This window comes from Perognathus longimembris, chromosome 2 (genome assembly GCF_023159225.1).
Source record: "Perognathus longimembris pacificus isolate PPM17 chromosome 2, ASM2315922v1, whole genome shotgun sequence".
NCBI classification, from domain to species: domain Eukaryota; kingdom Metazoa; phylum Chordata; class Mammalia; order Rodentia; family Heteromyidae; genus Perognathus; species Perognathus longimembris.
Genome location: NC_063162.1, coordinates 22,504,847 through 22,647,371, shown reverse-complemented (window position 1 = coordinate 22,647,371; position 142,525 = coordinate 22,504,847). Strand labels below are relative to the sequence as shown.

The 142,525-nt window shown below is 48.3% G+C and overlaps 1 protein-coding gene and 2 long non-coding RNA genes across 12 annotated transcripts; 2 read left to right on the top strand and 1 right to left on the bottom strand.

Moving 5' to 3' along the window:
• Positions 1-38,006: 38,006 nt before the first annotated feature.
• Pax2 (paired box 2) lies at positions 38,007-130,319 on the top strand. 10 transcript variants are annotated; one of them, XM_048338448.1, is made up of 11 exons: positions 38,007-39,270; positions 49,629-49,739; positions 53,198-53,363; positions 54,063-54,260; positions 81,470-81,555; positions 83,508-83,627; positions 108,930-109,105; positions 111,641-111,767; positions 126,778-126,879; positions 129,088-129,174; positions 129,662-130,319. In XM_048338448.1, the coding sequence occupies exons 1-11, from the start codon at positions 39,252-39,254 to the stop codon at positions 129,781-129,783; spliced, it is 1,314 nt and encodes a 437-aa protein (XP_048194405.1). In that variant the 5' UTR covers positions 38,007-39,251; the 3' UTR covers positions 129,784-130,319. The 10 variants fall into 10 exon arrangements, with proteins under 10 accessions (XP_048194405.1, XP_048194403.1, XP_048194402.1 ...); XM_048338446.1 differs by having other exon boundaries at positions 53,195-53,363; XM_048338445.1 differs by having other exon boundaries at positions 38,007-39,498.
• LOC125346153 lies at positions 85,274-100,342 on the top strand. Its single transcript, XR_007209874.1, has 4 exons — positions 85,274-85,284; positions 97,458-97,468; positions 99,423-99,426; positions 99,651-100,342. It is a non-coding gene; the product is annotated as an uncharacterized LOC125346153 (long non-coding RNA).
• Positions 116,599-141,792, bottom strand: LOC125346152. Its single transcript, XR_007209873.1, has 4 exons — positions 141,781-141,792; positions 132,991-132,994; positions 130,818-131,713; positions 116,599-116,614 (listed from the first exon to the last, which is right to left on the bottom strand). It is a non-coding gene; the product is annotated as an uncharacterized LOC125346152 (long non-coding RNA).
• Between the last annotated feature and the right edge of the window lie 733 nt (positions 141,793-142,525).

The window sequence follows — 142,525 nt, the reverse complement described above, 5'->3', positions numbered from 1 at the left end:
CCCTCTGTCAAATAGGAATGATGACGCTACCTACTTGTAACTCATTTCTTTTCTTTTTTTTTTTTTTTTTTTTTTTGCCAGTCCTGGGCCTTGGACTCAGGGCCTGAGCACTGTCCCTGGCTTCTTTTTTTTTTTTTTTTTTGCTCAAGGCTAGTACTCTGCCACTTGAGTCACAGCACCACTACTGGCCATTTTCTGTATATGTGGTGCTGGGGAATCGAACCCAGGGCTTCAAGTATCCAAGGCAAGCACTCTTGCCACTAGGCCATATCCCCAGCCCCACCTACTTGTAACTCAATGAGATAAAAGAAGGAAAAAGCATAGTGCGCAGTACATAGCATGTCAGAAATGCAGCCATGGTACTCAATAGACACTATGTGGAAAATAAACTCTGCAAGGTGTGGGCAGGGTCAGGAGGGGGGAAGGGAGAAAGCGAAAGAAGGGTTGACATTGTCCAACAAGAAATGTACTCATTACATTAATTCCTCTGTATAACACCATAATAATAACAATAAAATATTGGCTATTACTATTTTTCTGAGTATTATTTTCCTTCCTTCCTTTCCTTCCTTCCTTCCTTCCCTCCCTCCCTCCCTCCCTCCCTCCTCCTCTCTTCTCCTCCCTCTCTCTCTTCCTCCCTCTCTCCCTCCCTCCCTCTTTCTTTCTCTCTTTCTTGTGCCTGTATTGAGGGTGTGGGAGCTGTCCCTTAGCATTTTCACTCAAGGCAAGCACTCTACCACTTGGACCACAACTCCACTTTTGCCTTTTTTGCTGGTTAATTAGAGATAAAAGTATCTCAGGCCAGATGCCAGTGGCTCATGCCTGTAATCCTAGCTATTCAGGAGGTTGAGATCTGAGGATTGCGATTCGAAGTCTGAAGGCAGCAGGGGCAGAAAAGTTCCCAGGCGACTCTTATCTCCAATTAACCACTGAAAACGGGAAAGTGGTGTCTCTGGCTCATCTGGCTCAAGTGGTAGAGCACTAGCCTTGAACACAAAGAAGCTCAGGGACAGTGCCCAAGCCCTGAGTTCAAGCCCCAGAATGGACCAAAAAAATAAAAGTAAAAAGTATCTTTAAACACACACACACACACACACACACACACACACACACACACACACACACACACACACACACAAGAAAACAGGGCTGGGAATATGGCCTAGTGGCAAGAGTGCTTGCTTCATGTACAAGAAGCCCTAGGTTCAATTCCCCAGCACCACATATACAGAAAATGGCCAGAAGTGGCACTGTGGCTCAAGTGGCAGAGTGCTAGCCTTGAGCAAAAAGAAGCCAGGAATAGTGCTCAGGCCCTGAGTTCAGCCCCAGAACTGGCCAAAGAAAAAAAAGAAAAAAAAAAAAGAATCTCAGATTTGTCTGCCCAAGATAACTTCAAACCATGATCCAAAGATCTCTGCATGCCAGCAGCAGCTGGCTATTCTTGATTTCAGATCTTCAAAAGCCCAATAGATAATGAACTTCAGATGACATTAAATAATATTTCATTATTTACAAAAAGACTCTTAGCCTCCTCAGTCAGATGCTCAGAGCCCAAGTGATCCATCTATCCCTCCCCATGTGGAAAGATGTGGTCTAAGAGAGACTGACAAAATCTTAAAGTTCGTTGGAACCACCTAAAAGGTCCATGGAGTTCTGGTTTAAGTTTTTGTATAAAGATGTATGCCTTAGAACCTTAATAAAAGGTATGTGCTCATAGAAATGTTATGAATTTAAGTGGAACACATTAGAGGTTACCATCATGGTAAATGTGTGTGTTGATTGACCTTTCTTGCTTTAATAAGCAAAAACCAGGGTCTGGGGGCTGGGGATATAGCCTAGTGGCAAGAGTGCCTGCCTCGGATACACGAGGCCCTAGGTTCGATTCCCCAGCACCACATATACAGAAAACGGCCAGAAGCGGCGCTGTGGCTCAAGTGGCAGAGTGCTAGCCTTGAGCGGGAAGAAGCCAGGGACAGTGCTCAGGCCCGGAGTCCAAGGCCCAGGACTGGCCAAAAAAAACAAACAAAAAAAAAAACCAGGGTCTGGGAACATGGCCTAGTGGTAAAGTGCTGGCCTCATATACATGAAGCCCTGGGTTCAATTCCTCAGCACCACATATATAGAAAAAAGCCGGAAGTGGCGCTGTGGCTCAAGTGGTAGAGTGCTAGCCTTGAGCAAAAAGAAGACAGGGACAGTGCTCAGGCCCTGAGTTCAAGCCCCAGGACTGGCAAAAAAAAAAAAGTAAAAGCCAAAATTGGAACCTTCATAACATGAGCTAATAAAAATTGTCTTTCTCTGTTTTTTTGTTTGTTTGTTTGTTTTGCCAGTCCTGGGCTTGGACTCAAGGCCTGAGCACTGTCCCTGGCTTCTTTTTGCTCAAGGCTAGCACTCTGCCACTTGAGCCACAGCACCATTTCTGGCCATTTTCTGTATATGTGGTGCTGGGGAATTGAACCCAGGGCCTCATGTATATGAGGCAAGCACTCTTGCCACTAGGCCACATCCCCAGCCCCTCTTTCTCTGTTTTATACATTGAGTTTGTTTGAAAAAGATAGGGAGTTCTTTGCTATAAACAAAAAGAAAGAAGAGAAAAGAGGGAAACTTTAAATTATTAGTAAATTGGAAATAGTCAGAGAATAGACTTGAGTCCCAGACCCTGGTATGCTACATCTATTCTCAAGTTTCTTAAGACATTGGATCTCCATTTATCATACATAAGTGTGTACATGTTATCAAGCACATAGGGTGAACAATAGACTGAGAAATTCTTGGCATTGTTTGTTGTGGCTCAAGCCTATAATAACAGCACTTGGGAGTTAGAGTCTGGAGAATCATGAGTTCAAGGCCAGCCTTAGCTACACAGTGAGACTCTGTCTCCAAAAAGAAAGGAAAGAGAAAAGAAATTGGAAAAAAAAAAGGGGGGGGGAAGAAAAGAAAGGTCTGGCACTGTGCCAGACAAACATGAGTAATACTAAAAAAGAAAAAAAAAGGCATATTGAGTACTAACTGTATCCTAGGACCTGAACTTTAAGCTTGCATACATTATAATATCTCATCCTTGCAATAATGCAGTACATTTTGGCCCTAATCCCATTTCAGATTCCATTTCTGAGGCTTGAGGTGGTTAGATGATTTGCAAATGACCACAAAACCATAAACCATGGAATCGAGTTTTAAATCTAGGCAGTCAAACACAAAAGTTTGCCCACTGAGAAAATATTGACCACTTACTGCATACCAGATGTTCTAAATCCGTGTGTGTGTGTGTGTGTGTGTGTGTGTGTGTGTGTGTGTTTATAAGATAGGGTCTTAATATATAGACTGCCTGTACCTTCTCAACGTTAGGATTACAGGTGCATATCCCACATCCAGCCCTTTACACGTTTTAGTCAATGGAATCCTCACAAGTGTTGTAGTATTTTCTGCTTCCCACAAGACTTACCCAATGTGACTTTGTACAGGGGGTGGAGGCCATTCCTCCTTCCTTTGACTTTAGGCTTATTGTGTGACTAGTCCAGCCAATAGGAGGCAATCAAGTGGCATTAAAATCACTAGAATTCTAGGCTTGAAGAGGTCTTTCAGCTTTACCTCCTCAGGAAGCAGTTGTCATGTAAAAGAATGGACTGTTAAGGTGGGAATGTGGCTTGGTGGTAGAGTGTTTGCCTAGCATGCAGTACCACATAAATAGGAAAAGCCAGAAGTGGTGCTGTGATTCAAGTGGCAGAGTGCTAGTCTTAAGCAAAAGAAGCCCAGGGACAGTGCCCAGGCCCTGAGTTCAAGCCCTAAGACTTGCAAAAACAAAGGATTGTCTTGCTGGAGAAGCCAGTGGAAGGAGAGGTCCTGGAAAGGTGAAAGGCCCCATTAGAAAACCAAAGATTTCCCATCAACAATCAGCCTCAACGACCAGCTATGTCAGTGAAGTTTTTGGCTATTCCATTCTTAGCTGAGTTGCAACCAAATGAGCAATCTCAGAGGCACCATAGAAAGCAGTAGAAATGTCCAGCTAAGCTCAACCCACCCAGACTCATTTAAAAAATAATCATAATTCTTGTTTCAGCCACCAAACTCTGGGGCAGTATGTCACAACAGATAACTGAAACAAACAAGGCACACCGTACTATTTCCTTACTCTACAAATGAGAAAACTAAGGGTAGTGAGGGATTAAATGACTCACCCATTAGACTACAAAACTGAGAAAATACAGGCTTGATGTTAGGTTTATGGGCTCCCAAGGCCACATTAATGTGTACCACCACATGAATTATGTACCACCAGAGTACATAAGCCCCAAAATGTCCCTGAAAAGATGTCTTTTTTATTTTATTTTTTTGCCAGTCCTGGGCCTTGGACTCAGGGCCTGAGCACCATCCCTGGCTTCTTCCCGCTCAAGGCTAGCACTCTGCCACCTGAGCCACAGCGCCCCTTCTGGCCGTTTTCTATATATGTGGTGCTGGGGAATCGAACCGAGAGCTTTATGTGTAGGAGGCAAGCGCTCTTACCACTAGGCCGTATTCCCAGCCCCTGAAAAGATGTCTTAATCCCCTGGGCCTGTGACTTAAATCACTTTGCATGATAAAAGGGATTTTGCAGATGTGATTATGTTAATGATTTTGAGATCAGGAGATCATCCTGGATTATTTGAATACACTCAATGTAATTTCAAGAGCCCTTATAAAGGAGGAGCCACAGGTCAAAGTCAGAGACACTGGTGATGTGAGCCAAGGAATGTGGGCAGCCTTTAGAAGCTGAGCATGGCACAGGAACAAATTCTCCCCTACAGCTTGTGGAAGGAATGGGCCCTATGCTTACTTTGGCTTTGGCACAGTGAAATGATTTTAGACTTTAAACCTCCGGAACCATAAAAAAAAATGTTTGTTGTTTTAAGCCCCCAAGTTGGTGGAAATCTTGTCACAGCAGCCGCTTCTATAGAAAGGGAGCAAGATCCCTTCCACAGACACTAGACAACCGAGTCTCCTTGTCTTTGGTACTACTATGCTTCTCTGGTTCTTGGAAATCTCTTCTCCCTCCATAGAGTTAAAAAATTTTTTTCTAACCACCTCTTCCAGGAAGTCGCTGAACATTCTAGCTCATTCTGCTCCGCCTAGCCTCTACAGCACTTGGTGTTTTGTTCGTTTTTGTGTGGGTCTTGGAGCTTCAACTCAAGACTTGGGCGCTGCCCCTTAGCTTTTGTGCTTCAGGCTAGTGTTCTACTACTGGAGCCGCATTTCCACTTCCAGTTTTTTTTTGTTTTGGTAGCTAATTGGTGATAAAAAAAAAAAAAAGTCTTTTCCTGCCCTGGCTGGCTTTGAACTGAGATCCTCAGATCCCAACCTCCTGAGTAGCTAGGATTACAGGTATGAGCCATGGGGGCCCAGGTGAACTTGGTGTTTTGTACCTTCTTACTCATCACTTGCTAATATTGATGCTAATATGCTAGTAGGCAGCCCAGTGCCATTCTTAAGTGTAAGTCATAGACTTTAAGGACATCAGACTAGAAAGGCTCCTTCAGAGTCTATCTGATCATTTTATGAATGACAAAACTGAGTCCTAGGGAAGAAAAGAAAGCCATGTACCTAAGGTCACATGGCCAGGGCTCAAAGACAGACCTTCTGACATCACATACATAACCTCACTCACTCAGCAATATTTACCATGCCCTTACTGAGCTAGGTGCTGAGAAACCACTGATAATCATAAACCAATAAGGTCTCTGCCCTCCTATGAGCCTCCAATAAGTGCAATAAGCACATAGATGTTTGATAGCCATGGTAAACATTAGAGAAGAAAGTTCCGTGCAGCAAGCTGTGAAAGTAGATTTTTTTTTTTTTTTTTTTTTTTGGGCCAGTCCTGGGCCTTGGACTCAGGGCCTGAGCACTGTCCCTGGCTTCTTCCCGCTCAAGGCTAGCACTCTGCCACTTGAGCCACAGCGCCGCTTCTGGCCGTTTTCTGTATATGTGGTGCTGGGGAATCGAACCTAGGGCCTCGTGTATCCGAGGCAGGCACTCTTGCCACTAGGCTATATCCCCAGCCCCAGATTTTTTTTTTTTAAGGAAGCTATTTTAACCTGGTTAATCAGGTAATCCTCTTTAGGGGAGGATCTCTCTCCCTAGGGGAAAGGATTGCTGTGCTGAGATATAAGTAATGGCAAGTAGTAAATTAGGACTTTCTAGGGATGAGGAGGAAAACAAGACTTGTAAGCAGAAGAAATGATGTGTGCAAAGACCATGGGAAAGGAGGAAGCAGAACAAGAGAAGATTTAAAAGCTCAGGATGCCTAGAATCAGAATGACAAGGAGAGACTTAAGAGCTGAAGGCTGAAAGTGTGGCTCAAACAGTAGAGGGCATGTGTAGCAGGCTTAAAAGCCCTGAGTGCAAACTTCAGTTCTGCCAAGAAGAAGTTGAAGGCTTTTAGAAGTTGACAGAGGTTTAGACTACAAGGACCCAGGAGGCCCTGGTGAGGTTTTGATCTCAATCTCAATGGCAATGGGAAATAGTAGGAGGGTTTCAAACAGACCAGTGACATAATCATATTTGAGTTTTACAATGCTTTCCCCACCAAGGGCCATTTCTTATCTCTATAGGCATGTTAAAGATCATTATTACCGGGAATTTTATGTCACTTTGTATTCCATTCCGTACCTAGCCTTGTACGAAGCAGGTGCTCCATAAATATGCGTTGATTAACCTCTCAGCAGCATGTAATGCTGTAGATCGCTCCCTCCCTCCCTCTCCAAGTGCTCTGGTGTTAGCTTCTGCACTGCCTCCCTGGCTAGCCTTCTCTCCTGCTCTGACTGCTACCCTCCCCATTTCCCACTGCCTCATCTTCACCCGCTTCCCTTATTGCCATATGCCCCGAATCATTGTTTAGCATCTAACAGTAGTGATGTCTTCCTTTCAGAAGAGTACGTGCTCTACCCCAGCCCATGATTTGATGAGAGCACATACTGTACAACGCTGTTCAGATGAAGTCCAAGCTCAAGCAAAACTAATCTATGGTGACTGATGTCTAAATAGTAGCAACCTGTGGGAAATAATGATGGGAAAGGAAGCAGGCGGTTGGAGGAGGAAGAGGCTGGAAATATCCATCTATGCGGCCCTAATGGCTACATATGGAAAAGTCATGGGTTAGTGTTGGTTACCTTGTGTGTAGTATATCTCAGTAAAAAGGTACAAAGAGATACAGTATCACCATACTGCTGAGAGGGACTACCCCATTTCTAACTGTTTTATGTGCCTACCTCATTCATTGCCTTTACCCAACGGCCCTCCTGAGTCCTGTACCCAGGTTGTCATCACTATGTTCCCAATTCATTAGTTCTCAAACCTCTCGGCTCTCTTGTCTCCACTCCATCCATTTTTATATCTTCATCCAGCTTTCCAAGACATAGGAAATTGAGAGGTCCTATGGTTGCAGAATTTTAAGATGCATGACCTTTGTAAATCTGTCATGTGTCAAAATGGAGATGAGCTGTGTGTGCCTCTAATAAGAAGTCTAATGAGAACTTTTTTTTTTTGGTAAGCAGTGAGTTTTTCTCTGGCTGCAGGTGGAAGAGAAAGTTGGAGACATTCAAAGTATAATATGTCACACTGTTTCTGGCTTTGAAAATAGAAGGACCACAAGCAAAGACCAGGTGGCTTTGAGAAGCTGACTCCCCTGTGTTAACAGCTAGCAAAAACAAAACAAAACAAAACAGGGACTCCAGTACAACAATCACCAGGAACTGAATTCTCTCAACAGGGCCCTGGAGAAGAACCCAAGCTAAAGCCTTAATCAGGTAGGCCTACCCAGATTCATAACTTCCTTCCTTCCTTCCTTCCTTCCTTCCTTCCTTCCTTCCTTCCTTCCTTCCTTCCTTTCTTCCTTTCTTCCTTCCTTCCTCCCTCCTTCCCTCCCTCCCTCCCTCCTTTTCTTCTTCTTTTTGCCTGGGGCTTGAACTCTGGCCCTGTACTGTCCCTGAACCTTTTGTGCTCAAGGCTAGCACTTGACCACTTAGTGACAGCTCCATTTCCAGCTTTTTTAGTAGTTAATTGGAAATGAGAGTCTAACAGACTTTCCTGCCTCAGCTGGCTTCAAAATCACAATCCTTAGCCTCCTGGGTAGCTAGGATTACAAGCATGAGCCATTTGCACCCAGCTTCCTACCCAGATTTCTGACCTGTGAAACCAGGAGGGGTTTTGTTTGTTTGTTTTGTTTGGGACAGTCCTAGGGCTTGGATTCAGGGTCTGAGCACTGTCCCTGGCTTCCTTTTGCTCAAGGCTAGCACTCTGCCTCTTGAGCCACAGTGCCATTTCTGGACATATATATATTCTATATATATGGTGCTGGGGAATCAAACCCAGGGCTTCATGTATATGAGGCAAGCTCTCTTGCCACTAGGCCATATTCCCAGCTCCTGTTTTGTTTTGTTTTGTTTTGTTTTTTAATAGTTTTAAGCTACTAACTTCATGGCAGATTGTGACAGCAGCTATAGAAAACCAATCCACACCTTAACTCCCACTTCTACACAGCGCCCTTCATGTCTACCCCTTCCTTCCCATTCTTTGCTTCCATCATAGCTCAGACCTCTTGATTTCATTCGCGCCCATGTGAATAATTTGCCTCCAAGCTTCTCCCCAAACCCATCCATCCAGCTCACTGTCACCAGATTAATTTTCCAGAATCACAACCCTAATTACTCCTTTATCCCAAAACTCCCATAGCAGTATAGTTTGATGGTTTTCCTCTGGAACCAGAATCTTCTCTCAGATGCACCTCTGAAGGGCAACATCCCTTGACTCAAGCAGCCTTACCCATCCATTCTTTGGAAGTAGTAGTAACACCCAGACAGAGTAGTTGCAAGGATTAAATGAGACCAGGATACAAAAAAACAATTACATATAGCTCCGCACAGGTAAATACTCCACTCTGAATGGCGGTTGTTGACAGATCACTATCAGTGGCCTAGGTGGTTGATTAGTGTCTTCCTATAGCTTCCATCCCATTCACACATCTGCCTAGCCTTTCCTTCTACTCTTGTTAATGCCATCCTTTTCCTTCCCTCTGAATCTCCCCTCACTCAGATCACCTTCTATTCCTTAGTGGTATCCTTACTGATTCACATATTTCCAGTCTTCACAACCAGTAGGGCTGCTAAAGGCACAAGCCTGGTGACATCTTGAGTGGGTATAAATCTTTCTACAGTTCCTACTGCTTCCAAGATAAAATTTAAACTTCTCACTACAGCCCCCATGGAGCCAGACAGCTGGGTGCACTAACAACTTTCACTTCTTTCCCTGGCTCAAACTCATTAGGCTTCCTTCTGCCCATGAGCCATCCACTTTGCTGTTCCCTCTTCCTGGAACATGCTTCCCTTCCTTTCTTGTCTGATGAGCACCTATTTGTTCTCCCTCTTGGCCTGACTCAGTGGAGACTTCTTCATTTTCCTCACCTCCAAGGTGCTCCTGAGTAGATATTTCCATAGAAGCAATTTCTATATCTTCATTGCAGCAGAGTATGGTGCCCTGGCCAAATCTGTGTTCCCTAAATGTCCAGAAAAGGAACAAACAAAATGAGCACAAGGACTCTGCTTCAGCTCATCAGACTGCCTTCTGCACAGAGGTTTCTTGCTCTATGCTTGTCTCTCTCCACTTGATGTGCTCTCTTGCCAACTCTTTTTTTTTTTTTTTTGGCCAGTCCTGGGGCTTGGACTCAGGGCCTGAGCACTGTCCCTGGCTTCTTTTTGCTCAAGGCTAGCACTCTGCCACTTGAGCCACACCGCCACTTCTGGCCGTTTTCTGTATATGTGGTGCTGGGGAATTGAACCCAGGGCCTCATGTATACGAGGCAAGCACTCTTGCCACTAGGCCATATCTCCAGCCCTCTTGCCAACTCTTTTCTCTTGCAAATGTAACCTATACCTGGTGGGCCTTGGCTGCCATGGCTTCTTCTCTGTGTCTCTCCTGACCCTCTAAAATCAACTATAGTCTATATTTTATCTTTTCTTCTTTTTATTCCTTTGAGGTACTGGGGATTGAACCTGGGGCCTTGCACATGTTAGGCAACTGCTCTGTCCTTGAGCCGCATCCCCAGCCCTTTTTGCTTTTTTTTTTTTGCCAGTCCTGGGTTTGGACTCAGGGCCTGAGCACTGTCTCTGGCTTCTTTTTGTTCAAGGCTAGCACTCTACCACTTGAGCCAAAGTGCCACTTCTGGCCATTTTCTATATATGTGGTGCTGGGGAATCGAACCCAGGGCTTTATGTATACCAGGCAAGCACTCTTGCCACTAGGCCATATTCCCAGCCCCCGCATTTTATTTTTTAAATAGGGTCTATTCAACTTCCCCTGGGCTGGCCTTGAACTCTCAATTTTCCTGCCTCTGACTCCCAAGTAGTTAGGATAATAGGCAGAAACCATTATGCCTGGCTTAAAGTCTTTCTTTTTTTAGATTGTGAAAATAACACATGCACATTGTAGAAATTTTAGATAATACAGGTAATACAGAAAATAGAAAAGAAAAAATAAAACATTTCAGATGCAACTACCCAGAGATAATTGTTGCTTTTATTGTAACATGTGTCTACCTATTTTCCCATATACAATCATGAAAAAAAATATTTTAAACCTTATAACAAATCAATGAGGTTCATATTGTTCTCCCCATTTTATGGAGGAAAAAAGGGTTCAGACAAATTCAATGACTTGTGTAATATCACACAACTAGTTGAGAACAGAGCTAAGACAGTGTCTCAAACCTGCTTCCTTCCTGGCTCAGCCTCCTGCTCTCTGTAAAGGACTCACAGGGACTCTGTACCTTTCTTCTTCTATCTTCTCTATATTCCCTTTCTTCCAAAAGCTCAAACTCTTTTACATATTCCCTTTAACACAGCAATTCTACTTCAGTAAAACTACTTTGGTATTCTTTGCTGGAATGAAAGAGTAGTAACAACCTAAGTGCACAGCAGTACCTCACAACAGAATGCTGCACTGTTGTTGTGTGAAAAGAACTAAAGAGATCATGGTTACTCTTCAACAATCTCCAAAGACAGTTTTATACGTTTTATAAAAAGATGGATAATAGGGCTGGGGATATAGCCTAGTGGCAAGAGTGCCTGCCTCGGATACACGAGGCCCTAGGTTCGATTCCCCAGCACCACATATACAGAAAACGGCCAGAAGCGGCGCTGTGGCTCAAGTGGCAGAGTCCTAGCCTTGAGCAAAAAGAAGCCTGGGACAGTGCTCAGGCCCTGAGTCCAAGGCTCAGGACTGGCCAAAAAAAAAAAAAAAAAAAAAAAAAAAGATGGATAATAATGTGTACAGTTTGCTGTCATCTGGAAATATGAAGAATATTACCAAGACACACACACACACACACACACACACACACACACACACACACACACACACACACACACATGCTACCAGCAATTGCTTTCTGGAAAGGAACATTTAGGACTGAAAATGAAAGGGAAGGGAAGAGACTTAATTTTCACTTGTGCTTAATGTTTAAATTTTTACTATATCCATTTATTTAATAAGTACCACAAAAACCCAACAACAACCCAACAACAATAACAACCCACATGGAGCTGGAAGTACGGCTCAGCAGCAGAGTACTTTCTTAGCAAGTTCGAGACCTAAGTCCAAACTCCACTACTGAGAAAAGAAAAATATAGCAACAACCACAAGAGTGTCCAGGCTTTCCCTGGTCATCTCCCTGAGTCTATCTTCACCTCACTCCAATTTATGTCAGTGTGTAGTTTGTTCACACGCATGTGCACACATGCTTTCTTCACCCTTCAAGTGTACCTGCTGAACAGCTGTATGTCCTCGAATGAGGCTCACATGCCTACCCTTTTAAGAGACTGAAGACTTTGCCTTCTCCATCAGATGAATAGTTTCTACAAGGTCAAAAAATTCCTCTTCAGCATCTGCACTCCACTGTGTTAGTCAATGTCTCTAAGATACATTCTGTCTCCTCTTTCAGGAAGGTGAGTTGCCTTCTAACTCTAGATCTTCAAACATTGTCCTTTCTGTCTTGTAGCTCCAATGTTATCAAGACCAGCTTTTAAGACTAGCTTTTCTGTCACTTATGCCCCTGCCCCCCAAAGAGTTCCCTCATCTCTTAGGCTGGCCCCTGGCCCCTTCCTGGGTCATCTTGGCGAGAATGCTTCCATCAGTGTTTGTCTTCCTTTAGATTTTATTTCATATAGCACAGTGCTGAGCACATAGTACAGGTCAATAATTGTTTCCTCTGAGAATAAATAGACTGCATCTCCCTTGTCCAGACCATCTCCCCCAGATGAAAGTCTAGACTGGCACTGGCAGCCTCCCTTGGTCACTCAGGAAAGATCTGTGTCACTAGGAAATGGGTCCTCACACCAAGCCCCTCAAGCCCACCTGGGCCATCACTGACACATCTCACCATCGTATCCACAGCTCTCTGTTCTAGGCCAGTCTGTCCCTAGGTCAGGGCCCCACCCAGGCCAAGGCTAGGCCCCAGACTGACTCCCCTACCCCCAGCCCTGCCTAAGAACACAGTAACCCAGCCCAGCCTGGCGGGCCTAGCCCATCAATCGTGCTCCCAGGGGTACAAACCAATTTCTCTTGCTTTCCAGAGCCAGTCTCCCTGGCGGAGCCTGGAGGAGCCTTCAATCGCATTAATCCCGGCCTGGCGGCGGTGACGAAGACGAATTTCTCCACCAAACGATCCATTTGTATCTCTCGAGCACTCACTCAGTTTTTTCTGTACGGATGTTCAAAATATCATGAAAAAGGCGTTAGCCTGGTAGCTGTGGCGCAGCGAAATAATAGAGTGATCCGGCAATGCGCTCCTGACCTTGCAGGACAGCTAATCCATCCGCACATCTATCTTAATTATTCCCGGTTACAAAAGAGAAACTCCACCATCCATTCATTCTGGCTGGCAATTCCATTTTCCACCCCCCACTCACATCCTAGCCTTTCTCCACCAGTCCTCTAACCAGATAGATCCATTCACCACAGCTATACCCCAGCCAAGATCTGAGCCCGCCTTGGGAAGCCCAGCCCAGCCCACTCACTGCTTCTTGAGATCTGAAGTGGTGTGTGTATATGTGTGTGTATGTAGGGGAAGGTGTTTTCACTGAATCTTAATTCACTATGTAGCTGATCTTCCTTCAATGGACATAGGTCAGAGTTGTGTTGATGAGTGCATACACACACACACACACACACCCCAAGTGATAACTTCACATGAGCAATCACAGACTCATAATCTCATCCAAATGTTGACATTCAGGCTCCTGTCACATGGAGTTGGAGGCATGGCTCAGTTGGTAGCGTGCCAGCCAATGAGCGACAGTATCTGGTACCAAGTTCTAGTTGGGGTCTCAAAAGAAAAAAGAAAAGGCTCCTGTTACAGACAGGACCACGTCCATCTACATCCCAACCTCACTGTTTAGACATTCTTGATGCCCTTACTGACACTGGGATAGACACTAGGTTGGGCTTTTTCCTCTAAGAGAAGACCCTTAGGGAGATGTCTGTGAGGAAGAAGGAAAGAGAAAGAAGCAGAAGAATGAAGGGTAATTTTTTTTCTTTTTGCTTGGTGCTGATAATGGAGTTTGAACTCAGGGCATGGGCGCTATCTCTGAGCTTGGGCGCTATCTCTGAGCTTTTTTGCTCAAGGCTAGAGCTCTGCCACTTTGAGCCATAGCTCCCTGTTTGCAACTTCTTGGTGGTTAATTGGACATAAGAATCTCATAGACTTTCCTGCCTGGATGACTTGGAACTGCAATTCTCAGATCTCAGCCTTTCGAGCAGCTAGGCTTGAAGGCATGAGCCACTGGTACCTGGCTCATGTGAGCAGGAGAAAAAGGAAGGAAGAAGGGTGGATGAGGTGATATGAGGTCACAGATAGTGTGTGCCTGCTTGTGGAACACAATTGGAATTAATTGTACTAGATTCACTTTGGGGATGCCTGTGAGAGTCTCTAAAGCCCTTTCTAATTCTGCCCCTTAATGTATGATTTTCTGATCCCTCATTCTAATGATTTTAAGGCAATCAGCAAAACTAAGCATGTAATTGTCTTGGCTCTGTGTTTGGCCACAATGGCTCCTGGGAACCCTGGCTTCTAGTTCTCATGCCCTCCCCACCAGGCCAGCCCCCCTTCCTCTTCTTACTTTAGTTTCAGTCAGCTAGTATACATATAAACTTCAGCTCTTAGGTCTGGAAGGGAAACACAAGGAGGTCCAGTCTTTGGCTTCTTGAAGCCCAGACCACTAAGGAAATGAATCTGAGTGTTTTAGTGAGGTGGTTCTCTTGGCCGAGCCTGTCTAAAGGAGGAGGAGGGTTTGCTGGAAGGGCTCAATGCCCTCCCCTTTTCCAGAAGCAGCAGGCAGCCTGGGCTGAGCCTGCGGGGTGGGGTGTGCAGGGGAAAGGCCATTTGTCCTGAGACAATGGCAGAAAAGGGGTCTCCAAGCGGCTGTTGAGAGCCAATTTGTAGTGACGGCCGGCCGAGGTTGCTCCAAAGGCTGGGAACAGCTGGAGCTCCGGGTGACTGATGGGTGGGCCCAGGAGAGGGGCCATTGGTCTGGCAGACACAATGGCCCGGATGGTGCTCGGGTGGGGCCCGTCAAAATCATTAAGTGCTGAAGATGGAGCCGGCAGACTTCAGATGGGACCAGCGGGTTAGGGGGAAGAGGTCAGGAGCTTGCCCCTCCCTCCCGGCCGCCCCTCCTCCACTCTCCATCCTAGCTCCGGAAATTGACCACCCACACACGCATTATCATCTAGTTTGCATAGACACACCCCACAACACCCACCCACCCATCCACACACACACACACACACACGCACACGCACACATACACACTTCAGCCTTATTCCTTGATGAGTCCGAACTCCTTACACGATTTGAGCGTCTTTGGCTCTAGGGTAACCTGGGCCTGATGGCGCCTCCCCAGGGCGCCTCTTCGGGGTCGTGCCCACCCTCAGGCAAGCCCTTCGACGGCCGTGACTTGATCCACCTTTTCAGGCCTCCTGGTCTCCAGTGCTAAAGGAAGAAGCTAAGGCCTGCGGTGCTGGTTGCTTCTGGGGGGTGGGACGCGTGTCTTCCACTCGACCTTCCCCAGGGGGGTGGAGGCAGGGACTGGGGGGGGGGCGGGGCGGGGAGAAGCCCCAGCCTTAACGATCCCCTGGCGTCTCCCATCCCTCCCTCCTCCCCCAGGCGCCCCCTCCTCCCCCCGCCCCTCCAAGCTCCGGGCAGGAGAGCGAAGCAGTGACCCGGCCAGGTGGCGATGATGCGGCCGGCCGCTCTGGTCACTCTTGGCCGCTCCCCGCGCGCAGCCCGACCCCCCTCGCATGGGTCACGGCGCCGGCAAAACTCTGTGACACAGAAACGCCGCGGGGCCTGCGCGTGTCGGGAACAATCCTCCGCCTGATGGGAAGCGACAGCTCCGCCCCGCCTCCCTCCGCGCCTTCCTTCCCGCGGCTCCTTCCCGGGGGCCGTGCCCCGCGCCCCTGCTGCCCACCCAGCCGGCCGGGGGCGCCCCAGCAACGTGCGCGGGCCACCAGATTCTCCCCCCCACCCCATATCCCCTCTGTTGGGGCCTGGGGTGGGAGAGGAGGAGTGGGTCGGGGCGAGGGGGAGTGGGGGGAGAGGGGCACCGTGCGCAAGTCACAGGACTGGGACAAAGCACAGGGTAGGGACGACGCGAGGCGAGCCACGGTTGGCATCGCCCCACCTCTAGTCTGTTCGCACTTCCCGAAGAAAAGCAGCGACTTGGGATGGGACAAGGGTCTGGGGGGGGGGGGGCGGTCCTACCTAGGGAGGGGTTTCTCCCTGGAAGGGAGTTGACTGGTGCGATTTCTCTTCTTCTTTGTGCTCCTCCGAAACTCCTGGGGTTTTCTTTGTCTTTCATATTGGTTTGCAATAAACATATCTTGTAGGATTGCCTGTCCCCCCCCCCCACACACACACCTCAAGTAAAAGGCAGGGCCCCAAGGCTCCAACCAAGAGGTTTTCTTAGGGTATCTGGGATTGAGCTTGCTCTCTGGCCTAGGGCTAGACTGAGAACCCCAGAAGGGCAAGCCAGCCTCCACCTTCTAGGCATGGCTTGGCACTACATTTGCAGAAGTCAAAGGGCTGTGGAGAGGGGGCACTGGCTGTAGGAACACTGCCCCCAAAGTAACCCCCCTGCATGTCTTCTTGTAGGGGCACACAGTAATACCCATTGATACTCCAGATACACGATGGCATGTTGGCACACATCCACATGCACAACCATTCACAGTATACCCCAGTGGAGGCCTTCTACCCATTCGCCTCCTGCCCCGTCTCTAGCAGGCCAGACAAGTCTGAGGTCATTGCCTCATTCTCAACCTTGCTCCAGGCCAGATCCTTCAGGTCAAGAGCACCACATACATCCCCTGGTCCTCCTTCCACAGCATTTTTTTTTTCCTACTCTGCTGGACCAAGCATCTTCACTTCTGGGCTTTATAAGAGGGGGTCTGGTATGCAAAGTGCAGGACATAACGGGTACACCAAATGAGATGCCTGTCTCTTCCGGATCCACAGGGATCGGCCCTTTGAGAGAGAAGTACCCCTCATTCAAACTGCCCACCTCCTCCACCTTTACCTCCACCCTGTTCTCCTTCCACCTTCCCGTTGTGCCCTGGCTTGGGATCCAGGTCCAGATACTCCAGGAGCCTTTCCTCTCCTCTTGGTGCTGCCAGACCACACCTATCCCCCCCCCCCAAGTCCTTTTGTGCCATCACCAGACTCTTTATGACTGAGTGGATTCTATGAGTTCCTACAAAAGAGACAGATCTTCTCTTCAGTTTAAGTTCTTTCTCCCACCCCACACTTTAGCTGACTCTGTAATGAATGAATGAATGAATGGGCTGAGGGATGCTTGTGAAGTTGGCCTTTCCCCCACCCCCGGCTGTTAAGGCTACTACTTACAAAAGCTGATGGGAGCAGCTCAGAAAGATTATGTTATTTCCCCAAGTTCACAATGCTTGCTGGACTTTCTGGCTCTAAGGCTGATGATACTCTATGCTCTGTCTCCAGATTGGGGTGGGGGAGTTAATTCTTCCAGTACACTGAAGTGATAGGTCTGATTCCCACTCCAGGAAGGGCTCTAGATCTGCTTCTTCCCAAGTCCTTTCATTAGTCCTATTTCCCCCTTTCTGTTCTGCTGTTTCATCTCTGCCCAAGATCAATCTCCTCAGAATTCCTTTGGCCTTGAACACCTGTCCAAGAAAGCTGGACCACAGTCCTAGTTCCACCACTGACTAGTTGGTGCCTGAGCCCAATCACTAGTCACAAATCTTCTCTGGTCCCCCTTATCTCATTCCCCACTGATTTCCCCAAGTTTATGTGATGGGTTGGGGCTTGAGTAGATGTCTGAGGATTCCTCCCCCCACCCCCATCAGCATTCTGGTTTCTCATCCCTGGAGAGAGGGCAGAAGCAAGCCAGCACTTCACCCAACACAGTCTGTCCTCAGACCCCCTAGAGGGGTTCAAGCCCCCCAGAGGGCTGAGAAATGTTGTGAATTAATTACCATCAGACCTCCGGGCTGCTGTTCATCTCTGTAAACAAACATTTTAATATGCAGTAATTAATTACATCTGCCACACCAACCCTCCTCTTGTTCATCCTTCAGCTTTTCTTCTGCTCACCCTGGATCAGCCTCCTCCTCGCCATTTGGGGCCTAAAAACCAAGCAAGAGCCCTGTGCCTTCCTGGCCTTCTCCCCCCCACCATCAGAAGCAGGTGCTTACATCCCTTACGCCACTCTGAAGCTTTTTGTTCCTTTTCTGTTTCTCTAATGCTTGTCCTTTTTTCTGACCATCCTTTGTGTCTTGTTCTCTGTGCTTGGGTTTCCCCCAGAAAGTTCGATGTCCGGGACACATGCTGAGGGGTGGAAGAGCGGGGAAGTAGCTAGTGGATCTGTCTACCCCAGTGTGCCGAAGCACATTCTTCATCTACCTAATCACATTCAATTAATTTATAGGAATTATCCAAAAGCCAGAAGGAACACCACCACCACCCACACCCCAAGATAGGTGTTCCTTTGACACCCCGCCCCCACCGCTTTTCTTGCCCCTCTCTCCCTGCCTCCACTGCAGCTTTTCATGAAAGACACAGAGGACAAGCAAATAGTCCAGGTGAAGCCACCTGAGTATGCCACAGTTACTTTTTTCGGATCCCCAAAGTACCATGGTGCACCAGGCTTCTCCGCCTCGGTCCTCCCAGGCTTCAGTTTGGCCCCATGAGCGTGGAGTGTTGAGACCTCGAGTAAGCGGAAAGAAAAGTACCGCCCGCCCCCTTTTCAGGGAAGGTTCACCATATCCTGGGGAGCATGCGAGGGGAACGGGGAAGTGGCCACACCGATCAACGGTGGAAATCTTCGATGAGGACCACATAAACGAGAGGCAGAAGCTTGAGGTTCAGAGCCACTGAGGGTGGGAAGACTCCCGACGGCCGGAGGGGTTCACCCGGCCAGCCTGGACGCGCAGGGGGAGCCGGGAGCTGGGTGGGCGGGGTAGGGCGGGCGCCACCAGGCGTGGCGCAGGGAACAGAGCAGAATGAAATGCAGATGCAAAACGTGCTCGTAAGAGTTTCCTCTCTCTCCCCATCTGCCAAAGCCGAGATTTTAATCTTTAATCCATGAGCAATCAGCGAGCAGCGGCGAATGGCACATTACAGATGTTTTACTGTCGCGGGCGCTCGCAGCCTCTGCGCTCCGCACAGGCGCGCCGGGCGCGCCCGCCCCTCCCCCTGCTCTTTTTTTTCCCTCTCCCCCTTCCCAGACTGTTTAACCACATCGCCCTTACCTGCAGGCCCACGCAGGAGGTGGGAGTGGGATCTGCAGAGCCTTTAACCCTTTTCTACAGGAAGGGGGACTCCACAGGCCCAGGGTATACAGGACAGCACAGGTGAACCTGGGTGTTGTGATGGCCATGGCATTCAGTATTGCCCCAAGGTAGATCCCCTGCAGGCCCGATCTAGGTTGATGGGCACTAGAATGGGTGCATCGGGTGTCTTGGTAACTGAGCTCTCCCCTCCTCCCCTCTTGCGGGATCCTGCGCTCCTGCGATTAGCTTTCCAGATGTTCAGCTGAGCTGGGGCTTTGTTTTCCAGATGTTGGGCACCTCTGTTCTTACTTGTGGGACAGCCAACCCCTCTGGATGCTGAAGGAGAGTGCTGTAGGTGTCAGATCTGGGAGTTGCTAGGAAATTCTGGTGGAGTGGAGTCAAAGATGATAATAATGGAGGATGGGGCATCTGCGCTCTGTTAAATGGACAGATTATATTAAGTACTAAAAGGTTTTAAAAACAAAAGCCTAGGAATATGACCCTGGAGCCCTTATTAGACCTTAAGTCCAAGTTGCTCCCCTAGCTACAAGACCTCCTCCCCCTAAAGCCCTAGGGATATATTTTCCAGCACTGAAATTCTTAAGCAGCGATTCTAGTTTGCAAAGATAAAAGCTGTAGGGCTATTTTTTATTAATATCTGTTTCACTAGTGTATAAATTGCAAGAACTATGTTTCTACTCATTGGTGTTCCCTAGGTTTAGCACAGGGCCCAGCACCGAGTAGATATTCAGTCAGCACCTGCTGGTGGTGAACTATTGTTTTGTGTTGTAGTCTCAAATCAGGTTTTCTTTGGCCACTATCAAAGAAGCCAGGCCATTCACTCCAGCACAAAAGCAACCATCTCTGATCTTCTTCCTTCAAAGCCCTAGCAGAACTGCAGCCCTCCCCCTCTGTAACACCCCTCCCTTTTCTCCCCAACTAATTGATGAGTCTTTCCCATTAGATAGAAGGGATCTTAGGACAAGTCTGACAGAAAAGCAGGGTTCCTTTGGCCAGCTGTTTCTCTTCCAGAGTCCAGAAGCCAGGCCCCTCTGACTTTGTCTTCATTCCTAATCCTTGGGCCCACACACTATATACTTCTTCCCCTTCCTGTGTCCACAAATACTGTAACCTCATGGTTCCTTAACCCAATACTTTCCAGTGCCAGTCCAGCTCCAACTGGGCCCACTTCATTAACCAGGCTCTACTACTCCCAATGAGCCGGGGCCCATTTCCAGCCAAAAAAGAGGATGGGGGAGGGGGTGGCCGGCCGGAAATGAAGACAGAAGATAAAAAGGTGGAGAAGAAAAAAAAAAGGGGGGGGGGTGCTGAAAGGAAAGCTAGGCAGAGGAAAAAAAGAGAGCCACAATAGAGGCTGGGAAGACACGGGTAGGGACTGCTGAATGAAGGGTGCCAGAGAGAAAGTGGCGGACAGAAAGACAGAGAGGGATTGGCCACGGCGGCAGAGGGGAGGCCCAGAGGCAGGTGGACACTGGCAGAAAGAGGACCGAGGAGAAGGGGAGCTGGGGCGGAGAGAGTTCCCGAAGAGGGGGCCATCGGGGAGGAAGGTGGCCAGGGCCGCCCAGGGCCGCCCAGGGCCGCAGGCCGCAGGCCGCAGCCGCCGCCGCGGCGCACAGTTGTCCGGGAGTCCGGGCCTGCGTGAGCCCAGGCCGGCCGCCATCAGTCGGAAGCCGCCCAGGGCCTAGGCCCCAGGGCCCACAGGAAGCCCTCAGAGGCTGCGGCTGCAGCGGCAGTGAGGAAAGCCGGAGCGAGCGGCAGCTAAGCCGCGTGTGTGTTTTTATTATTATTATTTCTGATTAAAGAGGAATTCATCTCGTATCTGCCTCCTGCCAGGGGCCGAGGCGCCGCCATTGGGGTTAACGGTGCGGAAGAATACAAAAAAATTTCATTGAGGAGGATTATAAAAGTTACTAGCTGGAACATTAACAGAAGAGTAACTTGTAAAAAATGCAATATTACAATATTCACAAGGACGGCAGAGCGTGGTAAAGCTATAAAATTCAACATTAAAATCTTCCACAGCCTAGATAACCTAGTTAACAAACATGATATTGGAACTACTTTTCTGTGGAGGGCTGAGGGATACGAGCCGGGGGCTGATCACACCTCCGCGGCGGGAGGGGGCGGGGAGAGGGCAGGGCAGGGGCGGGGCGGCCGGGGCTACTCACCCCTCTCCTGCCTCAGCCTCCTCCCCAGGAAAATGGGCATAACTTGTGCCTTGTGTAGGAGAATGCCTGAGGACTGACTGCACAATACCAGGGTTATTTTTCATGTGAAGTACTAATTAAAGCAGAGGATTCAGCATAGATTTAGGCCAGCTGCATAAGATTTACATTCCTGTAGCTGTAAGGTCGGTGCATAAAGGGTATTATGAAAGGATTTGTTTCCAGGATTCCAGGATTGTGTATTCAGGATCCCTGTGTAAGTGCACAGAACTGGAGGACATAAGCATGGTAGGTAAATGTACATTAAGTAGGGTGTGCTGGGCATAGTTTTGAGATGAAAGGTATGTGTCTGTGATGATGGGTGGTGTGTATTTGTGTTTGTGTATGACAAGTGAGTCTATGCAGGATGTATGTGCGTATGCCCAGAATATATGTGTGGGTAAATACCTACCATCATACCTACATCATAAGGAGTATTATAAAGTCAATGATGAGACTCTTACCTCCAACTAATCACACACACACACACACACACACACACACACACACACACAAAACTATAAGTGGAGCTATGGCTCAAGTAGTAGAACATTAGCTTTGAGTGAAAAGCTCAGGAACAGCACTCAGGCCTTGAGTTCAAGCCCCAGGACCAGTACAAAAAACAAAAAAGTCAATTGAGAACTTAAGGTCTGGCACAGGCACAATACACAACATACACACACACATACACACACAAAGGGGAAATATGTTTTCACAGGTATATTTGTGCATGCGGAGTGTATGTTTCAAAGGACATATCATCAACACAGGATGTTTATGTGTATGAATACTATCAAAAGTATACAATGTTTGTTGTAGATACACTACTGATGTGTAGACTGCATACGAGATGAATGTGTAAATTTGTGTGTGTGTGCGGGGCATGAGTGCGTCTGTGAAGTGTGAGTGTATTTGAGCAGAGGATATTATTGTGAATACACAAGTCCAGGTAGCTGGTGTAGATTCCTATATTTGAAGTGAATATGTAGCTGAGAAGAATATATAGATGTGAAAAGCATGTGTATTTGTATGACAAACAGGCATGTTATAGAGATAGCAAGGTAAGCACCTGCAGACACAGAGCATCTGTTTCGATCAGGCTTCCAAACGTGTGACTAAGAGCACAGACTCTGGAGACATATTTTGGGGGATTGAACAGTAGTTTGTCATGTATTAAGTGTATGACCTTGGGCAAACGATTTAATCTCTGGCTGTCTTCGTATCTATATTGTCAAAATGATGATAATAAAACTACCTGTTTCATAGGGTTGTTATTAGGGTTATATGATTAATATTTGTTGCAATAGGTAGAAGAATAGTTGCCTTTTTGTATGTGTATATGCTAGACTTAGGGCTTGAACTTAGGGCCTGGGCCCTGTCCCTGAATGTCTTTTGCTCAAGGCCTAGCACTCTACCACTTGAGTCACAGCTCCATATCTGGCTTTTTGATAGTTAGTTGGAGATAAGAGTCTCATGGACTTTCCTGCCCAGGCTAGCTTCAAACTGTGAGTCTCAGATCTCAACCTTCTGAATAGCTAGGACTACAGGCATGAGCTGTTGCCTATTTTTATCCTATTTTATTTTACTATTGTGTGTATATGTGTGTGTGTGTGTTTATGTGTGTGCTGGTAGTTGGCCTTTAACCCAAGGCCTTATGCATTGAGCCATGAGCCTCAGATCTCAGCCTCCTGAGTAGCTAAGATTGCAGGCATTAGCCATCCACACCAAGCTTATGTATTTATTTATTTTTAACTCAAGACTGTCACTCTACTAAGTTGCCTATTTTCAAATGTCCAAAACCTTAGTCACCTAAATCTGTGAGTATGTTACCTTCACCACAACAAACAGGATTTTGCAGAGGAGAGTAAGTTAAAGATCTTGAGGTTAAATGATTAGCCTGGATGAGCTTCCAGTCATCACAAGCATTCCTAGAGAGGAAAACAGGAGTATCAGAGTCTCTGAAGATGTGAAAACTACAGTATGGATTGGAGTGACAAAGCCACAACCCAAGGAATGTGGATAGCCTCTAGAAGGGGAAAAAGTCAAGGAAACAAATCCTCCTCCAAAGCCTCTTAAAGAACTGAAGTGCTGCTAACTCATTTTTAAATCCTGAGCCCAAAATATCAAGTAACAAATGTTTTTGAACCACCAAGATCTGGGTAATTTGTTATAGCAGCAATAGAAATCTAATACAATTGTAAAGTGCTTAGAACAGTGTCAGATACATTTCAAGTACCTTATAAGTGTTGGTAAAATAAATTTCTTGGAGGGAATACTTGAAGCCTTAGGGGAGGCCTAGATGGCCAAACAGTTGTCAGACATGTCATCCCCCTCTGATTTCCTTAGGCCCTCCAAAATTCTGGATCCTTCTGGAGCCTGTATTTTGCCAACATGAACAGGAAAAGATGGTGGAGCAGGGATAGAGTCCTTTCAACATCTGCCTGTTATTCCTTAGCTGCAAACTGAGGTTGGGGCCAGTGCCAGGAACCTAGGCCTGTGGCTAAGGGGATTTAAAGCCAGGCGGAGCATCTGTGGGCTATCTACCTTATTTGCAATTTGGGAGGTTTAGCAGAAAGACAAGGTTGTTGTGGGGGAAAGGAAACTTGTATGCAAACCTGGTGCCCTGGGCTGGGGATATGGCCTAGTGGCAAGAGAGCTTGCCTCGTATACATGAGGCCCTGGGTTCGATTCCCCAGCACCACATATACAGAAAACGGCCAGAAGTGGTGCTGTGGCTCAAGTGGCAGAGTGCTAGCCTTGAGCAAAAGGAAACCAGGGACAGTGCTCAGGCCATGAGTCCAAGGCCCAGGACTGGCAAAAACAAAACAAAAAACTGGTGCCCTGAAAGCCAGTGGAGTATATAACTTGTGGGATTTTTGGTAGTTAATTCGAGGTAAAAGTCTCGTGGACTCTCTTGCCCGGGTTGGCTTTGAACCACAATCCTCAGATCTCAGCCTCCTGAGTAGCTATGGTTACATGCATGAGCCACTGACACCCAGCTTAGATATGGGTTTTTACTCATCCCAGAAGATGACCCAGGAAGTCTGCCCCACAAAGACATCTTTCTGCTCTTGGGATGCACAGGTGTGTTGATACAAATACACATGGACATAAATCCATATTAGAACATAGTCTTGTCAGCCCCAGAGAGGGGTGATAAGACATTTGGGTAGGTAAGTTCCAAGTGGAGTAAAAAACAGATTATAGAGCTGAGAATCTTACAGCACATGCCTAGCATGGGCAAGGCCCAGGGTATGGTGACCAGCAAAACACACACACACACACACACACACACACACACACACACACACACAGAGAGAGAGAGAGAGAGAGAGAGAGAGAGAGAGAGAGAGAGAGAGTTTTCTCTGTGTACTGAAATACTTACGACCATACTTTGGAGTGAAAATACTCAGTTATGGCTTTCAACTCTACCACTTTCTGAATGTCACCCTGAAAAGCTTAAGTAGCTTCAGTGGCCTCATGTCCTCCATCTGCAAAATGGGATGATAATGGGGTCTAATTTGTGAGGTTGTTGTGAGGACTGAGTAGGACCCAAAGTATTTATCACATTGCATGGCATGTAACATGTTGTCAATAAATGTTAGTGTTGGTGACTATGATGTCATCGCATCATTACTCCTTGCCTTTTCTAGGAGGAGGCGTGTGGTGCTCTCTGAGCCAGGGAACATGAGTAAGAATAAAAGCTCCAACACTAGCTAATTGTATGAGGCTGAGCAATGATACAAATTTAACCCAAATTAGCTTCAGCTTCCTCATTTGTATGATAGGGCTGAAAGTATTTACTCCCAAGTGTGCCTCATGAGAATCTGAGTTTTATAAATATGCAATCCAAAACTCATAGCTGCATTTTACCTAGCTTTTCCCAGCCTGTACTGTAAATAGATAAAACCATGCATTTAGTTCAAAAGTTAAAAACATACCACTGGGAATGGTGGTTCATGCCTGCAATCGCAGCACTTGGGATGCATAGCCAAGGCTATATAGTGAAACCCTATATTCAAAAAAAAAAAAAAAAGTTGGATGGGCATTGATAGCTCATGCCTGTAATCCTAGCTACTCAGGAGGTTGAGACCTGAAGATTGTGGTTCAAAGCCAGCCTGGGCAGGAAAGTCCACGAGACACTTATCACCAATGAAATACTGAAAGCTGGAAATGGTGGCTCAGTATGGTAGAACACTAGCCTTGAGCACAAAAGCCCAGAGATAGTGCCCAGGCCCTGAGTTCAAAGTCCAGAATTGGCATGAAAAAAAAAAGTTAAAGGGCATATGAGGTAAAATAGTCATCATTCCATCTCTACCCACCTCCTTGAGAGAGTCATTGTTTTCCATTTCTAGTATATCATTCGAGATTAAGGTGGGTTGTGTGCATGTTTGTATGTTCTGTTTTACTTTCCAAGCCTTTTTTCCCCTCACTTAATTCGCCTTGGGGATATTTCCATATCTATACATGAAGAGTCATTTCCCTCTAGATTAAGGCTGCCTAGTATGCCACTGAATAGATATGGTATACATCATTTACCCAGACACCTAGATCATTTCTAACCTGAAAACAACATTGCACACCATTGCATCATCTGTACAGTAAGGTGGATAGCTTTAAAATGTTTTAAATAGTTTCAAATTATTTCATATAAAAATCAATATTTCTAGCTACCCTTAAAAGTTAAGCAACTTGCACCTGCCTAGCAAGTGTGAGGCTAAGTTCAAACTCTAGTACCACCAGAGAGAGAGAGAGAGAGAGAGAGAGAGAGAGAGAGAGAGAGAGAGAGAGAGAGAAGTTGGCATCACTGGCTCATACTTCTGCATGGCAATTGTCTCCTCTATTCTGTGTGTGTGTGTGTGTGTGTGTGTGTGTGTGTGTGTGTGTGTGTGTGTGTGCTGAAAAGCCCAGGGCCTTGTAAATGTTAGGCAAGTAATCCTCCACGGAGCTACAAGTCTAGTCCAGCAATATTCTCCAGAAGACAGAAGCACTCAATGTGCCAGGTCCTAGATCCATCTCTAGTACCACAAAAAAAAATTAAGGAAGTGAGCTACTTCTCCAGTTTTTCAGAACCTCCTTCCATGTTTTCTTCCCAACTCTTCCTGCTCCTGCAGGCATCTGCCCAGGTTGAGGCCCTGGTAAGAAGACTCTAACAGAGCATTCCAAGTAGTGTCTGGGACCAAATGTGTACTCAATGCTATTATTACTCTCTCATGGGAATCACTCATCTGAATTTTTAGAAAAGTCTATTGCAGGTAGTCACGTTCTTGTGTGGGTAAGTTTCATATGTGGGTGGGTGAGCTACATTTTTACAGGACTTGGAAATACTTGTTCCTAACAGAGAGAAGCCCCCGTGATATGAGAAAAGGTTTCCATCACATAAATCCCGCACTTACTGGGGCTGGGGATCTGGCTCAGCGGAAGAGCGCCTGCCTGGCAAGGACCAGGGTTCGGTCCCCGGCTCCAGAAAAAAACAAACAAACAAACAAAAAACACAAAACTACAAAAGACAAAAAAAAAAAAAACAACAAGAAGGCAACAGCCTGCACTTATTAATAGGGATGAAGACCACCTAGCCTGCCAAACCTTTACGGGACAACACAGCTGTTAGCCACAATTATATACGTTTAAATCATTTGAATTAAATGAAAATTTAAAAGTCAGCTCCCCAGCCACATTCCAAGAGCTCAATGCCACATCTGGCTAGGATGCCATATCGAGCAGTGCAGATAGAAAATATTTGCATGATCACAGGAAGTTTTTTGGATGTACTGCTCTAAACATAATCTCTACAGAGGCAGGGCACTGGCTAATTCCTAGCTTTTGATGTAATTCTTATTCCAAGGCCTGAACTGGCAGAGAGAAGGCAGCCACTATGTCTTGAATGAACAAATGAGGAGTCACTGAGTGAACAACTAAGCCCATCAGTGACTCAGGAGACAAAATTCTCTGCAGGCACCTACTGAGGGGAAACTGAGAGTGGGCTACATTAAAGGAGAGAAGGGGCTCCAATAGACTGCTGGAGACTGGCTGCTCCCAGGGGAGCTGCAGCGTCACCCTCAGAACTGAGGCCTAAGAAAGCAGCAAGCTGTCCAATATGGCTGAGTCAGTAACCTATGTTTTGAACATTTCTGTTGCTTTTTGTAAGACCCTCCTTCCCCAGAGTGTGCATAAAGTTTCCATATAAATGTGCTGATGTCTATAGGTCTAACCCTTAGGGGTCAGGCCAGAAACTAATGCTCTTCTAGAAGATGGCTGGAAAGCTGAGGTCTTGCTTGCTCTAGGCAAGTTCTTATATCAAAGGCAGAAGTTGTTCTAGGGTTTGTGGGGCTTATCTGTTCTCATCAGGAGGGGGACAGGGAAGGAAGAGAAGGAAGAGGAGAAGGAGGGGGTGGGTGGGTGGGAGATAAATGGAGCAAGGGAGGAAGGAGACAGATATAAGGGCAAGAGGAATGAAAATCCAGACAGAAGGGGCAGGAGATGACAGTGTGCAGATCTGTGCACTTGTGTTTGCCTCCATGTACCTGTATGTAGTGGAGACTATGTGTGTGACAGAGCTGTGTATGTACTGAGGGATTGTGAGGAGTGTATGGGAAGTTAAGTATATTTGAAGAGGGCTGCACATATATGTGTGTGTTTAGGCATGTGTGTATGGCTTATACATGGTGAATAGGTTGAGTATATCAGTAGGTAAGGAGTTATGTATACTGACTGAGAGGGTAGTGTTTGGAGAGGTCTGTGTAGTGGAGGGTGTGGGGGGGTGTGCACGTGTGTAGTGGAGGTTGTGAGTGTTTGTGTGTGATGTATATTGACCACAAACGTGTGGCTTATATAGTCCTGCTTTCTTTCTTCATATTCCTGGATGGGGGACAGGAGCCCCAGTTTGGAAGGCCTCAGTAGTCCTTGGGGGAGATTCAAGCTTTCTGTCCCAAATGGCCCTTCTAATTCTTGTACATTGTTTTTGTTTGTTTGTTTGTTTTGGCAGGAAGGGGAATGGAGATGAAATGGTGGAGGTAGGCAAAGATGGAGAGAGCCAGACAGAGATGAGATACAAAGACAGGGAAGAAAGAAGGCCCAAAGTAGAGAGACAGAGTCTGAGAATCACTGGGAGGGAACTGGGGGGCGCGGGGGGCGGGGGGGGGGGTGGATACAGAGATCAAAGGCCAGGGCGAGAGATCTGGGAAAGAGATCCAGAGGAAGCCAGGGCTGCGGGAGTGGTGGGGAGCTCAGCGGGATCAAAGGCCAGCCAGGGGGCCTGCTGTGGGGGTAGGGCCGGGGCTGGGGAGGGGCTCGGTGGGGGAATTGCGGGGCGGCGCTCGCTCGGTGGCGCTTGGAGCTGCGCGGCTCCCCGGGGAGAAGGCAGACACTTTGCGGAGATGTTACTCCGGAGTTGGAGACGATGATAAATATGATAATTTGTATAAAATCTGAATGGGTCTTGTTTTCAGGGAGAATGCCTCGGATGATGAATGGGCCCGGCTCTCAGATAGATGGCTGATAAAAAGTGTATTGGATTGTTGAGAACGATTTTAATTCTCATTCCGTCCCCGCAGATGCCGCGGCCGCTGCGCCCGGCCTCCTCCTCCCTCCTGTCCACGGTACCGGGCGGCCGGCGGCCCGGCCGGCCTCTGCGGCTCAGGAGGCTTCTGAAATGACTCTAATTACAGAGTTATTAATTTTAAGAGGAGGGTGAGCGGGGGTTTATGATTATTAATCGAGAGCCTGCGCTGGGCGGGCGGACGAGGCGGGCCTGGTAGCCTACGAGCGGCCGGCGGATGGAGCACAGAGGATGCTCTGGGCCCAGGAGCAGATCCAAGCCCGGCCGGCTCCATGGCGGCGGTGGCCAGACCCAACTTCCCACGGGGACGGGGACGGCAGGCCTTCGGGTCCGCCCTGCCGCACCCCCCCCTCCCCCCGACCTGGCTCTCCAGCCTGCAGTGGTGTCCCGCGCTCCTGGGCAGCTGAGCCCTGAGCTTTGCTGGCTAGAAGCCTCGGGCCAGAGAGGTGCTTGGTTGGGAGGAAAGCCCCTCTCCTTGTTCCCAGTTCTCACCGGTGTCTACAGCCTTTGGCTGTTGCAGTATCACTCCTTGAAAGGCGAATGAATGATCCCGACAGCGACATTTAGGGGGGGTGTTGATGGGTATTGCCTGTCAGGCACTGAGCTGGTGCTGTGTGTGTGTGTGTGTGTGTGTGTGTGTGTGTGTGTGTGTGTGTGTGTGTACTGGTCCTGGGGCTTGAACTCAGGGCCTGGGCACCTTCCCTGAGCTTTTTCTCTCAAGGCTAGCACTCTACTACCTGAGCCACACCTCTACTTTCTACTTTTTAGTAGTTAATTGGAGATAAAGGTCTCAGGGACTCCTCTTGCCCAGGCTGACTTTGAACATGGATCCTCAGATCTCAGCTTCCTCAGTAGCTAGGATTACAGACATAAGCCAGTAGAACCTGACAGTGCTGGTGTTTTAAGGCTGTAATCTTTCAGCAGGAATGAGATTTCCCATTTCTCAGATGAATAAAAACTAAGACTTAGAAGTAACTTGCCTCTGGAGGGAAGAGATTTACTTTTGAGATGCTGCAACCTACAATTCCTCCTCTATACATATACCTTTTCTTGTCCAAAAGAGTTGAGGAGCTAGGCGTGGGTTGTCAAAGACGCATCTCCTATCTCTAATTTACATCCATCCAGTCACCTTTGTCCCCAATGTCAGTGCTGAATGAAGTGGCTTGTCGTCAATACCCTGTCCATCTTCAAGCTCTGAAGGCTGACCCCTGAAAAGAGTCTGCAAATTGTTTTGCACTTTGCGAATATCTTCTCAGCTACAGTGACTTCTTTTTTGTTTTGTGGTTTGAGGGGGGGGTTGTTTATTTTGGGTGGTGCTGGAGTTTCAACTCACCACCTCACTTGAGCCACAACCCCAGTCCTCCATTGACTATTAAAGACTTCAAAGACTGTTGGAAGAAGCTATGAAGTGTATTTAGCCAGGAAATGGTTAAATTTCAGGAAAAAAATTAGACTCTCCCCCCTTCCAAAACATAGGTCCAAGACCCTCCTCCTCCCACATATCCAGTTTACTGAATGAGTTAAAGGAAGTCGGGGATGGTCTTCACAGACTGGAGTCATTTTAGAGTTTCTTTTGTCTGTCTCTTGGCAAAGGCAACTCTTGCCCAAGGAGGGGAGGAAAGACTTCTTCTAGCCAAGAGAAAGGAGAGCTTTGAGGTAGGGGTGGGCTCCTGGCCTGAGTGAGATGAGTTCTGTGAACAGCCCTATTGCCTGTTGTGTGAGCACAAGGAAACCCACAGAGGCCATGGTTTCCTTTTGCAGTTCCCAGAGAACTCCAACCAGTTTTGTGGAAGATCTGCATGAGGCCACCCAGGTCAGGTCATTGTGAGGGGCACAAGGATCACCTCAGAGGTTCTTATATGTAGCTAGAGGTGAGGATCAGAACTCTCAAGGCCTGATGAGAGCTGGGCCTGGCTGCAACAGGGCACAGGCCTAGAAGCCAAGAAGTCTGAGGGCACCTTGGAGATGGATAGAACCTGGCTGGGGAAATCAGTCTCCCAACACAAAAATCAGTGTGAAGGCTCTGAGTTCCTAAAGGGCTGAATGAGAACTAGATGGACCTCTAACCTCATAGTGTTAGTTGGCCTGGTCATAGGAGCCAACTTTGAGCTCCCAGATTTAGAGGCCCTGTGCAGAGGAAACAGAACAGTGTGAGATCTGGGAGAAAGAAGGGAGAAGAGCTAGTGGGTTTTGCCAAATAAAACGTCCTAAAGAGTTCTTCCAACTACACCCAGAATGTTTTTATTTTCCCTTTGAAATTCTTTTGGGGCTCAAAAAGCTCCAAAATAGTAGTATATGCGTATGATCCTAAGTTACGGAGGTAGTATCTGGGTAGAGAGCCTACCTTTACTGCCTACTCACTGTGTGATAGAGGAAAAGTTACTAAAACTCTTTGTGTTTCAGTTTCCTCCTCAGTATAATGGGACTAATACTAGTAAGTAAAGATTAGGGGACTTACTGTATAGAGAGCATGCAGAATAGTGCGTGATAGGCAGTGAGCCCTCAGGCATGCTGTTATTATCACCAACCTTGCCACAGAAGGCATAAGGCCTACTGTGTTTTTGACACCCTGTGCCTATGCAGTAAACAATGTTCAACAAATGTATAAAGAAGTCTTATGTCAGGCACAGATGGCTCATGCCTGTAATCTTAGCTACTCAGGAGACTGAGATCTGAGCATCTTGCTTCAAAGCCAGCCTGGGCAGAAAAGTACCCATGAGACTTTTTATCTCCAATTAACCACTCAAAGACAATGATGACGACTTGTCCAGACATGACAGCATATACCTATATTCGCAGTTACTCAGAAGCTAGAGCAGAGAATCTGGAATTCAAAACCTGCTCCAGTAACATAGTGAGACTCTCCATCTCATACACACAAAAGTTTGGGCTAGGTTGGGACTAGGAATGAGCTCACATATAACCCAGGCTGGCCTAGAAATCTCAATCATCCTGCTTCTCCCTCCCTAATTAAGGCAGAAGTTCTTCTCATAGGAAGTTCTTCTTCCTATGTGATTTGTTTCACATAGCTGATCCATTTCCCATCTGAGAAAAGTGGAGTCTATTTCAGGATTCTTGGCTCCGTTTCCCACTCTTGTTACTGCTTTCTGGTATTTTAGGGTTAGTGACATTTTGTCCTTTTTCAATGGTTTTCATTGTTCTAGAAGACTGCCTGGTAAAGCATATATGAAGTAGAGAAAAAGTGTTACCCCCCAGGACTGGAGGTGTGGCTCAGGTAGGAGTGCACCAGCTGTGAACAAGCAAGCGGAGACCAAGAGGCCTTAAGTTCAAGCTCCAGTATTGGCAAAGTAAAACGTTACCCCCAGAAATGACACACAGGTTTCCACTTGAGCAACCACTATGAGGGAGGATTTATGTCCCACCACCCTATTCTCCCCAACCTAAAGAACTCAGATTTAGGTATCCGTGAAACTCTGTCTCCCTGTAGAAGTTAAAACTAAGCTACCTTCCTATTTTTCCCCCTCCATTCTACTCCAGCATGGCTGGCCTGTCAGAGGGAGGGACAGGAAGAGAAGGAGGAGTAAAGTGAAATGAGCTGAACCACATAGACCAACCCAGAAGCCAAATGCTGGCAAACTTCCAGGCATGTCATCCCTGGGGCTGTGTGGTCCATAGGGATGTCTGCCTCTCTCTAGCCTCCAGTCCGTTCCCACCTGTACAGAGGCCTCCAGCGACCTTGCTGGGGTCTCCATCTGCAGCCCCACTTCCTGGGACTTGAAATGGTAAGATCAAAAGCCATCCCCATCCATGAAGAGACCTGTGCCACTTGAGGAGTGACAGCTCCCTCACATCTTCAGGCCTTCCTTTTCCTGCGGTCCACGTCCCCACCTTTCCTTCCCTTGGTCTTGGGCACTGCCTCTGCCACTCCTTCGCTTCTTCCCCCCTTTCTTTCCCTGCCTTTTCCCCACCCTTTGGCTGCCCGCGCTGGAGCAGGCCCCGGAGCAGGTGGAATCTGCCTGGCGTCCCCAGGAGGACTCAGGAAATGCGCCCTCCGCTGGCGCTGCGTCGCTGTTCCTGCGCGGTGGCCGGGAGCGACTGCCGGGGTTCTGGAAGTCCGCGAGAGGGGCGAGTGCTCCGAGGGTCTGCTTGGAGGGCCAGGGACCGGAGCGCTGGGGACCACTGAGCCTCGGTTAAGCGGCCTAAGCCCAGCCAGTCCGCTCCCCGCCCCGCGTCACGCCCGGCCCCCAAGTCCCAGAAACCCAGTAAAGAGCCCGCGCCTTTTACCTACCGGGTGTCAGATCCGGGATAACACCCCAGTATACAAACACCCCAGATGCTCCCGGGCGCCCCGCATCCTGGAGCTTGGAGCCCGGTTCTGCGTGGCACCCCGCCCACAGCCCCGGACCCGCGCCAACCCGGGCCTGCCGCGGGGCGTATTTTCAAGGCCGCACTTTGGGGGGGGGGGGAGTTTTTGTAGATAAACAAAAAGCGTTTGTTCTTTGGGTTCCCCTCTTTATTTTCTCTTGTTCCCTTCTTTTCAATCTCCCTGTCGGTCTGTGATCTTTTTTCTTTAGCCCCCCCCCCGCCCCCCTCTTCTTTTCCTAATCTGTTTTGGCTTTTTCTCGGCCTCTGGGTTCCTCTCTCTGGGGCTCTCTCCGCGGGGTGGGGGGGTTGTGGGGGGTGGCTGGCCCTGGGCTAAGGTTACCCCGAGTCTCAGCTTCCTCTTCCAGGCTCCTCCGCCTCTTTCTCACTTTTTCCTTGTGCCAGCGGCCCCGGTCTGTCTGTCTGGCCTGGGTCCGGCTCCCCCGCCGCCGGCCGCAGTGGTGATTTATTCCCCTCACAAGGAGGAATCAGGTGCTGAACCAAGCCCCGGAACGGGGGAACAGATTTCTCCCAGGAAGGGAGGGTGTGTGTGTGTGTGTGTGTGTGTGTGTGTGTGTGTGTGTGTGTGTGTGTGTGTGTGTAAAGATGCTAATTACGGGGTGGGGGACGCGCCGCCTAGGAAGGAAGGAAGGAGCGCCGGGCGGAGAGTGGCTGGCTGGCTCGGGGGAGAGGTCGGGGCTCCCCGCCTCCCCGGGCGGGCGCCTCGGGGGGAGCGTCCTCTGCGCCTCTCACCCAGACTTTCGCCCTTCCCTGGGAACTTTCCTGTCCCAGTTAACTATTAACCGTTGGAGAGAGGCAATTTTCTTCGGAATTTCAGCGATTTCCTTTTCGTGGTGGAGGCAGATTAACATGCACACACGGTGAGCTGTCGGCTGGAGTCTGCGCGCCCAGAGGATGCCTCGGTCCCCCCCACCCCAAACAATGTCCCGTGGGACAGCGGAAAACTACAGCCCTGCCCCCCACAGCCCTGCTTGTGCACAAAGCCGTGACCCAGTCAGTGCCTGGCGGGTGCCCCGAGAGAAGGTGGAAAAAGCCCAACGCTCGGCCTCAGGGCAGGGTTGAGGGGGAGGAGGGTAGTTTAACCCTGGCTAGCCAGGAATCCCCGACTTTTTGCCCTCATGGCCACACAAGAAGCCCTTGACCCCCACAGTCTGGTTCACACAGTCTGCTCCCAGCTATACAGGGGGCTCAGGATGGCATATGCTAGCAGACCCCCCTCCCCCCCCACTATTCCGCACTTCCTCCCACTTTGCCATGGTCAGCACTTCAAAGCTCATATGGGCTCACACCTAGTTCTGCATTGGGACAGCGGCAAACTTTGTCCAACTTGAAGCTGTGGGCACAAACTCCTTGCCTTTTCTCCTCTTTTCCTCTCTTGCAGCAGACAGGGAGAAAAGTTCTCTGCCTCAAGCTCTGGGAGAGGAAAGTTCCTGAAAGTCAGGCAGGGCTTGTCCTGTCCCCAGCAGGGACATTGGCCCTGGTTATCTTCCAGGCCACACTGGACACGTTCCCGCTTCAAAGGTGATAGTGATTGCCGCAGCCAGGCTTGGCAGAGCCCTGGTCACTTCTCTGGAGCCGCCCCAGCTCAGCCTGCCCAGGGCACTGGCTGACACTTGACTGTTAGGTCAGGTCTATGCTGTGTTGAGGCTCAGGGCTTTGAGCCTCTAGCCTGACCATCTTCTCCCCACTCAGTCTTCCTAACTTATTCCCCCCCAGCTCTTGCCTTGAGTTCAGTTTCTTTCTGCCACTGTCTTATCTCTGGCAGGGCTGACTCTGCCTCTTGTCTCTCTGTCTCTGTCTCTCTTGTTTGTTTCAATGCACGGACACTGATTGCGCCTTATGAAGTTCTAACTGGTTTTGTGTCAGGAAGATCTTTCTCGCTGCTACCCAGCCTGGCGTGACGGATTAAACATCAACTAGTTAAATAAAAATTAATATCAACTGCCTCCTAACTTCTAATGTCATGTTGTTTATAACTAATGAACTGATTAGGGGATAAACACATCATGGAGACATTCGGCTTTCCTGCCTAGCTCTGCTGCTGCTGCCTGGTGCCCATTCCTGGGGCTAGCCAGACCTCTGCCAGGCTGGGGTAAGGGGGAGGACTTCGGGCTGCTGAGACTGAGGAGCTTCCTAGGACTTGCTTCTCCACTTAACTAGATCTTTTTCTCTGCCTTTCCTTACCTATCCTTGCTCTTTCCCTTCTCATGTATACTTCCTTTTCTCAATTTCTTCTTTTCCCCACTTTCTGTTTTATTTCTATTGTGTTTCCTCTTCTCCTTCCTATTCCTCCTCCTCCTCCTCCTCCTCCTCCTCCTTCTTTTTCCTCCTCCTCCTCCTTCTTTTTTCTTCTCCTCCTCCTCCTCCTTCTTTTTCCTCCTCCTCCTCCTTCTTTTCCTCCTTCTCCTCCTCCTCCTTTTTCCTCCCCCTCCTCCCTACTTCCCTCTTTCCTTCCTTCCTTCCTCCCTCCCTCCCCTCTCCTTTCCCTTCCTTCCTTCTCTCTTTCTTTCCTTCCTTCCCTATTCTCTCCTGCTCTTTGCTTCTCTGCCTCTGTCCATTAGACTATTCATGGCTCATCTCCTCCCTTCCTCTCTGGGTCTTTCTTTTCCTTCATTCTAAGAGAGCCTGCCCCTCTCTTTTCTCTTCTTCCTCCTTATTTACAGTCATTCTTCCCCAAACAGCATAGAGTGTCCTTGTAACTGCGCTTCTTCCCTGCTACCAAGCAGAATGTGCCTCTCAGCATCCTGTAACACACACACACACACACACACACACACACACACACACACACACACTCCAGCTACTTAAGGGAGAAGAAAAGAGCTAGAATAAGGAATAAGTAGGGCTGTATTTTCTATTTCTTCCCTATTCAATCTGTGTGGAGAATAAGGAAATAAAAGTGTTTAAAACTTTTGCTTCCCACTTGTCCCAGAAGCAATGAATACAAGTTCGAGTGCTAAATGTAATCCCAGGACAAGAAGAAAAAATAAAACAGCTCTGGTATTTTTCCTTTAAAAGCTTCAAAACTCTCACCAGCCAGCCCCAGTATGACCTGAGCAGCCTCCTCCTACAGGGCCCTTTTCCTAAAGATACTTAAACCAAATCACAATTGCCATCATGACAACAATAAGGCAGGAAGGCCAGTAATCACAGACCCAGCCCTGGTGATTTTTTTTCCCTCTAAGAAGCCACAACATTTAAACTTGGTTTGCCCTGGACCGCAGGGTCTGACAAGACAATAACAACTGAAAAGGGCTTTTAAAACCAATTTAGCACACGTGAAAATGTAATTCTAATGAAGAATCAATAGGCTGGCGGATCATTTTTCCTGGGACTCCTTGGAGAACCTGAAAGAGACTTTCAATCAATGGGGCTGGCAATGAGCAAAAGGGCCCAAGAGACAGTGTGGGACAGGAGACAAAGAGAGGCAGAGCCTGAGGGAGGAGGCTGAAGAGAGGCTGAAGCTCAGGGTTGGATTCTGACCGGCATTGCTTTGCAGGCATCCGGAGAAAGAATATTAGAACCAGAAACTAAGAAGTTTCCTTCCTCTTGCTGGTCCCTCTAATATAGGATGGGCTACTTAGAGCCATGGTACTGATGCCTCCTTCAGGGCCTGGGCCCTGGCCTGGCCACTGTCTCAAACCTGAGCCCTGTGCTCAGTAACTGGGACAAACTGGCTTAGGAACAAGAAGGGAACCTGGAGCTGAGTGAGTGAGTGAGCGAGTGTATCCTCAGTTCAAAATAACCCCATTCCCTACTTTGTGTCCCTTTACATGTGTGACTGGGACATTGTGTCTCTCCTGCCTTTGGTAATACAGGAACAAGCACACCTGATGGAATTATGGCCACACCTCACATTTTATAAGTCATTTGCACGCCCATTATCACTTGAGAAACCTGGGAGAAAGGAATGGTTATTATCTCAATTTTACCAAATAGGAAACAGGCACAAAAAGCTATACTATAAAAGGTGACTCATGAGGCCACCACCTCCATGTAGGTCTGGATGTGATTCTGAAGTGACATCAAGAGGCTAATTATATGTCACAATCTCACATGTATGTAATGGAATGACCTCATGCTAGTTGTATATGGCTAGATTTAAATGTATTTGTTGTTTGGTGTATGATAAAAGGAAAAATACTTTTGTTTTTAATTTTGATGCACTTGAGTTGGAAAATCACTGTTAGATGACAAAGAAAAAAACACATCAATAAGGTCTGTTGTGTTTAATAAAAAATAAAAATGTGTGGCTAGGTACTCTAGGTACTCCTGACTCATGCCTGTAATCCTAGCTCCTAAAGAGGCTGAGATCTGAGGATCATGTTCAAAGCCAGCCCAGGGAAGGAAAGTCCTTGAGGCTCTTTTCTCCAAACTAACTACAAAAAAAAAAAAAAAAATTCCCTGAAAGTGGACCTGTGGCTCAAGTGGTAGAACACTAGCTTTGAGCATAAAAGCTTAGGGACAGTGCCCCGGCCCTAAATTCAATTCCAGGATCAGCACAATAAAATAAAATAAAATAGATGTTATGGAATTGTGGTCTCTTTGCACAACTACCTAACAATAAAAACTTTAAATGAAAAATGCTAGTGTGCCGGAGGCATGGTTCAAGTGTTAGAACACCCATCTACAAGCAGTTAGCCCTGGGTTTCAAACTCTAGTACTGCCAAAACAAATTGGTTATCGGATGGGAGGGGGGGTGGGCTTTGTGAGCAATGTGGAAGACCTTCACTTCAGTTCTTAGTGTTGTATTTAAAAAAAAAAAAAAAAGTTAGTCCGGTACTAATTTGGCTAGGATTTCCCTGAAAGCACAGAAAGTCATATTCCTGTAGGAAGATTTTAAGAACTTTGATTCAGGTTTGCTGGGGGGTCTGTGTGCCCCTCCAGCTTCCTATCCCTAGTCTCAGAATCTTTCTAGATTTCAAGTCAGTAGATGGGGGAGGGGGTCTTAAGAGCTGACTTTCAGTTCACCAAAGGAGTCTTCTGGAGCTGGGCTACACACACCCTTGCCTTAGAGCCTTTCTTTCTAGGTACTTTGTTCCTGGGCTGGGGGAGGGGGGGGGAATGAAGTCAGTCACAGGCTTCCAGTGGCACAGAGCTTACCCAGCACTTTCTTGTGTGTACTCCTCAGGGTTAGTGTGTGAGCAAGGCTCTAAAAGAGGGAGTCTCTTCCTAAGTGAGTAGCCGAATAAGTAGTGTAACTGAGAAAAGAGACCAGGAGTAGGTTAGGCATGGGAACCTTGGTGCTCATAGAAGTGGGGGTGGGGGTGGGGGGGGTGTCAAGCACAAGTAAAACAAGTGCCTATGAGAAAAGTGGGTTGTGAGTCTAAAGGAGAATTTGTGACCAAGGTGTAAGAGATGTAAATTCCAGATTGGGTAGGCACAATATGGAACAAAGCTAAAATGTGTCTTTCATCAGGGATGAAAGCAAGGACCCCAGAGACTTGGGGCGAGGGGACCAGAATGTAGTAGAAGCTCCATGTTCAAGCCCATCAAGTGAATGTGGGAGGGATGGGGCCCTGGTCCTTTTGCCCTTGGCCTTCACCAGGTCTCTAATGACCATGGAAGCTGGCATCTTTTTCTTTTATTCTGAGTTTGTTTGTTTGTTGGCTTTAGAATCCTGAGCAGAATAGCTTGTGAGGTATCCCCCCCACGCCCCCCCCCCCCGCCCCAGCTGCACAATGAACTGAGGACCCATTCTCTAAGAACAACTTTGTGATGTGCAAAAGTTGGGGTAGGTGTGTAGAGATCTTGGAGATTGAGCCTGAGACCTGAAAGCTTATGGCAGGCTGCGGAGCCTCCTGATGGACGGAGTGGGATAGAGCGAGTACGGACAGCCGTGGACAAGGGAATCCGCAAAAAGTTGTGGACTATGTGAGTGAGAACGCCCCTGAATGCAAAGCGTGTGACAGTGAAGGAGAGGGGGTGGGGTTGGGAGGGTGTGCCAGCGTCTGGACCCAGGATTCGGTGTTTGGGTGCCTCCAGCAGCGGCAGCGAGGGTGTTGGCTTGCCTGCGGCTGGCTGGGGACCTCGGTGCGAGCGCGCGCGTGTGCGCAGGGCGGAGGCCCGGGGGGCTCCTCCGCGGGTGGTTGGGAGCGCAGGGTCTGTGAGCGCTGGCTCGCTGGCACGAGCGGCGCGCACAGCCCAGGCGGCGGGCAGCCTGGGTTATCTGAGCAGCTCCGTCTTGGGTGGCTGCGCCCAGATCTCTGAGCGGCAGCAGCGAAGGCGAAACGCGCTGACAGACAGACTTGGGAAGAAGAGGGAAGCCAGACCCGGGCCCTGGTGGCTGCGGCGGGGAGCGGAGCATGGAACAGAGTCAGGCAGGTAAGAGCCCGGGGAACGCGTCCCTGGCACTGGGAAGAGCGAGGGTGGGGAGGAATGGGGGTGGCTGAGACTAGCAAGGTTTCCGCTCCTTTCCCGGCTTGACCGAGCCGGCGACAGTAAGGGCCGGGGACAGAGGTTCTCTGGACTTTTCCCCACCCCATGGCCCTCTTGAGCCTTCCTTCCTGATGCCCTCCAAATCTTCTAATGAAAACTTTCCACCTAGAAAATATGAGTGTTGTAACTTCTCTTGTCTTCTTGGTAAAACTTGGTGTTTCTTTCTTTTGGGTGTCCAGGAATAGAGCTTTCTGCTTCCTCTGCAGGCACTAAGAATTTTGCAAAACTTCCCCCCAAGTTGGAAGAGTGTTGGGCAGGCCTTAGTTTCTAGTGGAGAGTGAGTGTGGGCGTGGACACCTATGCTAGCGAGTGGAAAACGCTGCACAAGTCTATGTGCACACGTGCGTAAGAGTCTTATGTATTTGGTTATGAGCACTAGTGTAAATGAAGTGGGAAGGCCTTGCCCCAAAACTCAAGACTCACGAGGCAGGTTCGGAGGGGGAAAAAAGTGGCAAGGGCCCCCGCAGGCCCAGAAGGGGAGGAGACACTGAAATCATCTACCAAAAAGGTGATGACTGTTCTCTTTTATTTGCCTTTCCCCACCTCCTTTAGACTTGCCAGCTCACCTCTGACTGCCCCCATTAGGTGTCCCGGTGTGTGTGTGGGGGGGGTGGGTGGAGGGAGATCAAATACCAAGTTTAGTTCAGAACTGGGAGAGAGGGAGATAATTGGATCAGGTTGCTAGAGTTTTCCAAATAATTCAATAGAGGTCAAGGTCTACCTCTGGCCTTTCTACCTCACTCCTCACCTTCCCCAAATCTCATTTCTCCTCTTCCAACTCTCCCAGCTCAAGTTCCAGTTCTTTCAGCTGAAAACTCAGCCTACCTCTGCCTTCCAGCATGGCTTTTGCCCTACTATCTTGGCTCAGTTCCTGAGCTGTCTCCATTCTCCTCCAGGGTTTTGTCCCCACTGGGGAACCTAGGCCCCTAAGAGTGTCAATTGCGGCCTCCTTGGGCTTTTAGGGCTCTGGGCAGACCCTCCACACCAGAGGTTTAAGTAGGGAGATCAATAGCAAACAGTTGTAATGATCTAATTAATTATGGCAAAATTAAAAGCGAGTACAAAATCAATCTCTGATGGTGTTGAAGATGGAATTCAATTGAGAGCCCATCTGTGCACCCCCTCGACCGTATAAATATGCAGCCCAAGGACAGACCTAATGGCTGGGCCTTCCTGGGAACCTCTCTCCCCCTTTTTTTCTATACAGGGCTTCTCTCTCAAAGACTCTCCGAATCTATTTTGCCCTATGATGCCTTCTTCCCCACCCCACCCCCTCTGACTCCTTTGCCCCAGCTCCTGATACTACGCATTTCCCTTTTCTTTCCATGCAGGCACTTCTTCCTGCCTTGCAGGTCTGAGGTGCAATGCACTGGGTTGCTAGTCTGCCACGGCCCGTCCAGGCCTCCTCCTTAGCACCTCAAGAAGACTGAGGCAGAGCAATGGGGGCATCCCGGTGTGCTTCTCAGGGCTCCCCATCCCCGAGATACTCCAGATGGGACCCTGGCACTTCCCACTTGGCCAGAGGCTCCTGCGCTTACCGGAAGGGCAGGCTAGCTGATCATCGGGTGCATGGGCGCAGAAGGCCGGTAGGACAGGCTGGTAGGACAGGCTGGTATTAAGCTCCTATTCCTTTCTCTCCTTTCCTGGAGCAGGGCTTGCATTCTTGGCTGGCGCCACTCGGGCAAGGGTGAGGAAGAGTTGTGGAGCTGAGTAGGAGGCTGGTGGAAAGAGCTTTTCCTTTCTAGATGCCCCCACCAAGCCACACCCCAAAGCCTTTTGCCTCCCCAGCCACCTTCTCTATTTCATTCTCTTTTTACCTTCTCTCTCTCTCTCTCTCTCTCTCTCCCTCTCTCTTTCTCTCTCTCTCTCCTACCTTCATCTTTTCCATAACTGCACTGGGGTAGGGGGACAGTTCCCTGAGGGTCCTGTGTCCCCCTGAAGACCCGGTTGGTCTTCCTTCTTGGCCCACTTGGGTTAGTTCAAAATAATATTGACAGATAAATGTGATCGAGTGAGTGTGTCTACTAGATGCGCCGGCGCAACTAACCGCTGCAGCCGGGTTTGCAGAAAATGCGGGTTTTATTTAGTCTCCCCGAGCCTGTTTCTGAGCAGCAAAAACTCATCCAGAAAGGGCAAGGGAAGGTGGAAGGGGAAAGAATGAGCAAGTAGGTCAAATGTGATCTTCAGTTATTGCAGTCCCATACCTCCAGAACCATAAAAATAAGACGTTTATTTCTGTCCTTCCTTTTCCTCCACGGGCGGCTTTGAGCTCCTTGCCAGTGACGCCTTGCCTCTCCCTCTTGGAACCCTGGGCCCCCATTCTTCAGCCTACACTGGGTTCCCACGTTTCTTTCTCTCTTTAGAGGTCCCTCCTAGTGCCTGACCCAGCCACCGTGTCCTGGGGGCCTGGGGGTGGGTGGGGGAATACAGCCTGATGCCTCCCGCCCCCTTTTGCCAGGCCTCCTCACCCCGTTATTAATTGCCGTGTTGACCTGCAGGATTGATTGGTGGCCCCGCTGGAAGAGGCTGCGGAGGCCTTGGCCTCTGAGCAGCCCAGCTGAGAGCAGAGGGAGGAGGGGGGAAGCGCTGGATCTGGGTCCTCAGCCCCGCCTGGAACACAACTGTCAGCCTAAACACTCTTCACCACCCCTTCACCACGCGCTCTACACATGCCCTTAGGACACTGGAACAAACACTCCCACTATCTCCTCACCAACACACGCTCTACGTCCAAGGAGACACATCCAAATGTCTCCTTAATTAATTGAGAAATTGCAAGGGTCTTCCCTCCCTTCCTTAGTCAGTGTCTTCCAAGTATTCGTTAGCTAGGGGCTGAACCCCCATCACCTGAACTCCTGGGTCCTTCTCTCTTTTACTTTACACCTTTTCTTTTCTAGGAACAGGAGCAGAAAGTTGGGATAATCTTGGATGCAGGTGATCCTAAAAGTCTCAAACCAAACCACCCACCCACCCTCAAAGCGGCCTCGCCCTGGTTTCTGGGCTATTCAGTTCGCGCCTTTTGTTTCAAACTCTGGGAATGGACGGCTCTGGCTCGAGGAGGGTGGAGGGCAGAGATGTGCAGGCGGTCGGGAGAGGGGTCAAACTCTCCCCTCTCCCCGTCCCACGGGCCTAAGCTGTGCTCTGCGCACCCCGGCAGGTGCACAGGGCGCCTCTTCAACACCCCCAGCCGCGACCCGAGGCTACTGAAAAGTGGGTTTAGAGCCCCCCCCCCCCAGTCGTCCCAGAGCCGGACTGGGCATTAGCGGAGAAGGCAGACGTCTACAAACCTTGGCAGGTCCCCGAGAGGTCCCCGTTTCCTTTCCCGAGGCCGCTCCCCCGGTCGTGTCAGTCCCTTTCGCCCCACGTCCCCTATCCCCTCCTCTCCGGTCCTTTGTTTCCTGCCACCTCGCAGCCGGTGCCCCGCCTCGGTGGCCCTACCCTTCAGCCTCCGGGCCTGGCCGGCCGGTCCCGCGCTGCCTTACCCGGTCCCGGCTCTGGCGCGCTCTCCTCCTGCTCCTCACAAGCTCACAGCTGCTGGGAGAGGAGGAAGGAAGGGAGGGCGGGCGCGCCGCGGATGGATCCGAGACAGTGGATTTGGTGTGTGCTCACAACTCCGGGGAAACTCAGCCCGGCTGCTCCCGCCCCCTCCAACTTTCGCTGCGGTGCCACTCGTCCTCGCCCGCGTCGGCCCCTTCCTCTCTCCGCGCATTCGCTCTCCCCGCTTTCCAGCACGGGGAGTTGCGAAGCCCTTTCCCCAGCACTCACACCCTTTTCCACGGTGGTGGCTACCCCTTGACCCCCCCCCCTGCCTTCGCAGGCTCCGGGGGCGGGGGTCGCCGTGGCGGTGGCGGGTAGCCCTGGAGGTGTCCTGAGTCCTCCAGTAGCATCTCCCTCGATCACAGACCACAGCCCGAGGATCCCGAGTCCTCGGGGCCGGCTGGAAAGAGGGTTAATCATTACTTCCATCGACAGTCCGCCTTACTTGGACTCTCTCACCTTGCTTGGAAGGAGGGGAGAGAGAGGGCAGTTGGCCCGGTGGAGACTTTGGCTTGAACCAAACCAGGCTCTTCCGGCCTTCCAGGGACAGGTTTCTTTGCAGTGCCCTCGCACCTCTTGCACGACCTTTCTGATCTTTCTTCCCTTCTCTCCCTCCCTCCCCTCTGTCTCCTTGCCCAACCGCCCTGACTGGGCTGCAGCTTTGGCAAGTTGACTGCGGGTCCTGAGAGGGCCAATTCTCTTTGTTTGGAACAGGACTGGACGGAATTTCCCTCTCGGAGTCTCTGCCAGGGGGCGGGCTCCTCCCAATGTTTTTGGTGGACTGGCAGAAGGGGACCAGACTGGAGGCCACAATTAACCTGGCTGGCTGGGGTGTGGTGGTGGTGGTGGTGGTGATGTGTGTGTGTGTGTGTGTGTGTGTGTGTGAATTTAATGGATTTTCTAGCAGCTATACTGATTTTGGATGTGTGTGTGTGTGTGTGTGTGTGTGTGAAATGGGAATAGAGGAGAGTGAAAAGTGATGGAGTAAAGTGAGAAACCTGGGTGGGATGTGGTGTGGTCAAAAGCAAAGGGCTAACAAGCCTAATATGGAAGAAAGCAGGGAGGGGAGAAGTGAGGAACCACACAATTCCTCTGTAGAACAGAAGCTGGAGGAAAAGCATTACTTTCCTGCTCTAACTGCGCAGATCCTCCCCTCCCCTCCTGTGGAAGGGTAAGGGTTCAGAAACCTGGGCAGCTATGGCTTACTCTACTAGGGAAATGTTTATTTTTTCAAAATGTTTCTTGGCTGGTTCCACAGAATGGACAAGTGTAATCATCCCCATTTTACAGGTGAAAAGTCGAGGCTTTAACAAGCAAAGAGACTGTGTAGGGAGTGGGGACTGTAGGAGAGTGGTCCTTTTAGCTGAGTCAGGAGTACCAGGGGCTCTCTGCCCCTCCCCTCACCTGGCTTGTTCTCTTTGGTCAGGGGTCTCCACTACTCATATCCTGTGAATTTGCTGGCCTGATTTCTTCTGGCTTGGCTCCCTGCCCCCACCCCAGTGGTCCCCACACGGCAGCGACCTGGCTTCCCCGTGCCACTAAGGAGGCCACTCTGGTGGCCAAGTGGCTCACACTGTCATTGGCCCTCAAAGGGGCTGCGAAAGGCTGGACAGGTCGAAAGGACCTCTTGTGAGAGGAAGTAGGGTTAAAGGGGGGAGGGGCCAGCAAGGATAAAGGCCCAGCACGTGTGCCAGGTCTCCACAGGACCAACAGACCCAACAGGCGGGGCTAGCTGAGAGTCACCCCCCCCCAGGGGTGCCCAAATATTGGGAACAAAAGCAAGATGAGTGAGACCAGGAGGGAGGGAGTAAGGGAGAGAGCGAGGAAGCAGAAATTAGGGGGTCTTAGATGAAAAAAAAAAAAAGAAAGTAGCTTTAGGGGGAATGTGCTGTGGAGTGTGAAATTGCAGCCCATGGTGCTCCATATTGTACCAGAAGCTCTTCCAAAAAGAAAAAAAAAAAAAAAAACACCATCCTCCAACGTGACCAGAGGGCTAGGCAGGGGGAGGGGCAGGGAGAGAATGGGGAAGAGGAGGGGGAAGGCCGGGCGGGAGCCGGTCAGGCGGTTCTAGAGAGGGGCCCCGTAAGTACAGCGGCTGCCCCTGATCCGGCAGTCAAGGGTAAGCGGTCCGGGGCGCGCCGGGACCCCCAGGGCAAATGGCCCTCAGGGGTCCGCCCGGAGTTTGATCTTCAGAAGTTTTCTTTCTTTTTGGTGGTGATGGTGACTTCTAAAACTGGGAATGATCCAGACAAGGAGCTGGGCTGCGGAGCAGCTGCTCACTTCTCTTCTCTCTTCTATCTCTTCTTCTTTCTTCCCTTTGGACTAGTTTTTTTTTTTCTCCCTTGATTCTAAACGGATTCTCTCCCTTCCCCCCCCAACTTTAATGCGTTTAATTTGGTCCGCGCTGTAGGGAGCATTTCCTGGGGAGATACACTTAATTTCGGAATTTCTAATCCCCTCGCTCACAGTCCTGTCCCTAGCTCCCCGAGCTGCTCTCTGGGAGATGGAAGGAGGTAGGGCAGGCCCAGGCCGCGGGGGAGGGGCACAGCTGGGATGCTCCTCTGCAACCCCAACCCCTTATGAGACACCCCCCCCCCCCGTTCCCGCATCCCATTCGCCTTCTGCAATGCTCTGGGCTGAGCACCTGGGCCCCGGGTCAGCGCCCTGCAGACCGAAGGGAAGTTCGCCTTTGCCTTTTCTTGCCTGAGCAGAAAGCTCTAGGCCAGGACCTGGAAAGCGGAAACCAAGCGGCAAGGGTCTAAAGAAGCAATTGGGGGGGGGGGGGGAGGAGGCAGCGAACAGGATCCTTAAAGGTAGACACACAGATCCTGCAAAAACAACAACAACAACAAAAACACTCATGGCTTAGGGCACCTATGCATAGGTATACTGGATCAGGCATACATATTGTAGACCATTGGCTCCCAGACACCTTCACCCAGGCAGAGCAGGCTGTGACCCAGCCCGAGACTCAAGCCAACTCTAGCTGGGCCCGAAAGGGAGGCCGTAGTAGTGGGGGACGCCAGGCGCCAGGCGAGCCTGGCAGGGAAGGGAGCGAAAAAGGCGAAGGAGCCGAGATCCACAAGGAAGATTTATTGGGCAGATCAGATGCACAGAGGCGGCTAATGAAGCAAATCCCGAGATGGGTATCAGAGCAACTCCCCAAAAGTTTATTTGCCTTTAAATTTCCGCAGGGAGGCGGGTGCCTTGTTTGAAGTGTAAATGCCCCTAGGTTGGGGGGTGGGGGGGCAGGGCTGCTTTGAAAACACCATAGAGAAAAGGTTCATTTAGAGGCAGACGGAAAAGCAACCAAGCCTGACAGGTCGGAGCCCTGGTTGTGTTTGGGGTTGGGTTGTTTTCTTTCTTTCCTTTTCTTTTCCCCTTTCCTCCTCTTTCTTCTTTTTTTTTTTTCTTGTCTTGCTCTTTTCCCCCTCTAACAGGCTCTATAGAAGAATAAAAAGAAGAGCAGGAAAGGAGATAGAAGGAGAGGTCAGTAATGAGAGAAATGTGCAAGTCAGCCCTTCATCCCAAAGCCTATATAGCCTTGGCTAACAGGTCTTCCAAATTATCAGGGAGTGTTGCTCTTTGACATATTTTCTTTCCTCATTGACTTTCTAGGCCTGGGGACTTAAGGAAGAAGCTGCTAGGGGCTGGCCGTGTGGTGTGTGTGTAGTGTGAGTGCTGGCAAGGGTGTACCAAGAGCAGGGAGCATGCCAGAACTCCCTTGACTACCATGGGTTGTATGTGAAGGAGAGGTGTGGAAGTGCAACTTCCAGTACACTCTGTGCTTCTTTACAAAATGTGGAAACACCCTCCCAATACATGAAAATGTCTGCTGTCTCTGCTCACGCTTAGTATGTGCAACACAGGAATATATGGAGTTCTAGAAGCATCTAAATCTATTTAGATTCAGGAGGAGAGATTCTACCCACAGTCTGGTTCCTCCTATAGTTCAGACTTCCTAAGACTTAATTTATTGGATGACCAACATATGAAAACCTGGGGGCAAAGACTCCTCTCTGCGCTTCTCTCCATAGGACCCTTCTGCAATGCTCCCTACCTCGGATTCTGGGTTAATTACTTTCCCCCAAGGAAGCCCAAGTCTGTACTAGCTACCACTCCAGAGTCTCTTACTCCCAGGCCTGGGGGCTGTTCCCTTTAGGCAGCAGGAACTCATGCCCCCACCCCACCCCCGCCTTTTTTCTCTCCACTCGAACTTAGTGCGAGTTCGTGGGGTTGTGAGGCCAAAGCAAACCCCTGAGCGCCATCTGCAGGCCTTGAGAGGAAGCGACTGGCCTTCGGGGTTGGACCCAGCACCTTCATTCAGGGAATCTGCTTCGCTGCCCAAAGGAAGTGCGGGCAGAGGCTGAGATGGGATAAGGGGGGAGTTGTGGGGAATTATTTTCCTCTCTAGAAGTCACTCTGCTGATGGAAAAGGCAGACCTGGCTCAGGACAATCAGAAGGGAGGGCAAATGCCAGGATCCCGGCGGACACAGTCCTCTGAGTGGGAAGCTCGGAGCCCTATGAGGCTGAGCCTGATGTAAAACCCACCCAAGGAGTAAAGGAACCAAGAAAAACCAGGGTCCGAGATGCCCAGTAGGAGTCAGGCTGAGTCCGGCTGAGTCAAGCGGGTGCGATCCTGGAGCCTATCCGCTGTCCAGGCTTTGGCCAAAGGGACTAGGGCATGAGTCCTGGGCCCTTCCTCCAGGTGCCTGGGGCTGCAGACTGGAGCAGAAGGCACCCCCAAATCCAGCAGCCAGAGCGCAGCGCAGCTCGAGCTTCCCCGAGCCGCCCTTTCGCAGACCCAAGGAAACGGGAGGAGGGAGCAAAGGAGGGAGAGAGAGTTAAAACATCAGCTGAAGTGCCAAGATGATTTATGAGACGAGGGAAAATATTTCATAAAGATCTCCCGGATATTCTGTACTTAACCAGTTAGGAGACAAAGGGCTTCTCCTGCCTAGTGTGTGAGCGCGGACCCCAGCGAGCGAGTGCCGGCGAGAGCTGCGGAGGCCGGGCCCGCGGCTCCGGTAGGAGTGGAGCCAGGCCGGCGTGCTGCGCTGGCGGCGCTCGCTCGGGATCCGCAGAGCCACAAGCGGGCGGCGCTCAACCGGGTTCGCAGTCTCCGGTTCTTCCCAGCCGGGGAGAGGGAGCCTTGGGTATGCCTTGGTCTCCCGCATCCTTTGCAACCAGCCGCTCCGTGCTCGGTCTGGATCCCCAGTCCTTCTCCCCAGTCACCCGAGGGTCCCGGAGTCAAGTCTCCCCAGGCTCTCCTCCGGCCATCGGCTGGGTCCCACCAAGGCAGGTGGGTTCCTCGCCAGAGGCCTCTGGCTGGGTTCTGCTTTGACCTAGGGGGAGCCAGGGAATGAGGGGTGCTAACCACGTGTGGAATAGGAGAGGACAAACTGCTAGGTACTTTGTCCTAGAACGAGAGTGTGTGTGGGGGGGGGCGATGCGAGGATTGGAGGGTATCACGGGAGGGAAAGGCGAAAGGGGAAGGATCGGAGGCTGAGAGGGAGGGAGGAAGAACCTGGAAGGGACGAAAGGGAACTCAGAGCTAAAGGTAATCGGGTTAGGACTAGAGGTGGCGACCGGGCCCGGGCTGAGCGGCTCCTGCGGGCGGGCACCGGCCGGTGGATGGCGAGGATGGGCGAGTTGGGACTGAGAGCCGAGCTTCGGAGCGCGGCGCGCTCCGCGGCCTTCGCTCGCAGCCTGAATATTCATTGGACTGGCCCCTCTTTATCCTTATCTAACGTTTATCTTATCGGCGAGTTTCGTTTCTCACAGTAGTTTTAATCTCGGGCTCCCATTCCTCCTCCTCCTGGCCCGCTCCTCTCCCTCCCTCTTCCTTCGCCCATAGCTCCCTCCCTCCCTCCCGTTTCCCCCACCCCTGCCCTCCCTTCGCCAGCACCGGAGTGACAGGCGCGGGGCCCTCCTCGCCGAAGCTCGGGGCTCCGGCGCTGGCGAATCACAGAGTGGTGGAATCTATTGCCTTTGTCTGACAAGTCATCCATCTCCCGGCGCGGGGAGGGGGAGGGGGTCTGGAGGGGGCTTTGCAGCTTTTAGAGAGACACACACCGGGAGCCGCGGCTCCAGTCTCCGGCCGAGTCTCCTCGCCGCCGCAACCCACCTGGGGCCAAGCCTAGCACCGCCAGCGCCGCTTGGCTCCCTCCCTCCCGGCCCCACGGCCGCCGCGGCGCGCGTCTGCCTCTTCTGGGGGCGGGGGCCGGCTCGCGCGCTCCCCTCCCGCAGGCGCCCGCTCGGACATCCCGGGGATTGCTACTTCTCTGCCAACTTCGCCAACTCGTCGTCACTAGGAGCGGCCCAGCTCCCCTCCCGGCGCCCTGGGGCCACCCTCGCCCAGCGCCTTCTTCCAATCCACGCCTCTCAGATGACCAGGTTCCAGGGGAGCTGAGCTAGCGGCCTTCCCTGCCTGGCCTCAGCCCTGGTCCCAGCTGCTGCGCGAGCCATGAGCCCCCAGTTCCCCTCAGCCCTGCCCGTCATCCCGGGGCCGCTCTACTGACCGCCCAGCCCCGCGTCCCGACGCTGGGAAGTTGCGGCCACTGCGGTTGCCAGCCCCGGCGGGCCGGGGGAGGGGGGCCGACCCGGCGGGGAGCGCAGCACCGCGTCCCCGGTCCCCGCGCGCCCCGCAGCAGCCGGGCGCCCGCTTACCCTTCCTCCCCCACCGTCCTTCCCTTTTCTCCTCAAGTCCTGAAGTTGAGTTTGCGTGGCGACACGGCGGCGGCGGCCGCGCTGCTCCCGCTCCTCTGCCTCCCCATGGATATGCACTGCAAAGCCGACCCCTTCTCCGCGATGCACCGTGAGTACCGGCGCCCGGCTCCTGTCCCCTGCTCGCGCGGTTCCAACCCAGCCCAGCCCCGCGCGGCCCGGCCCCCTGCGCTCAGGTCCCAGCTCAGAGGGCACCCTGGTTTCTCCAGGTCCCCCTTTTCGTTCTGCCCTGTTCTTTCACGGTGTTTCTGGTGCTTTCCACCAGTCTCTTCGGCTTCTGCATCTGTGCATGTCCCTCTGCTTGCCTTCCTACCTTCCTCGGTTCTCACCGCATGCTTTGCCTTTTTTTCCACCTGCTTTCTTCTTAGGTCGTGGGATCCACAGCCCTGGGCCTTAGCTCCAGTCAGCCCCTAATCTTGGGTTGGAAAACTAATTGGCAGGCAGTTTTCAGGGTGTTGTGTGAGTGTATTTTCTCCCCATCTCTGCCTCCTCCCGTCCCCGTATGTCCTCCTCTCCTCCCTTACCTCATCTCTACGTTTTTAAAACTTAAGAGTTGTGAGTGTTCCTAAGTGCGAGCAACCCCAGTGTTTGGACAATTGGGCTAGGAGAGCATGGGGGTGGGGTGCCCCCTTCTGACCCTCAGCTCTCAGTATCTCTTGGCCTTTCCAGCCTAGCCAAGGCTTCTCGGGAGTTCATCTGAAATACTTCCTTGTTCGCTATTTTCCATCACCCTTTCCTCTCCTGCTTCCCTTCTCTTTGCGGTGTGAATCTGAGGTGAAGGAGATGGTTGGTCACCTTTCCCTCTCTGTCCTGGGAGATGCTCTAAAAACAAAGAGGGATTCCAAGAAGAAATCGAAGTGTGAGAGAGAACAACTATCCAAGCCTTCCAAGCTGGCCCCTGGGCAGAGTTGGGCTCTGGTCTCAGTTCTGGAGAGTCTTTGCTCTCCTTCCCCTCCTTGTTGAGGACCAAGCAGCCTGCTCCCTGGCCAGGGGGGTCAGCCAAGAGAGAGAGAGGAAAAAAAAAAAAAAACAAGGGGGAAAGAACAAAAGAAAGGCAAATGCCAATGCTGTGGGGAAAGAGAAATCAAAACAAGAGGAAGGAAATCACAGAAAATTGAAAAGATTTTATAGAAAAGAAGAGAGAAGAAGAGAAAAAATAGAGGAAAGGGAAAGATATTTCACAGAATTGGAATTTGTCTAATTCATGTCATGTCTTTAGCTTGGAAAACTATTTGCGAGGTTTTTTTTTTTTTTAAGCAGGCTATTTTCTTTAAAGAGGATTCTAAATAGAAAACTCCTCCCCATCTGTAGATTAATAATTAAGGATAATTTGTAACTTTTCACAAGGAAACTTTTTTTAGATCTGGTTCCTATCTGTGCTTGAGACAAGACAGCCAAGCAGGGAGAGCTGTTTTCCTGTAAGGCATGAATTTAGCTCTGCAGGGGATTATTTAAAGAGAAAAAAAGAATCCTGGGATAAATACATTTCCCTAATTATTTCCGAGCAAACCAGCACAGGAAAGCCAGGCCTGGGCTTCAAGCCTCCGCGGGTCTCAACAACCCACCCGGTTGGAAAGCCAGGCTCCTTGGCGGAGAGAGCAGAGCTGGGTCTGCACTCGGTGCTGGTCCTACCGCAGCGTCGAGGCCCGGTTGCCACTGCTCTGGCTCTCCTGTCTCGCGGATTGCTCCGGTGGTCCTTCAAGTGGCAGCCCACCGGGGGTCACTTGGAAACCTAAAGGGGAGCAAGGACAGTAGAAGGTGGCCGGAGGAAGTGGGGAGAGCGGCAGAGCGCGGGCTCACGGGCCCGAAGGTCTGGCCTGCGAGCAGCCGCGGCCCAGATCGGCGCGGTGGCTGGGGCGCATTCCAAACCCGATTCAACGCGGGTCCTCGTGGCGGATCGCGGGCCCCTGGACTCTTGCCGTGCCTCTTCCCAATCCCCACCCCTTAGATTGGGGCCGGGGAGCCGTGCCGAGAGCCTGGGGAGGCTGAATTATTCATCTTTAATCTGCCCGCAGCTGCCGCCTTTTCATACTGGTAACGCGAGTTCTCCCGGGGCCTAAATTATTGATGGTCGAGGTTTGGAGGGAAAGGAGGGGTGAAGTGTGGGACTGGAAATGGGGAGACCATAAGTGTGGGGGCAAAGTAAGAGGTTTCAGCCTCTGGGAGCCGCCTGACCCAGAGACCCTTGCCCAGGGGTTTGGCCCAGGCTTGCTTTTGGTCGCCCCAGAAGAGGCGGGAGAGAAGTGAAGGGGGTATGGGGTGTTCCCGCTTTCCCCGAAATTCACTAGAGGCCAGCGGGACGGAGGCTGCAGGTTGCTAGCCAGGTCTGGCCCGATTCGTTGGCTAGAAGGCTATGCTCCTGGATTGATCAATAACTGAGCTTGCAGGTTGATCTTTGTGGGTGCAGGATTTCCAGGCTGCTTGCTGAGTGGCCAGGGAGAATGGGGCACAGGGTAGTGCCCTCAGACCTGGCGCCTGGTGCCCATCTCTCCTCCGAGGCTGGGTGCCCGCACTGGATTGGATTGGAAATCCAGGGCTCGCTCTTAGTCAGGGAAGAACGGCCCTAGCCGCTCGGTTTCCCGGCTAGCACACCGAGGTTTGGGAGATGAGAAGGACTTGACTGGCTTGGGCCGGTTCACGGGGTGCCCCGTGAGTTTGGTGCCGTGCCATCGGGACAAGACGGTGGACCCCGAGTTTGACGCACCGCGGCTGGCGGCGGAACCCCTGCAGCTAGATTTTTTTTTTTTTCCTGGCTGCTGCCAGGAGCCGCGTCGCTGTCTCCACCGGGTCCCAGTCTCTGAGCTCGGCAAATCCCCGGCCACGACTACCTCTTCCGTCTTGTCCTTTCCACCTGATTTTCTTTCCACTTTTGATCTTAGAGAGGCCAGGGGAAAACTGTATCCCCCAAATTTATATGACAGAAAATGTAAAGAATCCAACAGAGAAGGATGTAGAATTCCGATTCAAAATAAATACAGGGAAAAGGCAAGACGCAAAGGTGTGTGTGTGTGTGTGTGTGTGTGTGTGTGTGTGTGTGTGTGTGTGACAACCTCTCAGTGCTCGCGGCTAAGCTGAGCAGACTCAAGTGGACCCTGGAACCCCCAAACCAAAGCCACCTCCCAGCACTCGCACGCACCCAGTCCGCCTCGGGCTTGCGGCGTGCGCAACAGCAGGGCCTCTTCTCTCCCCATTTTCTGCATCCATTCCCGCCGGCCTGCCTCCCCGGGGCCGCCCTGCCTCTTTCTCTTCTTCCCTCTCTCCTGGCTTCTCCCTCTTGCCTTCACCTTGTCCCTTGGGTCGCCCTTGGGTCGTGTTCTTTCCCAGGCCTCCGCCCAGCGTCTGCGCTTCCGCGTCTCCACCGCCCCACGGGTTCCAATCTCCACTCCCCCCGCCTTTAGTTCGGGAACCTTTCCCGGCCGCCCCCCCCCCCCCGCCCCCGCCGCGCGCCATCCCTGCTCCTTTCGCACGTCCCGGACCCCGGACCCTGACTAATGACCGGTCCCTACTGTGTGTGGGGTGTTGTGTTTTTTTCTTGTCTCTCCCCAGCAGGGCACGGGGGTGTGAACCAGCTCGGGGGGGTGTTTGTGAACGGCCGGCCCCTCCCCGACGTGGTGAGGCAGCGCATCGTGGAGTTGGCCCACCAGGGCGTGCGGCCCTGTGACATCTCCCGGCAGCTGCGGGTCAGCCACGGCTGTGTCAGCAAAATCCTGGGCAGGTGAGGGCCCGGAGCTGTCCCTGGAGACGCCCTGCCTCCTTCCCCTCCGCCGAGGGCTGGGATTTAAGTTACCCGGGACCAAGCGGGATAGGGAAACGTCCGATCGAAAGCGCTGCTCCCGTTGGAAAGAGCATTCAAACGGAGACCAGCCCCAGGAGGGAGGGTGGAGTGGGGGCTACTTAAAACATTTTCTAAAGCTCAGGAGGCCGGAAGGCAGCCCTACTGGATGCTTCATAAACGGGGAGATGTTTCCTCCAGCCCATTAAAGAGGGTAGGGCTTGGAGGAACCAGGTGGGAACAGAACAGGTTTCCAAGGAGGCGAAAAGGTAGCAGGGGGAGGCCAAAAGAGGGTCCTAGTTGTCACAGAGGCTCCATCCTCACTGGGAAAGGGTTGGAGGTAATGCCTCAGCCCTGGTCAGTGGGAGGCCTCCAAGGGCCTTTCCTCCCTCATTCCCAAGTGGAAGCCTGTTCTAACCCATGTGCACCCAGCCCCTGGGCGGCTGTCCCCCAAGAGGGAGGTAGCCCCTAGTCCTTCCCTTTATCTTCTGCATCATCCCTCACCCTAGCCAAGCACCCTCTGGACAGTCGGCTCAGCTACACTGGGTCTTTGGGGCAGGAGAGTGGCTTAGCAGCTTTGAAGCCTGCAGCCCCCCTGCCTGGCCCACTTCTTGCTGATCCCGCCGGCCTTCCTGGATGCAGGTACTATGAAACTGGCAGCATCAAGCCTGGTGTGATTGGTGGCTCCAAGCCCAAGGTGGCAACGCCCAAAGTGGTGGACAAGATTGCTGAATACAAACGACAGAACCCAACTATGTTCGCCTGGGAGATCCGTGACCGGCTCCTGGCTGAAGGCATCTGTGACAATGATACTGTGCCCAGCGTCTCTTCCATCAACAGGTGAGCAAGCTCTGAGGGTTCCCAGCTCCTGCCACTGGGCTGTCTCCTAGGACCCTGGTGGTCTCTGCTCTTTGTAGTCTCCACCCTTCCTTCTAGCCCCCAACCTGAAGTCCTTTGGGCAGGGAGAGAGGACCTGGAAGGCAGATAGACAGACAGACAGACAGACAGACAGGGCTGTCTCCAGTTCAGAGCTGGGCATTCCCTGCCAGGCTTCTCCCGCCAGCGTCCTGGAAATGAATCCAAGTGTTTGTGGTAATTAAGACTCCAAGATTACGCGCCTCGGGATCTAGAGACAATCACAGCTCATAGCAAAGCCTTTAAAATGACCACTGTCTATTCATCGCTTCCAAACAGACTTCCTTTTCTAAAGGCATGTGCCCTTCCCCAGGGCCGCTGGCCCTGGCTCTCACACCCTCTCAGCCAACTCCCACAAAGCTCGCCTCCCAGGAGCCCAGTCTTGCTAGCCAGCTCCGCACCAATTTCCGGCCTAGAAGCACTGGCATCTAGGCCTGAGGAGCAAATGCCAACCACCAGCCAGCCATTGGCAGGGAGTAGAAGAGCTAGCAAGAAGTGGGATACCAGGCAAGGAGGAAAAACTGACCCTGAGATTGACCCTTGAAAGATGCCCCTACCACCTAGAATGTCTATCTCAAGTCTGAAAGTTTGCGCTGACAACAGGCTCAGGCAGGTGGAGATAACACGGGCTTACTTGAGTCAACTCCACTTATAGGCTAGTTAGGTCTCATAATCCCCAAGCCATTCTAATGTGCTACCTGTGAGAATGCATGGGCATGCTCCGTGTGTGTGTGTGTGTGTGTGTGTGTGTGTGTGTGTGTGTGTATCTCCCAGCTGGTATACCAAAGTGCCTGTCTGCGGCTATCATGAAACACACAAGCACCAGGTACCCAGGTGCCTTTACAATTGCCGAACATACAACCATGTATCTGAAGAATCTGCACAAGTCATGCATCAGTCAGAAGCAAGTTGACCCCCCCCCCATTTTAAAGCATCCTTAAAAGAGAAAAAGGAGAAGAGTTTCATACTCTGTTATTCTTTGCACTCTTCATAGTCTCATTATCAGGACAACTAATAATTCAGATGGTGCCTTCTTCTGAAACTGGTATCACCTATCACATTTTTTAATATTTTGCAAATGATATGGAATTATCCCAAATCATCCTGAAAACAGCAGGTAAAATTAGCTGGTAGAATGTACCTTGGCTAAAGAAGATTCCCTCTGCCACACTCGTGCTGTAACGTACTGCGAGGCGACCTCAGAAATTATCCCAGTGTGTGCCATCTGTATTAAAATGGTTATTCAGTTATGAACAGGGTAACATAATACTGATCAGCTAATTATACACCCTCCGAAACCCTCAAGCTCCCTGGGCTTGGCTCAGCCAGGTATTGAAAACATGGTGGTTTGACATTCAGGAGACTAGGTGGTTGGAAAAAGGAATAAGTGCTTTGCATTTAAAAGTCAGAAGGAGGCTGGGGAAGCTCCAAGGATGAGGCAACTAATGAGCAGAGAGGATAAAGTACTGTTTTTTGAGCCATTCAAGAACTTTGTCTCCTGACCAGCAGATAGACCTGGGGTCTTGGGAAGAGAGCGGCTCCTTGCTCTTAGGCCAAGTAGCCCCGCTCTGGAGCTACGAGTGCTGGACTGGAGTGGTAGTGCTCTGGAGAACATTTCTGAGAAATGCTTGTTGTCAGGGATGGGATTTGCAATCCTTTAGGGGAATCTAAGATAAATAGAGTTGTGGTGATTTGTTTTTCTTGAATGAGATGAAGGAGTGGAGCAAGAAGGTAGGTGCAGTGGCAGCCTTGCCTAGCACTTCCCTTACACCCTCTCCCTCTCATACATGCCTCATCACTGAAATACTGTTGGAATGTGGTTTAAACACAAGTTTGGGAATATTTCAACCTGAAAAGGAATAAAGAGCAGGAACAGGTGACCCCAAGACCAAGCTCCAGAGGTGTTGAGGTGACCCACTAGAATTTGGAGAAAGTAGACAAGTGAGCTACCAGCGAGATGAGTATGAGGGAAAGAATGGTTTCAGCTTGGCTGCTGCAGAATCTGCCCCGCACAGGGCCTGGCATCTGAGAGGTATGAAGGCTTTCTTGGGGTTCAGGTAAATAGACATGTGTGGGTAGGTGTTGCTAGAGACCGACAGGAAGCGGTGAAGAGGATCCTGGAAACTAATGGCAGCATAGGCAGCCAGCCCTGCCCCACTCCCAGAGTTAAGCTTTGGGCAGGACCTTCTCTGCTTTATATTTTAGAAAGACTTCTGGAGCCTCTAAGTTCCCGAGATGCACCTAGCCACTCCCTCCTTAGCATCATTTCTATAGATGCTTTCTTCTAAAGGGGGAGGTTTATTAAAGGTGTTTTTCATCTTAATGCCTGATAAAAGAAGGGCAGTTCTATAAATGCTAGTTATGTCAGGAATGTTGTCCTTTCTCAGAATAGGAAGAACCTGGCAATTTTTCTCTGTGCAGAAAAATGGGGTGCACTGGAAAACAGGGAGATTTTGAGTTTGGGGCTTTAATTTTGGTGAGTTGTACACTCATGTTGGCTCCTTTATAACAGTTATGTGTTCAAGTGTACAGGAGCTGGAGTTGGCAAAAAAGGAAATCCACACATGCTCGCTCACCTGAGCCAAAGGTTTTCATCTTTTCCTCCCCAAAACAGATGCTGTCGCCGCACTTAAAATATGCTATTATGGCTGTAAACTAAATTGCTTTTCATACTTTAGAAATGGTTTTGGCATTTTCTGATCCTATTGTGATAAAGGCTTGCTGGTCCAATCTCCATTCCTTACTAGCAAATCCTCGTAGAAATGCCTCTGAGCCAAAAGATTGGGTCAGGAAGGCCTCCCCACTTCCAAAGAGCACCTTCCAAAATCCTGAGAGTTGACTGGGTTGCTTAGCATATGGAATTTACCTGAATCATTCTTAATATCTGATTACTGATCGCTGAGCATGGAGTTGCCAGCTCTTCATCTTCGTATAGCACTGCTGTGGTGGGCAAGTGTTTATAAATAGGTGATTTCAGATTGAAACCTGGTGTGGGAAATGGCCCGGAATGGGGAAGAGATGGAGGGAGATCCATGCACTGAAAGGGGAAAAGTCACCTAGTTACATGGCTGAGCAATTGACTAGGCAGGAAGGATTTCTCTCATTATATACCAGTCTTCAAGTTTGGGCACTGCTCTGGGTTGGACAATAGTTCCTTCAAAAGAACAGTAGCAATTCCAGATGGAATTAAGGGTTACTGATGATTCTCTGAGGGTTTAGTCCCAGAATAAACTGACAATAAGGTCATCCCCTTCTACCTACTTTGAGCCTTCTCTACACTTTTTGTGGTCAGGGATTTCCTGCCCCTAGATCTTCATATAGATTCTTTCAGAGTCTGTTGCTCACTGATCTTTTGTTTTCTCAAAGTGAATACACTCATTCTCCTAGCAGTGACAACATTGGTTTTCATAAGTAAGGCTGCCATCCTAGTGCTGTACTAAGGGATTTCAGTCTGTTTCATTCAGGTGTCATCCCCTCCACCCCCCCATCATTCTTAAGTTTTTTGTTTGTTTGTTTTTTCCAACCCTGGGGCTTGAATTCTGGGCCTGGATGCTGTCCCCAGGCTCATTTTTGCTCAATGCTAACACTCGACCATTTGAGCCACAGCACCACTTCTGGCTCTTTCTGTGATTAATTGAAGACTAATTGGAATCTCAGGGACTTTCCTGCCCAGGCCGGCTTGAACCATGATCCTCAGATCTCAGCTTCCTGAGTAGCTAGGATTATAGGCATGAGCCACTGGCTCCTGGCTTATTCTCAGGTTTTTACCAGAGAGATGGCAGTGAGGCCCCAGTGGTCTACCAGTTAGTTACCTTTCCAAGTAGTCTGGGAGCCACTCATTGCAGTAGTCATGGGGGCCCTGGAAACATGTTCTGGATGAGGGTTTATTATAGAACACTACATATTTATCCCTTAGACCTGGCTTGGCATGAAGCTGAGACAAAGGAGTGACATTACCTGTCATATCTCCATATCTTTGCAGCTGCTTGATAATCAGTCTTGTTGGTGTCAGGGTAAAGAGCCAAGACAAGTTGATGAAATAAGAATAAGACTTCTGCCACAGAGGAGCTGGAGAAATAAGGACAACAAACTTGCCATTGGGGTCCTGGGCCTCACTAGCAGATTGTGGTAACAAAAAGCAGTTCCTTCTGAGCAGTTTCTGTCTCAGAAGCCCCTGGCTCACCCATTCTTCCAAAGAGAAGGTCTTCGCTGGTAAGATCATCCATCCTTTGAGTGACACAAGGAACCGGGACAGTCATTGATCTGATTTTAAGAATTGTTTTCTTCAAAAGTCCATTTTTGTATCATTAGTTGTTGAGCATGGGCTTCTAGGCCATTGGTGGTATCGGTCTAACTGTCTCCCTATTTGGTCTGTGGGAGTTCAGGCTGTAACAGGGCCTTGTATGGGCTGGTTGTGCAGAGTTCCTATCTCAGCTGGCAGCTTTTTTTTTTTTTTTTTTTTTTTTTTTGGGCCAGTCCTGCGCTTGGACTCAGGGCCTGAGTACTGTCTCTGGCTTCTTTTTGCTCAAGGCTAGCACTCTGCCACTTGAGCAACAGTGCCACTTCTGGACATTTTCTATATATGTGGTGCTGGGGAATCAAATGCAGGGCTTCATGTATATGAGGCAAGCACTCTTGCCCCTAGGCCATATTCCCAGCCCCTCAGCTGGCAGCTTTTGAGAAGAGATAGACAGGGGGTTATTCCTAACAAGAACTTCAGGTAGGTTTTAGAGGGTGGAGCCAAGAAGGAACGAGGAGAAACCATGAATGAATGAGTAAAGAAATAAATACTGTCCCAACTATTTGGAGAACTCAATAAAACAATCACATCAAATATGAGGAGGTATAAATCTTGTGTCTGCACAGGTAACCTACTCAATTGCTTTTATTATTGCTCAGACTTCCTCCATTTATTACCGTCCATGGTCTGGGCAAAGGAGGCTGCTTGGAGGGTGGTCTCCAGTGCAATCCTACACCCTGAGAGGCAACAATCAGCCCATACAGCTAGAGATTTCGATGGGAGCCTTGGAAGGGCCCATCTGTCTGCATGAAAACCAATCAATAACTCTGTAACCAGATCCCTTGTCACAGGGAAATGGACAACACAACAGTTCAATAGAGGAGCCACAAGGGGAATTAGCCAAGTTGAGATGGGGCCAGGCAGGAGCAGCCCTTGAAGGGAAACATGGTAGCCGGAGAAGAGAATATTGAGGAGGTAGCAGCATGCTAGGGCTTTGTCTGCTTATTGGCACAAGGTAGGAAATTGCTGGGCAAAGTCGGTCCAGGAAGGGGAGGCAGTATAGGAAGTTAGGGTAGTGAGAACATGCATTTTGGAGCCTGTTTGGGGAATGGAAGTGTAGTGCACATAAGATGGTGATAATTGTGAAGGGCTGGGCTCATGGACTATAATATTATAATTTCTAGAGACAATAAGAATACTAAAATTAGTGCAAAAGATTAATTATATCCTCTCCAAGCCTGCTCTGTAAAGAGAGGAGAACATGGGGAATGAGAATCCTGTTTCCCAGTCTTCTCAGTAGAATTGTTGAAGGAGCAATTTTTCCCTTTTTCTTTCTTTTCTTTGCTTTTTTTTTTTGTATGCTGGTACTAAGATTGGAGCTCATGATTGGAGCTCTACTATTTGAGCCATAATTTCACTCCATCGTTTTGCTGGTTAATTGGAGATAAGAGTCTCAGGGGAGTTGGGGGCATGGTTCAGGTGGTAGAATGCCAGCCAATGAGTGAAAGTCCCAGTCACAGAAAGAAAAAAAAAATCAAAACAAAACCAAACAAGAGTCTCAGAGATATGTCTTCGGGGGGCTGGCTTTGCACTCAAAGCTCAAATCTCAGTTTCCTGAGCAACTAGGATTATAGGCGTAAGTCACCAGCACCTGGCCTGAAGGAACACTTTTAAACCAGTGGCCCATTGTTCACTTCACATTCCCTAGACCTGAAGCACCAGTTACTGTACTTGGTCTTTTAGTGCTCAGATCTGTTTTGAGCTTCTCCTTGCTGCTAACTGGGAGTGTGGTTCTTACATAAAGAGGAGAATGTATATACTGTAAAGAATTTCTTTTTTTTTCCCCACTTCTGGTTTCTTAATGGAATGCAGAAAAGGGTGCCCACTAGGCCTGCCAATTCTCTGCATCCCTGCTTTGTCTTCTCATACCTCCTACCCCAGCATGCCGGGTGTCTAGAGCACTGAGGGATGCAGACACAGGTGCAGCTATGCTAATGCAGCTCACCTACTGGAGCGCATTGACAAAAGGTAGAAGGGCTCCTGAATGCAACCCCAAACCAATGCCAAAGCAGTGAGAGAAAAATTCAAATAATCTGAACCTATGTAGCACTGAGTCACTGGGCTGAGGTAGTTTTGTCAGACTTTATTTTTGGTGCTGTGAAGGAGCAGCTTGAAATATATTCACAATGGTGTACAGGTGTAACAATTATTTTCTTTGGAGTAAGGGTCATGGCTCAAGTAGCATAGTGTCTACCTAGCAATCTCTGAGGGCCTGAGTTTAAGCCCCAGTATTACATACACACACACACACACACACACACACACACACACACACACACGTATCTTCTCTGTGTACAAACCTACTTGAGGCTGAGGACGAAGGCCCCCAGATGTGACCTGTAGTCACAGGTCTGCCCGTGGCCAAACAGGAAAATGAGCCAGTCACTCGGTAATCAGACCAAGTTGCAACAGTCAGAGCTTGGCAGAATATGGCTCATTTCATAATTTAGGCAAAGTGAGGCCAACATTTCCTTCAAGTTTTATTTGCACGATAATACTCTGTAATCTAGTTTGCCCCTCACAAGAGGGGCTTTGCTGTGGTGAAGCCATCTTTGTAATGGAAATTTGTGTGGCAACTTGTCTATCTTCACTTTGACACTTAAGCCCCTGCCCTGGCAGGGCAAGTTAGGGATCAGCCACATCACAGCTAAGAAGATGCTCTTCTGCCATAACTCTTCTTCCTGAGCTGTGGCTCCACAACCCATAGGCCAGGTCCTCCAGCAGGAGGCCTAGCAGCAGAGTATGGCAGCTCTCTCTCCATGCCACTCCCAGGCCCACCCTCCAAAGCCTCCCTACTAATCCAGGTGCCGGGAAGAGGCTCTGGGTAACGAACACATGACTAAACAAGAAGAAGGCTTAGATGCCAGGCATGGCTCAGAGGCAGAGGCAGCTGGACACTGCCAGGTAAGAAAGGAAAGTATAGAAAAGAGAAGGAGATTGAAGTGGTACTGGAGCCAGGCTTCTCTCACAGCTTATCCTCCAACCACAGAAACAGGTAAACCCTTTCTTGTACTCCTTGGCAAATAATGATAAGAGATTTTTGTATTTTTTTTGTTGAGAGAAATAGAAAGACAGAAACACTAAGAGTCAGAGTCAGATATTATTCTATTCTAGAGAGGTTCAGGTTTATCAGTGCCCAAGCTTCCAGCCTGGTATTTGCCAAGGGCAATGACCGAGGTGCATGTGGCTACAGAGATGATGACATAAGTGTTTTCAGAGCCCTGGTGGAGAGGGTTTCACGGCTACAAGAGCTGAAGCACCTGGGGCTGGCCTACATGGTCTTGATACAGGAAGACAATTTTGAACAACTCTGTGCTAGTCAAATAAAGCACAGCTTTGGGCCTGATTCCATCCTGGCCAGCAGTCGGCAGCCTCTGGTCTGTTTAATGCTATGCACTGATCTCTCTGCTGTAGGCCAGAGCAGTAAACCTCAGAATAAGGGGATGAAACATTCCTTGTGTGCCTGAATCCAGAAGTTACTGAGGAAGAGGGTGGAGGGATGAGGAGAGCGCGCAGGCAGGGCTTGAAGTCAGAGAATACATCCGCATTCTTGAACGTGGGCATGGGATCCCATTCATCGGAGTCAGCAACTTTGGAGATGATTGGAGGAAGCCAGAGCCTCGGGCAGCTGGTATAGTCCAGGAAGATGAGCTCCTAAAGAGAGGCCCAAAGGTGAGAAAGGAAAAACTAGAGGCCAGTCAGGAAGAAAGGTGGGCAAGTTTTTGAAAAGGGTATGGAACAAAAAATTGGCATTGGGGGCAAAATTTCAGGGCGAGGAGCTGTGAGGTTCTTCCTGAGAGGAAGCCACAGAAACATAGGCATAGCCATGGCCAGCCGTCCTCTCAGCATACTGCAAGGTCCTGCCAGTAACCATGGTGCTGCTGCAGTGCAGGTGCTCCAGCCCGGCCCCTGGCACATCCAGAAAGGAGAGTGGGAGAGAAGCCAAGAGGAAGACGTTCCACACTGGAGCCTCCTCTACTTGGAGGCCTAGCTCATTTAACCCTGGGTTTTCCACTTTGCCTTCCTTTAGTCCTGCCTGATCTGCAGTGCGCTCCTTCTGCAGTGGCCCAGGAGCAGAGGAATGAGAGGACATGTCAGGCAGTTCCTGGCAGGGTGTGTGACAGGGCAGCCAGCTGGAAAGGGAGCTTTATTCACCTTGCAAGCATGGTGGAGTCAGGAATCAGAGAAAGACAGAGAGGCCTAGGAGAGAGGAAAGCGACAGAAAGGGCAAAGGGACCTCAGAACTCAAGCAAATGGAAGTGAGTATAGGGATGTGCTCTCTGACTCTGCAGTCCCCTCTCAGCCCTAGGGTCTTTCCTGGGGCCCATGTTTCCAGTCTATATCTGCAAGCAAGGGAAGAGCTAAAGGAGACTAGGAGCCTTGCAGGCAGAATTAGACCTGATGGATCATGGAGTTGGTCAGGGAGGAGTGCTTGCCCTTATCCTTCTAGTTTTCATCCTGATTTTAAAAGCAAGTCCTGGCACCTGTCTCTGGGTTATGCCACGAGAAGTTTGATGGATATTTTTTTTTTTTTTTTTTGGCCAGTCCTGGGGCTTGGACTCAGGGCCTGAGCACTGTCCCTGGCTTCCTTTTGCTCAAGGCTAGCACCCTGCCACTTGAGCCACAGCGCCACTTCTGGCCGTTTTCTGTATATGTGGTGCTGGGGAATCGAATCCAGGGCCTCATGTATACGAGGCAAGCTCTCTTGCCACTAGGCCATATCCCCAGCCCCGAAGTTTGATGGATATTTACTGGAGTTTCTATGAGGTTCTCCTTCAGGGAAGGTATGCAGGCTGGTGGTATCTAACTAAGTCTGGGCTTTCGTGCCCTGGAAAACTGTCTAAATGGCCTAGGCAACCTAGAAGAGTCAGGCTTCTCAAACTAAGAGCTTCTGGTTACCTATTTAGGTTTCTGGCTGAAGTAACTGGTTCCAGAATAAGAGTCCCTGGCATCATTTGGGTAGCCTGCTTGTTTGAGTGGTAGTGAAAGCTATTGAAAGAGTGCAAGGTCAAAAGGACTGAAGATGTCCTAATGAGTCAATAGGTAAAGGTTCAACCATGTCCAGAAGGGTTCTGACACAGCTAGTCCCCAGCACACACACATCTGGAGGCATGGGCCCATGTGAGCAGTGTGTATATTTTCTCAGTAGAAGGTGAATGTATTGAGTTCTATATGATGGCAGATGGGTGAGGATGTATAATAGCACACAAGGAGAACTGGTAGCAGTGGCTTCATTTGTGTGTCTGTGCATCTGAGCAGGATAAAGGACAGAATAGTTATCTGTCATTTGTCGAGTGGGAAATTCCCTTACCTCCTAACCTCAGTCTCTTATACTTCTTCTTCTTTCCCTTCTTCCTCCTCATCCAGTTAGTCCATTTGGGGAGGAAGCCAATCTCAGTAGACACTAGCTGAAGAGTGAAGAGAATTTGATAAGATAAGGAAGGCCATATTTCCTCTAGGGAACAATAGAGGTGTCATGTTCTGTATTCTCTCTGCTACTTGAAGGGCAAGCGGCCTTCCTACTGACTGTCCAGCCTCTGGGACAGCCAGTGAAGAGAAGGTTCTTTACTACTATGATACTGAGAGAGAAAGCCTAAGAGACTCCCAGACGAGAGAGGAAAGGGGATGGAAGATGATTGGAGTACAGGAGTGAGAGCCAGCTGCTACGGACACTGGCTGGTCCCAGCTAAGGCTTGGTTTATGGTTACAGAAATAGATTAGGAAGGGGCAGCATCTGAGTTCTCAGTCTCCTATAGAGGGCACAGCCCTGGATCATGTACAGCAACTCTTAGAGGTAACCCTCAATCTGGGCTCCCTACATATAACATCTGCCTCTATCACCGTTCTCCCTTCCTCTGACCTTACTTCTGAAGATCAGGTAACTGATCAGTCCCAGGAAATGATCCAGAAGGTCATGTAGACTTCTGAGAAGATGACCTCCTAGGATAGGCACACACAAAAGTTAAGAGAAATTCATTTCATGGCCAGTGGCTGCTTAGAAAAGGCAAATCCAGCCTACGAATGTGATAAATGTTAACTGAGCATTAATCGCATTAAAGAGGGCCCTATAAACTTTTCATTTCTAATTAAATTCGTCCAGTGATGCTGCCCAAGCGAGTACTCTGAGCCTTTGTTTATGTGGAAAATTAAAATGCAAATACAATGGGATTTATTTCTAAGAGTGGAGTGATGGGCTGGTCCTTCTGGTCTCCAAGCCTGTCAGGCCAGGTAACTGCTTCTCTGGAGGTGCTGTCCTGCAGGGAAAGGCCAGAGTTCAAGGTCAAATGTGGTTAAGAATGGAAAGAAGGTGTTTAAAGATGTAAGGAAAGGGAGTAAACACAATAGATGGCTTAGAAATAGAGGGAAGTGTTACTCTGGTTTTCCACTCTTCCCCCATCACAAATCACACTTCTAGAAGAGTAGCCCACCCTCTCCAAATAAACCTTGCACAGTGGTTCCAGTGAAGCCAGAAAGCATAAGTAGGAAGATGGCAGCCTATCCAGACAGGGCATAAGGTGAGACCGTACCTAAAAAATAACCCATATGGGCTGAAATGTGGCTTAGCGGTAGAGTGTTTGCAGAGCATGCATGAAGCCCTGGGTTTGATTCCTCAGTACCACATAAACAGAAAAAAAATGGAAGTGGTGCTGTGGCTCAAGTGGTAGAGTGCTAGCCCTGAGCAAAAAGAAGCTTAGGGACGGTGCCCAGGTCTTGAGTTCAAGCCCCAGGACAGCAATAATAATAACCAATACATCTGGGGGCTGGGAGCTCTCACCTGCAATCCTAGCTACTCAGGAGGCTGAGATTTGAAGTGACCCTAGACAGACAAACCTAAGATACTCTTATCTCCAATTAACCAACAAAAAACCAGAGTGTAAGTGTGGCTCAAGTGGTAGAGTGCCAGTCTTGAGTAGAAAAGCTAAGCAGCAGTAGGAGGCCCTGAGTTCAAATCCTAGTACCAGCACACACACACACACACACACACACACACACACACACACACTCAGAGAGAGAGAGTCAAAGAAGGAGGGAGACAGAGGCAATGAGATGAGAGCAAATAACACAAAAAGGGGCTGGAAGTGTTACTCTAGTAAGTGTGTGCCTAGTAAGTGTGTGGCTCTGAGTTCAATCAATTCCTAGTACCTCTACCCCCAACAGAATCAAACCCTCAGCAGCCATCAACAGGGAGTGCTCATGCCTAGATTTATCTCCATTACTTTGAGGACCAACTGCTGTTCACATTGTGGTTTTGCTGGACTCTTCCTTCTAGTGCCAAGTGGCATTTTGACACGGGGCAGTGGAGCATAGAGGCACAATCTTAGGACATTGTGCATGCACGCCTGCACGCACGCAGCCTTCTTACATGTAAGGAAAGCAGGTTGCTCATAAGAACAAACAAATGGCCCTCACAAGGAGCCTTCGTGCCTTGATCCTTTTGATAAAAACAGTAACCCTGAATCCTATTGAATGGAGCCATCTAAATTTCCTATTTACTAAAACATAAATTAAGTCAAGAGGAGAGAAAAACCTTGGTAAGAAAAATCATTAGAGACTCTGAAAAATATCTATGCTGCTCTATGAGTAAGGAAGTTGTAAATAGTATTAAAACACAGAAAGGAAATGGAGGTAGGAGAGATGAGAAAAGCAGAGTGCTAAATCACAAATAGGGATACTCATACAAAGTCACAAACCAGATTTATGCCAAGCTTTGCAAAATCTACAGCCTAGCCTGATAATACACAGTGACTCTGTGTGTGCAGGCACGCAGGCATCTGGAGAGTGCCAGTGTGGAGAGAGTGGACTGGTTGCACAGTGAGCAGGCTACTCGCTGTGCTGGATGTTGGGATTGATCCATCAGCTCTCTGTGCAGGTAGGGCAGGATTGGTAGGGTAGGATGAAGATAGTCGAGGATACAGAGGCATGAGGATTTAAAGGTCTATAAGCACATGAGTCTCTTGTGACCTGGATCCACATTCTAATGGATCTCTAAGGTAGCAACCCACTCCCAGAACACCATCTGCCTGAGTGATTTTGCAAATAACTGCTACCCCTGTCCTCTTTAAGTCTGTTTTTATTCTGGGTTATTTTTTCCTTCCTTAGTGTTCACTTATGTGTCTTGGAAATGCTTGAGCACTTGCTGACAAACAGGTTAATGACCATAGCAACTCCCAAACATCTGGATGAAACCCAAAAACTAGTCAACTCTCTATAAAGGTTGTCCATAGGATGACAAAATTCTAGTGACTTAGAGATATCCTCCTAAGTGACTGGATTTCTTAGGCATAGAAACAACATGTTCTCTGTTTTTAGAGAAAAATATTCTAGGAAGTAAAGTAGAGTTAGAAAGCATGTTGGGGCTGGGGATATGGCCTAGTGGCAAGAGAGCTTGCCTCGTATACATGAGGCCCTGGGTTCGATTCCCCAGCACCACATATACAGAAAACGGCCAGAAGTGGCGCTGTGGCTCAAGTGGCAGAGTGCTAGCTTTGAGCAAAAAGAAGCCAGGGACAGTGCTCAGGCCTTGAGTTCAAGCACCAGGACTGGCAAAAAAAAAAAAAAAAAAAGAAAAAGAAAGAAATAGAAAGCATGTTGGAGCATTTGGTTCTGATTTCTGATTTTAAGGGCCAGGACAAGCACTTTCCTTCCCCCTGAATAGTGGTCAGAAGGAAGATCACTTTGTCCAAATAAGTTTCAGCCGTCTTAGGCCTGGCATCCATTTGGATGTCCAATTTGCCATCTCAAGAGAAATGATCAGGTTCTTCATAGACACACCATTCATTCACTTAATTTTTACATAGGTGCTGAGCCAAACAAGTCACAGAAAGCTATGTGACATAGTGCAAGAAAGGAGGCTCTGCCAGAGCTTGAATCTAGCTTCCTTTCTGTCTGGTTACACAGTCATGGCCCAATCTCATGTCCTTTCTGGACCTGTTTCTTCACTCATATCATACATATAATATGAGGGAGTCAAGCATGGTGGTACATGTTTATAATCTCAGCTACTCAAGAGGCAGAAATTGATAGGCAAAAAAAGTTACCAAGACTACCATCTCAAAAATCAAGCTGAGCCGCCAGGCACTGGTGTCTCACACCTGTAATCCTAGCCACTCTGGAGGCTGAGATCTGAGGATTGTGGTTCAAAGCCAGCCTGGGAAGGAAAGTTTGTGAGGCTCTTGTCTCCAATTAACCACCAGAAACTGGAAGTGGCACTGTGGTTCAAAGTGGTAGAGCACTAGCCTTGAGCAAAAGATCTCAGAGACAGAGACTAGGCCCCAAGTTCAGGCTCCGTAACAGACCAAAACCAACCAAACAACAACAACAAAAACAAGCTGAGTTTGGCAGTACACATATATAATATCAACGGGTAGAAGGAGGAGATTGTGGCCAGATGTCAACTCTAGACAAAGTATGATCTTACCTGAAAAATAAATGAAAGCAAAAAAGGACTTGGAGGCGTGGCTTGAGTAATAGAGTATTTACTTAGCAAGCTAAAGGTCCTAAGTTCAAACTCCAATACCACCCCCCAAATGTAGTGAAGGCAATACTCCTGTAGATCTCTCAGATTCTCATGAAGATTAAATGAGCCAATCCTCATAAACCTGCTTAGAATTGCATGTGGCAGATATTAAGGGCCCAGTAAATGTTAGTTCTTCTTACAGTACTCATCAAGTGTGCATTTCTTATTATGTCTCTATTGTTAGTGTGCATGCATTCTGGTTTGCCTGTGCATCAACACTGAAACCTTCTAAAGAAGAAAGCTTGAAGAGTCAAGGGATATTCTATAAAGGGGACTGTGTGTCCTGAGGGCCAGTGAGAATTACAGTGCCCTGTGAGGCTAACTGGATTTAGGAAAGGCAAAACTCCCTGTATTTTCCAGAAAGAAAGAAAGAAAGACAAAAAGCTCTGTGACTCACTTCTCTGACCATCAAACAGAATTAGTCAGGTAATTGCTCCCTTTGTCTACTTTGTGAGACCAGCTCCACCCCCTTCTACATTCCTTTGTATGTGTGTGCACGTGTGTGTGTGTGTGTGTGTGTGTGTAAGTGTAAGTATACACTCTTCCCTGGGATGAGCCTGATATTGCTTGAGAAGTTAAAGGTTGTCATTTTTCAGGCTCCATGGCATTTTCATGCATTGTATTGCACCACAATGGTTTTTTGTTGTTGTTGTTGCCATTCCTGGGCCTTGAACTCAGCTTCTTGTCCCTGGCTTCTTTTTGCTCAAGGCTAGCACTCTGCCAATTGAGCCACAGCACCACTTCTGGTTTTTTCTATATATGTGGTGCTGAGGAATCGAACCCAGGGCTTCATGTATACAAGGCAAGCACTTTACCACTAGGTTGTATTCCCAGCCCCGTTTTTTTTTTAAGATCAAAAGAAATGGTTATGTGGGAAATCCTTATGTGATGGGTTTGACGGGTTCCTCTGATTCTTAAATGCCATAGGAGGGAGAGAGGAAGGGGAGGTAAACAGTATAGGATGAAAAGAGAAGAGAGAAAATAGAGGTAAGACAAAGGAGGAGGGAAGGAGAGGAAGCAGGGAGCAAATATTTGAGAAATTCCAACCAAAATTTTTGAATATTGTTTTGCAAGCTCAGGTCCTCACAGGAAGCAAGGGAATCTGATCATCGTTAAAGTTATTACCCTGGATAAGAGATAAAAGATTTGAAGAAAAAATTTCAAAAGACAAAATATACTTTAGGCATAATCTTTTTGGTGTAATGGTTCAAAATAATTGGAAAGCAATAGATTTTTTTCTATTTACTCTGTGCCCATCAAGAGCAGAGATGAAAACCAGTATTTCCCAAACTCATGATATGTCTCTCATCTCTATGAGAAATCCCACGGAATAAGGTCGGGGCCCAGAAACGTTCTTGTCTCAAATTCTTCCTGGCTTCCGCTCAGCTCAGTGAACTTCCAAAGATCCACACCCAGCTGCTCACCATTCACTTATCTGGTATCTTAGCAGTCATATTAGCTGCTAAAGACCCAGATTTTTAAATTAGAGAGGGATTCTGTGTGTATATGTGTGTATGGCTCTAGGCATTGAATTCAGGGCTTTGTGCATTCTAGGCAAGGGATGGTAACTCTGCCACTGAGTTATATTTCCGATCCTAAAAATATTTTAAATGCGTAAAACTGAAATTCTAAGAGCTAATCACTCTCAAAAGTTAAAAGCTCGGGGGAGGGGAGGCACTGGTGACTCTGCCTGTAGTCCTAGCTACTCAGGAGGCAGAGATCTGAGGATGGTGGTTCAAAGCTAGCCTGGGCAGGAAAGTCCCCAAGACTCTTATCTCCAAATAACCACCAGAGGGGCTGAGAATATGGCCTAGTGGTAAAGTGCTTGCCTCATATACATGAAGCCCTGGGTTCAATTCCTCAGCAGCACATATATAGAAAAAGCCGGAAGTGGTGCTGTAACTCAAGTGGTAGAGTGCTAGCCTTGAGCAAAAAGAAGCCAGGGACAGTGCTCAGGCCCTGAGTTCAAGCCCCAGGACTGGCAAAAAAACAAACAAATAACCACCAGAAAACCAGAAGTGGAACTGTGGCTCGAAGTGGTAGAGTGCTACTAGCCTTGAGCAAAATGAGATTGGGGACTGCACTCAGGCTTTGAGTTCCAGCCCCACAACCAATCAAAAAATTTTTAAAGGGTTGGAGGTGTGGCTCAGTTGGTAGAGCAAAATACATGAAGGCCTCAGTTCAAGTTCTGGCCTCAGACCAAAACGAATTTTTTTTTAAGTGTAAAACATTAGACAGGCCACCACCTTCCTTTGTGACTATGTGTCACCACAGGGCTGGCCACTGTCCCATGGTGGGAATGGGCAGTGTGGCTCTCAGTCTCTAGCACCTGCACTGCTTAAGTGACCAAGGAGGGATCTGTCCTGGGCACTGTGCCACCTGACTGCAGGTTTTGCACTTCTTTGTTCAGGGTATGGGTGTGTCCTTGTGTGATACACACACACACACACACACACACACACACACACACACACACACACACCTGAACTAGTTTAGGGTTTTCTTTTTTAGTTTAGGATTTTATGGATAGTAATTTGCATGCATGTTTGTATTTGTGCATTGTCCAATCTTATGGCAATTTTATCCAGTAAGCCTTTATCATCATCATCATTATCATCATTATCATTACCACCACCACCACCACCATCATAGCTAGCTCGTCCTTACTGCAGTAGGAATTGTTAAAAGTATGTTAAATGTTTTTTTTGATTTAAAGCTCATGAGCAACCCTATAGGGCTTTACAGAATTGTTTATAGATGAGAAAAGTGGAGTACAAGAAATTAAATAACTTGCTTAAGGTCACAGACTAAGTAGAACTAGGATTTGAACCCATGGAGAACTGGCTCTAAAACCCATGTGCTTCTCCACTGTGTCACAGTTTAGGTCTACTTGGGACCATGAGCATGAAGGAATGAGCAGTCTCTTGGGAAACTCTGTGTATTTTGCTATCTCATACTTTGCTATGTTTTCATACATTTACTTAAAGCTTAGAAGAAGGACTTGTACCCCCAGAGTGTTGTGTCTAGAATATGTACCCATATTCTTCCCTGCTGAGTGTCCCTTTGTGCAGGCTGCTGCTAAAACATGTCAACTGGGAATACGGGAAAGGAAGGAGATACTGCTGACCTGCTTCACAGACTAGTGAGGAATGGGTTCATGTTGGGACTGAGGGGTATATTCCCATCCATCTTCCTCTAGCTTCATCTGGTCTCTAGATTCTCAATAGCATAGGGCTTGCCCAAGTGGCCTCACTCTCAGATTAGGTAGATGACACCAGGACCAGAACCAGCATGATAAAGTCAGAACCATTCTGTGGAATAGGGGCAAGTTGGTTCTAAGAGGAACAGGGTTGTCTATTGGCTCAAGAGGTTTGTTCTACATTTCTAGAATCCTCCCTCTGGAAAAAAGCAACGCAAATGACCAGGCCAACATAGCTAGAACAAAGTCAAAAGTATGAGCCCTCTCACCCACCACCACATAGAGAAGGCAATTAAAGTAATTACTGAATCACACAACCACCACCCATATCCAACATCATTACTCAACCCACATCACCAAGGAGACACCCATTAACCTAATCTCTGAGACATATATTACAAATAAAGAGATGCAGATATGATCAATGAACACAATAATTCAAAGCAGAAACAGACACTGCCGCAGAACAATACTCAAATTCCTCCAACTCAGTGTTACACAAAGTGCAGTCCCTTCCATACAATATCACAAAGCACAAAGTAACAAACCGGCAGCCAGCTGCTGGAATGTGTCAACACAATGTGAAACATGGTAACACAGTACAATCCACACCTCCCATAGGTCACCCAGTACACAAAGGCTGAAATCATATGACCACTGGCGTGATGGTAAACATTGGCCAGCCACACGCAGAGTTAGAGCCAGCATTGCAACACCCAAACCTGCTGCACACCCTAAAGAAAAGTGGTCGCAGCCACAGCATCCCCAAGTTCAGCACAGCTGCCAGGAAACAACAGCACTGTCTCTGCAGCAGGTGGATGTGTCTAGACCATCACCTCCAATAAGGCCCTCAGGCTCTTGTTGCTAGTAAGAGAGTAAACTGTCCCCTGAGCCTGCTTCTTGAGACAGGACAAATCAGCTTATTCTGGCTGAGGTTTAATAAGACTTCACTGTTACTGAAAATGACAGAGCTCCAGGGATAGAGGGAAAGGTTGCGGGGCATTGGGGGGGGGCATAGTTTGCCAAGCTAGGTGTTGGAATTCCCCTCCGACTCCTGTCTTCTGTGGCCATTCGTGAGCTGAAGCCCTCTTGCTGGGTGTTCACTGAGTATCGATTCAGTCTGCAAGCAATTTTAATATTTCTTCAGGGACTTTCCAGCAACAGCACAAGTCATTAATTCACCCTCCCAAATTGCTTATTCAATAGCAGGAACATGGCTCCTGAATAAAGTCCCAGAATTTATGTGACTTGCACGAGTCAGGAGGTCAAACAACTGTTATGGAGCGAAGTTAAAAATCCAAATAAAATATTGACACTTTTTTGGGGAGGGGGAGGAGGGGAAGCCAAGGTATTTAAAATAGGTTTTTGTTGCAATGCCCCCAGGATAAAGAATGGAAGGAGACTGAAGACAAGTTGGAGTTTATAAAATCAATGGAATTTATTGCACATCTACTTGGCATTTAATAATTCTCTCATTTCCACATCCCCCACCCTCACCCCATCCTGGCCATATACAGAGAGATACACAGGTATTCAAATGCACGTTTATGCACATCAATACTTCTGCACTGGACCAATATAAAAACACAATTGTGGTGTAGGAATCTCAAACACCCTGAGAAAGGAGCAGTGATAGATGTAGAATTTCACTGTGACTTACATATTTAACAGAATTAGGTATAACTTGGCAGATATTCATGAAGTCAGCAATGATAAACACATCCATGGCTGTAAATCTTGGATCTATGCATTAGAGCAAACATAGAAATATACTAACCATAGAAATAGTTTCTAAAAGTGTATGAACATATCTATGTGCAGTATGATCATTTGATCATGGATATGATTTGGAAATTGTTCGTTTGAAACACAAGCATAATGCTGACCAAATTAAACTATGGCACATGTACAGAATCACAGACAAGTGTAATCTTTGCTAATTGTCTACAGATATATCTACTCCCTTGCCTAAGTCATATATGTAGAAAAACTGAAAATATTCCCTCATGCCCAAATAGTTACTAAACACAAAGAAATATTAATAAAGAAATTTCCAGAAGAATTCATATCATTCAGCTCTCAGCTATTAAAGTCACAGGCCTGGATCTAAAGTCTGTTTTCAGTGCTATTAAGAATGTGACCTTGGGCAAGTTGAGTTGTCTCTTAGGTAAAATAGAGAGCATGTGTATTTGATAGAGTTGTCATTGGGATTTAAATGAGAAAATGCATTTATTACGATGCCTGCTGTACAATGAATATGGAATAAATACTAGTTACATTTTTTTACTATTATTATATGTAGCTCTTCTGATATTTGGCTTTCATTCTATTATTCATTCGTGTGTGTATGTGCGCGCGCGCATGCACGCATGCGCTAGTATCAAGACTTGCTAGTAAGTACTAGAGGCCTTGTACTCTTGGTTGGCTTTTTTTTTTTTTAGCTCAGGGGTGGTGCTCTACCATTTGACCAGTACCTCCAGTCAAGCTTTTTGCTGATTATTGGAAATACAGTCTCTTAGACTCTTTTCTGCTCAGGTTGGTGTCAATCATAAATTAACAAATCTCAGCCTCCTGAGTAGCTCGGATTATAGGCATGAGCCACCAGTGCTCAGCTCCGTCTGTTCTTGATATGGCCAACTTATCCTACCTAGTGGTTAGCAGTGTGGGTTTCAGAGTTAGACACCCAAGTTTAAATTCTGGCTCTGTTATATTACAGATGTATGACCTTAGGCAAGATATCTAGACTCTTTGAGTCTCAGCTTCCACACCTGTAGAATAGGGATAATAGTTTCCATAGATAGTTGAAAGACTAAATTTAAAAATCTGTGGGAAATGCTCAGCACAATGCCTGTCACGTAGCAAGCATTTGTTAGTTCACAGGGTCCCTTAAGATTTTGTTACTTTTGATAATAATGCCAATTTGCTATGCAATGAGTATTTACTACACACATTATGCTTTGTCTTGTTTGTTGCTAGGTAGTGAGGAAAAATAGATGTGATATTTGCCTTTGTAGAGCTCAGAGTCCAGAATTCAATGTTAACTGAGAAGCAGAAAAAGAAGGCCTTAACTCTGTGCTGGCCCCTAAGGGAAAGAAGGGACCAGAGAGATATAGATTGGAAAGCTAGGGGAGAGCCAGAGTGGGAAAGATTTTGAAAGCCAGACTGAGAAATTCTGAATTTATCCCGTGGGGTTTAGGCTCATCACATTCATTCAGGAGGAGACAGTGGCTATTGTATGATTGCTTTTGAATCCCAAGTGAGTAGCTAAGAGGTAACAAGGGCTAGAGACAGGGAGGCTAGGAAGTTGTTAGCAGGCCACATATCCACTGCTTCCAGGGTGAATGGTCCTCCAGGTTTCCTTCTGTTCTCAGAGAGAGATGGCTATACCTGTAGAGTGACAAGGAAAATGGACAGACACAGAATGGGAGACTTGCTTCCAGTAGTGGGGGGTTCACTGACCATTATATCAGGTAGTTCCCAACTCCCTCGAGTCTTCCAAGCAGGACTGTGGGCTGGACAACTGGTAGACCCCGGCTCTAGCTAGGAACTCTCACAGATGAGGGCAGAGCCAGTGGTAAGACGATCTAGTCTGGTCACGCTCTGGGCTTGGCATGCACTGCAGACTGGTTTCCAAATGGTTAGTTAAACACATTGCCCCTTAATTTTTAAACCTATGCATATCTTGAAGTTAAATCAATCCATATGCTTATCATTCATCATATAAACCACCACTATTGCCCCCTTGGGCCAGCCCCATGGCCCATCTAGCCTAGTAAATTGTCTTTGGCCTGGGCTCCCAGGGACACATGGCAGAAAGATTATTGCCCTCAATGCCCAGTCTTAGAGGGCTAAGTTGATGCAGCAAATATTCATGTTATCTAAAAAAAAAACCCTGAAAATCCACTTTGAAATTATTTTACTTTTAATCTAGAGCTTAGTGTTTTGCAGAGGAGCTGACGGATTCTTGGATTTGGGTGATTACGTTAGAGTCCTGATAAACAGATGGTAAGAAATGTGGACCAATGGTGTATGAGTAAGGAACTTTCTTCACTAAGATTCCTTTCCAATTCTTTCAAGGACCCCCAGGGTAACCAGCAGATGGTTCCCTCATACTCTAGCTTAAACTAATCTTCTCAAATAGTGGAGAGCTCAGAAATTCTAATTCAGGTCTGAGGATGGACACAGGAATGTGCATTTCAACAAATACTCTAGGAGATTCTACTGCAGCTGATTCAAGGACCATAGTTTGGGGATACCCTTCTGCAAGCTTTTTGGTAGGGCTCTCCTTTCTTCATATTTGATTATGACTTTGGAGAAGTAGTAAAAGGGACAGGAGCTTTTGGCATATTTGGGGAGATCCCTGGTAACCTGGAGCCTGTGTCCAGCTAAGTCCAGAATGGAAGGGCCTTCCTCCAGCTCTGAAGAACAGCCAGGTTCTCATAGGTAGCATTGTATGCACAGAACCCTGATGTATGGTCAGTTGTCAAAACCCAAACCTGCAGGATCTGTGAATAAGTCTGGGCCACGCCCCTAAACTACTTTAACCACAAAATCAAAGCTATAAGAAGAGGGGGTTCCATGGAGCACCTCCGGTCTACCAATGGGGAAGTCATGTGTTAGAATGACTGCTGTTTCCTGTGAAGAAGGGAAAGGAGAATTCCATTTTTCAGCTTCTACCATATACAGAGGGGAAGATTCCAGTTCCTTAAAGTTCTCAGGAATAGGCACCACTTTCAGGAAACATAAAGACTTCCTGGGTGATCTACGACATCTCACTGAGGATATGCTATGGAAAGTCTAGCTGTTTGCTCACTTGCCTTAGGGCCAACCCAAGCATACACACCTGCTAGAAGCTGCTCTCAAGGCTTCTCAAGTTGAACCAACTACCTGTATTCAGAAGGTAAAATATCCTTTGCTGAAGCAAATGTAGTTTTAGAATGATCCAGTACAGAACACCCAGGCAGCTTGAAGTCATTGGCAGAGGTCCCACTTCCCACCTGTGTGGCTCAGTCAGTGGCAAAAGGGCTAGCTAGGCTGAAACATTATCTTAGAGTTCCTTTAATTTTTCCAGACCAGGAAGGATTTTTTTCCTCTTGCCAGAGATTTATTTATTTATTTTACTTTTAGACCTTCAAGTAGGCCATCTACTCTCGAATAAGCTGCTTTATATAATGTGTACATGTATATAGGAGATGCATAAATGTAGATTCTTGACATTTTGTTTCCAAAGCCTTTTGAGCAAACCAATAATATAAACAAGTTTGAGTTAACCCATTCTTTTTTTTTGTTTTTTTTTGGGCCAGTCTTGAGGCTTGAACTCAGGACCTGAGCACTGTCCCTGGCTTCTTTTTGCTCAAGGCTAGCATTCTACCACTTGTGCCATTCCACCACTTCCAGCTTTTTCTGTTTATGTTGTGCTGAGGAATTGAACCTAGGGCTTCATGCATGCTAGGCAAGCGCTCTACCACTAAGCCACATTCCCAGTCCCAGCTAACCCATTCTTTCCATTCTTCTAAGAAATTCTTACAAAGTTGGAAAGACAGTTTGTTCCAGGCAGCTGGGCAGGATCTCATGGTACATGAGATATCACATATACATCTCGTCCTTGGCTGGTTCCAGCTGATATCATTGTTCCCATTCTCTAGTGAGAAATTCTGATGTTTGAGAGCTTTCCCCTTCATCTCTCAGAATGTGGGCCTGAGGAAAGAATCCAGGAGTTTGAATTCTGGACTTTTGAATGTCTGTTTCTGAAAGCAGTATAGTTTAGTGAGTGGAGATATGAGACCTAACATTAGTCTACTTCAATTCACATGTCAGATTTTCCATTGATAAATAGATGTTGGTAAGCAAATTATAATATGCCCTGACTATAAAATGGGTGTTATATGGACTAAATGAACTCTTGTTTAAAAATACCAATAGAACATGGTCTAGCATATAGGAAATACTTAGTAAATGTAGGTTTTATGGCTGGAGCCTCATAGGTTTTATGACTGGAGAATTGTAGCTCCTTAAAGTCCTGACCAGCCTAATCTTGCAAATGCTGTCACCTCACTCCCTCCAAGGTGAACTGTCTGAGGTCACCTCAATGCTAATAGGACCTCTTCTCGTTTCCACCTCAGGGGAAGTTTTTGCACACCATTTATTATCATATAATGTAAGACAATATAATATCATACATAACATAACATAATATGATGGGTAGGTTAACTTGGAAACCCTGAGGCAGACCGTGGATGGATGGATAGATGAATAGATACATTTGTACTAAGTATACATACATTATATCATTGTATTGATTTGTAAAAAGTTCCCGGTCTGCCTGGCTGTAATGAGATTTTTGAACTTTGCGTGGCGATCAATGAGAGGAATATTATTGGCCTGGAGAATTGATATACCTGCTCTCACTGGCTTGTCCTGCTCCAGGCTGCCCCGGCCCCCCAGGTGTACGATTCCAGCAGACACTTAACCTTTTTTACAGTGTCATCAGGCTAAAAGGAATCTAATAGTGACACAGGACTTGTGCTCAGCACTCTGCCACTATTGCTTTCCTGTCACAAATAATTTATAGCCTTCTATTTCCATCCTGGAGACTGCACCCCAGCCCTGCCTCTTGCTTTCCCCCAGCTCCCAGAAATCAATAAACTCACACAGCCACAGTGGGACTTCAGGGTGCAAGGAGATGGACAGATGGACAATGAGAAGGAGATAGAGAGAGGGACAGAGGAAGATGGAGAGGGAGAGATAGACAGGGAGGATGAAAAGGAAAAGGGGTGCAAGTAGGGATGGTGTGAGTTTCCCCTAAGCTATCTTGAAAGGCTTGAGAACCCCTCTCTGTTCTGTCTTCATAAGTTTGATAGACTGTTGCGGAGGCCTTCCGTTCAGATTTACAGAGCCAGTGAAAATGTTTCCGTTTCCAAGGTAATGGGAGGTAGAGGCCTCCTGGGAATTTAACCAAAGAAGAATTTACCTCACCACTGGTCTTATCATCTTTTAAAGCCTTGCCACACACCTGCACCCCCACCTCCTGCCACCTCTTGAATTCTCTAGGATTCTTCCTAGTGTCCTCAGGCAGGGCTTGACCTAGTCCCCAGTCTGTCTTCTTGGGTGTCTTTCTGATGTAGCCTCTTATGGGGTTATCCTGTAGCCCCAGCTACAGCTGTTTCCTATCTTCTCCATGCTCTTCCAAGGATCTCAATAGCACCTGTATTGACAAGGCTGAGTAGAGAGCCTTAAATTGAAAGCAACTATGACTAGCAGTTGCCTATAGGAATAATAATACTAGTGGATATTATAATTATAGCTAGCACTTATTGAGCCAGTCACCATTCTAATCACTTTATGTGGATTATTCTACTTAATACTCAGTTCAAGCCTGGAAAGTACATAGTCATATTACCTCATTTTACGGAGAAGAGAAAAAGAAATTGCCAAGATTTTGTAGGCGGTATATCACAGAGCTGAGATTCTAGCTCAGGCAGGCTGAGCCTGGAGCCTATTGCTATACAAGAGTGTATCCTTATGAATGTGGGATTCTAAGAGCTTGAGATTCCATGCTGGGTATAGTCCAAAGCCCAGGAAGGCCAAGCTTTCATCTGAAATTAGTAAGGAAAGAGCATCCTGGCTAAGAAAATCTACTCGGAAGTAGGGAGTAGTGCTGTGTCTCTTCATGCTACTCCTGAGTAGAGATGTGCTCTCTTGGGGACTTGGCCTTCTAGGCCAAACCTACCAGGAGCTATGGAGTACAGATGTGTACAGATGTGTCTGGCTAACTTGTGGAGCCAAGAGTGAAAAAGAAATGAAGATGGAGTAGGAGGAATGTGAGACAGTGCTCTAAGGAGTCATCCTAAGCCATTACTTTATGCTTTAACTCCTAGGATCATTTTCCGCCTTGGTTGTATATAGAATTGGTACTGGGTGGCCATCAGGTGTGCACAACTCTTGTTCTTTTTTTTTTTGGCCAGTCCTGGGGCTTGGACTCAGGGCCTGAGCACTGTCCCTGGCTTCCTTTTTGCTCAAGGCTACCACTCTGCCACTTGAGCCACAGCGCCACTTCTGGCCATTTTCTATATATGTGGTGCTGGAGAATTGAACCCAGGGCCTCATGTATATGAGACAAGCACTCTTGCCACTAGGCCATATCCCCAGCCCCAACAACTCTTGTTCTTAAATTCTCCATTTAGCTCTGGCTAGGCCCCACTGCCTGAGGTCATGGATGGACACCGATGGCATTAGTAACTTGTAGCAGGCACCCTGCCCAACTCCTCTCCTATGCACCACCAAGCCGCTGTCAGGGTATAGTGATTTTCCATCACTTGCTGCCTCAGCTAAATCTGTACCAGTGCCCCAGAGGTCAGAGGGCCCTGGGTAACAAAGACAGAAACCCCACCAGCCTGTCCAGTTATCTGGCTCCCTCAGTCTGGCCCTGGCCTCCTTTATCCTGAGACCACCGGCCCAAACAGAGCCACCACAGGCCCCACAACACCCTAGGAGATTGTGCTGCCCTGAATCAGGAGGAGCACTTCTGAGTAGCCTAACATCCTTCTAGGATTTTCTTGTGGATGAGCCTACACTGTTCTCAACTATTGTCTAATCTTTCCCACGGTAATCAGGCTCCCAACCTTCTCCCCAACTCTTCAGAGATTACCTAACTTCTGTTTTACTGAGAGCAAACAGCCATAAAACTCCTTTTCAAAGCTTTTGCCGTGCTTGGCTAACCCTCCGCTCCACTCCCCCCTCATTCTGCCCTACTGTCTCCACAGCCTCTTTGGCAGCATCAGACTTTCCCTCTGCATGGATTTTTCCTTCTTCAGCCCACAAAAGTATCCAACTCTTTCCTGTACTGAAACATTCTCTGTATGTTCCACAGCCAGATCTGTTCTCTGCCTTCCATACAGCTAGCTACTTTTATTATCTCCTGCTTCCAGGTGCTCCCTAACCCTTGCTCCACCTGCTTCCTGCTCCAGCCACTAGGATGACACTTTTCTCTGTGTCACTAATAGCTGTCCCAATAGTACCCGAGTATGCTTCTTCTTACACACATATCCCTTCATTCAGTCTTTTTTATTTTTATTTATTTTATTTTATTTTTTTGCCAGTCTTGGGGCTTGGACTCAGGGCCTGAGCACTGCTTCTGGCTTCTTTTTCGCTCAAGGCTAGCACTCTGCTGCTTGAGCCACAGTGCCACTTCTGGCCTTTTTCTGCATATGTGGTGCTGAGGAATCAAACCCAGGGCTTCATGTATAGGAGGCAAGCACTCTTGCCACTAGGCCATATTCCCAGCCCCCCTTCATTCAGTCTTTAGGTTGACATTGGCATGACAAGTTACCATCTAAAAACACTGGAAGGCAAGGGTCTTGTTCCTACAGCTTGCAAGTACTGAGCAAAAGCTGTTTGAAGCTAAATTGGCTCATGGCTTGTAACTCACCTGTCGGGTTGAGGTGAACTTGGCTTAAGATCCAGTGGCCTAGCACTTCCCTGTTGACTCTCCTAGTTTGAGGCATTGGAAAAGCACCCTCTCCCTCAATCTGGAGGACCATTATAGGGTTTCCAGTTAGAAACCTAGCTTCAAAATGATCTCCAGCCACTCCTGGTACCAGAAGGTGTCAAGCTAAAGAAGAAAAAGAAAAGTGGGCAACCAGCCAGCAGAGCAGCAAAAAGTTGCTGTGTTCCAGTCAGCCTTCTGCCCCATTTTTTTTTTTTTTTTGCTATTTTTTCTGTCTGCATTCAAGGTACTACATATTGGGTAAATTTCTTGTATGTATGTATGTATGTATGCATGTATGTATGTATGTATTTATTTATTTATATTTGTTGCCAGTCCTGGGCCTTGGACTCAGGGCCTGAGCACTGTCCCTGGCTTCTTCCCGCTCAAGGCTAGCACTCTGCCACTTGAGCCACAGCGCCACTTCTGGCCATTTTCTATATATGTGGTGCTGGGGAATCGAACTTAAGGCTTCATGTATATGAGGCAAGAGCACTCTTGCCACTAGGCCATATTCCCAGCCCCTGCCCCATCTTTGCTACCAAATCGCAAGGGATGAGGATGGAGCTGAGGAGTCTGGGAGGGCGCTGGCCAGGGCAGTGTGATGTGTGATGCTGATGTGATGCTCTTGCAGGATCATCCGGACCAAAGTTCAGCAGCCTTTCCACCCAACACCGGATGGGGCAGGGACTGGAGTGACTGCCCCTGGCCACACCATCGGTAAGAGGGCTTGGGAAGGGGGAAAGACAACCTGGGCTCAGGCCTCAAGCTCCCTGGGGCTCCCTGCTTCAGTGACCTCTAGGGCCTGCCATGTTTCCCACACCCTCCTATTCCTGAGCTCCTACCACCTGTCCTCTGAATTGCCTTAGTCCACATTGTGTCTCTCTCTAACTTATTTTTATTCATTCTTATTTTTACCCTTCTCTCTTTTGTTCTATCACCTTTAAAAAGTTTGATTCTGTATATTCTTTCTTTCCTCTCATATCTACTTTCTTACTCCATCTTTATCTTTTAAATCATCTTTTTTTCTCCCTGCCTCTTCTCCTTTCTACTCTTCATTCTCTTCTCTCCCCACTCCTCCTCTCCATCCTTTCCCTCCCCTCCTCTCTGTCCTTTCCCTCATCTCCCTCCTTTCCCTTTCTTCCCTCCCCTTCACTCTTCTTTTATCCCTCCCATTCCAATCCTTCCCCCCTCCTCTAGTATGTGTGGCTCTGGATCTGTCCCGCTTCTGTTTTTCCCTTCTCATGGTCTCTCTTCCCTTGGCCTGTTTCTCCTGATCTATCCATTTTCCTTCCTTCCTTCCTTCCTTCCTTCCTTCCTTCCTTCCTTCCTTCCTTCCTTCCTTCCTTCCTTCCTTCCTTTCTTTCTTTCTTTCTTTCTTTCTTTCTTTCTTTCTTTCTTTCTTTCTCCCTCTTTCTTTCTTTTGTCAGTCATGAGGCTCAAACTCAGGGCCTTGGCATTGTCCCTGATGAGCCCTTTTTGCTCAAGGCTAGATCTACCACTTGGAGTCACAGAGCCACTTCCAATTTTCTCGTGGTTAATTGGAGATAAGAGTCTCATGGACTTTCCTTCCCTGGGCTGGCTTTGAATCATCATCCTCAGATCTCAGCGTCCTCAGTAGCTCGGCCTACAGGCAAGAGCCACAGGCTCGGCTTCTCCTGATTCTTTGTTTCTGCCTCATCCATGATGTAGCTCTTGACTCATACTCAGGGTCTTTCAAAGACATGTCCCAGGCCTGCTGGCACACTCTCCCACCACCATGAACACACATACTAACTGATCTTTGGCCCAATGGTACTTTGTGCTGCTATCTCCGTAGATGAGGCCTGGGGTTCAAAGAAATGGGATGCAGTTATATTTTTTTCTTACTACTGCTCTTGGCAGCTCTCCCCTTCTCTCCTGACCAACAGGAAGTAGAAATGGCTGGTCCCAGCCCTCCTGGAGTTGGCAGGAGCCTTTGTTTACCAGGCCTGGGTAACAGCATGTGCTGGGAGGGAGAGTTGGACCAGGCTGTACCTGAGGGGACCATGGCAGAGTGAATGGGGTCATAATCTGTTCCCTGAGGGGGAATTTAGGAACTTCTTGAGTACTTTCAAGACCAAAAGCAACTGAGAGGGGAAGATGGGAGAAAGAAACTGTGCCCTTCTGGGAAGTATCAGGACCAGCTTTGACTTTCCCAGAAATAGAAGCATCAGAGAGCCTTGGCTCCAAATTGAAGCTGGTCAAAACTTCATTCAGGGGGCAGGAACAATGAGCTGGGGTTTGGGAGGAAGAATTTATCCGGACCCTGATTGGATTTGTTATTCCAGAAGGTATTCTAAGAACCATGCTCCCCAGAAAGCGACCAAAGTATTTCCTAAACTAAACCAACCTTGGGGTTTCCTGGGCCTGTACACAGCCTATCCACAGAGAAGGTGCTTGAGGGCCCAGTGAGACCCATAGGGTCCAGAAACCTGAGTTGACTGGCCACTACTTAGTCTAGGCTGAACAGAAGGAATAACAGCTCACATCGTATGCAAGTCCACATTTCCTCCTTAAGCTTCAGGAAGAAGGGGGATCAAGGCTCCTCATCCCTCCTTCTGTTTTCTGCTTCTTTCTGCCCCCAGCTGTGGGGCTTTGGTCTGAGATCGCACCTGCTCTCCTGATGGCATTTCCTCCTTCTTCTCCTCCAGTTCCCAGCACTGCCTCCCCTCCTGTTTCCAGCGCCTCCAATGACCCGGTGGGATCCTACTCCATCAATGGGATCCTAGGGATACCTCGCTCCAATGGTGAGAAGAGGAAACGTGATGAAGGTAGGGAGGAGGGAAGAGGTTTGGCTTCCCCTTTGCATGCTTTGTCCTTGGACTCAGAGCTCCGGTTTCCGCCTGGCCTTGCAGCTGCTCTGTTGTGAGATCAGTTTTAGTTGCAAAGCCCAGGTACCCCCACTGCCCTGCTGGCTCCTGGAGAGAGGGAGGGAGGCTGCTGGTGGGGCCACCAGCCTCACCATCTGCTCAGTCCTGAGGGCCTCACCTTCTGCTGAGACACACCCCATCCATCCCTATGGGATGCCAGGAGGAGACACGTGAACCTTTTACCTTAGGAGGTGGTGGGGACAGCTGGTCTGTGACCAAGGATGAAAGGCCAACCGACTTTGTCCTCACTTGATCCCAGCCCATCGGAAGGCACTGGGTGATGTCATGTGTAGCTGGCTATGGGTTTGGTTTTTTTTCTTCCTCTGCCCTCATGAAAATCACTTAGGGAGCTGGACTCTCTCTGTGAGTGGATATCACTCTGGTTCCCCACTGGCCCATCTCTGTCTTCCCCTGCAGCCCTCAAGGCATAGCCAAGTTATTAAGCTAGGAATTAAAGGGAATGAGGAATGAAGAGGCGATGGGAAAAAAGAAACTAAGAGGACAGAGTGCTGGGGTTGAGCTGGGTACAAGGTGCTTTTTCAAATACTCTGGCACTAGGGGTCCTTTGGTGACCATCTGGTTCTCTTCTGATACATGCAGCCGGTATACAAAGCTGTCAGGCCAGGCAAACGGAGACAACAGTGTCTCAGAACCCGCTTCCTGATCGATTCTCTCAGAGTCTCAGTGAGGGAAGTGGTAACCTCCTGGCTTTTCAGAGTATAGGATTTTTATAGCTATCTCCCATGACCTCCACAGAATCCTCCAAAGATAAGCCTAAGGGGTGAGGGGTGACCATATTTCTTACTAGTGCAGGCCAGTTCCAATGTATGCCTGTTTTCTCTGCATCTCCACCAATCAGCTTCTTCTTTGTCTCTCAAGAATGTCCCCTTTGGAAGATAGCTTCTACGGTCATCCTTAACATAGACAAGTCTTTGATGGGAGCAGCTTGGATAAAGAACAGAATTGGATAAAGGGACAGAATTGGTATTCCCTGGACCACAGCCTGTTTTCTCCAGGCCCAGGCAGAGGGAAGAGAGTCTGCGAGCTCTGGCCTCCGGCAGAAGGGACAGCGTGTATAGGAGAGGCCTGGGCCTGGCAAGACAGTGATGACCTGGTGCTGGCCTCCTTCCAGAAGCCCTAATGGCCTCGTTTCACAGGGAAACAGCTTGTCTGGCTCTATTTCTCCTTCTTCCAAAATATCCAAACCCATTTGGCTGCCACGGCCTTTGCCACTCACTAAATTTCATTGTGGTTGTTTTGGCGGCAGCCCCTGATGGGCACAGGGAGGCCGAGTCAACAGCCCTGAGTCCCAGTTCTCCCTGGGGTTTCCCATGCTCAGGCCTTAGCCAAGCCCCCTGGCACCCTGGATGCTCTGGTAGAGTCTGCTTCAAACCCTCAGGGTTTCTCTTTAGCCACCTGCCTTGTTCAGTGTATGAGAAGTCCAGGAGATTGGAGAGGCCACCGAAGCCTCTCTGTTCTCTCTATGGTTGGCTTGCAGTTGGGGCATTGCCTGCCCTCTGCTGCTTGGGCTCTGATGAGCTGTGAAGGGATGCTGGGGGTTGGGAAGTACTGGCCTGAGGCTGTGGCCAACCAAGGGTGGGGCACAGGCATGCCCAGAACGGAGTAATCTCTTCTCTGTGCAGTCGTTCCCATTCATTGTTTTGAGCCGATTCAATTCAATGAATTTCTTGCACATCAGCTACAAGAAAGGCTAGATGCAGAGGGTCCCCAAGCAGAACAAGATGTGATTCTTATCCTTAAGGAGCTTACATTCTATCAGGGTGCAGAAAACATTGAGACCAGAGAGTCTAAAGGCTATCAGATATGGTGTGTAGTGGAGGTCTAGCTGTACCCTGGGAGACAGCACGGGAGGGAGGTGAGGAGGGGGTGGGAGGGCCCTGCCAGGAAAAGCTGCTCTGTGAGGAGGGGCTGGGTAATAATTGTGGAGAGTCTTAAAAACAATACTAGCCTGGAAATCTACCTCATAGAGGGAGTCTTGTGACCAGAGGCTCTGAGGCCAACAAAGATAGGGTGGCTTTGTCAGGAAACGGGGAGAGGGCTGTAAGACAAGGCCAAGTAGATGGTGAGGGTCACAGGAGATATGCCAAGGCTGGGCCATGTGAGAAGGGTGGGCTTTGTTGTTGTTGTCTCTTCTGAAGGCAGGTGTAGGCCTGAAGGAGTCTGGGCAGGAAGGGACAGGTGCAGGGCTGGGTTGAGGAGGCTCAGCAGTGTTCAGTGATGTCAGCAGGCAGACAGTGTAGGAAGCGGCTGAAATTTTCAGGTGAAGAACAGTGGAGGCCTCAGAGTTTCCTCTTAAATATTTACCTGATGGATCTCACCAAGAGGCAAAAAGGATCTTGGGGCACTGCTTATTTGGGGAGGGGGCAGTGGAGGGGGGGTTCTCCTGCCCTGACTTTCTCTCCCCTTTGCTAGCCCCAGGCCTGAAAGAGCTGATCTTTTCCCTGGTCTTTTCCCTGGAGACTAGGTTATAGAGGAGTCCAGCTTTTCCTTAGTACCATCCCATTTCTGATCCACAGGACTCAGGTGAGAATGGGTAGGAGGGGGAAAGGAGAGAACAAAGGTAAAGCTGAACAACCCTCTTCCCCTTCTCTCACTCCAGAGGCCTTCGAGCAGCCAGTCTAGTTTGCATTAGGGAGCAGCTCAGATGATTAAGAATAGGAGAGATAATTATGTGTCAAGATGATGTAGCCCAACTCTGCAGTCAGGCCAAGGTAGCATAGCAGCTGGCAGGCCAGTAGCAGGAGCCGCCTTGGGCACAGGCTACACAGACACCCAGGTGTGTCCTTCAGCTCTTGGCCCAGGACTGTAGGTGGAAGGGAAACTGACTTGGGGGACTGTAGGGCATTGGAGTGGGACCAAGGATGCATGTCCCAGGACAAGACCCCAGAGAGAGTGGGGGCACAGGCATATTTCCCTCCAGGAGAACTCTGGATACCCTGATCACACCGGCCCTTCTTTGGCCTCAGGCTCCCTAGATGTGTCATACCCTGAGGACAAGCCAGGTACCTCTCTGCCCTCCAGGAGCTGCTACGGCTCCTGCCTCTAAGTACAGCATGGCCTATTCTTCAGCTCTAACAATGACACAGTGGTGGGCATTAGTGAGGACAATCACTGCAATGGGTGCTGGCATTTGTGGTGACAATCTCAGCAGTAGTTATTGGTGTTCACAGAGATAATATCCAGAACATTATTGGCACTGGCACTCGGAATATGGACAACATTATTAGTAACTGCAGTAATCATATCCATGGAGATATTTGTAAAGGTTGATCCGCTTTGACTGAGGGCAGAGGGAAGCTGGCAGTGACCATGGGCTTCTTGAGCCTCCTTTCTAGGCCCTGGCCCCCAGATATTCTTTGTAGAAATGTGCTACTCAAGAAGCTTTGACATTTCCCAGGAGTCTAGTGGCTTCCAGATGGAGATAGGCAGACAGGCCAGGGAGGGATAAAGTCATATCATGAAGCATCCAGAAAATAGGTGGTGCATCAGTCTGAGTAGAAAGAACCCTCATTCCGAACTCTTCATTTCTTAGCTATAATTGTGGGAGGGTGTATTAGGATTGGATTCCTAGGGATGTTGAAGGGATATCAAGTTGTTGAATGTTGTATACGCTGGTTTCTGAGGCTGGAGGACAGATTTGTAGTACCCTGTCTATAACCAGGCTAATACACAAAGCTATAGGTTCAATCTTCGGCGCTAGGAAACAAAACAGAAAACCTCGTCTTTTGATTTCTCCCCCGTTGCTTTGAGCTGCAGCCCAGAGCACTGCTATCCATCAGCTGGGGTGTTGAAGCACAGAGCAGTTACATAACTTGTCCAAATATCCAAATGAAGTCATATGGTGAGAGTCTGCTGATGTGTGTGAGGGAGGTGTGTTAGTATCATCCTTTGATGTGTGGGATTGCAGGGGGCTGTGGTTTTGCATTCCATTAATTAGATGCACAATGAATTGTGCAGTTGAGTGGTGCCAAGCCCGTGCAGTTGTGCATTTGCAGGAGGGCAGGTTTCATGGCTTTAAATGGCTGAATCCTGTCACTGCCCTTAATGGCTCCCTTCTGCTTTGGATGAAGCTGTGACTGGAAGACACTGTTTATATTTCTTTAGTGTCCCACCTACAAGTCCCAGAGATTGTTGCTTAAGTTACTCTTGGAGCAGAAATAGGGGAATTGGCTATGGAAATGAACAGTGCTACCCTTGTCTAGAGCTCTAAATGGAGGCAAACTCTAAATGCAAAGCTTCCAGGAAGCTAGGTGCCAGGCCAAGGCTGGTGCATAGTCCCAGGAGCCTCCAAGGACAGGCACAGGAGCTGGGAAGAATCTGAGCTCTGGGTTTAAATGGTAGCACCATTCACTTGCTATGAGGCCTTGGGCCAGTCAGTTAACCTGCTTCAGCTCAGTTTTCTCCTCTGTAAAATGGAAATAGTAGCAATACTTACTGCCTGAAGACTGTGGAAAGGATTTCTGGAGATCATAGATCTAGAGTTTTGAGCCAAATCCATCCTGGAGAAATGAATCTTTTCAGAAAGAAATTTATGTGGGCCCTGGCTTCCTAGCCTCAGTGGCACTTCTTGTAACTCCAGTAGCTCTTAGCTGCTCAGGGATGAGCTAACCTGGACGAGACCAGCGCTGTCAGCCTCCTCACCTGCGTATTTGGGACAGGCTTTGTCAATCATTATTTGTTCATTTTCTCTGTGGTTGTCTGGTGGACCATATATCATATTTTAGCCTCTATAAGCACTTTTTTCTTTCCATTTTATTTTTCTTTTTGGCAGTTTTTCGTCTTGGGGTTCGAACTCTTACTACCACTGACCCATGCTTCCAGCCCTTCTTTTGAATTTGGTTGCTTCAGAATAGTGTTTTGCTTTTTGTCCAGATTTGTGCCTAGACTTTAGTCCTCCTGATTTATGCTTTTCATGAGATAGCAGGTGTGTATCTCTTTTGTTGAGATAGAGTCTCAAAAACTATTTTGACTGGGCTGGTCTAGAACTTCAGTCCCTCTGATCTCAGCCTCCCAAGTATCCAGATGACAGGTACATGTCACGGTAGCCAGTTTGGGTTGGGTTTCTCAAACTTTTTGCCTTGCTGGTCTCAAACCTTGATCCTTCTTATCTTAGTCTTTCAAGTAGCTAGGATTAAATGCATAAACCAGTGTGTTTGGCACACAGGCACTTCCTATGTGTGTAGATAAATAAGAGACACCCCCCTTTTTATATGGGCATCATTCCCTCTGATCTTTTGTGTACATTCCTGCTCCCATATACAAGTTCATTTATTATAGACCCATATGTATTTTTTCCTGTTATTTATTTATTTATGTGAATATGTGCATGTGTTCTAGCTCTCTGATGTCTTTGGGTGTGAGGGGATGTACAGTACCATGTATTGGGAACTCTTACAATGTTGGAGGTAGCTTTGTTTGGAGAGAGTAGCAATGTGGTCGTGTGCGTGTCTACCATGGACAGCCATCATCCAGGCCTGAGCCCATTGAGTGTCTGTGGTTCTGGAAATAGGCATATATATAACACTAGTCCCCAACGACCCATAGATAATATCCTATACCTGTTGATGAGTGGGGAGGATGGCTCTGACCCTATCTCTAAGTGTAGCAGGAGCCCAAGGCTGGGGAGATTGAGACTAGGAACTAACCCTTTCCTTCTCAGACTATGAAAGAGTTACCACCCCAACCCTTGTAGCTCTTGTAGTCCAGCAGTCTCAGGGTCTGGCCCCCATCTTCTATCTGCCATTCTTCTGGGATCTTTCAGTGCTTGTCTGTCTCTTATTTGCCCGAGTTGAGGTATTTACAGATTTTGCCCACATTAGAGGAGGTGGAGGTTTGCAACTGGTCTGCACTTTTAAGAGGTATGAGGGCCAGAGGGAACATGGTGTGGGGGTCCATGGGGAGTAACTTGGGGATGGCAGTTAGAGAACATTCAGAGAGCAGAAAGGAGGCAGGGCTTAGACTTCCACTGGGAACCCAGTTTGCTGATAGAGTCTCCCAGCCTGGATCACTTCCTCCGTGGGCCACTGAGGGGCTTGGGGACTGAGGCCTGGTGGCCTAGAGGTCAGGTACTTAGTGGATGGGGGCAGTTATTCCAGCCCTTGGAAAAACAAAGAGCAGATCGGGCAGTAAAACAAAAGCAAAGGAGACCTGGAAGCACCTGACAGCCCTAATTCATCACGGCCCAAGTTTTTTCCTGTGTTCCCATTATATTTGTTTGTAAAAGTGGAAATCAATTTTGAAGGTAATTTTCTGGAAAGAATGGAAGGGAGGTGGGAGGGCCGGATAAGGCAGAGATGGTAAAAGGAAAAATTTAGGCCAGGCACAGCCCAGGGGCAGCTCTTGGCAAGGTGAAAGAAAATTGCATATTCAATCTCCATCCATGAATCTCCCTCACTGCTGCCCGCCTCCTGCTTGAAAACAATGAAGGCTTTTTCCCAGCGCTGGGCAGGGCCTCGGTATCAGCCTCACTTTAACTTCAGGGTCATTAATTCCCTGATTATTGAAGGAGAAGAGAGGGTTGCAGCATCGTCAATTCCAAAGGCACCCCCCCCCATGTGATCAGGCACTGGCTGAGGTGGGGGGGCAGCTGGGTGAGGTGAGGTGTTGTTTCAGAAGGGGGTGGGGAAAGAGGAAATGGGGAGCCACCTGGACTGGGGGGCAGGAAGCCAGGAGGAGGGTGGAAGAGGCAGTCATTACTGCATACCTCTGTTGTGTTGTTATTGCAAATTAAAAGTAGCATGTTCCACTCCAGAGCTATCTTTGGGGAGGGAGGGGCACTGAGGGAGGTGGGGGGATCTTATCATTGCTTCTTCAGCAGACCAGCCGTGGTGTCACCGTGTGAGGTGACATTTGAATTTACAATTCCGCTGAGAAAAGCCATTAATTCACAAATTAACATTTCTCCCTCTCCCTCTCTCTTTAACACTCTCTCCCTCTCTCACATGGATGTGCAAGCAATTGAAAAGACAAAGGAAATAGCCTTAAGGAAGAGACTTTACTGCTAGTCTGTCTGTGCTGAGATTGCTCCCCCTGCTTCCAGATAGATAAACCAATTACCTGAGCAGCTCCACTCCTGGCCGCCCGTGATCGCCTCCTTTTGTAGGCTGCCTCCATGGCTGGCTTACACTTGGTGTATCTCATTAATGGAAACCAGGCGTGCCCTGGCCACCAAGTTCTCTTCTTGGTTGTCCTTTGGAGAGGCATTGGGAGGAGAGCCAGGGTGAGAAAAGGAAGGCAAGAAGGACCCTGGAGAAGAAAGAAAATTGCTACCGCCCAGCTGCCTGGGCGGGTCTTGGGATTTGGGTGCTGCCTGCTGTGTTGGCAGCTTGGGAGAGGAAGTATTCTGGTGAGCTGTTGAGTCTGTGGGCTCGCTCTGATCTGAACAAGCTGGGCGTGTTCAGATTTAAAGGCAGAGGCTGGAGACCAAGTCTGACCCTTTCAGTGGCCTTTGGTCCAGGTGCAGGGAGCTGGCGGGAACAGGGAGGCATCTGAATTCATCTGGCATTGGAAGAACATGGGGAAGTTTTGCTGAGTGTGCACTGTTTTAGTGGGACAGGATGCAGCCTGGAGGAGCTGGGAGGGAAGCCGAGGAGGGCCCGGCTGGAAGACATAAGGTAGCACCATATTGGGCAAACAAAATGATACTGTACTGATTCCTTAACCTAAACCCAAGCGCTTAGGTTCTCATGCTTACACACACACACACACACACACACACACACACACACACACACACACACACACACAATTATCTGATTCCTTCCCTTTCATAGAGAACTCAGTAATCTTCCCTTATCCACAGGAGATATCTTCCAACAGACCCAATGGACATTTAAATCACAGATAGTACCCAACCCTATATGTGGTTTGTTTTTTCCTATTCATTTAAAAAAGTTTGCTAGATATTAGTCACAGTAAGAAATTAAAAAAATAATAACTAACATGAAACACAATAATTACAGTCATGTATTAGCACCCCGACAGTTAAAACAGAGACAGCTACCAAGTGACTCACAGGTATGGAGTGGATAAGCTTAACAAAAGGATGATTCACACACAGGGTGGGACAGAGCAGAATGTCTGCAGATTTCCTCATACTACTTAGAAAGGTGCACAACTCAAAACTTAAGGAATTGTTTATTTCTGGAATTTTCCATTTCATACTTTCTGCAAGCAGGGAAAGAAGAGGTGTCATGAAGGTGCCCTGTGGACGGTTGCTGGCATTACATGGCTTCGCACACACAATACCTACGTCGCAGACTGTGCACATCATTTGACAGGTCCTATGGAAATCCAGAAAGCAAAGCTACAGGAAGGGAACCAGCTGCCTTGACAGGTGCCAGGGTTTACCTGACTAATAGAACTCAGTCTATGTTCATTTTCCAGTGGATTTTCAAAATCTAGCTGATGTCCAGTTTTTGAAAGTTGTTTAAAGATCTTCCTTTACTAAGACACCAGAAAAAGAAACACACTTAGGAATGTACATTCAGGATTTTGATCCTACCTTCCTAGTAGCCAGGGAAATTCCACTAGCCATACGCACGGGAATTGCATATTTTAGCTAAGCTCTCTGGATAATGCTGGCCACAAGCCTGTAGAAGGACAGTTGTTGTTCTATAGAGGTAGGTATAGGTTATGTCTAATTTATGAAGAACTTTATTGAAGGCCCTGTGTACATGGGACTTGTGTTTTCCTGTGGGGGCAGTAGTAGAGTTTAGCCAGGGCTGTATGGGTCTGACAAAAGTATATGAATTTGCTTCTAAATCCCTGTAAGATATACTGGTAACTAGCTCCATTTCCTATCCCCCTTTATGCTATTTGAGAAAGTATTTTGAGGTTGAACACAAAAGAGTAAATACTTTTTTCATACAGTACCAAAAAGTTAGAACAGATGAGTCAACGATCCCAGAAGAGAGTGCACGCATTTGTTCTAGAGGGCTCTGTGTGTCCCTTCATTCCTGGACAGTGGGTGTGGTAGAAGTGTCACTCGTTCCTTAGCCAAGGTCAGCAGGTTCTCTGCCCCACTCCTGGGTTTGCAGCCTTGGATGCCCCCATGCCTTCGGCTGCTGGTCTTCTCCTTGGCATCGATCCCCTTGCCCCTCCCAGCAAGGGCACCAAAAGAGAAATCTGAGAAACCCACCATCTTAGCTCTGTCTGCCCTTCTTCCCCCACAGGCTATGGCTGCAGGAGGGAGGAGCCAGGCGCAGTGCTGGATCCCTCCCCATTCTGCCTTTCTCAGGGCCATAGTGATCTTGGGGTTTCCTGGGATCCTCCCATTCTTCCTTTGAGGAGTGGAAAGGCCAAAAGGTCAGGGGGAGGGTGGGGCCTGGCACAGGGGCTGGGAGACAGTCACGAGTCTCAGCCGCCTCAGAGCAGAGTTGCAGCAGAGCCAGTAATTCAAACCATCCTGACCCTTCGGTGAACCTGAACCTGCTGACCTTGACAGCAGCAGACAAGAGGCCTCACAAACCTCAACCTGTGCGAGGCCCTGCTCGTCTCCCTGCCTTCCTTGGAGCCCCATGGCCAGGCCTCCAGGTGGCCATCCCCATGAAATGTCAGCATAGCCCTCCCTCCTTGAGACTGCCCACCTGCCTCAAAGCACCCTTTGTGATCATCTCCATTGGCGACAAGGCATGGCATCTCTTGGGGCTCATTCGGGATGCTGGCTGGGCTACTGTCCTGTGAGCAGATGAGGGGAGCTTTCACCCCTTCCCTTTACCTTGGCCCTAGGCTTCATCTTTTCAGGACTGGTGTGTGTGTGTGTGTGTGTGTGTATGTGTGTGCTCATGCTCACATGAGAGCACGTGGAGGCAGAGATAGAATGTGATGGATGGGGGAGGGAAGACAAGCTGGAGGAAAGCAGCCCTGTGAACCTGCATTAAAGTAAATGCAGTTTATGAAGTTTATGCTTTCTTCCTCGGGAGAGCTGGATTCCATCCAGCTGCCTCTTGGAGCCTGCCAAGCACTTCCTGAAGCAGAAAGTGTGGGCAGAAGACGGAGCAAGCTAGCAAAACAGAGAGATGCACAGACATCCGTGCTCACATACATGCACGTGTGTACATGCATGCGCGTGCGCTAGCTAAGCCAGGGCAGTGTGAACCAGAGGGGCAGCCACACTGCACTGGGAGGTCTAGACTGTAAGTGGGAACAGAATGTGGTACCACTGGGCCTCCCAGAAATCTGCCCCTTTATTAGATTCTGAGTATGGACTAAGTAGATACTTGTGGCTACTGAAGACACATCGTAGTCTCTTAAATAGAAATAATTAAGATTTGTTTTTCCCCTGAGAATTCAAAGAATATAAATGACTGACAAAGCCAGGGCATGGGAACTGTCAGAGGGACTTAGAAACCAGGTAGAACATCTGCCCTTCCGAACTCTTCTTCCTATGCTCAGCATATGATTCCTGTGTGGACCAGGAATATATATATATATATATATGTAAGTGGGGCTCTGTGTCCATGTCTGTGTCTGTGTGTGTGTGCGTGTGCGCACGCACGCACCAGTACCAAGATTGACACTGAACTCAGGGCCGCTCATACTTCCTCAGCCTTTTCATTCATGGCTGGTGCTCTGCCACTTCAGTCATGCTTTCAGTCCCAGCATTTTTGTTTATGGTCAGTTGAAAGTAAGAGTCTAGTCTAGACTGATTCCAAACCTTAATCCTCAGATCTCAATCTCCTGGTAGTTAGCATCCAGTGCTTGGCTTGGGATCTCCAATTTTTGAGGAAAGGGGCACACAGAGGAGAGTGTGGCTCATAAAGAAGGGTGCAACAAAGTCCTTGCCACTTGCGGTAGCAACATTAGGACCTTTGGCCCCGGCTTTTGTGACATACCTCAGCTGGAAACGTACAGTGAGGAGAAGTGTACCTCTTGTTTCTTTCAGGGAATTTCATGTGTCTATTTAAGTTCTACTAGGAGCTGGGACAGAGGAAGATTGTGAAGGTAGAAAAAAGGAGAGAAGAAAGCAGACAAGAGGGCGGATAACGGTGGGCAGAAATTGCTGATTGTGGAGGATGCCCAGGGCAGCCAAGAGATGCCAGACATAGAAATTGGCCGAGAATGGCCTTGGCCTTTGCTTCCCCCCCCTCCCCCTTGAGCCCTCCCCTCTTCCTCCACACATCTTTATTGGTTCTGGTAATAGCGTTGATTTGCATGTCAGGCAAATCCTTGCCTTGCTACACACACAAAAAGAAAACCCCAGCCGTGGCAGGGTGGCAGTGTGGCAGTGTCAGCTCTCGCTGTTGTTCGACAGTGTAAAATTAAATTAATAAAGCCCCCAACACAGGAAAACATAACAGGAAATTAATGGCCTTTACTGTCGCTCTGATGCAGTCATTTGCAACCCTGCTTTCCGCACCAAAGACTTCATAAATGCAAGCAGTTTCTCTAAACAAGCATACTTAGGGCGGCCTGGTATGTAATTTTTCGCCTTGCTTGTGTCCTTTGAGCTAACAAAGCCCCCTTCCCTCCTGGCTCTAGAGAGGTTTCTAACTGGTTCTGGCCTGGACTGGAATTCAGGGAGGTGTAGAACACCCCACCCCTGCTGGAGTCCCAGCAGAGGGGTTCAGCAAGCTCTCCTTGTCCACCAGTCCTGCAGGCAAGCAGGCCAGCAGGACTGCACACTGTATTCTCTGCGGCAAGGAAATGGATCACCAAGGAGTCCCCCACCCCCAGGCACTCCCCCTGCCTCCATCCCCGCCCTGGGCCCCACGAGGCTATCTTTCTCTGCTATCATCTTTGTGTTCCCTTTCCAATGCCTCTGGCCTTTCCTTCCCTCTTCCCCTATCTGTACCCACTCAGCATCCACTATATACATGTTAGGCTTTCCCTTGGCAGTGGGTATAAACATTGAGAAATGTAGGGCGGGGGGCATAGATCAAGTGGTAGAATTTCTCCCTGGGTTCAATCCTCGGGACCACTAACTAGGAAAAGTAATTGTCTTGGCACAATTTCTTAGGGGTCTAGGTTTCCTCCATTCCTCCTCTTTATTACAAGTTGGGAAATATGAGGGCCCTAATAGTCATCCATACAACCATCTCTCTGTCCCCAGATAGACTTCAGAGCTGACAGTCTGATTTTGCTGTGGTGTGGAATTCAGTGGGATATTAAGAATACTCACCTTTCCTCATTGGGGCTCAATTGCCCACTGTGTTTGGGTTAGATGAGGGATCTCAGGAATGTGCAGTCTACGGGAGAGGGCCAGGCCTTCACACATCACCTAGCTGACTAGTCATTAAGTGCTGAACTGTGTGGCTATGTGTTCTCAAGGAGTGCGGGGAAGCAGCTAGAAGAGCAAGCAGGAAATGGACACAGACCTGGGAGCTGTCTCCAGGTATACCTCCCATGCAGAAGGAGCTAGGCTGCAAAACAGGCAGAATCAGATTCCTGAGGATCATTTGGTCTTGCCTGCCACTCACCATAGAACGCTCCCTTCCAGAAGTTCTGTCTGCTGGCCCAAAGACTCTTCCTGGATACAGGACATAGATGGACAGCTGTCATTGTTTGCAGCTCAGCCTTTATAATGAGTCAGTGTGAGGTTATGGGAAGAACACAGGATTTAAAAGTCCGAATGCCTGGATATAGGCTACCCCTCCACTTCTTACTTGCTCTGAGATTTCTACCTATTTTACACCATCTCTCAAAATCTTCATTTCCTCATCTGTGAAAAGTACCAATCATAACGTTTACCACCAGACTGGCAAATGGCAGTAGAGACGTCCATTTGATACTCTCTTTTTCTCCCTCCTTTCCTTCCATTATTCCACCATACTTACTAAGCACTTGGAAAAACTTTGGGCTGAGTCCTGGATTTCTTGTAGCTTCTGACATGATGTGGTTCCCACCCTTGATAGAGTTCCCTCACCAACTTGGTTACCCATCTCTGAATTTATTCTTGAAGGTTAAAGACCTCTTAAATGAACACTGAACCCTAGAGACAGTCCGGCTAATGCCAAGTACGTACAGTGGAACCATTGGCCCTCTCCCGTCTGGAGACTCCACATCCATAATGTAGCCTCAGATTACATTCGATTTTTTAGCAGCCGTGTCAGACTCAAGCTCATATTGAGTTCGTGGTCAACTAAAACCTCGAGATCTTTTTCACATCAATTGCTATCAAGCCAGGTCTACCCCATTCTGCACTTTTGTAATTGATTTTTTTTAACCTAAACATAGGGCATTCCATTTATCCCTGTTGAATTTCATTTTGTTGGTTTGGGCTCTTAATTCTACTCTGTTAAGGTCATAAGGATGTCTTCTGATCACCCAAGTGGTTTCTTCTTCTTTTTAAATTCTTTTGTTTTAAATCAAGGAAAGGGCATGGCCTGTCAGTGGAGACGTCCCTCCTGGTTGCAATGAATGAGTGCTTTAGGTACTATTGAGCCCAAGAGCTATCCAGTATTTCACTTTTCTTCACCATATTCATAAAGTCAAGAGGGGGATTATTTGCCATATGTTAACACTTACTATGCCCACAGAATTTTCTTAACTGATCAATTTAAAATATCCAGTGTAAGTAGATGAGCAAATCAGGTGCCTACTATATAAACATAGCGGAACTGATTTACATTGGTAAACGGAACAGTCCTTGACCTCAAGAAGCTTCTCATCTAGTAAGGAGGCAAATGTGTACATCATTATACAAGCTAAATGTGATCAATGGGATGATCAAGGAGGGAGAGGCCACAACAACTGTTTACAAAGAAATAGAATAAAAAGGAGTAGTTTCTTCCAACCAGGGCAACTGGAGACGTCCTCATAGGTATGGCCTTTGATCTAAGCATTGATATCAAGTTAATGTACCACAACTTATTCTTGGTGTGTGTGTGTATAGGCTCTAGTGTATCACATTTTCTTTTCTAGTGCCCACAGATTAGCTGTGTGATGATTAAGAAAAAAAGAAGTCCAGAGCCTGATATTGAATTTATTCCAATGTTGTTAGCATAATCTTAGGGAAACTTCCCTTCCTTTCTGCAAGGCAATACCATACAAGGCTTGTGATTGCTTCACTCCTGCCTTATGGCTTTTTGGATCAAGGATTTTCAACAGTAATTTTCAGATCCTAAACTCCTCTCATGGTCCTGGCAGCTCAGCTGAGGTGTTACCTGCAGGGCCCGTACCCAAACAAGGCACCAGTGCACTCCTGCTGGTCACATTTTGAAGATTCTTTTCTTTGGTGGAGAAGTAAAGGCAAGTTGGGGATGAAGAAATTCTGTTTATTCTCTCTCCTCTCTCAGCATTATGTCTCTCTCCCAAGGACTGAGCTTAAATCTGCCTTCCTTCTTGTTCTTTCTCCAAATGGAGCAGCTAGTCTATTTTTTATCGTTATATCAAGGTGTTTGGCTTTTTTCTTTTAAGCCTTTGCCCTCCTGGCAGAAGCATCCTACTCCCACATCCATCCATCCTTGATTCTGGCCCTTCCTTCCATCTGTTCTGTACCCACATTATGCGAGATGAAGGTGAGGAAGAACTTTAGTCTGATCAGAACAACACATGTTCACTTTAAAATATTGGCAAGAGAGATCATGTTGCTAATAATAATCTCACCACTAAGTGATATCACTGTTAAAATTTGGTATATCTGCTTTTTCCTGCATAGATAACTTTATGTATAATTTTTAATCAAAATCAAAATGATACTGTACATATAGCTTTGTGTCATGGTATTTTCACTTATCATTATATAGAGCCATTTTCACATATCATTACATATTCTTTGAAAACATGATTTTTTAATGGCTGCATAATCTTCCACTGTTCGATGTACATGTCCTTTTAAATTCTAGGCTCATCATATTTTAAAGCTTAGTCGTGTGCAACAATGGTGATTTTCCTTAAATGTCCTCTTTCTCCCCCACCCCCGCCCTCTCCTTTTACGTTGTCAGGTTGATTTTTTTTTTTTTGAGCTTATGGAGGCAGAATTTCATTCCTCAAGTATCTTGTACTTAGGAAATTATATTCCCCTTTTAACACCTTTTGTCACGGTGTCCTGTGCCTTTACTAGCCCCCCATGTGGGACAGTTTGCTTTCTTCAAGTGAGAGTTGGATCGTGTCTCTTCCTCTGCATAGGATTGCTTCCACCACTTCCCTGGTGTCCATTTTTTTCCTGGTCAGGATTAAAACACCTGCAGCAATGGAAGGCCTCTGGTCTTGGAGTCCCCATTCTCATACTAGCTCTATGACATGGGACCCTTACCTAACCTTTTGGAGGCTGGCTTTATGTTGTTCTGTTTTGTTTTGATTTTATACCTTTGAGCAGGAATCAAATCAAGATCAAATTATCTTCACTATACTTTCCAGATATAAAATATAAGTGACACAGGGTCCAGAGTGGCAATTTCTATTGTTGTTCTTTTTCTTTCTAAAAGGTAAACTGTTGGCTACAGAAGTTGTTTTAGAATCCTATTCAGGAAATCAGTCAACATTTGAGACCACTTACCATGTATTAGACCCTATCGTAGATTCACAAAAGATGAAAATTATGAGGTACTTGCCATCAAAATTCAGTTTAGTTGGGAAAAAAATAAAAGAACTATAATGCTGGGCACCAGTGGCTCACACCTGTAATCCTAGTTACTCAGGAGGCTGAGATCTAAAGCTCACAGGTCAAAGCCAGCCCAGGCAGGAAAGTCCATGAGACTAATATCTAATTAACCACCAAAAAGATGGAACTAGAGCTGTGGCCCAATTGGTAAAGTTAAAAGCCTTGATTGACAAAGCTAAGGGACAGTGTCCGGGACTTGCCCCAGTACTGGCACATACACACTATAGCACATTTATATTTGGCTCTACCACTTACTGGCTGTAGTAAATAACTCTAGGCAAGTCCCTTTCTTCCGAAGCTCCTAGTTTCAGAGGCAGAGATGGTTTGGGTTTGGCTCCTCTGGCACTCTGTCATGTCAGTCATGCTTAAGTTTTTCTGGTAGAAATGAAATGAGTGGATATATGTAAATTTCTTACATGCATGCCTGATAGATAATTAAGTGCTTAAGAAAGGGTAGTTGTTGTGCTAAGGATTAAATCAAGGTGTGTTTGTTAAGTATAGTGTCTAGTACCATATTAGGAACTGGATCCATTTTGGTTCCTATTAATATTTCTACAACAGAAGTTAAGGAACACAGAGAAGGAGAAATTAATATTACTGAGAGAGGAGTTAGTAACTTTCTTGTGAAAAAAAAGCTTATGCAACTTGATCAAAGTCTTACAGCAAGTGAGCAGCAAAACTAGGGTTCAACCCAGAGGTGTTACTCCTAGCCCAGAGTTTCCCATGCAGTTAGTGTTCCCAGAGGCAAATGGATGTGGGTGGGTGCAGCAAGCCTGAGGTTAGGCCGGCTGGCAGCCAGCCTCTCACCCTGTAATAAACCTAGTGAGTGTTGAGGATCTGGGCCTGATCAAGAATGACCAGTGGTTTATCAAGGTTAGGGGGAAGCGCAGACTTGGTTTTACCTAGAGCTAAAGCCAGATTTCTAAGGGTTTCATTGTGCTCAACAAGGATGACTCAGGCTTGTCTAGTTTGAGGCTAGGAGAGAGTGGACTATGTCATTCCTTCTCTTTTTTAAACATTTTTTGTATTGATATTACAAAGGTAATGGAAAGAGGGGTTACTGCTACATCAGTCAGGTCACACTGGACAATGTCACCCATACCCTCACATGCTCCCTCGCTCCATCTCTTAAGAGAAGCTGTGTTCCGTAATCTTAACCTCAGGCTAGCCTTCTGGGGCCCTTTCTAGAACACTGGAGCATCACAGGCCTCCTTTTCTCCCTCTCTCCCTCCCTCTGTCTCTCTCTCCCTCCCTCCATGTTTCCCATCTTCCTCTCTTTTACTCGTCTTTCTTCTACCCCTTTCCCTAGCCCCCTCCTCTCTTCATTCCCCCACACTCCTTCCTTGTCTTTTTTCCTCCACTCTCCTTTCTGCCCCCCTCCCACATTGTGTTCTGTTCAATCCATGGAACTTGGATCTTCCAGTCTAGAAGACATCCCAGCTCTGGAGGGCAGCTCCATTCCTCAGCATCCCAAACCTCACTCCCTGTTCCCCACCCTGGGTGGCAGCCCAGGTCCCATCTGTTGTGCTGCTGCCTGCTGTGGGGGCTGGGGCTGGGGCTGCATGGGCAGGCTGCCCTGAATGACAAGCGGGGATATTGATCGAATTCTGAACTCAGCCCAGCCGATAGAAGGTAATTAATGACTCCATTTGCCTCAGTACGGAGGAGAACAATTGAGTTTGAAACTGCAACAACTGGCAGCTGGTGAAAATTGGGGGACAGCCTTGGGATGAACCCCCTCTGAGGGGGAAGGTAGGGTGTGGAAGATCTAAAGTGGATCTAAGCAACCAGCCAGCTAGATGGGTCAGACTTCCCACCCAGCCACCACTCCCACTTTCTCTATACCCTTTGCTCCCATGCCACTTTTTCCCCCCTTGAAATGTGTATGCTGGTCCTAGAACTTGAACTCAGGGCCAGGGGCTGTTCCTGAGCTTTTCTTTTTTTTCTTTCTTGGTCATGAGGCTTGAATTCAGGGCTTTGAGCCACAGTGCCACTTCTGGTTTTCCAGTGGTTAGTTAGAGATAAGAGTTTCACGGACTTCCCTGCCCGGGCTAGCTTTGAACTGCAGTTCTCAGATTACAGCTTCCTGAGTACCTAGGATGATAGGCATAAACCACTGGTGCCTGTCTCCATACCACTTTTTGACGTCACTTTTGGACTGTGGATAAAGATCTCCTTTACTCAAAATTACTTCTTGCCAGTTGTGTGATCTTATATATATCTGGAACTCTTCTTGAGCTTGTTTTCTCATGTGTAAAATCTAGCGAATGCTATGCCTTTCCAAGTGTTCTGTGAGGGCTGGAGGAAGTGCCCTGAAATTGCTGGGTTATAGGAAATGTGCAATAAATGAAGGCTATGACGCTCATGGGAAGAGAGATGAGAAAAGGCAAATTTGCCCCAATTCATCTTTGGAAGCAAACATCCCTGAGTTCAGATCCAGGCCTTGCTATTTATTTTTAGCCGTATGATGCTGGGAAAGTAATTTTTCCTCCCTGAGATTATTTCCTTCATCTAAATAGCAGTAATAACAAATACTCCGTAAAGTTGAACAGACTTAATGAGTGCAGGTAAATGCTCAATAGTGTCAGTTTCCCCTGAAACCATAGATCTTTGTATTTGAGCTTAGAAAACTGAACTACTTAAATGTCACTGAACTTGCCTAGCATGCATAAGGTACTCGGAAAATCCTAGTACTGCAAAAAAAAAAAAAAAAAAAAAAAAAAAAAAAAACAAAACAAAACCAAAAAACCTTAAGTTAATATAGTGTTTTTGTTTTTTTTTTAAATCTTCTCAAATGCCCAATTTTGCTGCTTAGGATTTGGTGGGATTCCCTGGCTCTCTATTTCTAGCTTGGTAGAAATAATTTCATTCTGTTTAGTTCCACCACATCCCCTTGGGAATCCAGGTTGTAAGTAAGCACATAGGAAGAAAGAACATGTCTGTCCCTTGTCCCTAGCCCAAGCACAGACAAGAGATTCAGTGACCTCACAGTAGGTTGAGGACCTCACCAGGGCGACTCCATTTGTGATTGGTCAGTGTAAGGGTTCTGGCCTAGAGTGAGAGATATGAGCTGAGGTTCTGCTCCAAGTAAACCCAGGAGTAGATGGGGAGTGACAGGGTACGTGAATGTGTGGTGGTCAGGTTAAGGAGTAAAAGATGTTGGTTTTTCTTTATTTTCTTTGTGTCTTTTCCCAACTCTGCACTTTGGGCATGTCCAGTCACTGCTCTGTTAAGAATCACACTCTCGGGGCTGGGGATATAGCCTAGTGGCAAGAGTGCCTGCCTCGGATACGTGAGGCCCTAGGTTCAATTCCCCAGCACCACATATACAGAAAATGGCCAGAAGCGGCGCTGTGGCTCAAGTGGCAGAGTGCTAGCATTGAGCGGGAAGAAGCCAGGGACAGTGCTCAGGCCCTGAGTCCAAGGCCCAGGACTGGCCAAAAAAAAAAAAAAAGAATCACACTCTCAGCCTAAGACATTTTTGAATAATTCCAGAAGTAGTACATGCTTACTTGCACAAAGCCTGGACAATACAGAAAAAAAGAAATAACGTAGACAAGTCAATACAAATCATTCGTGACCAGGAAGTCACCATGTCCATGGCAGACCTTTCATTTTATGACTCCGTTTGTCTGCCTCGAGCCTGGGGCCTCCTCCTCCAGTGGAGATAGGGGTGCAGTCCTCTGCTTATTGGTTCAGCCCACAGATGCTTACTGTGCACCTTCCCTATGCCAAGCCCTGGTGAAGGTGCCCTTGAGTTACCATGTATCCTCACCTCACGTGTACTGCCATTATGTCACTCCTCAGCTTCCTCACCAGTAACAAGGAGGTTATAATTCCTGCTTAACTTGAAAAGTGGCTAGGAAGCCGAAATAACCTAAGGTCCATGAAGACTTTACATTAAACACTAAGCCAAAATGAACCAAGGGGTCACAAGAGAAGACGACAGGAACTTTTTTTCTCCTTGAAATAATCATACACTTCAAAGTTGGAACTCGGCGGTTTGTTTAATTAATTTATTTATAACCTGTCCATGTTCCAAAAATGGGCTTGTGGCTGCTCACCCTCCTTGAGCATGCTTGTGCTTCTGTGGACAAGCAGGGAATGGGCTGTAGGTGTGAAAATGCTGCTTATCTCATTGCACATGACCTTGGACAAGTGGCCTGTCACCTCCAAGCCATCCAGCTAGTTCTGATAGTCACATGAAGAATTTGGGCCAAATGTGCCCTAATTATCTGGGCAATCTATACTCAGCCAACACACGCTAGTTTTGGCCTCAGTGTAAGAAGAGTATAAGCAGAAAATGGAGTTCCAGAGAACTGTGACCCACAAAGAGCAAAGTGGCCCTCAGCCAGGACCCTGGCCTGCACACCCAGACCACAAAGCAAAATGATGTAGAAGGCAGGCTCCAGAGCCAGAGACCTGGATTCAAATCCTGACTGTCATTTACTAGCTTCATGGCTTTTGACAAGTGACTTAACCTCTGTTTGCCTCAGCTTTCCTGTCTAGAAAAAGGCTATCATAATACGTATCTCACAGGGTTATTGGAAGGGTTAAATAAGCTCTGAAGACTGCAATGGAATGGAAGAAGCTCTTTTATTATTGGCTTGCTTGTTGAGATGGGTTCTCAACAAACTCTATACATATGCATCTCAGGCTGATGTCAAATTCACAGTCCTCCTGCTTTAGCTTCCCCAGTGCTGAGATTATAGATGTACACTATCATATCTGTTTGTCCTTCCTCTCTTCCTTCCATCTTTCCTTCCTTCCTTTTTTCTTTTCTTCCTTCCTTCTTTCTTTTTCTCTCTCTCCCTTTCCTTCTTTCCCTCTTTTCCTTCCTTCCTTTTTCTTTCTTCCTTCCTTCCTTCCTTCCTTCTTTCATTCTTCCTCTTTCTTTCTTTCATTTCTTCTGCGGTACTGCAGGATTGAACCCAGGTATTTGCACATGTTAGGTAAGTCCTCTACCACTGAGTCACATTCCCATTCAAAAAGATCTTAATACTTGTATGCTGTTAGGATATCTGGATAAGGTATAGAAAAGGAGTAGGGCTAAATCCTCCACAGATGGAAATAGCTTAGCATATGGTCTTTTCCTAGCTCTGTAGGATCTTCCTAAACCTACAACAATTACATTTTCCAACCTCAACCTAAAAAACATGGCCTGAGAGTTGGACAGAATATTGCAAATTGGAATTGCTCCAGAAAGTCCAGGACCTGTGGACACCATATTCTAGCCCTCATGGTGCTTTGAGTCTAAATGTAGAGACCTTCTTTGGGCTCTGCCCTTAAGTAGCCTCTGCCACCTGCCTTGGATGACAGGTCTGCAGGCTCCAAGGCAAGTTCTCTTCTAAATGGGAGCATAATGTTCTTTTTTCTTTGGTTTGAGTATCATAGGTGGGTGGGATGGTATTGCTGAGAGTTAAATGAGCCTCCGGGGGTGGATACTGCTAAAGGCTAACAGGCCATGGGACTTGCCTGATAAGTGACTGAGTGTCCTGGCTGCCTGGCCAATTAGGTGGTTCCTCTTGGAACTAACTTCCAGGGGTCTTTGACTACTACCCATGAGAGTCTCATTCATTCCATCATTTATTGAGTGCCTACTATGTACCATAACTGGCATAGGAGCTATAGAAATGTATCGGTCTTGGTACTGACAGAGTGCTCACAGCTTGGCTCCTTGACACAAGAAGACTGTTGGGTGAGGAACTGCCTTTGAGATGGTTGATGTCTATTCTACCTGTTCCTTCACTGCTCACTCTGAAACCTGGACAGGGTTTCTGCCTCTATTTAGATTAGCTCAGGATCTAGCAGTGTTAACTTCTTCTCCCTTACTGGCTCCTTGGTGACTCTGCCTATGGGAGGTGCCCTTCAGAACCACTCTCTCTATCTCGGTCTGCAAAGGCCCTCCAGGTAGTTAGCACTTTTTTTTTTTTGCCAGTCCTGGGCTTGGACTCAGAGCCTGAGCACTGTCCCTGGCTTCTTTTTGCTCAAGGCTAGCACTCTGCCACTTGAGCCACAGCGCCACTTCTGGCCATTTACTATATATGTGGTGCTGGGGAATCGAACCCAGGGCTTCATGTATACAAGACAAGCACTCGTGCCACTAGGCCATATTCCCAGCCCTAGTTAGCACTTTTAACTCCATTTTATTCCCCTTTCTTTTTTGTTTTCTTTTTCTGTGTGTCCTTTTCTTTTCTGCTCCTTCTCTACTACTCTCTTCTGTTGTCCTCCTCCCTCTACCTTTCCAGCCTCCTGGATCCAGGCCATGGGCTGCCCTCTGTAGCTGGACACTCGGGCAGCGGTGACAGCAGAGCCAGCTGGTTCCATTCCTGTGCCAAGTTCTCTCTCCCTAGCCAGCACCTGCCTGGCTTCCAATCGGGAAGGCCTTTCCCTTCTCCCTCTCCCTCTTTCCTGTCCTACCTCTGCTTCTGGGCTTCCTCCTTCCTGAAGCTTCTTCTCCTTGCACCATCTGATTGAAGGACCCTTCTACTCTCTTTTGCTTACTCTGTTCCTGCCTGCTCCCCTCACTTTCATTCATTCTTCCCTTGCAGACACAGAAAAGCATCACCCCTCCTGGGGCGGGGGGGGGGGGGCAGGGATGACAATCCCTGGGACTTGTGGCTGAGTTGTAAGAAAGCTCCTTCACTTCCTGTCCCCCATCAGTAGGGCCATTGCCCTCTCCTTGCCCAGAAGCTCACCTCCCTGTTTCCTGTAACATTTTTGTGGCCCTTTTACCATTCATCATGACTGCTGCCTTTCCTGAAACCTCTCAGGTTTTCTTTCTTAAGGGGAGTCCTTTAGGCCTCTTCCAGCCTCAGCTGTTGGAGTAGGGGGACAGGGAAGGGAGTATCTCTGTATGCTTTTATTAGTCACTGTGTTGTCTGTTCCTCGAGTACTGGCCTGCTATCTACCTCCCCTGCCTTCCTTCCCTTCTTCCTTCTTCTGTCTCCACCTCCCACCTGCTACTCCTTCCAGCGGCAGGCTTCCTTTAGCCTTCCCCTTCCATCTTCCCCTTCTCGCCATCGCTGCCTCTGTAACCTGCTTTACCACCAGGGCCTGAGTGTAGAAAAAATAAATAAATAAATAAATAAATAAATAAATAAAAAGGTCAGTGAGTGGAGGGAGCAGCAATAACCCCTAAAACAGTACTATCAGTGGAACATGATTGATCAATTGAATTCCATAGCGGCTGAAAAATGTGGGATTAAGTAGTGTATTATACGCACAATGAGTTGAGGCATGATGTTCATTTCAAGTTCATTTCGCCGGCCTCTGCCACCAGATCAGGCAATCAATAGGGGCAGCAGATATCATATATCACCTCTCTGCGGGCTGGGGAGAGAGCACCATAATCTCTCGCAAATTTAGAGTGACAGATTTGTCAAGATCTGAAGGGCCCCTGAATAAATGAAGGCAAAGAGACTCCTCCAGCCAGTGACCTGAGGACAAAGCTTCAGTTCAGCTCTTACACACACACACACACACACACACACACACACACACACACACACTCACGGTAAGCCAAGCCACACAGAAACGTGTACACAAAATCTATACAGATGCATGATGGCATCCTGCCACACATCTATACACGCACACTCACACATCTAATGTGTGACATTCTCCTCCCTAGGACCTATGTGGTGAAACTGCAATAACCATACACAAAGACCCTTAGTGCCGCCTTCCTCCAGTTCTGACAGCAAGGCAATCCAAAGGACGGGAGAGTCCTAAGAAGAGGGGATTGTTAGACACAATGGAACATGTAGATGGCTACAGGCAATGAGTTCAGGTGATGCACATCACAGGAAAAGAAGCAGTCAGAGAAGAAACTGGGGATGTAGGTTCACACTTCCCTGCAGTCAAGCCATCTGTAGGTCTGTCCGTTTCTCTCTGTGTGTCTCTGTGTCTCTCACCCACACATGTACATGTCCTTTCAGAAAGGTTATTATAGACTCTTATTTACCCAGATGTTTCTTATACACAAGTGCATATGCACAGAGAATACCCACACAAAATCATATACATAAACAGAGCACACTCAATCTACATGCAAGGACATGAACCCTCTAAAACTAAAAGCCATTGTAGAGCCTTATGCAGAAAGGAAACACAATTCCTAGGTTTTGCATCCACAGGAACATGGGAATGGCTTGCCTCAGGCTGTTCTTGCACTCTCTCTCTCGCTCTCTCTCTCTCCCTCCCTCCTCTTACTCCTTCCTTCTCTCTCCTCTATGTCCAATCTTTCTCCCCTCCTTCAGACAGACAGACAGACACACACACACACACACACACACACACACACACACACAGTTTTCCCACCCCCTCCATGAGAGAGTATGGAAAGAAGACTGAGGTCCTTTGAGGAAAACAGGACCCCTGCTCCATCTGGGAGGCCAGCAAGGGAGGATGGCTGCAGGTTGAGGTTAATCAATATGTAATATTTTCTATGGTCTCCCAAATGATACTGTACGGTGTTACTGTATATAATGCAATATTGATTATATCATATCGTATAATCACCTATAAACTGATATATATAACCGTCCCAGAGGAACACCCTGGGGCCTGCAGCATGGGCTGGCCCCAGGCCCAAGGCTCCCTAGCTAGTCTTGGCCTGAGGGAAGCCAAGAAATGACAAGCTAGGGCTGAGCTGTGGGCCAGGAGAGTTATAGGATGGGAACTCAAGGAGAGGCAGCAGAGCAGGCGCTTTGTCTACTGTATGTTCTGAAAGCTCCAAGGGACCCATAGCTGGAAGACAGGGATAACAGAGAGGTGACAATGCCTGGATAAAGCCTAAAATGGTAACAGGATTGATTAGTGACCCTTAAAGAGTAGGCATTCTTGGGACACCATCAAGCCCTTCCTTTTTGGAGCATCTTGGGTCCCTGTGGAAACCCATAAGAAGACCCCAGTGCCCAAGGAGCTGCATCCCAGCAGAGGAGTGCACCAGAGCTCCCAGGGGGAAGGGTGGCCATGGCACAGCTGCACGCAGGCCCCCTGTATTCTGCTCACATGGATGCTCTGTAGCCCATGTGACTCCTCTTCTTTCTGCTCTGTCTCATCTTGGCCCAACTTAAGCTGAATATCTTAGCCTTGCTCTGAGATACACTGCCCCCCTGCCCAGGGCAGTTAATTACTTCACACGGTCTCCATGTTACACGCAGCCTCGGAGATTTGGTGATTTTCAACCCTTAGAATCAGTGGAACTGAAATTCATCTCAGAGCTGGGTTCAATTCTCCACAGCCTTGGTTAACACCAGCCTGAAAACCCAGCTCCTCACCCAGGCTGAAACAGGAAGGGGTGGGCAAGGCAATTCTTGGGGAAAGATGTCATTGGGAAACAGCCCAGGGAGCCCCTCTGCCTCCCCTCCACCCAGTTCCCCTACCTCCCATGTTGTGATCCCTTTTCCTTTCTCTCCCAGGCTTCTTTAGGGATCTGGCTTCCATAGCCAGGCCTGAGGCAGGGCCAGTCAGCTGGACCAGTCCTTCTAGCCTATGAGCTGAAAGGACAGGGTCTTGGCAGGAGTACAGAGTCCTGGGGGTAAGAAACAGGTACCTCACCCCTTTTCCACTGCACTCTTCCTGTGTCTCTGATGGCCTAGTCCTAATGTTTCAAGTATCCGTGTGTTCCCCAGATGTTTCTGAGGGCTCAGTCCCCAACGGAGACTCTCAGAGTGGTGTGGACAGTTTGCGGAAGCACCTGCGAGCTGACACCTTCACCCAGCAGCAGCTGGAAGCTTTGGATAGAGTCTTTGAGCGTCCTTCCTACCCTGACGTCTTCCAGGCATCGGAACACATCAAATCAGAACAGGTGAGGAAGGAGTTCCCTGCTGGCCACAGAACTGGAGAGGAACTGGGCTGAGCCATGCCTCTGGAGGACTTGCATTCCAAACACCCAGCACGTCATATGTTGCCATACATGTGCTGTATGAACATGCTGCCACAAGGACATCAGACTGGACTTAAGAGAAATTATTGTGATATATAACAATTAGGAAATGAGGAGTTCTGGGCTCATACTTGTAATCCCAGCTAGTCAGGAGGCAGATATTAGAGGATTATGGTTTGAGGCCAACTTGGGCAAAAGCTATTAAGCCTGCACCTCAGCAACAGCAACAAGCATGTGAGTGGGGTGGTGTACATACCTGCCATCTCTATTAGGAAGGCCTAAATAGGAGGACCCAGGTCTGTATCAGCCCAGGCAAAAAAATCACAGAACCCTATCTGAAAAACAGATACAGCAAAAAATGGCTGGGGGAAGGGGGTAGGGTGTCTCAGGGTTAGAGGCCCTGAGTTCAAACCTCAGTACCACCAAAAGAAGAAAAAAAGAAATGATGAGTTTCCAGTGATTACATCTTATATCCATTAAGGACTTCTGTTTCCCCATCTATGGAATGAAGGGCCCCGATACACGGTCAATCAGGTCCCTCTCAGTCTGTCTTTCTGTGGCCCGAGTGTGGACCAGAAGAAGACCAGGTGTCTGCCTCTAAAACTAATATGGCACATCTTAGCTGGATGCGCTCTTTCAACTCCAACTCTTGCCATGTCCCCTCGCTTTCACTGCCTTGCTCTTGGAAAGTGTCTGGAGCTCCCTTTGGCCAGTGTCAGGAGGAGAGCTCACCAGTGGCTACCTCCTGCTTCCTGATCTAAGCACCCAGTGTGATCCTGGGCAGGCTGACAGCCTACCCTGATGCCCCACACTTCTTACAGACACAGAAGAGACCAAAACACAACAAGCCAACCACATACAGAGAAACCCCTTTCCAGCACTTCCTATTTACAGGTGCTTACCTATCTCTTGCCATTTGCCTGTTCCCTTCACCCTACACAGGCCACAGTGCTCATCACACAGCCCCAACTGCCCCATAGAGGCAGTAGCTGCCCCATAGAGGGCAGGACACCCCTTCTAGCACATGCCTCCCCCCACATACAGTGGCACCCTCCCACCCCTCCCACACATGTGGCCTAGGCCAGGCCCCCAGCCACAGCGCAGCCCAGCCTGCTGTGCTTCCATGTGTACCAGTACAACCCTGCAGAATCCACACAACACAGCTCTGTGCTAAGACTCCAACAGCTCCTAGCCACTTGCCTTTCTCTCCGCCTGTTCTTTTATCCCATAAGCTGTTTGTCTTCATAAAACAAAAATCAAAAGTCTTTTTAAGGTGCCCTGAGCCATAAACCAACAAAGGAGGAGCTGGCCAAGGCGGGCGGCTCGGAGCACCCTCCCTGAGTCCCTGGCTGTATTACAATGAATAACCTTTATTTACTTTCATTAGACTATTAAACACCAGCACAGTCATTTTTCCCCCTGAAACTCGGAGCAGGGCCCATAAAGCAAATCCGAAGCCTAATTGAGTTCATTTTAATTTCTCTCCGATCACAGCGAATTACTCTGGTGATAAATCAGGGGGCAGCTTCACCCCCAGTAGAAGGCCTAATTTGCAGCTAATTACAAAACTGATTTCTACAGGAAGATCAATACGAGAAGGAATTGGAAATGACGAGGCAATCCCATCCAGCCAGGGAGGGGAGAGGGTCCTTGGGGGGGTGGGGGCCCAGGAAGCGGAAGAGAAAAAAACGGACCCGAAAGAGCAGAAAATCAGTTTTAATTTAACGTAATATTAATCAGAGCAACTTTTCCTGCTTTGTGTAGACTCCTGGTCTGCCCAGCTCAGGGGTCTGGCTTGGCGGTGGCTGTAATAAAAAGGCAATTACCAAAGTGTTTCGGGCAGGACACCCTTTCAGAGTCAATGACTGGCCCCCTCCCACCCTTCTGTTAGCCATGTGGACTCTTCCCCTCCCCAATTTCATACCCCAGTGCACAGGCAGAGAGTGAGGGGCCGGTGGGGCTGTCTTTGTTTGTTTTTTAAAAAGGGTCACCCATACCTGATCAGCCAGACCAGCAGTGCCAGGCTACAAGCCCCTGTAGGCCCTTCCCCCAACTACTACCTCTGCCATCATGTCAGGACAAAATGGGAATAATCCCTCCTCCCCCAAACTTCCTACTTCCTTGTATCTAGATATCCCACATCTCTCAATAGGGGAACCCTCACTGTTCAACACACACACACACACACACACACACACGCCCCAGGTATCTTAGGCCAGAGAGTCTACAAAAGTTTAAAGGATACTGGGAACACAATGTGTACTAGCTCCCTTATCAGGTCACCCCCACAAAACTCTCCCATCACTACCCAACCGGCCCCTCCCTATCTCCCTTCTGCTGGGCCATCTCCTTCCACCCCATCTGGGAGGGCCCCCGTTCCTCCTCTCCATCTGCACACTGAGCCCTTTCTCTGAGTGTGCATCAATAGAGAGCTGTCACTTTTCTCTCTCCTCCCAGGGGAATGAGTACTCCCTCCCAGCCCTGACCCCTGGGCTTGATGAAGTCAAGTCGAGTCTATCTGCATCTACCAACCCTGAGCTGGGCAGCAATGTGTCAGGCACACAGACATACCCCGTCGTGACCGGTAAGGAGGCTTCCAGGAGGGTGGGAGCACTCCTTTCAGTGGGGGCACTTCAGGCCCTGCCATCTGGGGACCAGTGTGAACAACTGGGTGCCCTGCCATGATATCTGCAGTGAGAAAGTGAGCATGAACCTCCAGAAACCTAGGGTGCTTCCTGAACAGATGTGTGCAGATGTGGGGGAAAACACTGTGGTCAGGGGGGATAGCTTTAGCCAGGAAAAATAGAAGTTCAGGGGCTGCTGCTGGTTCTCTCTGCTGTCCTCCTACCTTGCCATCTGCCTTTATCCTTGCCTCTCCAAGGTACTCAGGCCTTTGAGCCCCTCCTTAGGATGTGTACAGAAGAATGCAGAGAACAAATAGGCCAAGCTGGCAAGAATTGATCGTAGAGTCCCATTGTCCAGCCTCCCCATTTCTCCCACATTCCTAGGCTCCGGGGCAACCTGCTTTCCTCTCCCTCCAGGTAACACAGGTAACTGTGGCTTTGGGCTTGAGGGCATGGCACCCAGCTCTGTAGAGTTAGAGAGAGACATAGTGATTGCAGCCTTTTCCATGCTTCCTGGAGAAGTCACTGAGGCCATGGTTGTTGGGCAGGTAGCCAAGTGGTCAAGTTGGCCAGGTGGTTAACTACAGGAGAAGGGCACCCTGGCCAGGAACCCCAAGGAGCTAAAGTAGCTGGAATGGTCCTGCAGGGAAGGGCTGGTGAATGATACTCCAGGCCAAAGAGCTACAGGATTAGGAAGGCTTGTGGCTCTGCAGAAGGGTTTCCGGGCCAGGAGAGTGCCCAAATGGGAGAGATGCACATTGAGGTGTTATTAAAATTCACCTAATTATTCTGGAGCCAATGTGCCATTTGTTCCTTGAGAGACAGGATGATTAAGAAGGGTCTCGGTGGGGATTGGGAGACACTGAGGCATTACCTGCCGGCTGAGCAGAAGTAGCCTGGGAACATGGCGGAGGGACTGCATGGAGTCAGCTTCAGAGCTAGTGGCAAAGATGGGAAGCAGGCACAGGCCCTTCTGTAGGGCACGATTCTAGTGGTGACTTGGAATTGATCTGGGCATGGATCAGGCTGAGATGGGCTTAGAGGAGCCATCCAACCTCCAGGGGGCTCAGGAGAGCCCTTTTATTAGCTTTCTCGATTTCTCCTGAAGGGATGTCCTGATACCATTGTGTCTAGTCTTGGTAGAGATGTGCTCTTTGGCTAGGGGTGTAGCCACTAAGTCTGGAAAGTACTCTCAAACTGCCTGAGCTTCTGGAAGCTTATGGCTTAGCTGGGTCAAAGTAGAGCCTAGTTCAGCTAGCTCTTGGAGCCCCATGTGGAAGCTCTCTCAGCTACTTGACCATCTGACCCAGGCCAGGCACCGCTCTGGTGCAGTGGTCACTTCTCAACCGGGGCCTACACTAGACAACGGACTATAAAAAAAAACAAGTGCAGAAAACTTTCCTCTGATCCCAATGTACTCCTCTGTGCTCAGAACCACAGGCCAGAAGGCAGGGACTTCCTGGGGCTGGACATGTGGCCTTTCCGGGTAGGGCTTCTGCTGCAGGGGACCCTGGGACTGGTACTGAAAAGTGCCTCCACCTTGAGCAGCCCCCACCACCCGCCTCCCCCCTCCTGTGGCCCTGGAACAGTCCCAACTCAGCCTGGGAACATCTCCGGCTGATCCATCTGGATCCAAGTGTGAGAAAAGTTCATTTCAGACCCAGCTTGACATTCCCAGGTGGCAAGTTAGCACTAACATCTCAATCTGTATGCGACATTTCAATCAAGCGAGGAGTAACAAAAGCAGAACCATTAACATTCGGAGCTGTTCACCAGTGGTAATGACGGGGAAACTCACTCAGAAACTGGAAATTACCAAAAAGAGAGAAGTGTATGGAGGGGTGGGGGAGGGGAGGTGGGGGAGGGGAGCAGGAATGATTTTTTTTTTTTCCACACTTAAGCCAAGATCCAATGTTTGGATTAATAGTGCTATTACCCAAGAAAGGGATGCAGATTATGCTCATTCTTAAAATGTTTTTGCTGGCAATTAAACGGCTGCAGCTATTGATCTTTGTTGATTTTATGTCCTCCTAATTTGCATAATCTATTAAAGATGAATGATTCATGATGTGTTTATTATGGGGACAAATAGAATTTGCCAGAGGTACTGTCAAGGTGAAAAATGGGGCACTGCCCAGAGACTTCATGGGGGCTCTCTGGAGTGAGCCCAGTTCAGGTCAGGACTTTGGGGATAGTTACGAGCAGTGTCAAGACTTAGAGCCAGAACAGGTGGACTCTGGATGAGTTCTAGAGAAATGTTGATGTCTTTGAGAACAGGGCCCAAGCAGGTGCGAGGGGTGGGAAAGGCTCTTGGTATATTTGCAGGAATTCCTCTCAAATATTTTTTAAAAGCTTATTTCATTCAAGAATAGTAAGGGACTATGGAGAAAGAAAAAGTGCTTTCCTGGGAGGCAAGTGATGGTAGCTAGGTGAATGTTAAAGTAAGCGAGTAGCAAGTTCATGCTGTGCCCAGAGCCTGCATGTTCAAGGCGCATTGCAGGCACCAACTCCCCTTCTTTCCTGAGAACAGATAAAAGGAGGCTGCAAACTTTTAGGGATGGGTCCTCAGGAAGCTGGCACGGTAAGGCCTTGGCCTAATCTGAAAAGCCAGGACTTATTGATATTCCTGCCACCTTCTGGCACTGGAGGCTGATTTCAAACTTCACCAGCCACTTGATGCAGCTGTTCCACAAGGTCAGGACTGAGAGGATCAGGGAGCCTGGACTATTGTGTAGAGGGGAGAGTGGGGCCCAGTGGGCCAGGACACAGCTAATCACATTGCAAGCAACGGTGGTTGCCAGAAGCCAGGACTCAGCCCGATAGCCTCCCCCACTCTCCTTCCATCGGGGAACTAAGGCAAGGGATGGATTTTTTTTTTCTAGGTGGTGTTTGCGAGTTCTGCCGAGATTTTAATTTTACTGCATCACAACTCAGCAAGCTGCCAAGTCAAGCTGGTTATTTAAATTTATCACCCACTCTCCCTTCCGCCGCTGGGCTGCTCTAGCTCTGCAGCATCTCTTCTCTCCAGCCCACTGCTCTAGGCTGCTGGTCTGGAACAGAGCCGAGTCTCCCCTAAGTGATAAGGAAAGAGAGACCTGCTGAATGAGAGAAAGGGCCAGGGGCACTCTGGCCGCAGGCGCCTTGGGATGGCTGCCTTCTGCCACCTTCTTACCTCTGCAAAGGACCCCACAGGAGATGGTCACTAACCTCTCAAGCTCCCCAGGCTCTGTAGTTGACAGTAAAATTCCTGATTATTACTATCTGCTGGAAGCTGTATCCTCTGAAGTCTCTCATCACTGATAGAAATGATAACTCCTCTTCTCAGGGCTTTCTCACCTCCCTCTTCCTGGGCTAGGCCAGGGCTGCAGTGATAGGAGAGCCTGCAGGGATCCTGGCAGCACTGTTAATCTGGGTGGAGAAGATAAGAATGGGTTTTAGGATCCCTAAAGCCACTGGAGATGGCTTTGGAACATTCAGAGCGTCCCTTAGCCTGGCCAAAGTCTATGGTAGAAGAGAGACAAGCTTCCTCCCCTGGAAGCCACCTGGGCCAAGATAACAGTGAAGGAAGTCAGTGACAGTGCAGCTCCATGTCCAGTCATGAAGCAGGAAGACACACATGTCCCAGGAGCTGCTGCACAGAACAGGCTTCACTGGCCTCTAGTGGGCATCAGTACCGAGCACTGGGAGAGCCTGTGCAAGTCTAATTCTCACCACTCTCATTTTAGTTATAGAAAGGTGTTGAAGAGAGGCAGGGTAACCTTAGTAAAACATAATTAGATAAATATAGCAACAAATATTAACACATAGTGAATGTCACTCTGGTGCCAGAAATAGAGGACCAGTCAAAGCCATCTTTGGATGTGAGAGACTCCCCGTATCACACCAGAGCTAGATCCTAATCAGGGAAGGTTAAGATTGTAACACATCAAAGAGTCTGAGCCTCAACCAGAGTTCAAATGTATGCAATAAGCATATTGTAGGAACCTCAAGCCAAGAGCTCACTTAAGCTTTCTTCTAGAACAGAAGATCACTCCCAAACCCCCAAAAGAAAATAATGAAACGTATCTATAGAGGCATTCAGCAATCCAAAACATAAGGACCACCTACAAGGGAAAGAAGAAATCCACCACTGAAGAGTGCTTCATAAACATTGAATACCTTGTGGGCTGGGAATGTGGCTTAGTGGTAGAGTGTTTGCCTAGCATGCATGAAGCCCTGGTTTCATTTCCTCCGTGACTACATACACAGAAAAAGCCAGAAGTGGCACTGTGGCTCAAGTGGTAGAGTGCCAGCCTTGAGCAAAAAAAAGCTCAAGTACCATGGCCAGGGCCTGAGTTCAAGCCCCAGGACTGGCAAAAGAAAAAAAAAATACATACCTTGTATGAAAGCAAACTATTATGTGGGAGAGTAGCAGAAACCATACATATGACAATCATCACACCAAGAAGTAGAGGCCATAGAATAATCCAGATGTGAAGATAAACTAAGCATGTTCCGTATTCTAAAAAGAACAAAGTATAAGTTCTGTCTTGAGCACCCAGATCCCCAGAGCTCCTTCCCCTCCCACTGCTCAGCAAATTGCCAGATAATGGAGATCAAAAAGGACAAAGAATGAAGACCACACCTCTTGCTTGTTGACTAGGAACTATTAAAACAGCTGAGTCTCAGACACCCCTGAAAGCAGAGCCTGTTCCTGCTCGTTCAAACTCCCAGATTGCTGAGTTCCAGCAGAGTGTCTCGCCTTTCCTTTAGGAAAATGTCTGAAAATGGACAGTTGGGGGCCAGGACAGTGCCCCACCCCAGCCCTCTTTGTATGTGGGAAGCGTGTTGACTTCCTCACCTGACAGGGAGAAGTAGGTTTTATTCAAGAGATGGAGAGAAACTTCTCTTAATGCCTAGAGACATTAGCTTTGAAGGAATCCCTAGTTCAGGTCCAGTGGGTGTTGTCCAAGGCATGGAGAGGGAATGGCAATGCCTGTCTCTCAGAAACTGGCAAGTTTGAGCAGAGCTTGGGGAGGCCAGAGGCTGGGGAGCCAGAGTTTAAAGCTAAGCAGCAGGGTTGGCCCCCGGGTCCTAGACACCAGGGAGAGCAAATGGATTCAACCTCAGACAGAAGAGACCAACTCAGCAGCTTCAACTTGGGGCTCACAGGCAGCCAAATGACCTTTGAGCAGAGAGGTGTGGACCCTGGGAAATCTTCTCCTTCTACTCAAGGAGGCCTGAGGACCAGGGACCGCCTCTTTCCTGTAGTTAACAACCCCCTTCCAATGCAACTGCATTTCCCTCCATAAAACAAACACTTAGGCCTTGGCCAGCCCCTTGAGGAAGAGAGGGCAATAAAGGCCCAAGAAGTGTTTCTGAAGGACGGCTGGGACTCTCTTAGTCTTGTCTGTCGGCTCAAAGCCCCTGATTAGCTGGAGGAATTTAGGGCAGAGGCTAGTTGCTCTCCAACCTTGAAAGGAGAGGGTGAAAACAACTTTGGACGTGTGGCAAGTCAGAGGCCCAGTGAAGTCTGAGGATTTTTCTGCACCCACTGTTCTTAGACTCCTGGTAGGCTGAGAAGGTCCTCAGAAAAGAGGAAGGCCTCTTCTAGACATCCCTGAGACCTCCAGCCACCTCCCCAAGGACCTCCAGCCCTAGACCTCATTCTGATTTAATTATGGGGGCATTTCCATAGCAATGAGACATTGACAGATATGCAGGTGCCCTGTGTGCAGCTTAGGCAGTCATTGGACCGGGCTCCTTCCCCTCCTCCTCTATTCAGTCCACCTCCAGAGGGAAAGGATGTTGAAAAGTTGAGGCACAAATCTGCTCCAGGACTTGGAGAGGCAGACCAATTTAGAGTGGAATAAAAGCTGTACCATCTCAAGCCTAAATCCATGTCTGTACCTCCCAGCCATCCTAGCAGTGATGGGCTGACTCCTCCAGAGAGCTGTTTATACCATTATTTGGTACTTTCTAAGAAAAAAAAAATGTTGGCTAAGGAAAAGTCTAGTCTGATGACTTAGCCTTTTTTTTTTTTTAATAACTAGGGGACAGAGAGAGAGAGAGAAAGAGAGACAGACAGATAGAGACACAGAGAGAGAGTTGATCCTGGGGCTTGAACTCAGGGCCTGGGAGCTGTCTCTGAACTTTTTTGCTCAAGGCCAGCCCCCTATCACTTGAGCCACAGATGCACTTCCGGCTTTCTGCTGGTTAATTGGAGATAAGGGTCTCTTCGACTTTCCTGCCTGGGCTGGCTTCTAACCAATTCTCAGATCTCAGCCTCCTGAGTAGCCAGGACTACAGGTGTGAGCCACCAGTGCCCAGTTAAAACTAGAAATTCCTAATAGTGGTGTCTCAGAAATGACTCACTAGCTTAAAGCCACCTGGCCAAGATGGGAAACCATGCTTCCCCTCAGACAGCCACCCTATTCCCTTCTCCAGGGTGTGGTCATCCTTTGGCTCTCCTTCCCCATATTTAGCTGTCGTCGCCTCAGGACAGACTAGCCAGAGGTTTTTTAACCCTGAGCTCTGGGAGACAGTTCTGCCACTGTTGTCACTTTGGAGAGGGCTTTACATGCCTTCAGTCTGGAATCCTCCCCTCTCTTCCCCAGTGGTGGCAGCCTGACAGGCAGGGAGGGAGGAAATCCTGCAGTGGGCTCTGAGAACAGCCTAATGCTCCAGCAGCTTAAGTGACCGTTTTCCTTGGGATTAGGGTTTCACTTACACAGAGCGCCTGAAAAACGCTGTGCTTTCAGAAGGATTAGAGCTGACAATTCAATGCTCTCAGAGAACAAAATAAAGCCAGAGAGGAACTGGGAGACCTGGAGTATCAGGAGACTGTGCAAACAAGCTTAACCTCTGCCCACCCAGCACGAGGGTCTCATAGACACAGAGCCCATTTGTGAGCCCAACCTCCTGGATGCCAGCTCCTGCCTAGCTCTGCTCTTCATTTGCAACCTGCTCCTGGAGCCAGAGAAGGCAGTCTTGAGAAGTGAGAGCACTGGAGATTTCTCTTCCTCTCCACGAGCTTCCGTTTCCATCTCTGTAAATGAAGGAGTGGGCATATGGGATTCCCTTTAACCTCTTGAAAATGTGATTCTTCCCAGAGTGCCCCCCCCCCACCGCGCCGCCCTGCCGCCCGGGCTTATTCCAGGATCCTGGGGCAGTGTCTCCATCCGTGGGTCCAGATGAGTTAGAGGGAAAGTGCCCTGGGCCGGGAGACTGCACGGCCCTGTCAGAGCTGTGTGCTGTGGTGGGAAGGAGAGGAACAGCATGACTGGCTCTGTCCAGCTGTTTGGTAGTAGAGGACCAGACCTCACTGAGCCCACACACATCATTGCCTAGGACACCTCAGGGACTTGAGGTCCAGCTGTCACTGGGCAACAGATCAGCTAGGAGAGCAGCCACCCTGAGCTGTGGGCACAGCCCCCTCTGCTGGAACCTGGAGCAGGCAGGCCTAGGGCTGAACGCGGGGCCTCCACAGTACCTAATGGGGTCCTCACACAGACACATGTGCTCCAAAGAACAAACCTTCGGGGGTGGGGGGAGCTCGTAACCTGGGAAATGAGGAACAAAATGATATATATAGAAAACTCCCTCTCTTTTGGAAGTATCTTTGATGGATTCAAAGCTCATAAGCTTGGCGTATTATATGCAATATACTGTTGTAAAGGGTAAATATGAAGGTACATGTATTTAGACAGTAATTACAAATTTACTAACCATATTCTTATACATATTACAAATGGTTGTATTAAATGTAGCCACAGACTGCCAACCTTTAATGTCTTCATTTTTTTTTTTTTTTGCCACTTTATGAGAAGCAGACAAAACTTGAGGATAAGGTAGTAAAACAAGAGTTATGTTTTCTGGCCTTAGGGGCCTCACGGTGTCAAGTAGGTAGCAAACGTGCTCATTTTCAGAGAAAGATGCCAAAGAAACACATCTCTAAACTCTTTGGATATAACTTTTGCTGTGTAAATCTGTGTCTAATAAGTCTCATTGCCCAAGCTGTCACTCGCAGCAATTTCTGCTTCTTGAGCAGCTTCCTTTTTATTATTTCCTTGATCTTCTCGTGCTGGCGTTTCCCTACTTGAGATAAGCTTCCCTTATACACTACATTTTACTGTTTCCTACATGTTCTTATTTATTGATATTATTCAGGTAGTTACAAACAAATCAGCATTTTACACAAAAGAACAGGTTCTCCTACTTAAAAAAAAATAAGCACTGCTTATTACTCTTTTATTATACTCTCAAGTTATGAATATTTTGAGCTGATAAAGACCATACACTATCTACACCATCTACAGATGTGCATTTATAATATCTATAATCTTTTCTTCAGACACCCTACAGTGTATCTTTGGAGTCCTGTGGAATCAGCGAATCCCACTTTGAAATCTCCACTATAGACAATACAAGAAACAGGCAGTGACAAGACGCTCTGTTTTAGGAAAGATTAGCTTAGCATGATCCGCATTACTCTCTTGGACCAAACACCTGCCTCTTTTCTAGGTCTACAGTATTTGAGAATATCATTCCAGAATCAATTCCCAAATATAGTTCTTGTTCCATAATCCAGGCTCTGCCATCTACTAGCTGTAAAAACAGGGACATAATATTTAGTTCCTCCAAGTTTCAGTTTCTTATCTACAAAGTGGAGATTAAAGACAGGACAACTGGTAGAGTTGGTATGAGAATTAAATGAGAAAATACACATAAAATATTGAGGACAATGCCTAATAGACAGTTGGTGCTTAGTGAATGTTCGTGAGTCTGAGTACAAGGAAAAAACCCAACTCTGCCTTTAGATCTTTCAAGAGACTATTAAAGTAGCAAATTATCTGATGACCAAAATTTCCCAATATCTTAATAAAGTCTCTCACTTTGCTCTCTTGGTACATGTGAGAGAGGTTGCACTTAAATTCTCCAAAACAGTTGATTTGCTCTGGCCCATTTGCTAAGGAATGTCTGACAAAAGTGCACTGTCTGATTCAAATGTAGTGATTGCTGTAGAAATTGGCTTCAGAATCTTTAGGGACTTCTTCAGTTGAACTGAGAAGACATCCTCATCAAGTACAGTGCTTCTAACACTTCTGGGTACTTTAAGATTCTCAACAACTACTGTTTCCTGAAGAGGCTCTTTGTTTTTCAGAAAACTCTCAAAGGAGATTAATGCTCCACCCTGTGGAGTTTTACTACAGACCTTCCACGTCAGTTGATTATTCCTTGTGTCCTTTTTTTTTTTTTTAATCTTAATGGCTGTGTAATGGTATGAGATTTTCCTTGTTAGATGACTTTTTTGCCTTTTCTGTGACTCCTTTGGGGAGTCTGCCTCCATGTTGTCATTAAAGGCAGTGTGGCACAGACATGGCTCCCAACTTTGGCTCTATCGTTGTGGTCACAGGGGAGTTCTGATGCCTCTGTGTGTCTCCATGTTCTCATCTTTATAACGAGGATATTAGCGTGATAATCAACTGGAATGCTCTTTTATCTATAAAAGCTTTGTATACTTATAAACCAAGTGGCCCATATGAAATGTCTATCTTCTTGGAGTGGTCAATATGAGATTCTTACCTTCTTATAGGACAAGTTTACATCCACTTGTAATTCCTGTGCAATTTTCATGTTACTGGTATTGTCAGTGAGCAGAGCAAATTCTTTACTGCTTCCCGTCTGCTAGCAGATGGCACATATTTTATAACTGATATGTTCTACCATGTAGCTGTTTTCTTGTTTCTGTGCTTTGCCTTGTTTGTGTAAAGAACAGGGCTGGGATGTAGCTAAGTGGCAAAGAGCTTGCCTAGCAAGTGCAACGTCCTGGGTTCGATCCCCAGTACCACAAAAAAAAAAAAAGAAAGAAAAAGAAAACACAAAAAAATACAGTTAAAAAAAAACCCTTTGGGCTGGGATGTAGCTCAGTGGCAAAGCGCTTGCCTAGCAAGTGCAACGTCCTGGGTTCGATCCCCAGTACCAAAAAAGAAAACACACACACACACACACACACAAAATACAGTTAAAGAACATAGCTGTGCCATATTCCCAGTTTTAGAGTTGTCCATCTGTCTCTCCCTCTGTAGTACTGCAGCCCCCAGTGCTCTGTCAATTCTTCCTTGCACAAATTCCATTAGCCATTGATATTCCCTCACACAAAGGAGGTTTGCTCAAAGAATGCTGCTGGGCAAATGGTAGAATGGTCTTAGTAATTTGCAAACTTCCTGCAATGTGTATTTTCTATTATTGACAACAGTGTTCCAGAAGAATATATGGCTCTGGAAAGAGTTGGGCCCAATTTTTCCCTGCTCCTCAGGTATCACCTGTGTACTAATGAAACCACTGAGTGTGCATGGTATGCAGTGGCTTGCATCTAGTTGGCTCAGGGGTTTTCCGCAGGCTCTGATTGGTGGTAACACTGATGTTACTGAATGGAATACTACCATATGTCATCGGCTAGGATGCTCGGCTGCTTTGTCTCATCATGGACCTTTTGTACATTGTTTTTTAAATTGCTGCATGGTGCTTCCAAGATTTAGTTTTTTTAAAAATAGAATTTGGAATGTGCCTTCTAATCAACAGTTCAGTGGGTGGCTTTCAACCTGCTGGAAGTTGGCCATCCCATTTTGCAAGTGAGAAAGCCAGTGGGAATAAACTTTGCAATAGAAGTGCCTCCAGGTTAACCACACATTACTTTCTAGTCACCTGGCCTCACTTGCTCTCTCCTGAAGCTAGGTAGGGGGATTTTGTGACAAAACCTTAGATTATTAGGAATTCATATTTGACAGGTTGTAGAAACTATGCAGCTTTTCTTGGCTACTCTGTTGTTAGACACTAAGATTACTGGCCAAGCTGGATACCACTGCCTCATGCCTGTAATCCTAGCTACTCAAGAGGCTGAGATCTGAGGATCATGGTTCAAAGCCAGCCCAGGTGGGAAAGTCTGAGACTCTTATTTTTGTTGGTCAGGGGCTTGAACTCTGGGCCTGGGTGCTCTCCCTGAGCTCTTCAGCTCAAGGCTAGTGCTCTACCACTTGAGCCACAGCACCACTTCTGGGTTCTTGGTGGCTAATTAGAGGTAAGAGTTTCACGGACTTTCCTGCCTGGGCTGGCTTTGAACCTCGACCCTCAGATCTCAGCCTCCTGAGTAGCTAAGATTACAGGTGTGAGCCACAGGTGCTGGCTTCCAGGAGACTCTTATCTCCAATTAATAGATCGAAAACTGGATGTAGAGCTGTGGCTCAAGTGGTGGAGGGCTAAGATTGAGCAAAAGAAGGTCAGGGACAGTGCCCAGACCCAGAGTTCAAGCCCTAGGACTGGAAAAATAAGGGGAGGCCAGAAGAAATTGGATTTCCATGCCTTTCTAGTTTTAAATCCTCCACATCAATAGGTGCCAGTGGCCATACCCAAAATCCTGGTTACTCAGGAGGGTGCGATCAGGGGATCATGGTGTGAAGCTAGCTCCAAGCAGACAAAACAGAGAGACTATTATCTCCAATTAACTAGCAAAAATGTTGAGCTGGAGATATGGCTCAAGTGGTACAGCACCAGCCTTGAAGGGAAGTCAGGGAAGAATGTGAAGCCCTGAGTTCAAGCCCCAGTAAAAGAGAGACAGAGAGACAGAGAGAGAGAGGGAGGAGGAGGAGGAAGGGGAGGAGGAGGAGGAGGAGGAGGAGGAGGAGGAAGAGGAGGAGGAGGAGGAAGAGGAGGGAGGAAAGAGAGAGATGGAAGTTGGGCAAAATGAGGACAAAAGGGAGAATAAAATCCATAACAAAGCAAAAATCAATTATTCTATCACTGTAGACTACTGAAGTGATTTCTTACATGGTAGTTCTACCCTGTTCTTGAGTTTTAGGAAATATAAGCTGTTAGCTACATTTGATAAACATAAAGGAAAATCATTCTATTGAATGATAAAGCTGAGTCACAAAATATGTGTCTCACCATTCTTTCATCATACTATTGCTTAAGTTGTTTTAAAGGAAGGAAAAAAAACAAAACAAATTCAAACATTCATCTTTAAGCCAGGTGCCAGTGGCTCACCCCTGTAATCTTAGCTACTCAAGAGGCTGAGATCTGAGGATCGCTGTTCAAATCCAGTCCAGGTAGGAAAGTCCCTGAGGCTCTTATCTCCAATTAACCACCAGAAAACCAGAAGTAGCACTGTGGCTTAAATGGCAGAGAGCTAGCCTTGAGCTGAAGAGCTCAGGGAGAGCACCCATGACCAAGCCCCATGACCAAAAAAAATAAAAATAAAAAAAAATTCACATTTCATTCCAGCTTTACTTCCTTGTAGCAACTCAACATACATGAAGCAATTAGAAAGCAATTATAACCTATTAGGAATTGGCTGTAAGTGCAATGGAGGGGTAGGAAATTAATCAACAAGTATTTATTGGTTGTGTTCTCAACTATGCAGAAAAGCGGAAGTCAGGTTCTGCCCTTGGGTTACTTATGATCTGTCTGATGAAGCAAACTATGACATGAAACAACAGGGCTGATACATTTATCCCCTATAAAGACCTGGAGAACAGATCCTATAGCTGCTTAAGAAAGAAATTTCCCTGATGAGTAGAATGGTAGGGATTTTGAGGCTTGAGCTAGAACAAGGAAAGGTCATGGTGAATGCACAGTGGAAACAGTCAAACTGCCTGGTGCCGGTGGCTAACATCTGTAATCCCAGTTACTCTGGAGACTGAGATCTGAGGATCGTGGTTTAAAGTCACTCCGAGCAGGAAAGTCTGTGAGACTCTCATCTCCAATTAACCACCAGAAAACTGGAAGTGGCATTGTGGCTCAAAGTAGTAACTAGCCTTGAGCAAAAAGAGCTCAGTGACAGTGCCCAGGCCCTGAGATCAAGCCCCACAATTGACAGAAAGGAAAGAAAAGAATAGAATGCAGTCAAAGTAAACCAGGAGGAGTGAAAATCAGAGTTGAGAAAGTTGGGTGGAGAGAGAACCAGGAGGCTCTGAAAGTTAGTATTCAAACTATAGCTTCAATGATGTGTTTTTTGTTTTGTTTTGTTTTTAAACAGGGGAAATGTGTGATAAAGCAATGTTTCTTGAGGCTATCCAAGCAGTACATTTGGTATAGACAGGCCAATCAGGAGCAGATGCTTAGGATCTATGAACATAGTAGAGAAAATGGAAACATCTACCTCAGAGATAGCTAAGGAGAACTGACAATCCTTGGTGACTGACTTCATATAGTGGGGGAGGATGGATGAGTTAGTGACATGAAGGGGAAGGTGAATCTGCCTTCTTATTAGGTTTGAGGTGACAAAAGGATAGCTAAGAATAAAAGTGTTTGGCGGGCAACTCTAAATGCAAACATACTGAGCCATAGCTCTGTATGCTTACAGAAGAATAAGCTACTCAGAAGCGCCAAAGTGGAGGTGAGAAAGGTAGTAGAAGATGTGGTCATCTTCAAGGGGACAGTAGCCAAGAAAGATGCTTAGCTGGGCGTGATGTTCCAGGCCTATAATCTGAATACTCAGAAGAGTGCTCAGGAGGATCTTAAGTTAGAGGACAGCCTTAGTGAAACTTACCTCCAATTAATTAATTAATTAATTTGGAAGTGGAAAAAAGAACAAAAGATACTTTGGAATAGCAATGGAGAACATGATGACTAGGACCTAGCTGAAGAAAAGGAAGTAAATTGGACAAGTTGAACATAGACCCATGACTTCCTTCAGCCACATCTTGCCCTCCTAAGGTTCGGAGCAAAGTAGAGTGGCATTAGCTGGCAAGGAAGATAAAGGAACACTACAGAGAATACATGGTCCCCAAGAGAGAACAGAGTAGTCTCTAGTATGAGGGAGTGTGGGAGATGGGAGAGAGCAAATATCATTAAAAATTGGAGTATGCTAAATGCTGTTAGGTTTTTTAAAGGAGGTAGCCGGTAAAGGAGAACGCCACGTGGTATTCAGGCAGGAGAGAATGTTTATTACTGAACTGCTGGCCTGTGGCCAAGATGATCCATGGCCAGAGAGAAGGCAGAGAAGGGAGAGAAGGGGCGACCCCCACCCAGCCCTGCTTTATCTAGGGCAGGGGCAGGGGGTGTGGCCAGGTGGATTAGGAGGTGACCTCGGGGAAGGGGGAAGTAACTGCCTCCAGATCTGCAGGTTACCCAGGTAACTGGGTGGAGACTTAATGAGGTGGGGGCATCTACATGGAGCCTTCCAGGGATGGACCTTACAAATGCCACAGCAATGGAGGGGACAGGGAAGGAAGGAAAGCCATCAAATGCAACTGTATTTCAGAAGAGTCATCTGTGAATTGGGGAATCTCCCAGCTCTTCTACTAGCTAAGGAGCACACATCTTTAGCTAACAGAGGCCTCTGCCACTGGTAGGGGTACCAAATTTTGCTCAATGGAATTTAATCTGACACTGTTGGTTCAAAGTTCCTGATTTACCTCAGGAATGAGGTGAATCATTTCTATTGTGTAAGTGCACAATCACTAGCAGCAAACTATCCCACTGGCTGGTCTCTACCCTCCACATCTGCCAGACCCACAGGAGAGGACAGGGAATGCCAGTCATCCCTTGTAGGAGTAGGGGGTAGGGGGAGGGTGTTCTCCAAGCCTAAAGGAAAGATGGGGCGTTAGGAAGGGAGAGGTAAACAAGATGACAGGTCCATTTGGCCACTGGAAAGACCACAGCTGACTGTCTCTGAGAGGGAGGAGTAAAACCAGGTCATCTCCATCTGGGTTGAGAATGAAAAGAGAAACAAGCAAAGGCAGACACACAGATGCACAGAGATCCAAAGCTACACAGAATGGAGGTACACACACAAACTAGTGGTAGATGCGGACATTTAGGTAACAAGCTTGAATCTGTGCAAAGGCAGCCAGGGACCTGCTTATTCAGGCACATATCTGCTCAGAGTTCCTTCTGCCCCAAGAGTGTGCTCTCCCTGGTGCACACCAGTGTAAACAGAGGCAGAGCCTCTCTTCTAGGCCTCACCCCTTCCCCTTTGTGTTTTTCCAGGTCGTGACATGGCGAGCACCACCCTGCCTGGTTACCCCCCTCATGTACCCCCCACTGGCCAGGGAAGCTACCCCACCTCCACCCTGGCAGGAATGGTGCCTGGTAGGTGAATGCTGCAGCTAGGTGGGAGATACTAATTGTGGGAGAGCTATTGAGTGGTCTCTAGCCTGATGCCAGGGATGTGGGAGGACAAGGGTGGGGGGAGGGGTATACCCAACATCCCTCCCTACAAACTGTTGTTATTCTGTTCTCTCTTTCTCTGGGGGCCCTCATCCTCCCCCATGAGCAATCCAGGGAGTTTGCAGAAGTGCACATGACTTTATGTCATGGTTCCCTGCCCCCCAGCACCCACACACCAGAGCCCGTGCCCTAGGAACACTGAGCCTCAGCTCCACCCTCAGTGCTCCAGCCCACCCTAGTCAGCTGACACTGCCTAGAAGAGCCTGCCCTGGTTTCCATGGAAACTCGGAACCAAGAACCATTTCCAGGGTCATGTCAGTCACTCAGACAAAGCCACTCTGGGTCCACACCAAGGCACAGGGGGAAGACTAGGTGGAGAACCAACCCCCAATCCCTGGAGAGGAGAGAACTCATCCGTTAGAGAAACTGAGGCTAGCCTATGGCAAAACTAGAGAGACGATGTTCAGAGAGACACACCAAACCTTTCCAGATGACCCAGGTCCTCATTGCTCCCCAAATTTTGCCCCACCCCCAGTCTTGAGTAGCCTGTCTCTGGCTGCAGAGGCCATATTTAGGGGCCAGTGACTGCAGGTGATGGTTGGTTGTGATATCCCAGCCCTCCGCCTAGATTAGGATCCTGGGTTGGAACTTGAAGCCAGAGAGTTGACATTCCTGTTTGCAGAAACACCCAAACCTTTTGCCTTAAAGAAGGTAAAATTCATCCCAGCCTCCAGCCCGGAGAGCCTTGTGCCCTGTTCCAAAGTTTCCCTCTCATTGATAGCCGGCCAGGGAGAGGATAGAAGAGGTTGACTGGCCTCATCCACCTTAGGATCAACCCAAGGGCAGCCCTGGGTAAGCCACGCTTAAGGTGGGGATGAGAAAAACAGGGAGGTTGCAGAAAAGTGGTGTAGAAAGGGGCTGAAGGGAGAGAGAAGTGTTGGGAAAGGGATTACTGCTCAGATCTGGGGGAGAAGTTTAAGCACTTTGGGGGGGGGTGTCAAGGAGATTATTTGGGAGGAAGGTCCCAGTGGGCAAGCAAGTGGAAGCTGGAGGAGGTGTTGGAGAGGTGGGGGTGAGGGAAGAGTGGGGAGTCTGCAGGGAGGTGGGGATGCGGGGAGCCGCAGAGAGCTCATGGTGGCAAGGGGGGAGTCGTTAAACAGAATCTAGTGCTGATGAGGAAATTACACTTGTTTCATTAGCGATGGGGAAGGAGATAGCTCAGTTCCTCTTGGTCACAGTTGAGCTCAGAAGCTCATTATCCTGCTGCACGCATGCTTTCCCTCCTCGTCAATAAACAGGCTTTCCAGTGGCTGCATCCCCCACCCCCACCCCAGCTCCCTCTCCAAGAGGGGCCCCTTCTCCTCTACTTAACCCGCGGTTAGGGATCACTGTAAACAGTCTAGGGTCATCACACAGGAGAAAGGGCGAGGGGGAAACCTGGAGGCCTGGCCTTTCTCCCCAGAGAGAGGGAGGCAGCTTCCGACGGCTCCCAGCCCACGGGCCCTTCGCTCGCGGCTGCTGGACCAGCGGGCAGTCCACCGGCCTTCTGCGGTTGTTTCCCCGGGCCGGCCCGGAGGCCTGCGAGTGAAACCTCCGGAGGGAAAGATGGGAGGGGGTATGTCCCAGCAGAGCTCTCCGCCCCTTGCGTTTGGCACCGCTCTAAGATGCCATTCTTAGGACTTTCTGGGACAAAGTGTCCCAAGGGTTTCTCTTCGCCACCCTCCCCCGCTCCCACCCTGTGGGGCTGTGCCTCCCAGAATCACAGTGTTCACTATAAAAGCCCTTTGCCCCAGGTTACTGGGGTGGGCACACCCAGCCCTCGAACTAGCCCTTCCTAAGAGGCCTGGGGCGCCTCCGCAGGGGAGCCCCGGCTCGCCCCAGTCCCCAGATCGCAATCTTCCCCTCCCCCGTCACAATCTGCCAGGTGCCGGGGTACTTTGTCGCCTTCCCGCGGCTCTCCCCCACGTGGACCAGGTGGATTGCCCCGCCTCCGGCCTGTCCGCACCCGCCATTGCCCGGCCTTGCGCCTGGGACTGGGGGTGAAGGGGGCGCAGAGGCCGCCAACCCGCGGCTTGATGAGCCCGCTTTGGAGTGCGGCGGTCTGATCCCCACTTCCCCACCCTCCTGCAGGGAGCGAATTCTCTGGCAACCCGTACAGCCACCCCCAGTACACCGCCTACAACGAGGCTTGGAGATTCAGCAACCCCGCCTTACTAAGTGAGTACCCCCACCGGGCTGGGCCGCCGGCGGCTCAGCGCGTCCGCCCGGCGGTGCGGCTGCGGGACCCGGGCGCCGCCCTGGGCCACCTGACCTCGGGTGTCCGGTTGGGCCAAGGGAAACGGGTTCGTTAGAGCAGCGCAGAGGCCCGGGAATCCCTGGAGAACCCCGGTGCCTCGGGCCTCGTCCCCTCCTCCCTTCCTTCCCTCCGGGGGTCACTGGAAGGTTCGAAACCTCTAGAGAGTTTGCAGCCCGGCGTCACCGATTGGGTCCTTTCCTCCCACCCCGCGCTTAAGCGCAGCTCTCCTCCCCTCCAGGCCAACTGCCCGGGCGGCCCAGCCACGGCCTCCCAGCCCGGATCCCTCTGGACCCCAGCCCGGGGAGGTCTTTTCTTTGCTTTTCTTTCCTTTTTTTGTTCTCCTGTTTGTCCTCTCACCCAGCCCATTCTTCTCCTGTGTTAACTTCCAGGTTCCCCTTATTATTATAGTGCCGCCCCCCGGGGCTCCGCCCCTGCCGCTGCTGCCGCTGCCTATGACCGCCACTAGTTACCGCGGGGACCACATCAAGCTTCAGGCCGACAGCTTCGGCCTCCACATCGTCCCTGTCTGACCGCCCACCCCGGAGGGAGGGAGGACCAACGCGACGCGATGCCTCTCGGCCACCGTCCCAGCCCCACCCCATCCCAAGAACCAGCCCCCCCGCCCCCGCAGCCCTTCTCGCCACCCAGTCGAAGGCCGGACCGGACGGGTAGAGCCGCGGGAGGGGTCCTCGGGCCCGGGCGCACCGCCCCCCAGCCCCGCCCGCCGACCCTCCGCGCCCGCCTGGGACCGCGCGGCGTCGTCGCCCGGTGTGTCCCCGCCAAAACTCTCCTGGGCCTCGCCGAAGCCGCCCGGCAGCGGGCCCGCCACTCCCCACGGGACGCCGGCCCGGCCGCCACCTTGAGGACGAGATCCATTTCTGTGACACACAATCAATGCCGACTGCAGCGCGGCCCAGCGCCCCAAGCAGCACCCCGGGGCGCTCCGGCTCCAGGAGGCTTTCGTGGGGGGGGGGCGGGGCGGGGAGCGCGCTGGGCAAAGGAAATGAGGGGCCAAACGACTTTCTGCAGAAGGAAGAAGAGCCACCTGTCAGGGTGCGGGAGGGGATTCCGGGCCACCTTTTGGATGTGCCTCGCCCCAGAGGCGGGATGTGGGAGGGGGGGCGCTGAAAGTCGGGCTCTACAGAAGGCGTCTGGGGTGTCAAGTCTCTCGCGAGTTGGGGGGGACCCAAGGCATGGAGGCTCCGGCGGTGGGCATCCAAGAGCCTTGCTCTTGGCTCTTCTCCTCCACCTGGACCGCCTGGCCTCCCACCACAACGTCTTTCAGCTGCTGGCTTCTCACTCCCCCCCCGCTACGGGTCATCTCCGCAGCTGGCGACGCCCCGCGTCCCTGCTTCCTAAGTCCTTGCCCCGTGGGCCGCTCCCCACCCCCCCCACACCCCCAGCCCGCTGCAGGACCCGGTCCCCTAGGCCGCAGGTACTGGTCTCCGGGGCTGTTACTTGGCACCCCCCCCCCCGACCTGGCAGCTGTAGGAGCCCATGCTGAGCCGCGGACGACTGGATGGAAAGTGGAGGACTGCGCGCTCCACCCCCACCCCCACCCCACCCCCCTCGGGCAGGAAATGAACAAGAACCGCAAAAAAAAAAAAAAAGCCTACACTTATTTAATAGGATGGTCATTGCAAAAAGGATCAAAAGGAAGAAAAAAAAACCAACAGGCTGCTGCTTTTTAGAAAGACGGTGTGTGTCGTGTGAAGGCGAACCCCAGTGTACATAGCCTCTCCCCCACCCTCCGCGCACCCCGCCCCGTCGAGTCCCGGCCCCCCCGCCGGCCCTGCCTGTAGATCCTCCCCGCCGCGTGTGCTGTGAGAGTCGCCGCTCGCGGGGGAGGGGGCCGCCCGCCGAAGCACAGCACAAGCCTGGAGGAGGGGGACAACGTTTTTTTTTTTTTAATGTTACGAAACTATTACGAAAGAAAAAAATCTCTATGCAAAATGACGAACATGGTCCCGTGGACTCCTCTCGCCTCTGTTTTGTTGGCTGTTTCTCTGTAATTCGTGTTTTCGCTCTCTCCTCCTGGCATCTCCCTCCCCCCCCCGCCCCCTTCACCTCCGTCCTCCCCGCTGCTCTCGCCCTCTGTCTCCGTCTCCCCGCGTCTTGACCTCTGATTGTTTCCCTGTCTCTGCTCCGCTTCTCAACTCTCTCTCCCCCAGCTCTGCCCGGGCTGCTCTGCCCTGGCCGGCAAGATCACAGGTGGCAGCCCCAGCCTCTGGGCAGGCCCTTCTCTGCTGCGCCCCGCGCGCCCTCGTGCGCCCTGGCCGGGCCACCCTGCCCCTCCCCGTAGTTGCTCTCTCGGTAGCGGCGATGCTCCCTGCATGTCTCCTCACCCGTGGATCGTGACGACTCGAAATAACAGAAACAAAGTCAATAAAAGTGAAAATAAATAAATAAATAAAAAATCCTTGAACAAACCCACCAAGGCTTGGAGTCCTCGCCCAGAGCCTTTTTTTTTTTTTTAATTGGAAAAGGAAAGTGAGAAAAGAGAATAGCTTAAGGGAAGTGTCGGCGCCCAGTCAGGTTCCAAGTGGCCTCCCCAGGGGGGGCGACAAGGTCCCTAGACCGTGGCTCAGTCTGTTCCAGTCCTGGGCAGGCTGGCTGGGCAGGAAGGAGCCTGGGACCCAGGGCCAGTCCGAATCTTAGAAAGGTTCCCCGACCATTCTGGTTTCTTGGTCACTTTCAGCTTCGGTTCATTTTGATTCCTTTTTTTTTCTTTTTCTTTTCTTTTGTGCACATGATAAATTTAAAATAATAAATAAATGATAATAATAATAAAATTTTGTATGTCACTCCCCATGGCTCCAGGTTTGTCTCTCCCTGACGCTGGGATGGGCCTGTCTCTGGTTGGTCCTCAGTTAATTCTGTCAATAGTCCTCCCAACTCCTCCCTCACTTTGGCTCCCTCTAAGCCCTTGGCTGAAACTTTCCTGTGCAGCAGCTGAGTATAGGTGATGGCTGGGATAATCTTGTCATTTAACATCCACTCTCTGTTACTCACCATCTCCCCAAGAGTTTTCTCTGTGAAACTTTAGAGTTAGCTTGGGCTTCTGCATCTGTACCAGGCCAGTCATGCCATCCTGCCCACTCAGCCTGGCACCCAGATCTAGTGTGCAGGCTCTTAGAATGCAACAGCATAGGCACTCTACAGGTGGGTAGGTTTGGGGATCCTGTGTCCTTCCTGGACTCCTCAAGTGGGCAAAGGCACAATGTTATTCCAGAGTCTGCACCAGAGACCAAGGAGGCCTCAAACACTTGCTCCTTGCTCAGCATTTACCTCTAGACCTAAAGAATGGCAGCCCCACAGGAATGTCAAGAACCCACTCTTGGGATTTCATGTGCCCCTCCCCCCCTCCAAGAGTCCCAGGCCCTGGGGAGCAGCCACTGGACTGCTGATCCTGTATTGCAGCCTAGGTGTGTCCCACAGTGATCACACACAGGTGTCTATTTTGGCTGGGCAGCTGTATCAATGACTTCCCGCATTTGAATGAATTTCTGTCAGTCTGTGTGCCCCTGTGTCTCTGGATAGGTCTCTGAGATGGCTTAGAGAACTGTTGGTCTTTTTAAACATCCATGTTATTCTTGGATCCAGGTAACAAGTGAATGATCTTTGTGTCTGTCCTTGTGTCTGTTCCTGCTGGGAAAGGATGCCTGCATTGTCCTGCCACATCCAAGATACTTGGAAGTGGCCCCTGTCCATCCTTTCAACATCGCCTGAGCTCAAACTCTCCTCCACTCTTGACAACACACAGGTACCAGCTTCCTCCCACTGTCCACCCTAGGAGACTTTCTTTTTCCATCCCAGGAAACTTCCCCAGTTCAAGGGGTTGCTGCAAGCAGGACCTAGGTTCAGACTAAGGAGTGACTGTCCCCCTTGACTGAGGCAGTGAGTTCCAGACACTTCCTTCCCACCAAGATGCCAGAGACCTTTCCTTTCCTCAGGCTAACTTACTAGACTCATCCCATATCATGCCACCACTAAGGAATATGCAGAATCCCCCAACAAATCAGCAAACACCTAACCTCTTCTCCTTCCCTCCTCACCCATGATTCCCTCAAATGTTCCATCTCAGCAAATATCATTCCCATTTAGCCCTGGTTTGGCTACTAGTCTACAAGAATGATCTTCAGACCTCTTTGGTCATATAGTTTATCTGCAAAAAAAATTCTGATTACATACCCCTGATCTAACTATGTCTTTTTATTTACACTTTCCACAAATGTACTACTGGACCAACATGAACCTTACAAAACATAAAATAGAAAAAAAATAACAAAATTGGAGTAAGTAGAAATGGGGTTCGAATATTTTCTTCTCACACCCAAAGGGATTATCTTGTGCCCTCTGGAAGATGCCCACTCCATTTTTTGAGAGAGAACTCCTGTTACTTGATGTCCAATAAGGGAGTTCCTGAAAGTTACCAAGCCAAGACATTGGGTTGGCTGAACCTACTGAATAGCAGAGATGTGGCTCCTAGTACTTGGCTTGGTCTCCAGGCACCCAGACAAAGATCTCTGCTTACCCTACCATCAACTGGGAGCCAGAGACACTCTTGTCGGCTTCTCAAGCTTCTTATCTTCTAGTCTCCTTTCTACCAAAAGGGTTGCTGAGGGTTCCACTGTTTATATCAGAAGCCTTTGTTCTGTGTTTTTTCAGAGGCGCTGTCTGCTTGGAGTCAACTCAAAGTCCCCAGAAATGCTCTAGAATCTTGGCCAGTTGTCCACTCAACTGAAGCCCTCTCATTCACCAGATCACCAATAGGGCCTATTCTGTAACTTCAATTTGTTTTCCCCAGAATTTGTTTTGCTAGTCTTCTTACCACCTCACCCTGACAGAGTTGCCAACTGAGGTACATAGCTATGATAGTTGGAAAAAAAAGTGTCGTCAGTTGAAGGAATAACAGGAACAAAGGCATGAAGTCATACAATATCCCTGATAAAATATGGCTAAAGTATCAGACCCATAGGGAAGGAGAAGGGAATGATGGGTTTGCAAATAAAGCTTACAAGAAGTTAGCTGGGACACTGTGGTGGGAATATCAAAATGGTGCCTGCCACAAACATAGCTCCTTCAAGGAAGCTATCCACAATCTCCTCCTGCCCATGTAGACAGCATGATGATTCTTTTACTAATACCTAATTAGACTGGTACAGAAATCCACACTGACCCAACCCATTCCCCTCTCTCAGGAAGCAGAGGTAAGAAGTACAGAAATAATGAGACAATTCCCCAGGATTTGCCAAGTGTTTACCTTTAAAACTGGTCTAGAATATGGCCACTTTCAACTACCTGCACTGTGTCATCTTTACCAAGCCACTATAACTTTTAAAAAAGTGTCCCTTGATCTTTCTGCTTTCATCTTTACCTCCTTCCTGCAACCAATGATCCTCCAAAATGTCCTACAAGTCATTTCCCTACTTGTTCAGAACCCTAAGGCGATTCTCCATCTCCCTCAGTCAAGGCCAAATTATGACACTGACCTACCATACTCTACATGCTGTGGCTCTTCACCCACATCCTCACTCCATGATAGTCTTAACTCATCTCTCATTACCACCCTGGACTCTGTATTCTCCAAGTCTGTTGGCCTTTGTACTCTGCTTCAGTCACACCAAGGAAGTACCTTCTCAGGACATTTACATTTAATGTATTTTTTGCTTAGCTACCTTTTCCCCAGGTGTTCCTATGACTGGCACTTTTAGTACCACAAGTTCTGTACTACAATGTCACATATTAGAGAGGTATTCCTGATTTAATAGTATAAATTAGGATATTGGACCATATAGCTCAGTGGTAAAGCATTTGCCTAACATGTACAGGGCCCTGGGTTCCATCCCCATCACCACTCAAATACAAAATAGCACAGAATCACACACACACACACACACACACACACACACACACACACAGAGAGAGAGAGAGAGAGAGAGAGAGAGAGAGAGAGAGAGAGAGAGAGCGCTATTCCCTTCCTCTGTATCCAAGCCACCTACCAGTACCCAGTGGATTTGCTTATCTTCTACCTTCTGTTACTGTAGTGTGAAAGCCATGAGGACAGATTTTTGTCTGTTTTGTGACTGCTGTATCCGTTGTCTCCCCCATGCTTAGGACAGTGTTTGGCACACATTAGCTATTCAACAAACTACTATAAACAAATAAATGAATGGGGTGATAAGAGGATAAAGAAATGAAGAATAAAGAGGTAGGCTTATGGAGGGGAAAGACACAGAGCAGAGATGAGAGAATGAAGTCCTCAATCACAGAAAAAGAAAGATGATCTACTAAGGAAGTAGCTGAGTTACTATGAGGAGGTTCTAGAAGGAAGATTCTGTTTCTTATTTTTCTTCAGCCTAGTGGTTTGAGATAAATACTAAACTCTTCAATGACTCCCATCATTACCTGGGCAACTCTGTCCCTTATATCCAAAGCACCAGTCAGAGTTCCCAGAGGGAGTTTCAGGAATGCACCACTCCTTCCACTGGAAAATTGCCCCTCCCACATTCTGCGTAATTTTTGTGGAACTAACAGAATACTCCATCTGATCCTGGCTACACATCTGGCCAGTGAAAATGCCATGTCCTTAGCTACAGCACATAAGCCTTAAGTTAGTAACAATAGAAGTTCTCTCACAAGGACTGTTCTCGAGTACTGGAAGAGTAAGGATCTCTTCTTTTGGACTGTGCCCTACAATAATGACAGCTGAGGACCCCCTTAGGTCCCTTAGAGAACTTTAACTATGTCAGTATGTGATGAGTGCCTGCTCATGAATGAGACACATTTAGACTCAAGCGGAGACAAATATCACTGAGAGGAGACATAGAATGAGAGAGTGAGACAACACTGGTGGTGTCATGCTAGCCTCTGGAGTCAACCCAAAACAAGACCTACTTTTGACATTTCCAGAGTCAGAAGACAATATCCTGTTCATTTGTTGTTGTTTTTTTAAGCAAATGTGCTGGATTTCTGTCATTAAATTCTCATTGAAGCAGTTTTGGGAGTACGAGCTTTGCAATTTTTTTTTTATAGGCAATGAGAACTATGGAAAGTTTTTTTTGTTTTTTTTTTTGTTTTTTTTTTTTGGCCAGTCCTGGGGCTTGGACTCAGGGCCTGAGCACGGTCCCTGGCTTCTTTTTGCTCAAGGCTAGCACTCTGCCACTTGAGCCACAGCACCACTTCTGGCCGTTTTTCTGTATATGTGGTGCTGGGGAATCGAACCCAGGGCCTCATGTATATGAGGCAAGCACTCTTGCCACTAGGCCATATCCCCAGCCCCTATGGAAAGTTTTTGAGCAAGAGAGAATGCTTTGATAAGTCTGCACTTTTGGAAGAACACTTGGTTCATGATATGAGGCATGAAATTCAAGGAGAGACAGTGGATGCAGGGAGGATTGTAAGTCACGACTACCATTGTCCAACAGGAGTGATGGGGACCTAGAAGAATGATTACATTGGCTTTGGAAAGAAATAGGTATAGATACATTAAAAACGTATACTTTTAGCTGGATGCTGGTAGCTCACACCAGTAATCTTAGCTACTCAGGAGGCTGAGATCTGAGGATCACAGTTTGAAGCCAGTCTGGGCTAGAAACTCCATTAGATTCTTATCTATAATTAACCACCAGAAAACCAGAAGTGGAGCTATGGCTCAAAGTGGTAGAGCACTAGGCTTGAGCAAAAGAGCTCAGGGACAGCGCTCAGGCCCTGAGGCCCTGAATTCAAGCCCCACAACAGACACACACAAAAAAAATCTATCAATCTCTATATAGACAGAGAGATTTTAAAGAAATATAGCTAAAGGTCATATCATTGTTGAAGAAAAGATTTTCTTCACATGGTCAGAAAAATAAACTATTATCAAATAAAAACAGTTGTCTCTGAACAGGAAGTAGTGTGAGCAGGGACAAAGGAAGGTATTTTTATGTTGGTACTTTTTAAAATCTAATTTCAATTTTATTAAAAAATAAAATGTCGGGGCTGGGGATATGGCCTAGTGGCAAGAGAGCTTGCCTCCTATACATGAGGCCCTGGGTTCAATTCCCCAGCACCACATATACAGAAAACGGCCAGAAGTGGCGCTGTGGCTCAAGTGGCAGAGTGCTAGCCTTGAGCAAAAGGAAGCCAGGGACAGTGCTCAGGCCCTGAGTTCAAGGCCCAGGACTGGCCAAAAACAAACAAACAAACAAACAAACAAATAAATAAAATGTGAGGGCTGAGGATATGGCCTAGTGGCAAGAGTGCTTGCCTTGTATACATGAGGCCCTGGGTTCGATTCCCCAGCACCACATATACTGAAAATGGCCAGAAGTGGCCCTGTGGCAGAGTGCTAGCCTTGAGCAAGAATAAGCCAGGGACAGTGCTCAGGCCCTGAGTCCAAGCCCCAGGACTGGCCAAAAAATAAAATAAAATAAAAATAAATAAAATGTGAGGCTGAGAATATGGCCTAGTGGTAGAGTGCTTGCCTCCATATATGAAGCCCTGGGTTCCATTCCTCAGCACCACATAAACAGAAAAAGCCAGAAGTGGTACTGTGACTCAAGTGGTAAAGTGCTAGCCTTGAGCAAAAAGAAGCCAGGGACAGTGCTCAGGCCCTGAGTCCAAGCCCCATGACAGGCAAAATAAATAAATAAAATAAAACAAAACATAACTTTAAAAAAGTAAAGAGAAGCCAGGTACCAGGGGCTCACACCTGTAACCCTAGCTACTCAGGAGGCTGAGATCAGAGGATCATGGTTCAAAGCCAGCCTGAGCAGGAAAGTCCATGAGGCTCTTTAATAAGCCACTCAAAAACTAGAAGTGACACTGTGGCTTAAAATGGTAGAGTGCTAGCTTTGAGCAAAAGAACTCAGAGATAGCACCCAGGCCCTGAGTTTAAGCCCCACAACCAACAACAACAACAACAAAAGTAAAGAGACAACCAAGTCCTTGACACATAGAAGTATAATTGTTTTGGGAGGGAACCAAATTTGGCCTTTTTGGTGCTACAACTGAAAGAAAAGTCACTGTATTTTTTTTTATACAGGAATAGCTGGAGGCCTCCAAGCTATGCTTTCTGAGGGAAGGGGGAAGACTGCTAGAAATGGAAGTGGCTAAAGCCTAAGTAGCTTAACAATTCTTTTGAAAGTTTGAAAGGCAGAGGACACTCCTCTGTATAAATAAACTAATTTTTTTAATTCTAAAAAAAAAAAGAAAGAAAAGAGAAAGGAGAGGGGCGGAAAAGAGGAGTATACAGGAAGCTATGAATTCAGGAGAGTTTTTTTTTTTTTTAAGGCTAAGGCCTATGTGGATAAGCCAATGGCAGAGCCAGAGTGTGAGCTGCTAAGAGGTAGATGTGAGGAGCTTGTTGAAAGAGGCCTAAAAAGCCAGACTCTGGTGGCTCATGCCTGTAGTCCTCTAAGGAGTTGCTAAGGAGAATGAGATTTGAGGATCATGGTTTGAAACCACCTGGGCAGGAAGTTCTGTAAGACTTGTCTCCAATTAACCACCAGAAAACCAGGAGTGGTGCTGTGGCTCAAATTGGTAGAGCACTAACCTTGAGCAAAAGAGCTTAGGACAGTGTCCAGGCCCAGAGTTCAAGCCCCATGACTGACCTAAAAAGAAAAGAGACCTAAAAGTGGACGAGAGTAGGCAGGAACCAGATAGTTCTGCCTGGAAAAGGTCACAAGGGGAGGAAGGCTGGGGGATTTGCATAGAGAGACTGGAGATACAGCTGTTATCCCCTGAGAGGGAGGGAGCAAGCTGGATCTAGGCTTGAGGAGGACTGAGAATTTTGGAGACATTCTCCCAGGGATTTGAAAGGAAGTCTTTGGAAGGAGCATGCTGCACACCAGGCTAGTGGCCTGTCCATGATCCCTCAAAATTACATTCCTGTCCCTCTTTCACCTCATCCACAGCCTGAACCTCAGCAGCTCCTCAGGCCCAGTTTCACAATCTGACCATCCTAACTCTCCATTGTCCAGTCCCCAGGCATGGCCTTAGCTGCCTTGTGTGGAAGATAAATTCCACAAAGAAATTCCAGGTCCTACATGCAATCTTGAGGCAGAACAAAAACTATGTGTAGACAGGCAACTCAAAGCTAGGGTGGAAAGGATCCAGACTATGTCTCACAGGGTCAATTGGTGATGATCACAAACTCCTCTCTGTATGGGTGTGCCTCCGTTTCTTCATATACAAAAGCAGATGGCCTTTAGGACTTCTTCCCAGTTGGACAATTTGGAGTTCCACAGTTGTACACTACAGGTGCCTCAGGCAATCTCTTTGGCCAAGAGAAGTTCAGGAAAGTTCTGGGGGACTGAGGGGACGTATGAAAATTGGAACAGGTAAGGTGTTCCTTTTTAAGCTAGAGAAGGAGGATTCATGGATATATTTATTTATTTATTGCCATTCTCCATGCGGAACTTAGTACTGTCTTTTCCTATCTCTTTTCCCAGTGTTTGCCTAAAGGTCTCTGGAACATAAGCTTTGGGGCAGATGAATGGAGGTGTGAGGGGACCTTGGCAGGTACAGGGTAGGGTATGAAGCAAGGGGAACAAAGGAAGCAGCTATTTGGGACCAACTACATTTCCACCCTCTCCTTACATCTCTGCCTGTCCAAACCATTCCAATACTCTAATTAGCCAGCCCCTCAGGACCCTGTTAGCCAGGCCGGCTGAGCGCCCAACTCCCTGGGGACTGGCCCCTTTACCCCCCAGACTAATCAGTCCTTCTCTCCTTGAGTGCATGAGTGTGTTCACCACACACACACACACACACACACACACACACACACACACACACACACACTTATTCTCTCTTAAAACCTGCAGGGCTCCATTCCAGCCTTCAGAAGATGGTACAGAGTTTCCCCCAATGAAGATAGCCCTATTTAAAGGGCTGAAGAGAAACTAGACAAAGTTTTGGGGGGCCTCTAATTTGGAATTTTCCCTCAAACTTGTAGGACTAGCTTATGTAGCATGAGATGGAGCCATGGTTGGGTACTCTATGGAACTCCTAGCTCCTGGGGCTTGTGTCTCTCAGGCCCCCATGTATGGTCAATATTCATCCTACCACAAACCCTCTTCTCCCCTTACCTCACCCCCTCCACAGTCTATCTCCCCACCCCCTACCCCCAACACCCGCACTGTCAGCCCAAACACATGATAAATTGCCCTGTCAACAGAATTCATTCAGGGACCAATTAATTCCACAGAAATGAACCAGGAGCCATCAGTTGCTGAAAAACTGAGAGTGCAGGGAGCAGAGGGAGGGGATGCAGGCGGGGTGTGGGCGGCAGAGGAGGGGACGAGGAGGCTGGGGAAGTTAGTCTGACAGAAATTGGTCATTTAATGCTTAAGTGCACGCTAGACAGCCCTGTCATCGCCCGCGGCCCCCGTGCGGGATTAATTATCAGAGGAGGAGAGGGCAGTCCAGCCTAGCCCAGCCGTCTGTCACCAATGAAGGCTGGAGTCACCCAGGCCTTGGGCCACCCTGGGTCCACTTTCAATTCTACAGAACTTGAACTTCCCCACCTTCCGGCCTCCGCACCTTCAGGTCCCAGTTCATGGTCCAACCACATTTAGTTATAGCCTTGATATCAGCAAGCCCAACTAGGAAGACTTTCTCTACCCCTTGACTGGGTTGGTCCCCATAACTCCTTGTACTCCCCTATCATTATCCTCAACCATCCTAGGTGACTGTGTGGAACCCAAGGCACTATTGTCCTATCCATCAATCCTAATCTCAAGGAATGATGCCATCATCCATTCAACTTCTCAAGCCAGAATTCCAGCAGTCATCCCGATTCCTCCTCTGGCTCATTCCTCCCATCCAATCAGAATCCAAGTCCTGAGTTCAACATCAGGGAAATCTATCAAATCTTTTTTTTTTTTTTGCCAGTCCTGGGTCTTGGACTCAGGGCCTGAGCACTGTCCCTGGCTTCTTTTTTTTTTTTTTTTTTTGCCAGTCCTGGGCCTTGGACTCAGGGCCTGAGCACTGTCCCTGGCTTCTTCCCGCTCAAGGCTAGCACTCCGCCACTTGAGCCACAGCGCCGCTTCTGGCCGTTTTCTGTATATGTGGTGCTGGGGAATCGAACCTAGGGCCTCGTGTATCCGAGGCAGGCACTCTTGCCACTAGGCTATATCCCCAGCCCCCTGGCTTCTTTTTGCTCAAGGCTAGCACTCTGCCACTTGAGCCACAGTGCCATTTCTGGTTGTTTTCTATATATGTGGTGCTGGGGAATTGAACCCAGGGCTTCATGTATACAAGGCAAACAATCTTGCCACTAGGCCATATTCCCAGCTCCATCTATCAAATCTTGTAAAGGACTTTTTTCTAACTTAAGGCTGGGCCATCTTGTGCTCTGCATACTCCCCTGACTAGGCTTTTGCTTGTAGCTATTAGCTTTGGGGAAACATCCTGTTATGCACTCTCCCACACATCCCCACATTCTTCAGTGGACCACCTTGGCCCTGTAAGGGATCAGGTCAAAACTCCTAACTTAAAAGTTACAACACGCTAGTCTCATCTTTAATGTGCTCCCTGACTTCCCTTCCAGCTCCCAACTTCCCACCTGACCTTTCTACATTTTTCTCTCAGCATAGCAGTCTCCTCTCATCCTGTAACACCCACCACTCACTTAATGTCTAGTCATTTCTTTTTATCTTTATTAAAGGTTATTCCCTCCAGGGAGCCTTCCTTGATACCCTAGATATTATTTATTTATTTATTTATTTATTTATTTATTTATTTATTTATTTTGCCGCTAGTCCTGGGCCTTGAACTGAAGGCCTGAGCACTGTCCCTGGCTTCTATTTTTGCTCAAGGCTAGCACTCTACAACTTGAGCCACAGCACCACTTCTGGCCTTTTCTATATATGTGGTGCTGGGGAATCGAACCTAGGGCTTCATGTATCCGAAGCAAGCACTCTTGCCATATTCCCAGGCCCCTATGTATACTTTTATAACTCCCCAAAATTCCCCATTCATCAGCATATTGCCCTACTAAGTATTTGTGCATTTGTTCTGCCTTTCCACCAAAGCATTAAGTTCCATGAGAATGGAGTCCATGTCTTTATTCTCAGAACCTGTCAATGGATGCCAGAAAACACATGTTGAAGAATAAACAGATGAATAAATAAATGCCCTGTCTTTGGCTATGCCCCTAGCCTGAATCGGGAGCCAAGTTCCTCCAGAGTCAGGACATTCTTAGCAGCCCAGGGATAGCTGATGTGGCTGAGGAGATGAAAACTCCTCAAAGAATATTTGGTCAACTTGTGAGCCCATCAACTG

Coding starts and splice junctions, on each gene's coding strand:
- Pax2 (XM_048338444.1), top strand. CDS start 39,456: ATGCCCTCCAAATCTTCTAATGAAAACTTTCCACCTAGAAAAT. Junction 53,364..54,062: donor GTCAGCAAAATCCTGGGCAG/GTGAGGGCCCGG, acceptor TCCTGGATGCAG/GTACTATGAAACTGGCAGCA. Junction 81,556..83,507: donor TGCCCCTGGCCACACCATCG/GTAAGAGGGCTT, acceptor CTTCTCCTCCAG/TTCCCAGCACTGCCTCCCCT.